Source organism: Tribolium madens, unplaced genomic scaffold, assembly GCF_015345945.1.
Source record: "Tribolium madens isolate multiple individuals breed KSU strain unplaced genomic scaffold, Tmad_KSU_1.1 Scaffold_96;HRSCAF=242;Tcas5.2_LG5, whole genome shotgun sequence".
Taxonomy (NCBI): domain Eukaryota; kingdom Metazoa; phylum Arthropoda; class Insecta; order Coleoptera; family Tenebrionidae; genus Tribolium; species Tribolium madens.
In genome coordinates, this window is record NW_025401068.1 from 1,221,973 (window position 1) to 1,366,151 (window position 144,179).

The window sequence follows — 144,179 nt, forward strand, 5'->3', positions numbered from 1 at the left end:
TCTATCCTTGGTAGTATCAAATGAGAACATGCTGGAAAAAATATTGAAAAAATTCTTTGTTTAACCGTTCTCCAAATAAAATTTATTAAAGTTATTTTTGAGGTAAAGCGTACGCCACTGATGTATTCGTAAATAGTATTAGCACAGGTAGTGGAAACCATGGTATTAATTTGATCAAAATGTAAGTACTTGATCATTGCAACAATTCATAAAGTAAGTAAGTGAAAATATCAACGTAAAAAGGGTACAGATTATTTCCATTTATGCTTGGAAAGCTGTGATAAAATTTTGTCGGTCTATTTAAGAATCACCCTGTATTTATTTTTGTCAAATTTTTTAAACATTTTTTCCATGTTTTTGATATCTTATCTTACTTGAATTTTTGAAACACCCTGCATACTTTTTCTAACACCGCCACTTTGATTTTTAAACTGTACAAATTTCTTGTTGTCTTAATAGGTACTTAGCTATAGGTAAGACCATTTAAAGAAACTTCCGTTTAAAGTTTGTATAATTTTTCATATTCTATTTTGCGGCTTTAAGCCTTTTTTTGTTATTGCATTCTTTATATCCTAGACGTTTATACAGTAAAACTTTTATATTGTGAGACTTATGAAATATTTAAAAAAGAAATTTATTCTGCAACTTGTATCTTAATATATTACACCGAGATTTAAATATAGATATTATATAGAGGTTTAGAAAATACTCATAACGTGAACATGTGCATTATCTGGTAGGTATGGTAATACGCATTTAGTAGGAGTATTATATGAATAAATTGTACAAAGAATTTTAATTAGTATGTATGTTTAAAAAATGTTGAAGATGTTGATTTTGCTGATTCTCAAAAACTAGCAATTATGACAATAAGAGTTTTAAACTATAAAAATCTTTTTCTAACACTGCTAATATTGAATCAAAAATTTTACTAAATTTAAAAATTTAAAAATTGTTATAAAATAACTTGTCAAAATAATATCAAAATTGACAAAATTCCAATATAAAAGTAGGTACATCATATTTTATGTACTTATAAAATACGTTGTGGTTGACGACGTACTTTATAGAAGAGCGTATAATAGGGGAAGCATAACAGATAAGCTAGGCATTAGTGTCTAAAAAGCATATGGAAAAATATCTAAATTTCAAATCCAAATGTAGTAGGTATAGAAACAGTTTAAGATATTAGTGTTGGAAAAATAATATATTTCAATAGAGCAAGATGATAATTTTATACTTAAAATATCTACATTGCGCTCATCAAATCTGTCTTTTTGGTATTTTGATAAGTTATAATTAGAAATGTATTTAATTGGTACTTTTCAATGTAGAAAAATAAATTCTTAGTTGCAAGTCGTAAGGAAGCAAGCTAATCGTATTGCATTAGTGCTAAAACCACCTCGTCATCTTATATCCGAAGCCAATGTCCGTCGTCCTCCTCCAGTAGAATGCGCATCTGGCAATGTGTGTAATAATTGACGTGCGTGAGACAGGCGTCAGCGTCAGCGGAATGAATAGTAGGACTATTGAATGAGTGGAGTACATGCTTATAATGGGCAGCAATGGCCGGGTTGGCGATTGCCGGCGGTGACCGGTGGGTGGCCCAGGGAATCCGGGGAGTGATATCAAGTGGCCTGTCTACAGACTATGTCGCCACTGCTACCACAGCCTCTGATTGATAGCTCAAGTCACGCGAAACTGATAGCAGACCACACACACAACCCTCCACGCCTCCGAAAGCCCCGCCCCGAGGAACGCCCCCTTTTGCAGCGCCGCCGGTCCGCGGCCCCGACCAGTCAGTCTTTCAGTGGGTACCAGTTGTACTGGACATGTGTTGTTGACTGACGGTGCATGGGTTCTTTGTGACTTGTGACTTTCCAGTGTTTGTGATGCTACTCGGTGCGATGCCCGAGGAAAGTGCAGCCGCTGGGTTGCTTGTGCCCACGGCGAAGACGCGCGCCACTGACTTTTCCATCGCCGCGATTATGGCCAGAGGAGCCGTCGCGCCGCCGGACGCCGACGCCAGAGAACTGCCAGGCGACGGTCAGTTCAACCAATTGTACCTCATTACCTAGCCTCCGACTTTGTTTTATTGACCTCATTACAATTTTTATTGCTACACCTTGGTCTTACTTTAATAATTTCACTTAAGAACAAAATTTAAACTGATGTAGGTAGTCGTGACATTCAGGGTTCTAATAAACCTAACAAATTATGATTGCGATAGGCAGTAAAGTGTACTTAATGTCTATGTCACTTTTTATTGTTGACATTTGTTATTACTTATGATATTTGTACTGGCTAAACTGTACAAGCTTCCATTTTACAAAAAGAAAGAAGCTTTGTTGCTACCTTTGCATTTAAAATATTCCTCCCATATTATATTTACAATAAAAAACGCCTCTATTTCACCAAATTTTCAAACTATACTAATAAACGATTCCTAATAAATTGTCTCTCCATTTTTCAATTCCGTTTTTGTTAATTTGAGGTAAAACAGTGGATGTAATAATTGATTTTCCTTAAAAAAAGATTTTTAATTCATTCGAATATGTAGTTTAATTGTTTGTTTCTAATTTGAGAGTTAAACAATAAACTTAATTTAAAGAAAACTCGTAGTTTCAAAAAACATGATAAAAAAATTTGCGACTGCGCCAAGTTTCAATAATATAGAAAATCGATTTTTAATAAAGAATATTACTTAGACTTGTAAAATCTACAAAATTGTTTCTGAGTGTCAATGTCCACGTGTTAGTGGGGTTTTTGTTTAGGGCAATTTTATTTATTTATAAACAATATCAAAGTTTTTGTGAAGATTATACTATAATAATAGTGGTCACAAAATATGATATTTTTACATATTCTCTAAATGTTGTTTCAGTTTAAATTAAAAAGTAGTTGTCGTTTGCAAGACACCGATGGTGTAAATATTTCCTAACAAACCTCTAATAGCTAATTATCACCTATTTTATTTTTATTACTCCACGAAGTAATTAACTGATAATTAGTGTATGATACCTATGAAGATTAAACTTGATTAACAATCCCAGAACCTCTATTAAAGTTAACAAACTACTAAAAAGGAATTTTGTACTTGCAAGTAATTATCTACACTATTTTAATAAATTAATCGATTAAAAGTATCTAATTATCAGTTACAGACAAATTGTTTCATACAGTCAAGTTTTTCAAAATTATTACCCTTATTAAATTTTAAAAATAAACCCGTCAAACAGGATTTATGTGGCAGTCATCAACTTTTACGACATTTTTTACGTATACTTTTACTATTTATTAAAATATGTCTCAATATTAATGATGAATGGATGTAATTATTCAATTTTTATGCATATGGTGGTGAACAAAGCTATAAAAAACTAAAATTTGAAAAAGCGTAAATTACTTCAACTGAATAGGTATGAGAATATGTATACCAGTAGTAAAAAAAAATATTAAAAAAAATACGTGTTGGTATTTAACTATATAAATAAAGAGGTATTCATGTCTTTTTTTTCTATATTTTTCTGAGTTTAACAATAATTACATATTTTTATTCCGTAACAAAATGGGACATTAGGGATAAATAATAAGAGAGGTGCGGTTATAACAGTTCATAATTAATATTTTCTCAAACGGAATTGCAAAATTACATTTTCACTTTACCAAGACATGAAATAATTGAAAACCATTATTTTGATTTCTGTTTCATGCATAAGTGATATCATTCGCATGTAAGAACAAGTTATTGTCTAATTGAAATTGTTTTATGACTAACAAAACCTAATTCTTCAATTTCTGTTTCTTGATGTTCAATCATTTGTACCTATCAGTTTAATTGTATTACGGCAATTATTATAACCACGCTGTATTACTAGATAATGGACTTAGTGGCATGTAATTTTATTTAATTTTACTACACAAATTGGAAGATACTTGCTTATTCAAAAATTTTAGACAATCATATGTGTACTTTGCATTAAAGAAAAATACAGGCTGTGCCACTCTCACTCCCAGAGAACATGGGAAAAATGTTTTAAAAAATTCCATCTATAAAACTTTGAAGTTGTGAAAGTTTAAATTTTGCACTCTATTTCTGTTGGAAAAATGATTTTCTAAGTTTTTTTGCCACAGGCTATTAGAAAAGGAAACAAGGAAGCTGTATCCTAAATTGTAGCTTTGCTTAATGTTATTTGTGGTTTCTATTGGCAAAATTTTTGTACCTTTACTAAATAATTATATAAAAACATATACAAAATCATCAGTATCATTAACGGAATATAATAGAAATAAAAAATGTCAAAATTTTTCTTCAGGTCGAATTTTTTAAACATTTTTTCCATGTATTTTATCTTACTTGAAATTTTTCCTGGGGCGCAAGTTCTGACACACCTTGTATATTTTCTGAAATTTAAAACTAAATTGGAAATTTGTATTTACAGGGTTTTCGGAAAAAAAGATTGCAAGATTTTGGGGGATGATTTTCTAGGTCAAAATAAGAAAAAAAGTTTTTACTAACATGAGTCCACAAATGCTTCCTTATAGACCTAGATCGATCGAACCTTATATGAAAATACATTATGGGGCTTGATTTTCAGAATTATCGTAAGGCCGGTGCGCGTATTATAAAAAATCTCGTTTTTCGGGAAAAGGTGCGTCGCGTCGTAGAAAAGTAACATAATAAATATTTTTTGAAAAAAATTAAATACGGAGTTTGAATTTGTTACAAAAATTCAAATATATTTTCCACACTAAAATTTTACGTCTTAAATAGATTAAACTCAGTGCCTCCGCTTCTATTTAGATTACACAATTTTTGATTCAGCGTCAAAATTACTCTGGATGCAAACTTTTGTAAATTTATATTTATCAATCACTAAAATAATTGAAGAAAAAAAAGGCTTTTTTCCTGCCATCTTCAGGAAGCATTTCCGGACATAGGAACTTTTTAATTATTTTGACTTAGGGAATTACAACATTTTTTTAGACACCCTGTACATATGAATTGGACTAGTTTAAAAAAAATGCATGGCTGGATTAACACTTCCCTATCACGATCAAGCCCTGATTTGAGTGAACTTTCCAGGTGCCGCTTCACGATCCAGCTCACCCGACATCGAGGATCCCTTGGAGGACGATGATATAGAAGTTGACGTGGAGGAATGTTCGGACAGCGAATCCGCGAGAATTTCAAAACCCAAACTTCGACAATCTCCCGCAATTTCAGATTGTGGTTCGGAACCGGCCGATTTAGACCGGGAATCCCCCGACATAGTCCAAGAAAAACCCAATTCGAAAGCAAAAATATCGTGCAACTGCGACGAGTTGCTCAACGTCGAATGTCATCTCGAAACCAAAGACCTCTGGGACAAATTCCACGATCTTGGAACGGAAATGATCATCACCAAAACTGGGAGGTAGGTAGCCATTTTCACATCAAATGCGTAACAAGTTCGAGAAAATTACTGGAGTATAGTGGCGTGAACAAGAGCGAAGATTTTGTTCCGGAACGTTGCCACCATTGTTGGAGTAATGATGAGATGAGGCCAGTAGCTGCTCGTGCACAGTCCAATTTAATTAGATTGTTTTCTCTAATGATACGACTTTTTTCTCCAATCATTTGATTCATATTTTCCCCTTTTAATTGGGCAATTTGTCCGATAAAATATTTATCGGATTTATAGAGGCGTTAGAGGGCCACTTGTGATGATAGGGAGGGGGTGGACCCTTGTTACATCACAATCAACTTCCTATTCATGTACCATGGGGTTGATTCTATTTATTGACTTGTAACATCGACATTATCGGCTTAAGCCATCAGAACGGAGCAATTACGAGCTTGATTAATTCAAATAGGAACTAATCGCGAAACTGAAACCTTGTAAGAGCAATCTAAATTCGATAAACATTGTTGTTGCTTGATTTTACGGCTGCTTTCTATAGGAATCTGTGACTGCATCCTTAATGATGTTCGCAAATAATTTAGCAATTTTGCGGTTGAATGACTGCTTACAATGAACAAAGAAGTTTAAACGGATACATATGATGAAAAACTGCACGCAAGCTGTTCCAACGGATCAAACACGATGCAATTGCATATACAACAACTGACTCCTAACAATAACGCTAATTACTGTAATACTGAAAAAAGTTAAGTAGATGTGATAAATAGTATGGACAATACATAAGTACACACTTTCCTGGCCATTACTCTGATAACAGACATTCTATATTCGCTGTTTTAACCTTTACTTGTTATTAATTACAGGATAACATCTTTATTAGTGTAAAATTATCGCAAAGACAAATATTTTGATAAAAATACGCAAACACGTGCGTAAATTACATTTTTTTGTGATAAGGTTTGTACAAGGGAGGTTAACACTTGTACATTTTTAATACATTTATAATTATAATATCTCTTACATAAGGTGGCGTTACAACAATTACCACTTAATTTTTTTACTTGGGCATGTTCTTTGAACAGGAATAATGTAGAAAAAGAAAAAAAAATTTTACGCATTGACGATTTTACAACAATGTAGAAACATATTTTTATTCTTCGACACTGTCAAAATTTACTGTTTTTCTCCCGTGTAAGGAAGTTTTGACAACTGTTTGGCATTTCTCAATACAAAACGTCAGATTATTTGAGTGTGAATCGGATGCTTTATTCCACCTCGTGGATGATAAACCACTCGTTACACTCGTGGTTTAAAAATCCATTCGGTGAAATAATGCGTCCGATTTACACTCAAACTCGTAGAATAAATAACAAGTAAATATCATCTATCAGCGTGGAAAAATTTAAATGTCCACAGTTGCGACGTTGGAATTATAAGAGCTATTTGGTTAAATAACAAAATAAATTACGCAAAAAAAGAATTTGTTTATGTTATGAAAATTTTTATTTGTATTCTTTTACAACATTAAATAATCTTCACTATTATTCATTGATGATGAAATTACAATATGTATTATAAAAAATAACTAAAAAAAGTTTAACATCAATATCTACACCGCGTGTTGCAGTGAGTTGGTAAAAATAAAATTGTCAAAAATGTATAGGTAGTTATACAAAATTTATAGATTTTGGGTAATAAATATTAAAAAAGAGTATTTTGTCAAAGAAATTAAAGTTCGAAAACTATTTAACATTAGTTTAAAAACATCAGCATTCATAGCTATAGTTTGTATTGCAACTTATTTCTGAAATATTCCGTATACATAAAAATAATTTCTGGTGATAAAGTGGGTTGGTGTCTATGATTCTTATTGCATATAAATTTTTAAATGTTTTTTGTGTTACTTGATTGTTATTCGATCATATCTGCACTGCCTTCATGCTTGTTATGAGAACAATAATAGCCTAGGTCGTTAAAATTTAATGTTTATGGATACGAGCTTTACTCGTATGACTACTTGCAGAAGCTCAGATTTGCTTTTATAATTTTTTTAGGTCGCGTGATTTTGAAACTAGGAATATTTAAAGATAGCACAAATTGGTAACGCTGCAGTATATTTTGAACCACCTTATGTCTGCACTCTATAATTTGAAACGTTTGTTACTATAAAAACGAACAAATTTTTGATTTGATGTTGCAAACTTTACCTCTTGAGAAAATCTCTAAATTTGACAGGGGTTTTATGCACATTTCATTTATTTTTTAATATTTTAGACGCATGTTTTAACTTTTTTACTAAAAAACACAAAATGATTTTCTCTAATTAATAAAAATTTAATATTAATATTACACTTTTGGAGAGTTAGAACTACTATGGAAAATTGATACAACATTTGTGTTTGCAATTTTGAAAGTAATTTATACAAGTGGTTGTACGGTCTTTTTGAATTACGCTGTATATTTTTACTTACTCGATATATATTTTAAATTACGATATGTGAATATGAATTCTATCGTTCATTTATACTTTTTATGACGAATTTTTGAACGAATTACGTACTTTTGTACTAGATGTATTAATTTGTTTTATTTTTTATTTCTTTGTTTATTTTAATATTTACTTTATGCATGAATGTGTATCACTATACAATGTTATTTTTATTACAAGGACTTTACTAAGTTTTTATCGTGGTTAGAATCTTTAATTTGTTATTCATAAAAAATAGTATATTATGTTATTAGGAGTTAAAATGATAGTTTATGTGCCAAAGCTGAACGTTTATTTTAACGTTTAATGATTCAACTGAGCCACATAAACCTGTACTTTTACTCCAAATAACACATACTATTTGCAATCGATTCAGATGGGGGAGAAAAGAGCAACACAATAATTATGAAATAAATGACCAAAATAAAATAATAAAATGAATAACTAGTGTAAATAGTTTATAGTGGTTCAAAATGTCGAATGCTGATAATCTACACCATGATTCCTGAAGCAGCGAAAGAGACAAGAAAGACAAACATTGGTAAATGTCATAGTAAATGTTAGGTAAAAGTGAAAAACGCTTAGGCGAAAAACAGTGTTTTTACTACATGGCTGAAAAGTAAAACTTTTACTTGTGTCATTTAGTCATAAAAGCATCATTTTTCTGACGTTTGCAGATAAAAGGAATTATATCATCAAATAACAAGTCCCTTATGGTATTTGACGGATTTATTTTTTAACGTTTACAATCAAAAATCAGACGTCAAATAAAAAAAAAATTGTTCTCTTTTACGGCAATTTTGTAAGTGGAAAATTTCCGCTATAATTTTGTTTTGATTGGCTAAAAGAGACACAAATGACTAAAATTGAATGTTTCTATTGGTTTTTCGAAACGTCAAAAAATTAACCATAAAATTCCATTAGAACAATTTCGTTTAATGCGTCAGAAGTGTTGTTACATAGGAATACCAAAATAGTTTAATTTTTTTTACTACTTCAACAAAAGACTGTTAATTAACATTATTTAAAATACATAATTACGTATTTTACAAATTTTTATTTAGTTACTAAATCTAGAACCCAATTTTAGATAAAATGTAACTTTGATTTTTCTAAGAAAAAGCAATTTCATCATCATCTCATTTGATGGTAAATTTATTTCAAGGTGTTGAAAGGTGTGTTTATCCAAAGTTTATTTTGCTTAGGTCATCTTTAATATACCTACACACCTAATTAATAAATAAGATGTGGTAATTAAAACAGCTTAAACATTTTTTTATTTTTTACTAGCATTAAAGAATATAAACCTAAAGCTTAATCTGAGAATAAATTTGGTAAAAGTATAGCATTTCAATTTTTGAAACTTGAAAGTTAATCGAATAGAGTCAGCTGTAGTGGAGTGTTGAAGAAAGTGTCGGATAGTCAATTTTTGGTAATTTGTGTTCGGGCACCAAAAAAAACGTAAATAAAGCTCTGGTCCTGCATTACTCGTAATTTCGAGTGTCCCTCAATTATTCTAAGCGACTCACCGGGTGTAAATATACAAAGTTGGCGTTATACAAATGTCGCATAGTTGATGATCAGATCGCGTGTAAGCCCCAACTGTCGGTCAATTGTAAAGTATATCGTCGCATCCGCTCACTGGTTTTCATCATTAAACCTCGTCGCTTTTTCCTACTTATTTATTACAGTATTCCTCATTTTTTGTTAACACTTTCGAGAAGAAATTAGTATTATTACGTCTCGCAACGGTAGCCATCACTTACGCAAGAGTACCTTTGGCTTTGCAAAAACTTATAATTGTGATGAAGAAACCGTAGAACTAGCATCTTGGAGTCGAGTGGTCATTCATTTCGGTCTTAAAACTTGACACGTATGACATTTCGAATAAGCAGCTCAGCGGGTCGGCAAAGAACTTTTCGGAAAACAACAACGTGTTGATTTAGGATCGGCAAGCCATAAGTTGCGGTCATGATTAGGTCTCGCATCATTACCGAAATAAATTCCGAAACACAATACCGAATGTAAATTACTAATAGCCGTGCTATTGCCGACACGCTTTTATGATTCTTTGCTAATAAACGCGACGCAAGACAAAACTTGAATTGATTATTTTAACATTTCTATTTATTTCCCGAAAACAACCTTGTTTTTTATCGGTGAAAATATGTTAACGAATGTCTAATGATATTCCACACGTATCTGGCGTTAACTCAAACGTAAAACCTTCTAAGACTGTTCTTTCCTCTATACAATGAGAACTTAATGGTAGAAAGATATATGACACATGTCAGATTAAAAGGCTGATAATAAAAAAGGTGCATACCAGGAGAACCCTGCTTAAGGTGGATTCTGATTTTTTTCAGATACCTATACACAAACAAATTTATTTCGGCGGGAATTATCACAATTCTACTAAATTCATGCTTTTTATTACTTACTTTTATAGCCCAATTATGAGAGGGCATATAGTCTTATTTCATTTGTAACACGAAACTACAAACTATTCTTTGTAACAATAACATCTACTTTTGTGTATAATTATTAACTCCCACCTTCTAGTGTTATTAATTTAATTAATTAATTATTAAAAACAAGATACGTCATTCTGGATCGGTGTATTAAAAAGGCCAATCTCCACTTTCAGCGATTTTGAGATATGACTGATATGAGATATCATCAACACGATAAAATTTTCGAGTTCATTTAGATAGATACAAAAAAGGCCAGTCTCCTGTTGTTGAGTTATTCACACATTATTATTCGCCCATTTAAAATTACAGTCATATTGCTTTTAAAACTTGCGCAATTTATATCTCAGAACAATGAAAATGGAGATTGGCCTTTTTAAGACTTAGGTCTAGCAATAAAGTGCCACTTTTGTGTCTAGATTACTTTGTTAAAAGTTTTATTTTTAAGCCTATAAGCGTATACTAATTTTAATATACCTGCTCATCATTTTTATAATTCATCTAAAAAGGTTTGTGAATAAAGTATGTAGCTCAGCTGAATTATTTGCCTCAATACGGTCAGAAAAATAAATGTTCAGCTTAATATATCACTCTTCTCCTTAATAACATAATCTACTATTATCAATATTTTGTAAGCTAAAAGTATCTACATTCTTAATTTTTTTAATATTTATTGTTAATTCATCGAGCTGACTTTTTACTTTTAATGGATGGTTTGTTTTTCCAGGTCTTAATTTGGTACAAGATATATTTCTTTTGAAATAAATTTTATCAGTAAATTCGAATTATGAGGAAACATATGCAGATTTAAGATTGTAACATTTACATAACATTAAACTGTTTACACCTGCTACCAGTTACTTCAGTCCTTGTTAACACGTTGTCTGAGTTTTCGTTAATAATAGGTAGGTACGATATTTTTATGTTTTTGGATAAAACTCTTCTTATGAAAAATCGACACTAGGTATATAGAATGTCACAGTTCAGTTTTTGTAATAAAATTAGATTATGAAGAATTTTTAGTAATAAAAAGTGATATTTTCGTCTAAAGTAAGTAAAAATACTTTACTAAAATGACAATACAGTTTTACTAGTGGTAATTAAGCAAATATTATTTTCAATCAAAAAAATATTAGGTTATAATTTGCGTATTTCTTTTGTACTTTAAAAATTTGTTTTTCTAATTATTATGGATTAGATTGAAGAAGTTTTGAAAATTACTCATTCTGGCATTCTTATTAGACTCACGTCTAAAAAGACTAGCAATAAAATGTGGAAAGATGATAACGATTGCTAAGCGCACAATTATTCTATGTCTAATATTTACGATTTCGAGAAATTTATTTTAATAATTTAAAATTACAAAATATTAATGATTATTTACATCATTGACAATTTCATATTAAGTAAATTTATGCCATAAATGGACATACAATTATTATGTGCTTAGCCATCGATAATAATTTTTATTTCAATATAAAAATGTAATCGTTTTTCAAGAATAAATTTTTGGAGATTTGTATTTGTTTTTGGGTTCTGCAAAATTTATTATTTATTTTAAATGGCGACCTACTTTGAAATATTTTTTTGACAAAGACTATGGCCAAAGGATTACAACTTGTATCTAAGCTAAAGTCAATTTTTTTCGATTTTTTTATAGATTGTTGCAATGTACTTTAAAACAAAAAATTGCATACCTTAAAAACGAAACAAAATTTCGTTCTTAAAATAGGTACAATGGATTAAAAATGACTCCAAAAAAACTGTCGGCATTTGATTTTAAAGCACTTGTGAATTTACCTAATTTGAACGTCTTTCGAAATTTTATTTGAAGTATGATGAAGGTAAAGGTTTGAGTATTATTGATTTAAAAAAATTGGAAATTTGGACTAGCTAAGGGCTAGTTTCATAATCGAATTTAAACGAGCTTTAAATTAAATATTATTTAGAATGTGCTGATTACTACGGACTAGTTGACAAAAATTTCACATTTTAAACCAACATTAAGTTTAAAGCCCTTTTAATTCTTTAAAATACATCAAATGTAGTTGTTATACTTCTATCTAGCCTGAGATATGCGTGAAACGCCGTCAGTGTGTGAAATGAGCAACTTTCGCACTGCTGTGCCCTTAACAAAAAAATGACTAACTTTGCGTATTGATTTCGAAGTGTGAGGTTTAACTTCACATATGATTGTAAAAAAAGTAATTCTCACTAGGAGCAACAATTGCATTTGCTGATATTGCAGTTGACATAAAGTTTATCTCTATCATTTTTTGCAACTCGACATTGTGTGACAGTTTCGCGATTGTGGTTGCTTTATCTGTTTAAATAATGACGTAACTAGAGCTTAGGTTAAGAGTTTATGATCAGCAACAGACACACGCTGTAAAAACTAAATGCATAGTTGAAAGTAGGAAGAATTGTGAGATATTATGGGCCACCTCGTTACTGCTATTGTCCCGGGTTCACATCTGTCCTCCCAAACGACGTGTTTGTTACATTTGTACACATTTCAAATATAATCAGCAGCCTACACAGGCTGTCGCTACTAGATGTAAAATATTGTGCGGGCGCAATGCGTGAAAGTATCAAATTTTTACGTAATCGTCGATCAGGAATCAATGCCGGTGATGTATCGAGTATTAATTGTCCGGGGGCAGCTTCCACCTTGACCATAAATTACCTCCGGAATCCGGTATTTACAAGAGGCAGGGGAAGAGGAAAAAGCAATTTAGTGAGCTTTAGCAGGAGGGAAATCAATGAAGACAACTCGAGGGGCGGCCGAAACAAGAGCCGATCTGAATTAGATACTCTTCAGGCAGAAATATCTCTGGAAATGTGTCTGGAAATGGCTCCCTAATTCTCTGCACTGAGCTACGTAGTTAATTACGGCTCAGTTTCCCTCTAAATCAAATCACGCTCGGCTTTCCGCCTCTGTTAGACAACCTTATTACAACTTCCCGCAAAAATTACAAAATGGAACTCTGATTCCGATCCAATTAAATGGGTCTTAGAGAAACACAGAGACAATAATAATGCCAAATAATAACACCGACGCCGTGTGTGGTGCGGGTATATTGGAAATCGAGCTAAAATTTATAATAGGACAGTGACTTGTCATAAAAGCGAGTACTTATGCATGTAATCGAACACTTTTACGGCAGTAAAACCACGTCCCATAAACAATGGTGATAGAGTTATCCGGCAATTAAGTTGCTGGGCCTATCGAAGCCATCTTGGCACCTGTACTCCAAACCCATGCCTACATACTATACCTACCTATAGATGAGATCTTTTATAACTCAATCGGTAAATTGCGCGCCTTTTGATCCCCCAATGATAACACAAATTGTTTTTTAATAACACGAGTCAACAAAATCTACATTTTTGCTCCAACTGTTTACATTTCAGCTTCGACATTACGTTTTGGATCAGAATTTACAGAATTTGCAATTAGAAAAAAAACTTACACAAACACCATAGCATTGATTTAAAAAAGTTTGATTTAAACTATAGTTTGTTTTTTTTTTAAATGGAAATTACAAAGTCAAAATTTTGGTGAAAAAGGTTGGTAGCAGCTTATCTGCATAGCCACACATTTTGTTTGTTTTTTTGTTTTTGTCTGTTGAAATTTTGTTAAAAAATTATGGTTATGTTTTCATGTTGTGATATCAAAATTTTGACTTTTATGAATCTTGTGTGCTTGTTTGCTTTTTGTAAGACTTATAATCAAATACCTGAGGACAGACATCAATACCTAATGACAAAATTTAGTGCTAATAATATACCGTGCGATCAAAAAAAAATTAATTAGAGTATAGGCCTCGATTAAATTCTACAGTTGGCAACACATTGGCTGAGAATCTGGTTGGAAATTGTCCACACAAACTGAAAGTGAAAATCACCATTCACCGTTTTGGTCTTGTACAGCAATAAAAATTTTCTGCTCTAAAGTGAACATTATTTCACTAAAAAGGAATAAAACGCAAACTTGTCAAAGTTTCCGCTGACATTTGATGTCAAAAATCAGGATTGGCATCTGAAGGACTTTCATCGCCTACTCTAATTTATTTTTTTTTTTTGATCGCACAGTATTATAATTGCAAGTAAGTACAATGTTGCGGACAAAATGTGTTTCTAACTACAAAAACTTTAATGAAAAAGAGTGTGTATATAGAAAAAAAATATTTAGCAAAAGATACAAGCAGAGTTTATGAAGATCGGCAATAAATTTTGTGTAATTTATTGAAATGAGCTCAAATTTGATGCATTTTCTAAATTCTCTCTCGAGTTTAGTTTCAAAATTGTTAATTTTTCAACTAGTTCTTCAAAAACGGTGCAACCAGACTTACTAATTTAATTGTGTTCTTTCTCTTTGATGTTTATGTTGTATATTCTCATCAATTTCTTACTATAAATTAGAGAATGCATTACAAATTGCGTCTAAATTTTAGCGGTGATTTTCTTCTGACTTCTGCTTGCACACTTTTTGTCTTCAAATTTCGAAAAACTGTTTACGATACCCAATTTGTCCCCGTTTTTGAGTTTTCATGTGGTGAAGTTTAATGACATTTTTTTATAAATTAAATCAAAAACCGGGACTGCCAACTTCGTTTGTTAAAATTACCATGAATGAATTTGTTAGGGGTGTCAACGTTAAGACTGTTTAAAAAGAAACAGACTTTACATTGGGTTTTTTTACTGGTTTTTTTCGTTTTCAAAAATCTGGTCTAATGTGTTCCTGAAAAAATTTTCAAGAACGGTTATAAAATGCTTTGAGTGGATTCTTTGCTTCTAGAAATCTGTGCTTTTGCAGTAAAGATTTAAATAAGCTTCTTTGTCATTTACAAAACTGTGTTCGAGCTGTCGAAAATTATTTTGATTAATAAAAACTGATTTTAAAAACGACCATTTTATGTGAAGGATAAGACTTATAAGTGTATAAGATTCTGCTGCACATTTATTTTTCAAAGTTGTAAAAATCAACAAACAGCATGATAATGTATTAATCATGGCAAAGCCGCCGCCATGATTGAGTGTGACAGTCGGGGGGTGGTTGGCGGCGGCGGCTTTATATCGACGCATTTTGCGGTGACAGGTGTGCTAGTCCGTGTTCCCATCGATAATTGAGAACGCTAATATCGAAAGCGGCAAACTTTGCCAATAGACAGATAATAATACTGCAGTCCTGTTCTATAATTTCGATGGTAATCGAAGTAGTGCGATAATAGAGAACGGTAACATTATAGAAACGGTGAATATTAACTAACAAAAATGCTACACCAACTCGGCTTAATTATGACTAATTATTATGACCATTTAAAATGGAAATATTGGGGTCATTTTTTGCAATTATACACCCGGATTCTAGACTGAGAAAACCTTGACCAAAACACTTTTAATCCTCAGTCTTAATTAAATTATTTTTAATTGGTCAATAAACTTAGTGGTGGCATTTATCGAAGGCCAAATTTTGTGTTTTTTATCTCCCTATTGTTAGTATTGTTAATCCACCTTCCATGTAGGTCACTTTGGGTGCTGAATGGATTTATCGCTTTCTAACTTTTACGATGTCACATTGACAATATTTATGTAAAGTGCAATAAAAGTGCATCACGTCCGAGGATGTCCGAGACAAAACTGGTCGTAAATGGACACACTTGTTAAATCTAGTCTGAGCCACCCACCTAGCACACAAAACCTTGGCTAGCGATGAAGTGTGTGATTTATTGCACACCCACCCGCTGTTCTCTTTACAATCACTCAGTTTTGTTTATTTTTCATTCTTATCTTTAACTATTGTTATTTTGGTTTTCTAGAAAATGCACTGCCTGCTGCGATACGATTTTAAGGCTTGTTCAATTTATTACGGTGTCCTGAAGAATGTCACTTTCGGATATTATCCTTGAAATTAGTGTTGTGACAACTGCGTTTGAATTTTTAACCCTCTAAGGTTTTGAGCCCAACAATACGTTTCCTTTAAAATTTCCAGCGGAGAAATGGACAAATGGGCCGTTTCAAACGAAAATTTACAGCCAGCTTTGACATTATTTTACACATACTCACTTGTAGGTTAGTTTTATGAAAACAAATTAAAACTTAAAATAGTACATTATATTATAAGTCATAGAAATGCATCATTATACGCGAGTGAGAATTTTGACCGACGAGTGCGCTTGCGCACTTCTCATGAGATGTATTATTTATTATTTTTAGTTTTTGTGTTGCTTTAAGGAAGAATTGAAAAATTTAAAAAGAAGAACGTGAAACTACAATATGCAAGGTGAATAAAAAGTATTGAGGCAAACTTTTTTAAAAATTATTATTTGCCTTCAGAAAGTATTAGGAGTATTTTGATAATGAAATTGTTTTGTTGTTAAGTTGTTGGTGTGAAACTTACATGATTTTTTTGTAACAATTGAATAAAATGTAGATGGTTGTAGTGCTTAGATCATAAAACTTTCATAGTGGGTTGTCATTTGAAAAAATTAAACACTTTTTAACCTCAAAAACAAAACAAAAATATCGAAAAATTGTAGGTATTCTTGAGAAATGTCCACATTTTTATAAGTATAGCTTATCATCCGTCACCAATTACTTAGTTTTTTCAAAAAATCATAGTTTAAAAGGTTTGGTTCTATACTTTCTGTTTACCTGATATGTATATTAAATAAACTACATACTTAAATGGCAAAGTTGAATAGTAAAAAATTTACCATGTTTTTAGATAAGTAATTTATATTTTTAATAATTATTTTGAAATTAGTTAAGGTGACCAACTTCAGAAAATTTAAAAACAGGATACATTAATCAAAAAAAAAAAAATCCAAAACACAAAATAAAAAATAATAAAACGGGTCTTATCAATGTAACTGTATAGAAATTTAAGTAGGTATAGGTAATAATATAAGAATACCCATAGGATGCAAAATATTGCCATGAAAAACATTAATTTTTGGACCCTATCTAACAATCTACATAACCTATCTCATAACCCTATCTAACAATTTACATATTAATTCATTGTTTTGTGTTAATATCAATCTTTTTTTGTATGAATTGCATTGAAAGTTCCATTACTCGTATTCTCTGCACATATTAAAAAAAATCTATGCAAGCCAAATTAATATTTAGCAGGTATAATATGAAATATTTATAATAGGTATTTTATTTGGTTATTATAAGCGATTTTAAGTGTTTCTACTTTCAGTTGAGTTTTTTTGTAGTGACCACTTGAAATGACGACGAAAAGAATTTTTTTTAACTTGAAAGACACTTTGTTTTCGCTACAAATGAAAATCTCAAAAACTGCCCACTTAGATGTGTATATCCTTAAATTGGGGAAAATCAGGACATAAACGTAAAACAGGTCAAGACAATAAAAACCTAAACATGTCCTGGCTAAATCAAGACGGTTGGTCACTTTAAACTAGAATAATTACCAAAATAATATTTGGCTGATTTGTTTTCAACATTTTAAAGAATGGCGTTCATTTCACATGGGAGATGGTGACTAATTTACTGTTGCTATTCCTTCAAGTAACGGCAAATAGAACCAAATCGCACTAAAATGATTTCCTTATTCAACATAATTATGAGAATGGAAAAGATATTTATTTGTCTTTTAAAACTGTGCTTCATATAGGTACGAGACAGTGTTAAAAGGTAAAGAATCTTTCGTACTTATGAAAAAGTAATTGCGGAAGTAGTCTAAATAAGATAATTCCCATTTACTAGCTGTAGTGCATTTCTTCAATTTTTTTTTAAAAGGACGTAGTTTAACGTCTTTAGTTTTTACAAATTACAAAACCACGTCTGTTGAAGTGGAAAATAGAATTTATTTGTAGGAGTGTTTGTCAGTTTTTACCAAAAACGTTTGAAAATATTATTTTAGCTTCATTCTTTTTTCTTATTCTTTTCTTCCTTTGCATAAGGCTCCGGAATGTGGGCGATGGTTTGCAATTGACGTGGGTTGTCGTTTCCGAACGACAGCAGACGCGTCGCGCCATTGCGACCACCGATCGATACGGTGGCAGATGCTGCTAGCACCACGCCCCCACGGGAGGCTGCCGCCGCCGCCACCACCACCTCACCTAGCCTGTCACCAATTCCCCCAATAATTAATGAACCCGCGGTCTAAACTGAAACGATAATTCCATGATAATGGCAGCTCGCGACCTGCCGTCAATTATTAAGCTTGGTCCACATGAGAGATTGCTAGAAACCCGAAAATATATACTAATTTTTAAACATGAATTCCAGCGTGTGGAAACGCGGAATTCTCACCGGGCTTTAAACAAAATTCGCCGCGATTACAATACATGATTAGTATGGTAACAAATGGAATAATTTTTCGTGTTCGTGGGTGGCTTTAATTGTTAATAAAACGGAAGTGAACGCTGAAGAATGGTAATAAATAAATAATTAGAGTGCTGGTACCGTAACTGGGTTTCTTGGAGAAGAAAGTTCACTAACTTAAACAATTAATAATCTTCAAATTGTTTTAAATTTAAAACTGATTTTAATTAGATCTCTGAGAACTTTGAATTAATATAAATTAATCAAACCATCTTTGTATACAGGGTGCGCCCGAACTTTCGCCCCAGAGATAAAATCCCATGTAAGGTAAGATACCAGGAACATGAAAAAAATGTTAAAAAAATTCTGTCTATAAAAATTTCCAAGTTATGAGCGTTTAAATTTTGCATTTTGACTCTTATTTATTTTTGTTGGAAAAATAATTTTCCTAGTTTTTTGTGCTATAGGCTATTAGAAGAAGAAACAAGGAAGCTGTATCCCAAATTGTAACTCTGTTTAATGTTACTTCTGGCTTTTATTGGCAAAATGTTTGTACCTTTACTAAATAATTATAAAAAAAAATTACAAGATTGAATAGACATAAAAATAGGTTAAATGCTAAAAAATAAATCTCAAAATTTTTTGACAGATAGAATTTTTACAAACTTTTTTTCTTGTTCCTGGTATCTTATCTTACTTGAAATTTTTCTCTGGGATGCGAGTTCTGTAACACTCTGTATGTTTGGACAATAAAAGTTAGCACTCATCTAATTACAAAGTCACAAATATTTTTGTTATCTCAAAGCTAAAGGGAATTTTGGTTCAAAAGAAATCTATTTTTATTATAAATCAAAACGTTATTGAATTGGAGCTCAAGATTAAAAAAAAATCACTACTACCTGTAAAATGTACCATTATTTACGAGTAGATATGTAGTAGTCGAGAAGTCGTAAAGTTGTTTGTCTCTCCTAGTAGTCAATATCATCATTTTCATTATGGAGCAAGAGCTTTAAGGCTCCAGACCCCCTGAAAGCTGGCGTATACCTATTACATGTAGGTACATTTATTTCATTGTTTTTAGCCGCAAATTTAGACTTGAAGAGTTTCTTGATGTTTGTAATGTTTCTTTAAAGATAAATAGAGACCAGGATAATATTACATTGATACAAATATTTCTAAAATATTATTATTGAAAACTATTACTATCACAAGTACTAACGGAAGTACGAGTATATCGAGATGAAATTCATTTAAAATCAAATTAAAAAGACTTAATAAATTTCCTCATTAAAAACATCAGAATAACTCCAATTTTAATACTTCTGTCTATATCAAAACTGTCAGAACAACAAATGTGTTTAATTCATGTTAAAATACTATCGGTAGTGAGGCAAATTTTAACACTTTTTTCTTTTTTCTTTGCAATTTCTTTGTTATTTTAACAAATATGTCATATTATAAAGTTAGAAAATTCTTTTAATAGTTGCAAAGGTACAAAAAAGACATAACTTTATTTACGATAAAAAGAAAATAATAGTTTCAATTTAAGTTAATAACTCAGATAAGTTATTAATTACTGTAGGTAATAATGAATTAACAAAAATAGTAGTTACATGTTACGTCAGAGGCAACATGTCCATTAAGTAGGGTTATATTTTTCACCGTTGTATTTCTGGGTAATAAATGTGCCAGTATAGTGAATTTTTTTTTATATAAAACACGGTAGAGATGATTTTTATAGCTTCGCATTTATTATTTCTTTCAAGAAATATACAGATCGGCTATAAAAAAATCTCTTCTCTACCTTGTGATATAATATACTATTGGTGATATTTTGAGTCGCAGCATGGAGTGGTCCGTTTAGACGGATCATTATATGTGATGGAAAGATATGCAGGACGTTATTTGTCAAAAGAGTCGACTCGACTATGATATATATTATCTTTAAATTACTGAAGATTATCCGACTGATATTGAGCTATCTCTGCATTAATCTTGGGACGGAAACACTGTTACGCTTATACGAAACCGGAAGAGCACACGACTCAAGCTTTTACCACTAAAAACTATGTAGTTATCTTAATGATGAGTCCCAGAATTATAAATAACCAACATTTAAGAAACATAATTTTGGAATGAAATACCTCTGTCATTGTTATGTCCATAGTCTGTGAAGAATTTTTTTTTAGACACTTTGTAATGAGAGCTCGTATATTTCAAGTATAAAGTTGTAAATAAACTTTATGACTTCTGGAAACATTAAAATCTGCTTATTAAAGAGTTTTCTTAATTGCAAATGTGGTCGATAATTATGATTTTATCCAGTGTTCTTGCAAAAAGTGCACTTTATAAAGTGGTAGTATGCACAATGTTACATGGTGGCTAAAGTGGCTAATTACAAAGTGATCATTAATATGTGAACCCAGCTGACAAACAGCTGCCCGTCACTTTGTGCGCCCTTCTAAACGAAGAGAGGAAATTATGATAAATATCTAGTTATAATATTTATATTTACATTCTCGAATTACTTTGCATGCCTATATTAATATTTTTAATAGTGAGGGTCAAGCACCAGCTACCCGCCTGACTCGTACCAGCTGACAATAGTCTTAAATCATCTTGCCTTGTCCTCTTCACTCTTCAACGACGACGGTGGCTTCTCTCCAGACGTTGAGCAGATCACCACAACCAGTCGAAAACGTTTACACGTGAACTCGAGATAGTCTAGACAACATATTAAACTATAATAATGTCCACAGTAATAAAATAAAAAACGAAACACACAGCAGGAGGAAGTTCTCTTCGAACTATTTTCAAATTTTACGACTTTGAGTATTTCTACACTTCAAATTTCATATAATTTTATACATGTTTGTAGTTTTAATTATTGCTTATCAGCAGCATTTATAGTAATTAATAATGGTAAAAATGTCATAAATAACTTTCTATCAGTGATAAATTCACATTTCAACAATACATTTTATACACACAATTCAGTGTTACCGCTATCAAAAGTGAATAAAATTAGGATTAATAACGAATTGCATCGTCTAGAAACCAGATGATAGCACGACATAAATATTGTGCTTTTAATTACAATCCAGCAACTTTCTATAATATCATATGAAAATATCACCTTGACTCGGCTAAATATGAATAAATAAGCATAATTTAATTTTCAATTACGTAAATAATCGAAAATTTATTGATTATAAAGAGACATGTTTTTCCAGAATTGCTGTAGACGTTTGTAGAAAGGGAGTGTTGGGCTACAAATTAACATTTATTATTGTCGTATCGTAAAGTACTCTGGTACCAAGCTGTAATCAGCCTTTGTGCCAACACGTTTGGAATTTTTTTTAATTTTTTCAAATAGCCATTAAAATGACATATAATTGTTGAAAAGCAGTGGCTTTTTTGCTTGAATGCGGACAGTTGTATACGATAATTATTGGATATAATCGTGTGTAGGTACATAACAACTAAATGCGCACCTGTTAGTGTGTTAACAAGACTTTGGCCTCGTTAACTCACGTCGGGTAACTTTATAATATTTTATTGCATTCACGTGACAATAGATAAAAAAGCCATTATTACCTTTTAAAAATCTACTTACCTACAAATTATATCACTTGAAATCTGTAAAATTCGGAAAGAATTTTAATGGTCGTTTTGTTAGACAAAAGCCTAATTATTTATGTAGTAAAAAAACAGCTTCCGTCTTCGGAAAAAAATTATGAACTAAGAGGGCAATTAAACACTAATTCCTTCCATCACGATGTGTGCTAATTAGCTCATTTGTAACGTCTATTTCTCAAAAATCTTTGCAGTTTCGTAAAACAAAGAATCTCAAACTCACGAAATACAATTAGCAATAGTCGTTTACACATTCACCGTTACGGGTCGTTATATTAGCCATTCTAGGAGAGTATATAAAAATATTACCATCTCCTTCCAACTAAGAACACTGCGCACTCGGTTTAATGCTTTAACGTAACTGTAATTCTGACATTTGGGAAGTTTACAACATTTACACATTCTCATAAAGTCATTACTCATGTATTATCCTTTGAGCATTAAATTACGGAAGGCATTAAGTTTACATGGAGAAGCTAATAATCGCGTGAATTATCGCTAGACGACAACGCTTTCGTAGACGAGATTTAGTCTCAAGACTATCACCACTTTTACAGCTTTCTGTCGTGAAAGATGGACTAAATTTTTCAGTTTTACCGACAAAAGAAAATAAAAAAAAATTCAACGCTGTTGTTTTTCCCAAAATTTCGAAGTAAAAATTTTTGTGTTTTTAAGATAGGTATAAAAAAAAAGTTAAAAAGCGAAAGCTTGGAATGGAACTCCAAGTTTTGGTCCCATTGTCCTTTTCTTTCAAAAAATGTGGCCAGTCGAGTCGTTCTCTGGAATCAAACTGTGAATAAATGTGTGATATTTTTATGGCATAATTAACTATGTTACAAAACTATGAAACTCGTCACATTACTGAACCAAATTAACTACAAGGACATTGCAAAAGTTATTGATCATAAAATGTATTGAAAGCAGAGTATTTCAGGCACTTTTAACACCTTTGTTCAACAAAGACATCTCTTCCACATTGCGCAAAGTTATTTAATAGATATTGCGAAATAAAATTTATGGTTTTTATTGTTTGTCCAGTATAATCAAGAGTAATTACGCTGTTAAGCTATTTATTCTTATTTATATTCATACATTATGCAAAATGTCACAAGCTTCTTTCAACCTGTATATCGGAGAACGAGAGCAGCTGCCGAAGATATGATATATTACATGTAATTTGATTTCCTTGGGACTGAACAAAGTAATTATACTTTAATAGGCCACATTTACGAGATTTCAATTTTGAAAACACTCATTAGTTTATAAGGCTTGGAATTAAGAACAATTTATCATTTTGTGTGTACTTTTGAATAATCAATACTGAATTGTGGGTTCACTTTATCACAACTTGTCTATTATGCTGTTTGCATGGCGTCGTAATGAAATATTAATAAAGAGCCCCAATTAAAACCCAAGTACTTGAAATATTTAGAACATAGAACACTCTTTGTTTCTATACTAACTCACAAGTGATTATATTTTTGCAATTTGCAAACGTGTCGGCTCCAATATGTTAACAAATTTTCAATTTAAATACCGTATAAGTTGGTTTTACGTTCAAATAATATCTTTATGTATCCGGCTTTTTATTTATTATTTGAGCATAAACATTTTCAAGGTGATGAGACACATGCTATTTGTGAAAAACCGAAATAATAATATTTTTAAAATTTGACTTGTGTGTAATTATCTAGTGAGTTTATGATAAGCGTTCGAAAAACATCGTTTAATTTGTCCGTAACTGCGAATAACCTTTAGCAAATGCATTTTAATGGCACACGAAACTTGTTAAGTTGGGAATATCCATCTAACAATTTCGGTATTATTGGCCATCAACGGTTAAAATATAGTTTGTCGTTTAGGTGAGGTTAAATTTTTGTAATTTGATCCGGGGATTACCGCTGCGCTGACACAAAACTAATTTCAAATTTATAAGAGAGGATTGAATTAAATGTTAATTTCGTTGGGCTGTCAATTAATTAGGCAAGGTAGTTTTGAAGAAATTAATTACGACATATTTCATATTAATTCTGGAATTATAAACATTAAGCAGTCACACACGTTTCTTATGTTAATTCTAAATAAACAGAAGTGTGACCAGTTTAGCTCCCAAAAAACGACTTCGACGACTTAAAAGAATGCAAATGGGCAATAACCATATACCCGTCAAAACGTTATAGCGTATAAGCCCAGTGTGAAACATTCAAAAGGCTTGCTATAAATTAAATATTAAAATTGTCTCCTATATCACACAAAAATCGCTTTGAAAGTGCTAAGAATTTTTATACGCGGAGGAGCTTGCAGTTACTACAAAATATCACAACAGCAAATTGCAGGCTTTGCGAAACCTGTACAGCAGGTGAATAAGCACACATACAGCGGATATGCTTTAACTCCTTTGCGTTATTCACTTCCACTTTATCGTTAATCGATAGCGGTGCTAAGCTAAGTTCACACCGCACTCCATTTGTCATCGTTTTCGTTTTCGCACGTCGACGCAGACCTTGCGTGGTGAAGCCTGCACGAAGACGACGTACCATTTTGACTCATCATTATCTTTATTACACTCTTTTCTATGAAATACCTCTACAAAAGCTAACATTAAGTTGAGTTTCAAAAAAAAAAACACAAAGATTTGTTTTAAATTTGTAATTTAGGGGACACAGAGTCCAGAGAACAAATTATTATGTAACATATGTTTTTATTATACAGTATTTTTTCTACAACTTCTGGATTGTAGTATCAGCCATGAACTAAAACTTTCTTGGATTTTTTAATTCGCTGATATTGAATAATTTGACAGAATTGGAGGTAGTATTTTAAAAATTAATATTATGCACAAACAGATAATCGATCTTTTAATGATATTTATAAAACTGTGATTCTGAATTTAAATTGTCAACATTAATAGAACATACGTGCCAATTTTTATGTATTTTTCAGTGTTTTCAACTTCGAAAAATCTGAAATTTAATCCGAAATTTAATTTAGGGCAATTAAAAACAGTATAACAAAAAATGCCCTTAGATACTTATTGTCTTTTTTTTTGCTTTAACTATGTAATTAGCATTATTTTCTGGGTTTTAAAACCCTGAGATTTTCTGTTATTTTATTATTTATTATTATTGTTTATTATTTATAATATTTTGTTATTTCATGTTTTTTTCAGTAGCAGTATTTTAGTGAATAAGATTTTAAAATGTCAAATTTTAAATACCTGTTGTTTAGAGCCTCTAAAAGGTAGCGTATGTGATATCAAAATACATACTTAACTTCGTTTAACAACTGATATGAAATCTCAGGTTTAGGTTGGGAAGTGGTCACTTTCTTGTCAGTTGACATGTTTTTTGCAAATTCTTTATTGTTTTTCTGTTTTTTAAGGAAAATGATTGTGAATAAAATAGTATAAAAACATTATCTCGGCTTATTGCTAACATCAAATTTGCCGTGGTAATGAAGCACCATCCACCTCGGTATGTAATCTACTATTATTTACAACCACTGTTGTAATATACCGATTTACCTAACCTTATAGATATTCACGGATTGGAAAACACGTTATTGTATTTGTTGGTCGATAATATGCAGGACAGTCAACGTTAAAATTAATTTTTTTAATATTTATAGAGAATACACTGCTTCATTAGGAACTTCACTGTGGAAAATTCAATTTTTTGGCACACCTACTATTTTGTCATAAACAGATATCTTATTACAAATATTTGATGAAACATGTAATTGTGAATAAAATAGTATACAAATTTTGGTGCGAATGTCATTACCCTGGGATAGAATCGTATTTTTCACGTCTGCTGCAAACATTTTTTGTATAAAATTTAACAAATATTGTTATTGTATGTAAATATGTAGTTATATTAAATGATATTAAAATTAAAACTTTTAGGTTTACAAAATTCGTAAGGTATATGAAGATGCTTTTTAAATACTTTGCTTAATCATAATTTATTGAAATTTGGCTTTTAATTCAATTTAATTATTAATTAGTAAAAACTATTTTTAAAGTACATTATTATAAATTTTGAAAGATGGAAACCAAAATCTGAGAAAATTTGAAAACCTAGAAGACTAAAATCCCATCAAAACAGCGATCTATCTATGGCGTGTTGCAGAGTGTAAAATGATTCAGTATAATAATCGTAATCCCCTGAGGGAAAGTCGGCATGTGCTGATTAATGATTGTGAAGCAACTTAACAATATCCCGAGGACCTCGGCTAACTATTAATTAAAACAACTCGATTAGCCGCATAAAAATAATTAAATGCTCCTTAATCACTCAGTGGCTCACGGCGTACTTTTAGAAATTACGTAAAATCAAGATGTAGGGCCTTCAGCAAAATGCCAGACCTCAACTAGCTTTTTTCCAACAAAACACTGGAAAACTGTAATTTTTACACCTTTCCACATGCAACATCAATCGTAAACACGTTTTAGAGTCGACGTGAGATCGAGGCGGCTAAGGAAACCAAAATTACAGGCTGTCTACCGAGAATGAAGGTAATTTAGGAATTTTAACACCGGCTTTTCGAAACATGCATTAGCAGGTTCAAGAACGTCCAACATATGTGCAACGTTTATAATGTTAGCCACCTTACAAACATTTTGGTTACCAAATTATAGACAACGGACTAATAGCCGTTTTCAACACACGAGAAAAATAAAACGGAAATTTCGTAAAGGCGAGATGATTTTTACCTGTGTAAAAGGTGTTGTGGTTTTATGGTGTGCCACCACTCCTACAGAGCCATTAATTAATCCAAGTAGTGATTAAAGGAGCTATAGTACGTTTCCCTGTTGCACGAGGCGTAAAAAAGTAAATAATTCCTGTAATTTATAGCATTCTTTTTCCTTAATATAATCTAATGAAACAGCACAATCATAATCACACCAGATAACTCGAATAACTAGCAAACTGGACGATTTATGGGGCAAAATAACACCTACCTTTACACATGTAACAATGACATTTAATATTTTTGCTTAGGAGATTAGCATATTTAAGTACTTTTTCATTTAGGCGCTTTTTTAATTATAATTTCAAAATTAATTTAAAGTTAACATCGCTTTATTTTAGTGGAGCATGTGTAATTAGAAGAGACCGGAAGTGGGTAAGAGGCATCAGGCGCCTGTAATGGGAAAAACTCGTACGATTAGCAATCTCTACACGTTGTTATTAAAAACTTGCTTGGTCATCTTCACTTATGCATTTTTGCCGCTTCATGATTGTTTGTTCTTTCAGACGAATGTTCCCGACTTTGAGGGTTTCCTTCACCGGAATTCGCCCGGACCAGCGATACGCCGTACTTCTGGACATTGTTCCGGTTGATAACAAACGTTATCGGTACGCTTATCACCGGTCCTCGTGGTTGGTGGCTGGCAAGGCTGATCCTCCGGCTCCGTGCAGAATATACGCACATCCGGATTCGCCATTCTCCGGGGAACAACTACGAAAACAAGTCGTCTCGTTCGAGAAGGTTAAACTCACCAACAACGAAATGGATAAAAACGGACAGGTTTGTGGTTTTTTTGCTCATTGTATTGTAATTGCAACGGGCATTAATAACACACTACGATATTGAGAACAACTATTATTAACTAATTAACATACAGCTTAGAACTTGCTTGCGTGTTTATGATTTTAATTCAAATTATGAATTTTAATATGTTATTAAATTATGTACTACTGGAATATACATGGACGTGCATACGAAAGCAGAATTTTTGCATTGTCATGTCAGACGCCAAGCACTTAATTTTATTTTACATTTTTTTAATTAATTGACGGGATTGAAAAGTTGTTGAGTCTAAAATTGTTAATACTTATAAATAAATGCAGGTAGTAAATGCCACTAGATACACATGTTGAAATTCATTAGAACGAAAGATGAATAATTACATATAATGTATTTGTTATAAAATATGAATACGACTTGCTTTTAAGTATCAAAGGAAATATAACTTTTACTTTTGATGTTTTTTATTCTAATTGTTTATTGTTTCATATTTTCCTTTTTATTTACGTACTGTTGCTTGTCTAAATTGAGGATACAGCTGATCATAAAAGTAAAAAAAATATTAATATTTGTAGCAATAATGTAATGGAAAATAAACTGAGGAAATGTGATTTTTATGTAATAAACTAAAGTAAAAGTAGGTTTTTTTAAACAGTACGAATGTGTTAAATCATAAAAATTTTACGGAAAGAAAAGTGTATTTTATTAATTGTGATTTTAATTGTTGTAATTAAAATTAATTGTTGTTTTATTGTTGTAATTTTAATTTAATTAATTGTGATTTTAATTGATTTTGAGAGTTGATAGCAGTAGAAGTCTAAAGTTGAGGTATTTTAACCTCAAAAGGTCTTATCCGAATGTCTATAGTTTCTGAGATCTAGAGGGTGCAACATCTATTTAAGCGCACAAAAATTCGTCAAACAAATTCAATACAAAGAAAATCTGCATCTTTTCAGAATTAATTTAAAACATTTTGTTTGTATTTTATAGTGCTGTATAATTTGGCCGACCAAACCGGCCATAAAATTTAACCATAGGTTAATTAGTTCATCAGCCAACTAGTTAATTGGTTAATTGGTTAAACAGTTAATTTACATTTTTCCATATATAAAGTAGAAATTATTATTAAATTATATATTTTTAACATATTTACATTAATATAATATTTATTTATTTATATACAGGGTGATTCTTAAATAGACTAACAAAATTTTATCCTTGGTAGTATCAAATGAGAACATGCTGGAAAAAATATTTAAAAAATTCTTTGTTTAACCGTTCTCCAAATAAAATTTATTTAAGTGATTTTCGAAGTAAAGCGTACGCCACTGACGTGTTCGTAAATAGTATTAGCACAGGTAGTGGAAACCATGGTATTAATTTGATAAAAATGTACTTGATTATTGCAACAATTCATAAACGCCGTAAGTGGCACGGATCAAGGGGGTTTTGTCCCTAAAAGATATAAACCTAAAAATCGTACAGTTTACCTCCATTTATCGTTGGGAAGCTGTGATAAAATTTTGTCGGTCTATTTAAGAATCACCCTGTATAATAACTATAATATATATTACATAATTATTTTATATTAAAACAACAACTTAATAAATATTATATTAACGTAATATGTTATAAATATGTATATGATTTGACAATAATTTCTACTTTATATACTCGTATAGGAAAATATGAATTTACTGTTTAACCTATTAACCATTTAACTGGTTAATCAGTTAACCGTTTAACTAATTTAAACGATTAACTAGTTAATTGATTTAACCGGTTAATTTGTATTAACTAGTTGGCTTGAACTAATTAACCTAGTTAAAGTGTACAGCACTAGTATTTTGTTTATTGTTTTGACACCTTATTAAAGAATCAAAAATAATCTAAAAAAACACAAAATGGGGTTTTCGTTAACTTTTTGAAACTTTTGCGCACATTTTTGGGCTAAAATCTAAGTTTTTTGCTTAAACAAACCAAAAGTCACTAAATTAAGTTCAATATTATAATATTTTTGCCTTTTTCGAGCTTTTCAGTACGTTTTTAGCCAAAAAACCGCAAAGTTTAATAGAAAATATGGTGTTACACTTTTGCTTATTTCAAACTTTCAAGCACGTTTTTGAACTAAAATCTCCGGCTTTTTGCGAGATTTTGCTAAAACAAACCGAACATTAAGTCGAAAGCGTTTTATTACGTTTCTCAGTGATTACTTCGCAAAATTTTGTTAAAAACAAGCCTAAAAATAACAAAATTAGACCGAAATTGGTGATACTTTAGAAAAAAACTTTGTTTGATCACAAGATCTTGCTATACCAGGTTGAAAAAATTAATAAATGTTTGATACTAATAAAAGTTATCTTATATTTTTTCCTAATTGTAAAACCTTAACCAGTTTATTAAAAAAAAAAACGTAAATCATAATAACTTTTTAATTTGTTGATAATCATAAGTGTAAGTAATTTTTTTCAGCTCAGCTCAGGTACTATTCTCGTATCGGTTTAAATGGTATCCTAAATGATTAGTTTTATTGCGAAATTTCGCCAGCTGTATTCTTGATCAATCAAAAAACTTAGTGCACTAATTATTTATATTGAAACATTTAGGGTGAGTAATAGATAGGCTAAATGAGATTTAGTTTGACAATTGCGTTTGATTGTTGTTTAATTCCGAATTTACTTGCAAGAGTTAAAATGGAAGAATTTGAGGAAATTGACAATCTGGCAATAATTAGAATGCTTGAAGAAGATGAAATAACTGCGTTAGCATCACATAAGATATTTCACGTGTGATAACCCCTTTGAAATTTTATCAAATGCCAAGTTCCTAAAAACTTATTGCCAAACAAAAAAAATGGTTCATGAATTAATCGAGAAAATAAAACTTTTTCTTATAGATCCTTCCTGGGTTAACGCTTTGAATATTTCTCCAAAACTAGATATCAATTCAAATTACTTTAACAAAAATCAGTTTTAAAAGTGTAAATTCTAACGAATTTTTTTGAGCTGACAACACTTGCTGCCCTGCTATTTTTTTTCATTCTTGAGGAAACAAACTTTTGAAACATGCTAAAAAGCTATAAATTCGTCGAATAATAAATGGTTTATTAAATGTTGAAGACACGAGCCAACGCCCCATTTATTTAATTTTGATTTTTTTATTTTAACTTTATCGAAAAGTTAAATCAACAAGAAGTTTTTGAGAGGAACCAAAAAATTGCCAAACTTCCATAAATTTTAAGTAAACAAAGCTGTTCGTAGATAAGCAAAGGGTTGTTAAAGGAAAAGGAATGGGAAATATTTTATGCTCTCATGGGACTGGCCCGTTGAAGTGTCGTGTTTTGACGATTGTGACACCGCATCGGTGTAAAGTCATCCCTTTGTTAATAGGATTAAAAATTGTTGTGTATTTTACACGTTTATTCACAAGCTATTTATTTATCCAAGAATTGTGTGGATGAATAAGTGGTTTTTGTTGGTAGCAAACAGCTTTTGTCAGGTGTATAAGATGTGTACGACCCACGGATTATATACCATTGAATAGAAGAACAGGTGAGGCAGAGTCGTAAATATCGTATTTTATACAGCCTGTGGCAATATAACTATAAAAATAATAATTATGGCCAATAAAATTAGCCTTTCATCATCGTTTTAAAACTTGTTAAGTCTCGCAGTTTCGGTGTAAACAGTAAAAGATGTCTTTTGTGCGACAAAATTCATTTGAAAAATGACGAATTTGTTTATACGACTTAGACAATGTTGAAATTATGCGAGATAAGGTGGTCGCATAAAAGAACACCTTGTTACCTTAATGAAATACACAAGAGCACATGTTTAGTACTAATTTGTGACTTTGTTCAGTATGTCAGATCAGGAATGCGATTAAGACTCCGACATCGCTTACTTGTAACTCCATAAATTATGGCCTTGACAGTGGAATTAGTTGACCCACTGGTCACTGTCGCTTGCAATAAAATATTCGATCCATCCGATCAATTTCAACTGCAGAAGCTTGAAGAATTCTTCGAAATTAGTCTCGTGTTGTCCCCAAATCCCAAGTCAAAATTTTTAAAAATTCTGAATAAATATTAGCAGCTGCTTGCAATCACACTGCATTATCAAATGGCCCGAACACGAAAATAATTTTCCACTTAAAAAACCGTAGGCAGGTACGTGTTTTAAGATTTCATGTTTTCACGTCAACTCCACTCGGTCTGGATGATTGATTAACTTATAATTTTTAAAGGCTTTTGTGGAAAAATTCATCGTTTCTTGTGGAATTAATAGAATCGATCGGGGAAGCCGTCCAATTATCGACAAATTAAAAATAAATATCTGCAGCGTTTTATGGTTAGTATTCCAAACATAGGCCTTTTATGAATGGGCCCCCCTAAGGCCTGGCCTGCACACAAACGCTCATATTTCAATCTCCATGAAATGGATTTTAAACGAGATGCCTTGTTAGCCTCTAGGTGAGAAATTTGTTGTCCTTTGGACTCCCCGAGGAGCCCCAGCGCTCCAGGTAGCGCATTCACGAACGCACATCCTCCGCTTTTTCTTCAGGACAAACAGGTGATTCGTCGACGACTTCGTTTTGTAAACATGCATCCGGGACACCCAGCACGAGATTAATACAGCTGGGACACAACACTCTCCTTTCAGTTTACAATGTCATATAATCATAACTCCTGATTTTAATATGCATGACATTTTTTCTGTAATGGTTTTGATTAATACTAAACTGACAGCGTTTTTATTTTTTGTCATCGCGAGGGACCCCTTCTTAGAAGTAAACGATGTAAAAAATTCATTTCTTTTAACTCTGACGAATTTGGAAATGTCTATCAGCGGAAAAATTTCATTACCGATTTATGACTTCAACGGAAAGCTGTTTCATAACTTTATAACTGCCGGTTTTAAAGCGTGAAATGTCGCCAGAATCGGCATGGCATAGATGAGGACCACCCTTTATAATATACGATTAATTTAACGACTGACGAACTGTCGAGAGATTTTTACAACTTCCAAATTCGCTGTATTAAAGAATCATTTTCAAGTTTTTAATTAATTAATTTTTATGTGAAAACGTGTTTTCAGATAGCGTCTATTAGGAACAAATAATTAAACTAGCGTAATAAATAATTTGAGTTGGTAATGGGTATGCTAAAAGCGCATTAACATATTTTGTTGTTTACAGACTTAATTACTTTTTGCTAAGTTCACAATGATGAACAGTTTTATATGTTAAAATTAATTGGTATTTATTTGTGCACGAAGATAAGGAGATTTATTTATTGCACATCAAAATCTAACACGGAAGAAGCTCTTACATCATATTTTTATCTTGCATTTATTAATTTAATAACAATTATGTCATTTGTTTTATTATCAGTGTGAAAGCGTTGCAGTGTACATACTTGTTTACACTTGCCTGAATCTGAAAATTATAACGATATTTTATTTTTGAGAAATTTTACATTTGAAATTGCGATGTTTAAATGTAAATCCACATGCTTTCATAAAATTTAAATCTACGCATGAGATTATTACAATAAAATTTTATAGTTAAACATAATAATAAAATAAGATGGGTCAGTGTTATTTATTTTAGTGGTTAGGATAGAACTACATTTATTCTGGCCTAAAATTATTATTGTGTTGGCAAAGACAATACAATGTAGTGGTAAACATAAATTATATTTATCTATTGAATAACTTGATAAAAAAACAAAGCAAACCAAAAAGTTTAAATTTCTTATTAAAGAAATACCTTCGTATGTAAATTATTTTTATCAAACATGAAACATCTAAAATAAGTTATAATAATCTACTTGAACTATTAAGTTGTTATAATAAATAATAATAATGTAAGTTTTAAAAATCCAACATATGACCAAGTCACGGAAAATACTATATAGCGAGTTCAATTTTTAATCGCTTAAAAAGGATTAAATGTAAAAATGTGGATGAGGTGCATGTTTGAAGGAAAAATTAAACTTCTATTTAACATGGAAACATAAAAAATAATTAGGTTACATTGAAATCAAAATCTAGTTGATTTTATTCCTATTTTAGTGGTTATATTTTTTATTGGAGAATTTTATAATGTTCGAGCCTAGAATTTACAAAACAGCTGTTTTGTACATAAAAATGTCATTTCATGAAGCTGTCAGGTTGTAAAATAAGCGTTATTAACACCTGAATCACCCATGCCTCAAGCTTAAAATTATTAATTTTTATAGCACGACTAGAAGTATTAGAATTATAAAAGTAAAAAATTGAAAATGAACATTTCTTACAGAATTTAAAAGTAGTATTCACTGGCATCGCTATTAATTTGATGCCTAGGGGATATATTATACATAAATGTTTCCGGACTTGAGTAATATGATAGCGATCCAGCAACCCACAGTGAATAAAAGGCGCTTTGTTTTTTAAAGGAATGTTGAGAAGGCAGTTAAAACATGATTATTTTAAAGTAAAATTGAAAGGTACTACTGGTACTAGATACAAAAATAAATTTAGTAAAAATATTGCATTATAACATTACATTTATCAAAAAAGTATAAAACGAAAAATCTCACAGAAAAAATTGGTTATTGTCAACATTGTCTTAGAAGTTTCAGCGAAAATATTGTGGAGAAAGAGTTAAAATAATATTTTTTCTATTTCGGTGTTAGAATAAGTCGATAGCATTAATTTAATTTTAGTGACGGACTTTCTTCATAATTCATTTCCAAATGTGAAAATAAGAATTATTTTTATTTTTTACAGCCGCCTAAAATTATTCTACATAAATGTCGCCAACCGTCACAAAATTCTCTAGAAAAAAAAATAATTAAAATCTTCGTTTTTTAATTTATTTTATATTAAATGATATAAAGCGGCAAAATAGAAAAAATAGTATATAGCACTTGTTGCAGAAGGTTCTTCAAGCACTCATTTGTACCTCAACTCGCCGCTACGCCGCTCGTTTCGGAATTTTAAATTTGTGCTTTTGCAATTTGTACATTAATATACTATTTTAATATAGTAACTTAATTTGACTGAAAACGTCCTGTTAAGGGCCATAATGACCGCGGAAAGATATAGGCCTTCTTTCGTCGAGCCACAAACAACTCCCTCGGTCGTTATGACCTTCTTAACAGCTCTGAATACGTAAATAACTTTGGAGAGATCAAGATAATTTGTAATCGAGTCATCCTTGGATCTGAAAACGTACCTATGTCTGCGAAATGTCAAATAAAATGACAAGTAGAGAGGTAAATTGGCATGATCAAAAAGATGATAATTTTAACAAATAAAATAATTTACCTTCAAAAAAACGGTCCTATTATTATACTTCGGCGACTAATTCCAGCCCATTTTACCGTTTTACCTTTCGTCTTGTCATTTTATTTCACGTTTTATGTGCAGTTAGTTCAAAAACAGACGTACGTTTTTGGATCCAAAGATGACTCGATTACAAATTATTTTGATCTCTCGATAGGTATAGGCTACAGCAAAAACACTTAGTTAAAGCTTTAAGCTTTATATTTTTAGAAAACAATATTTCTAAGGGTTTTTATGGCACTTTCAGTGACATTTAAATTAGACAATAAAAAACGGAGTTTTTTAGTGTTTTTTTTTGCTGAACTTATGCATAATACGTATACCATTTTAGGTTTTAAAAGATTATTTTGCAAACTAAATTATGCAAGTTACTGCAAATTATATCATACATTATGCATAATTACCAACATCATTATGTGAAAAGCGAATAGGTATTAAGATCATTTATAATTTTTCTTCTTTAAAAGAACTAATCGGTATCCCTTTTTTATGACGTCTTGCTAATGCAAGTACGATAGTTTCAATATTATTCTTACAAATGCTCCATTTTTTTAAAACTGATGATAATTATTGCAAGAGAGAAAAAAGCTGACTTTTGCACGACAGTAATAATGAAAACGAGACTATAAAATTGTTCTCTCCCGGGGTTTAGATATCATTTTTTCACTACTAGCACATTTGTTTAACCTTTATTTAATGATAACGTAAAATAAAAATTGGAACGAACAATCTTCATGAAAATCAATTTTACTGAATGTTATGTACTGATGTCTAACGTAAATTGTGTTTTTTAATGAGGTTGTTACAATGTTGTATTTTGATTTTTGTTGTAAATTTTTCAACTAAAACTTCGACTCATTTTTTGTACCTACTTAAAGTATAGACTTTATTTTGTAATTACATTTGTTTTTATGTTAGTATTTCGTAAAGTAGTGGATAATTTTGTTAAAAATTTTAGTCATGAACAACTTTTCAATTTGAAAAAGAGTATATCTGCGTGTGGTTCCGCAGCTCTTCTGGTTGACTAATACCCCAATCGAGGGGCTTCACCGTTTGATGCTTTCGTTTAGAGAAATGCAATAGACACCCAGTTGGAGTTGCGCTTGCGTTCAGCAGAGCGTAACCTCAACGAGGTCCCCTCGTAACCTGAGTTGCTAAGCAACACACTCCTAACTCTTGCTGGAATAATGATTGGTGGCGCGAAACCTTACAATGGCTGCCGGGTCTAGAGGCGATAAAGACGCTCTTTAGCTCACCTGAGCCTTCATCAGCCTTGAGTTATGACCGACGTCTCTTATCTGTTGCAGATTGTCCTGAACTCTATGCATCGGTATCAACCTCGGATCCACATCGTCAAGTGGCGGGAGCACTCGGGCCCGATTACGGACCTGGAACAGGAGCAGTACAGGACATTTATTTTCCCCGAATCGGTTTTCACGGCAGTTACGGCCTATCAAAATCAACTCATCACGAAATTGAAAATCGATTCGAATCCATTCGCGAAAGGGTTCAGGGATTCGTCCAGACTCACGGATTTTGACAGGTAATAAGCTTTGTGATGGCTCCGAAACAGTATCGATTTCGTGTGTACTCTCGGCCTCTCCACTACCTTTAATTAAATTGGGCCGAGAACGGCCTGGAGTGCTCATAAAACAACGTTTTTTGGGGTGATAGGTCTGAAACTAATTATCTTATTATTATTAGTGGCGGGTTTTATTGCCTATAAAGTAGCACAGTAGCTGATGACTTTCGGGGAGTCGCTGGGGCGTATACATCATGAGCTTTAAGATTATCAGGGAAGTGGACATTAAGAGGGAACATCGTCTCGGTAACGATTCAGAAAACCTCCTCTCAATTTACAGATTACCCGTGGCTATAAAAATATTTCAGCAACGACGACAATTTGTCAAAAAGTTTTAATGTTATGACACTAAACCAAAAATTTTTAATTAATACTCGTTAGAAACTGTGTGCAAAAGATTTTTTAGAATAATTATGATGGTGAGAAAAATTATCTATGGAACGTGTTGGCGATTTCAAGTGTATTATTTCGTCGCTCTATCTGATGTGTGTAAATGCGATTTTTAATTTGGTCACACATGTGAATTACGATGAAGCAATCTCTGCTGAAACTATAAATCATTGACTTCAAATTGTGATGCAGATAGTTATTAAAGCTTTATACGAAAATCATTAATGAAGATAATTGCTTTTTATTGAAGCATAGGTTCTTCTAAGTACTTAAAACAATGCTTTTTGGTTGTTTTATTTATTCTGTACGAACAGAAGGTAAGTGTAGTGAAAATACTACAATTTTTTCCACACAATTTATCCTCAAGGATGGATGAAGTTAGTTTTTACTTTATTCACTAGTGGATAGAGAAAAACTGCTTATTATTAGGCTCTTTTGCAGCCACTTTGCATTTTTATTATATTTACACAGGGTGAATATAAAGTATGGAACCAAGCGGTTTTTTTTGCCTCCAGAAAATAATAATTAATATAAATTCAAGCAATATAAAAAATGTGATCGTATTTTAAGAACAAAATTGTGTTTTGGTTTTGAGTTATGCGATTTTTTTTGATAAAATTGCAATTTATGTAAAAAAAAATTTTTGAAAAAATTAAATGTAAAGTCGATAGTTGTAATCCTTACATCATAATCTTTATGAGAAAAATGTTTTATAGTAAGTTGCCATTTGAACAAATATTTTTTTTTGTAGAACTCAAAAACAAAAGAAAATTTCGAACATTTTTATTTATTATAAAACGTCACATTTTTATAGTATCTACTTTATTATTCAAATAAATAGTTTTAGCAAAAAACGTTTGCTTTCATTCTTTTTATTTACTTGATGTGTACTTATTACATTTTTGTGCCTGGAAATACCTATCCTCACTCTTTTGTGATATTACTTTTTTTTTTAATATTTTTCTAAAATTTTTACATTAATTGTTGTGCAACTTCTTGAACATCAATTGTCAATTATATCGAGAGATCAAGATAATTTGTAATCGAGTCATCTGTGGATCCGAAAACGTATGTCTGTTTGAACTAACTGCAGGTGAAATGTTAAATAAAATGACAAGTCGAAAGGTAAAACGGCAAAATGGGCTGGAATTAGTCGCCGACGTATAATAGAACCGTTTTTTTTTTGAAAGTGAATCATAAATTTGGTTATATAAATCATCATCATTTTGATCATGCCGTCTTACTTTTCGACTTGTCATTTTATTTGACGTCTACAGACATACGTTTTTGGATCCAAGAATGACTCGATTACAAATTATCTTGATCTCTGGATACGTAGTTTATAAAAATTGTGTTCAGTTATTAAAAATTTTAAATTAGGTATTGAAAAAGTATTGTATGCTGTTCATGAGTACAAAGAAAATGTATTTGAAAATTAACTAGTGGCATTTAACTTCGCGTCAGCAAGTGTATTATATATAATAATTATTATTTATGACGTTGTGAAATAACGAACGAACACCTATATTTTGTGTAATCACTAATCAGCAAATATGACCGTTGTTTTTAAAGGTAGTAAAATGTAGCAAAAGAGTTTTATCAGTTTAAAATTACTATGCATTTAAAGTTCGGTGGATTATTTTTTCAAAATACGTAAATACCTACTTGTTGGATTTTAAGTTGTTATTAGACTATTTACTTTCCTTTTTTTTAATATTAACCAATAAAATAGCAGATATTTACTTTCGTAAGCAACGCAAATTCAAGCGAATATTCTACTCGTAGTAAAATACAGGGCGATTCGGATAAGATAATGAGCCTGACGATCTGGCGATGCAACCCAAAAAACAAATTTCATTTACGTTTTGATCTAATTTTTATTACGATTTGCATTTGCAATCCAAGTTATCTTATGTTGCTCTGATAGTGCTTTGACAAGCAATTTATGTTTTATAAAAAAACTGTTTGCCTACCTTGAATGTTTAATTCTTTCATACATTTTGTATTGGGTTTACACCGAAAAGACTTCTCTGACTTCTCTATCATTCCGCGAGAACTGAATGGCACTAATAATCATTCTCTGCACTGATGTCAAACTGACATGAGATCATAACTTGGATTCAACTTGCAAATTCTAATTTACATTGGATCAAAGGCGTAAATGAAATTTGTTTTTTTGGGTTGCATCGCCAGATCGTCAGGCTCATTATCTTATCTGAATCGCCCTGTATAAGTGAATATTCCACTAGAGGTCGCAGTGAACTTGATTATTTACCCGGTTGCTATGAAAATGAAATTAAAATTTGCCATTTGGTTCATTGAGTAGGCTGTTGAACATAATTCGTAGTCAAAGATTGTCGAAGATTTTTATTCATAGTTATTACTCTTGCGAACACATGGTATGGTGTTCATAAAGCGATGACCATTCATAAAAATATTCGACAATTTTTGACTAGGTACCCGCATTATAAGTATTTCAAATTGTCGACAAAATTTGACAAAATTGGCATCTCGGTTTATGTCTCTGATTTTTAAAAACTCAAATATGTATGTAGTTTTTTCAGTGGAATAACCACTTTTGTGATGGTTAAAGTTACAGGTTTGTTAATTTCCCATCTCAAGTCCTCATGTTATTTGAGCAGTCGATGATGTAGCGGGTTCAGCGGCAGTATAAAGCCATTAATATTGTCGATATTCGCAATATAGTGTTCGGTCTTTTGCGGTTACGGCAGACGAGAGGTTCGTCCTAATTAAAGGAGTCGGTTTGATTTGGAGGCGAGCACGCACACGAATGGTGAAAGTGATAAGTAATAATTCATATGGCTTCAGGCGCATAAAAAACAGCCTCATTTCTGTTGTGATAGAATTTAATTTACGTGTTTCAATCTTGCGCTGCCGCTAGGGGGCGTGTTCATATGTACCGCCCTGTAATTTCAGACAATCGTTGTCTTCACGACGACGGCTTGATGATATAATGAAGGCGAGATATTTTCTCACACCTCAGGTAGACTCCGGTGTTTTCCCAGTTATTTTCTCGTTTCGGGCTTTTGCTTGTCTTTAATTAGGACGCGGTATACAACATCTAGCGACCCCTGGTGGCCGGAGGCGGGGCCCCGGAGCCTCTCATTATCGCTTCACCGCGCGATCGCTCCGTCTCAATATTATTGATTGTTTTCGCGGCCGCGCTCCGCCCGCACACTCTCCACCACTGATGGTTCGTTGCCTCCGGATTTTTTTACCGACTCCGGACCTCAATCTTCCGGTAACGCGCGAGAGATCCCTCTTCATTGCTCGCAAATTTGCACATCAAAACTCAAATAAACCTCGTCTAGTACAAAAATTCAATTATTTACAAGTATCTACTTATCCACCGAGTGACTGCAAATCATTATGATTTTCATCTCTAAGTTGGCGTCTAATTTAAAGTCTTAAGTTTAACAACCTTGACTCTCAAATTCAAGCGTCAAACTTTTATAAGCAATTGACATACAAATATCTTCATATATTTAACAAATTAGAAAGGTTACCAATTATTCAGTGATGCTAATAGATTTTTTGTCACAAACATTAATGTTCACCCGATAGGTGGTAGTAATCACATTTTTCACATGATGTCTTATAATCTAAAAACTATCCACGGTGATTCAAAAAAAGTTGAACAATTTTTTTATATCGTGACAGAATCTCAAATATGTAGCCTGTAGCAAAAAAATTGGAAAATTATTTTTCGAACAGAAATAAATAATCAAAGTGCAAAATTTAAACTCTCATAACTTTTTATAGATAGAATTTTTTAAACATTTTTTCCATGTTTCTAGTGTCTTATCTTACATGGATGGCATTTTTCTCAGGGGTCCGAGTTCTGGCGCACCCTGTATTGGCCCGCTGTAGTACATTTTGAACCAGCTTGTGTCTGCACTAATTTAAAGAAACGTTAGTTATTATATACTATAAACAAAAACACGTCACACCAAACTGAGGATGACCACTTTGTGGTTGAAACGCGTCGTGTTTAAAATAAAAGTTTGGTGTGACGGGTTAAATCGTGTTTTTGTTTATCATTTTCATACCAAAAGGATCCATTAAGAAGTAGTTACTACAGAAACCAACAAATTTTTGATGTGCTGTTGCCAACTTTACCTCTTGGGAGAAACTCTACAGAGTTTTACTTATTTTTAAAAATTCCAGATGCATTCTTTTTTCTTTTATTAGTGAAAGACGTTAAAACTAACGTCTTTTACTGATAAAACACAAAATTCCTTTCCCTAATAAATAAAAAATTAATATTTAAGTTGCACTTTTGAAGAGTTCTACCTAAGGAAATTTGTTACGATATTTTTTTTCAATTTTGAGAGTAATTACATGGTTCTTAATACCATCACCCGAGTGATTATACTGTTCTTTTGAATCGCGCTGTAGTTTATTTTTGACACTGCATAAAATTTGATTTTATTTTATTGCTCTTAAGTGCGCATTTCATCGGTGTTTTAATCTTTTTATACTTTTGTACAGCTGTATGATAATTAATTCACGTTGAGTGCTTTAAAACTTACTCTTCTTGGAAATCATGAAAGATAAGATTATGTATTTTTTGGTTGATGAGTGATAATTACTTACTTAATTCAGTTAGACTTTTTGTCTTACAACGAACCGGAAATGAGGCGGTCTTTTTTGTCTCTCATCTATTTTGCTTTAGGCCGACAATTTTTTTTTTTTAGTTTTTGTTTTTTTCATTTTTTTAAACATCATTGGTTTTAATTTTTATATTTCCTTAACAATTATTTTTCGATTAAAAGTCGAAACTGCTTACCTAATGAATTTACTTATAAAAAATTTGATCTTATTTTATCGTATTTTTACAGTGTTTTTCTTTTGGTTTTCCTTTTTTGTCAAATGTATTTCACTATCTCTCAAAATTATTTCCCACCTATGTCACATACATTTGAGAAAAAAGGAAAACCAAAAGAAAAACACTAATATTTTTTTTTGGATAAGCCAAAAGAGTTTTGCTTTATTATGTATTGAAACTAAAATATTTTTTTGGATATAAATATTTAACAATTTTTCTCTTTTTTTTCAGAGAACCAATGGATAGCCTCTTCATGGACCAGCACTTCCTCCGCTCATCCCTCCGTCTTTACTCCAGCGACTCCCTCGACGCCGAAAACAACAACGCCGGCTCCCTCTTTTCGGCCGCGATGATGGAGAAGGCTCGCGCACACATCCAGATGTGGGGCCGAGCCTCCGGCGGCGCTCCTTACAACCCCAGTGAATTGCACGCGTTCCTTCTCAACAGTTCCCCAAGTCAACAAATCTACCTGGGTCAACGACCCTCTGTTCCTCTGGGCTTGACGAGCCAACTGTGGAGTCAGGGCGGCTCGTCTTGGCAGTCCCCCATCCATGGTGGTTTGCCCCCGGGTCTGTTGGGTCCGCCGCCCCCTCACCGGCCTCAAATGACCCCGCCGCCCTCTTCCACTCCCAGTTCCTCGGGATCGCCTAGTCCCACTTCCGTCAGTACTTCCGATCTGCGATTACCCAAAGCTGTGTTCCCCTCTTCGATGCACCGTTTCAGCCCCTATGCGTCGCCGCTGCCTCGACAGGCCTCCTCACTGAGTCCCACTTCGCGGTCCGGACACTGATGAAGAGTCGCTCCGAGCCGAAACTATACCAAAGAGTCTTTCCGGAAGACGATAATTGTGAGATTATATCCTTGTAAATAAACTGTCGTTGAAATTATTTATTTGTGTAAAATAGGGAGTCCTGGTAGAGTCACTGATTTTTTTTATTACTTACTTGTAAAGTGTATGTGTAATTATATTTTGTACAACAGATAGCAGTATTAATGTACATAATCATCAGTGTAGTACTTAAGTTCTCTTAATTGTGAGAACTGAAACGTTCCTTTTGTTGTTGGTTCTACGGCACGTTCGAACATTTTGTTTTTTTTTACACTACCGGCATTCCATCATATCAGATAAAGTCAGTGTTTCAGTTTTAAATTGTTTTAACTGTTGCTATAGAACCAAATTTTTATAAGAAATAGTTTACGTACCGTAAATTGTATATTTTATGAAAAATATTCTTCACTGTCAATTATTTACCTAGTTTTTCATTGTATTACACTATGTTAAAAAGGAATTTGTTGTTGTGTATATATAATATGTGGATTGTAAATTAAATAAACAATTATTGAACATCAATTTTGTTTACTTACTCGACTCCCGATCATTTTTCCTTTTACGATGAGAATCAGTAAGCTCAACAAGAAACAGAGAATAGTATATTACATGCGAATTGGTAAAAATGTCATTTCCACGAAGTCTCCGGAAATTGAAGCAAGGGCGAAGTCCTAAGAGTCTGAGCAGTAATGACATTACTATCGAGGTGTATATGCTATTTTATTCACCGTCACATTGGACCTAAACAATCTGTTACTTGATCAAAGATGATGCTTTGATACTTTTATGTAGTTGGTATGCAAATAAATTAAGTTTTTGACATTTAGTGGGTTTGTGACCTTGGTAATTTCTCTTGAATTATTTCCCGACTAAGGGATGTAATGACATATTTCCCGATCTTCAAAAGATTAGGAGCCAGCATATTGCTATAGTGATTGTGAATAAAAAATGTTGCAACAAATAAGTTTGTAAACAAAAAGAAATCTAGAAATAAATACTCAAATTTCAAAATTTAATTTAACGAATTAATATTTTTTTGCTTAAACTACCTGTATAAAAATTACAATTAGAATTATTTAATTAGGGGTACATGTAATTTATAGTTGTAAACAAATAAAATACAATAGAAATGAATAAATAATGTAGCAAAAAGTGATCAAATGGGCAAAAGTTACCGTACTCAAGAAATTATCGGTTGTTTTTTATCTAATTTTTTCAAAGAACAATGTTTTAAAAAATCAATTAACGTTAAAATACAAACATAAAGTTTATAGAATTTTTGAGTTTTAAAAATTATCAGTTTTCTGAATTAAGATACATTAACATACTGCGATTAAAGTATGTAGGTAATATCTCGACACTCTTTTATCAAAAAAAAATACATGGCATATTTGTTTGGGGCCCGAGTTCTGAGTTAGGTTTTAATCAAAAAGAGAATTTTGATAATGACTAAATTTTACTTTGGTCAATTTTAATAAAGAAAGTACAACATCGCTCCAAATCGATTAGAACATAATTTAAAATTGGAGGTTCTGAACATTGGGTCTGGATAGGTTTTATTGTTACTAATTTAAACAATTCTGATGTTTAGAGAATTTGTAACATGTTTTAATCAGATGTTTTAATAAATGTCTACTAACTTATGCATCGTTAAATTATTAATACAAACAACTTTTTATAAGTAGGTAATGTTGAAATAAAGTGCCTACCCAAACTCCAGCTCGAAATATGTTTAATATGTTGAGTGGTAGAACAACACGTTCCTTCATGAATATTTATATGAAAATTCGGCTTTTTTATCACACAAGATGTCAGTAGTTGTAATCACCTAAAGCTTCAGATTAATTCAATAATAAGTTAGAAAAAACCGAGAGCTGAGTGGGCAGATGTTGAATAAAATCTCGTTACAAAAGCATATTAGAGTTGGTAAAAAACTCTATTCAAATTAGTTGCCCTGGTCATTATTTATTTGGAAGATAAGAAAATGGGAGAAAAATGTGTTTTTTATGGTATTGGGTTCGATTGTGAGCACGCGATTGCGGCACCAATCAAAGCTTGAGCTTTCGGTTGGGTAATTTAATTTGGACCGTCCTCATTCAATATGGATCAAAAAAGGTTTGTTTGGTCTGATACGTAATCTAATGGCATCGGGTAATTTGTGTCAAATTGAAGAAAGCTCTTACGGTTATAACTTTATTAAAAATTAAATAAATAAATCGTTGCGAGTCATGAAACATAAAAGGCTTTCGAGCTAATACCTCGACTTATAAGTTATGAACGGAATGAATGAATATAAAATAGCAATGAAGATGCTCTCGGAGTCTACCTCCATCGGCTTAATCCGGACCCATGCGTAATATTGACAGCACTCGGGTGAAATTAGTCACACAACTCATCTTGACGTCTTGTCAAATAAAATTTACAACGCCAATTCTACTAAAACCATTTTCGAAATTCTTTCAAATCTTCCAGGTGGAGGAACCGTGAAGGGTTCATTTAACAAGGGGTGTAAATATTTACCGCACTGAGGTTTCGCCATTCTTACTTTAAATGGATTGTGACTTACAATGTGGTTTTGTGGTAGTTTTGGTTTATTTCCATTGTAAATCTTCCGTTTTGTCACATTTTTTCTTGGTATTTTCACTCTTTTCTAAATTAGGTTAATTACGTTCCAGCGTCAAATTATTCTCAGTTGCAACGTTTAATAATTAGACACGGTTTTGATAAACAAAAAACGTAATATAGGTGATTAAGTTTTGAAAGTTTACACTAAATTGATATTAATTAGGTGTTTCATATAGGATTTATCATCAAATTCATGTACCTACTGAATAATTTAAGAAGGTGTGTCGCTAATTTTGGGCCATAAATTTGAAACTTTTAATTTATTGGGCACATTAACATTAATTAAAGGCTTTCTATACCTGAAAGGTTGCAACATTTTGACTTTTCGACAATGGTCAATGAAATATCAACACGATTAACTTAATTAATATGTTGCTTAAAGATTTATTGCGGCAAATTCCAGTTTGAATATTCAATTTAAGTGTCACGTTGTTTCTCACAAAAATATCTCGATCTTGGTCAGTTTTACAATTAAATTTCTGGTCAAAATAGTTTGAAATAATGTTGACTTTGTTGAGTCTTACATTTAGTTTAAGGCATTTTTGAATAAACATATTTGATTTCTTTTGCTTAAAGTTCATAAAAAAAACAAAACTTCTGATTGTGATACAGTCGAATCCATAAGCTTATTGTGTGAAAATACCATATAAAAAATAATAAGTTGTTGCTCATTAGGTCACTTTATGTAGAAACACACAGGATTTTTAGTTTTTATTGTTACAAATTTAAATAGACGATAGAATATTCAATTTTAAGACAAAAGTCCTATAAACATGCTTCAAAAAATGCTATGTAAGGGAGCTACACCTCCTAAAAATGGTGCGTTTTTTAATGAGTTTTTTGCAATATTTCAGAAAAGATAAAATTACAAAATTTGGTACAGCTGATAACCTTTATACACCTAAACTAATTCCAAGATGAAATGTCGAAATTTATAAACGGTAAAACGAATAAATTTAATTTTTAATTTTTATGCTGTTTCTGGTCTGTAACATAAATTTTAAAACTGATTTTACTCAAAATCGGTTTGTTGTATCGGAAAAACGCAAAAAAACTTTTCATAAAAAAGTATGAAATTTAGAATTTTGTTGCTGAAAGTGGCAAGAAACTACAGCCAAAGCAGTTAGAGTACTTTTTACCTTAAAGCCACCCAGTTTAGGAACCTCCGATTAAATATTTCAACATTTTATCTATGAATTCGTTTAGGTGTATAAATTTTGTCATTTTACCTAAAATGGTTTCGGAAATATTGGATAAAACCCATTAAAAGACGCACCTCTTTGAAGGGGTGTAACTCCCGTGCGTAGCATTTTTCGATACACGTTCATAAGAAACTTTTGTCCTAAAATTGAATATTCTATCTACTATTTAAATTTGTAACAATAAAAATAGAACACCCTGTGTTTTTGTTTGACAATAATTATTTTTTTAAATAGTACTTTCTTATCTAAAAGTTTTAAAGTGTATAGAGGTACAAAAATAAATTTTAAAATATGTTTCCATTTTAGGTTAATGAATAACGCTATATCAAGAAAAAAAAATCGAATTTTTGTTTTGTTTTTAAGTTCTACAATTTTTTTAATTTTTTTAAATGGCAACTCACTATAAGAATAAAAGTTATGATTTAAGGATTACAACTATCTACTTTATATTTAATTAAAAAAAAAAAATTAGTCTAATTGCAATTTTGACAAAAATATCGTATAACTCAAAAACAACATAAAATTTCGTTTTCAAAATACAATCACATTTTTTTATATTACTTTAATTTATATTAACTATTGTTTTCTGGAGGCAAATGATAAAAAAAACCTGTTGGTTCCATACTATATATTCTCCCTGTATGTATTATTTGCTTCTAGTTTTGCACATTTTCTTAATTATGAACACGGAATAAAAAAAATCGAATTAAAATCTATTTAATTTAAGTAGGTATAAGCAAGCGTTTTTTGTTACCTTTTTACCCTGTTTATACTTACTCACTCACTACTTCCTAATCCTATTATTAAAACATCAGACACTAATAAAACTTTAATTAACTCTGTATATTGGTATTTGGGTTTTTGTAAATTTCCTATAGCTGATAATCTCCATATTCCTGTTGCAAACTAATTACGAACTTGTATAAAGATCAGGGTGCGATTATAACAGATTGCTGTAGATGTCGGCGTTCAAGATGGATGTCGGCATCAGCATTATTATATAAGGTCCAGCGGCTGTTGGGTCGGTGAATTATCTGTTAAACTGCTTCACTAATTGATTCCGAGTTGCGCCGCCGCCGGTGTTCATTACGAATTAGCTAAGCACGGCTCAACACCGCTCACCGATCTCATAAATAATATCAGCCAGGGTCGGACTTGGCACCTGTACTGTCTTCTTCGACACCTATCTTTCCAAATCTCACCAATTTCTACATTGCTCATTAACTTCAACAATTTTGGGTCGGTTATACAGGCTGTTCGGTCCAAGTCGCCCCTAAACTTACTTTTTTTCAAATACAAAATTTTTAAATAATACTATTCATTCCTCACTTTCTTAGTAAATGCATCAAATTTTTTTGGCACATCCGGTGCAGCCGAAAAAGCTACCGAATTTAGTTTTTCAAATGGAACACCTATGTTTTTTGCTCGAAACAATAATAATTCACATGAAAAATACGGTAAAGCATTATTTATTACATTTTACTTTACATAATGTACTCAGAAAACAATTTAATTTTTTGAATTTTATTGCAAATTTTGCAACGTATGCGGATTTTATTTCTCAAGGTATTCATGAAAAAAGCAATATGCTTGGATACCGTTTAATTGTTAGTTTGACAAAGCCTAATTTGTCAATAAATCTTATTGAGATCTTTAATAATGGATGATATTAATTACGACGAATTGGTAGATCAGCTTGAAGTGTTTTTAAGTGCAATAAAAATAGAGCGGAAGCTGAAAGACAGTATAGAGAAAAAACTCAAATAGAGTTTACCCAAATCGTTGGAAATTTAGTCGAATTGAAAAACAACTGAGACAAATAGGTTCGCTTCTTAAAACAAAAAAACCTGTGGTTCTTTGCGAAGAACAAGAAAATAGAAATCTGAATGTTCTGTTATTAGTCGAAGAAAATCCAAGAGTTTCTATAAGAGAACTCGCTCATCAACTGACAAATTAGATTTGTCAAACCAACAATTTAACTGTATCCAAGAATTTTTTTTCTTCACACGTTTCCTTTAAAATTAAAATTCAGGCTACGCGACCAATTTCCATATAGAATTCTAAAATTTAAGATGTTTTTTGATTGCATTGAGTTACGCAAAATGTAATAAATAGTAGTTTACAGTATTTTTCAGGTCAATTATTATTGTTTGGAGGGAAAAAAACATAGGTGTTTCATTTGAAAAACTAAATTTGGTAGCATTTCCGGCAACACCACATGTGCTAAAAAAATTTGATACATTTATTAAGAAAGCCAAGAATTACATAATATTTTCTTTTTGAAAAAAAGAATTAAGTATAGGTGTTATCAGCCGGGGCGACTTGGACCGAACAGCCTGTATACAGATCATCAGTATCATTAAATAGACATAAAAAAATGTCAAATGTCAAAATTTTTTGCCAGATTTTTTTTTTTCATGTTTCTGATGTCTTTCTCTGAGGTGCGAGTTCTTTGTGCTGAAGCCTCTCCTGCTAAGTCATTTTGACTATGCAGCAGCCGCGTAAAATTTATGCCGGCGTTGGCTATGTAATCGCCAAGAGGCCTCCGAGGAATCTAGTAAGTGTCAGAACCGATCACTGAAGTAATAATACGAAATTAATTTGAAGCCAGATTCATCCGATAAAAGCGTATTTTTGTGTCGGTGGCATTGAGTGTGGTAAGTTGCAAAAAGCCGATGGATACCTGCAGTAATTGCACTATTGTTTATTCATCTGATTAAGTGACCTACCTCAATAGCTTGTCTGTTACATCCGTTCGGCTAATAGCAGCAACTTCCTTTTCATTCGTCACGCCCCAGCAGATTGCAGAAAATAGCTTTAAAGTGTTTCAATCGAGCGAGAACGGCAGCTAATATAATTTTTTTGGGCCAATTCCAAAGGGACAGCAGCACATTCATCATCATAAGAATGCTGATTTGGAATAAAGTTCCCAGCAAGTTGACCGCAGTCTGTCGCAAAACAGCAAAAACTCCCCCAAATAACAAACTTATAATGCATAAATAAAGGAAAAAGAGCGGCGCAACTTGTCCGAATCATCAATTCGAATCGGACGGTGGCAGAACATGGGGATCGAATAGATTTCCGCTGTCGGTCTTGTTTACGTCATCGGAAGCTAGTGAGTGGGACAGAGACAGCGATCGGTTTGTGAATGGTAACTGAAGGGAAGGACACGGTGAGGGTGTTGCACTGATTTATTGTAATAGCCGTTCCGCCTCAGTTTAAATTGAGATTTAAATTAGCAGGCAGTCGATATGTTAAAGCTAGCCGCGCTCATGGCGACATAGCGCCAATAACCGTAAAATTGAATTTGAAGACATAAGCAACTCCGTTGAGAGCTTCACTAGTTCTCATTGTTGCAGGGCTACACTTGGTCAGTGTTAATTGCTGTTATTTATTACACTACTTTACTCGGATTGCTCTAGCGATACACTCACAACATCTCTAACAAAATCATTTGCAAGAAATTTCACTACGGCAGTTACGTTCAAATAAACGCAAGGAGGAGCTGATTTCAACTATGTTTAATAAGAAAAGAAAAAAAATGCATTTATCTATACTATATACAGGGTGTCCCTCGAGTAATAATGAGCCTGAAGAAATTTTGGAAGCAACCAACATTAATTACATTTCAAAGATAACGTGGATATTAAAATATTTAGTTTTAACAAATTAAACATAGTGTCCAAACAGCACACTTCAACTTTAATTAATAAAAAGTCAAATCTCGGAAAATTTGGTGAGAATTACTAAAATTTTGCCGAAAAAAACAAGATTCTCATTTATGATGAGTGTTTGAAAAACGCTTTGCAGACTGCACGTTTCTATCCAGCGCAATATCCAAATAGACGGACTTTCTAAAACTGGACTAGTCTTTGACTGATGAAAATTTGTCAAAAAAAAATAGGCACGATTACTATGTTTAACTAATTATAACAAAATATTTTAATATCCACGTTATCTATGAAATGTAACGTTGGTTGCTTCAAAAAAATTTCAGGCTTATTATTACTCATGGGACACCTGTACATATACAACTATACAGGGTGTTTACGGTCTTGAGGTTGAAATTTAAATGAGATGATATTCATGGTAGAAGAAAACTAAAACGCTATATAAAACAAAAATTCACTTTGTTAAAGGAAATAATTCATTTCATACTATTTGTTTGAGAACTGCTGCTTCGACTGCAACAATGGCCATTAGCATCACTACCTTGTGTTTCACCGTAAATCATAATTATGACAAACAATTTATTATTTTAATATTTTTTGCCATCCATGACCATAAATTTGGAAAAAAAATAAGAAAAACGAATAAAACCTATTGGAAAATGTGACTTTTCTCTTTCATTGTCATGGATACAATTTTTTATTTCTTGCAAGAATACAATTTTATCTGAAGAAGGAAATAATTCCAGTGACCCTCAAACCGTGTACCAATATTTTGGAGTTAAATAACATTCTTAATAATAACAATTGTGTGAGTTTTTTTCCTCGGTTACAGTATTTCGTTACTCTTCTAGTACTAGGTCAATTTTCAACTCCAAGACTGTAAACATCCTGTATACATCAGGGCTCTGTAGCATAAAAACTTAGAAAATTATTTCTCCAACAGAAAGTCAAAATGTAAAATTTAAATTCTCATAACTCCAAAATTTTTATAGATAACTTTTTTAGATAAGATAAGATTTTTTCTATGTTCCTGGTATCTTACCTTATATGGCATTTTTCTCTGGGGCGCGAGTTCTGGCGCAACCTGTATGTATAGAGTGGTGAGCACATCGCAGTAAAAAAGTCCATTATTGTCATTTAAATGTTAAAATGTTTAAAAATGTGTACTTACCTCGCATACAAAATTTATCATCTAAAATAAATAAATGATTTTCAGAAAATGCAGGATGTTTCAGAAATAAGTTACAAAATAAAATTGTATTTTGCATTTTCCAATGTAGCTTTTAACTTCGATAAGTTTAAATTAAACGTTTATTAGTCTATGTTACTTAATTATTTAAATGATTTTTTTTTTAATTATTATAAATTTAATAAAAATTTTTGTCGTATTTTTTCGAGTTTGCGGATACGCAAACATCATAAAAGTGACCCTTTTAGTACTAACTGACAAAAGTGAAAGTTCAACTTTTCAGGCATGGAGTAAAAACTTTGTTTTTTTTCGCTTAAACGTTTTTACTTTTACCATGACAATAATTATCATGACATTTACCAATGATGTCACTTTTGCTGCTTCAGCAATTTCTGGAGAGGTACATACTCGTACATTGTAGATTATCACTAGTTATCCACTAGTTAAATCAATAAACACTTTCGAAAATCTCAACACAAATTCCGTACTGACGTCTGATGTTTGTTATAATTTTATTGCAAACAGTTCTGATTATTTTGTTCATTTACTTGCTAATTACATGTAGTGTTTCTTATTAAAGTCTGTCTATATTTGCTTGAATTTTATAATGCAATAGAGGCAATTATACCTTTTTGGGCCTTTAGCGATAAAGAAACCCCAACCTCTCAATTGTAAAGGTTTGTTTTCTTCGAGGTTGCTTCAACAGCCAACTGGTCGCTTTGGAAACAATAACTTTACAACCCTCCTCATTAAATTCCTCATAACGTCATAACTTACAATTACATTATCAATTTCTTGCTAAAAATTAGAGCATGTTTAAAAAAAATCATTACAAATTGCGCCTACCTTTTAATTTGATTTTTGATTTTATTCTTTTTGTTTTCAAATTTCTAAGAACTTTTAGCGGTACTGAATTTATTTTTGTTTTTCTATTGTTTTTTTTTTGTTTTGATATTTTTTAAACGCTTTTTTACACATTAAATCACATTTTTTTCAAATTAAATCAAAACTATAACACCTAACTTCTTCTATTAAGATTATAACGAATAAATTTGCTATCGGTACTAACAATTAAAACTGTATGACATTTCCGTTTAAAAAAACAGACTTATCCACGATTTTAAACAAGCTGATAAATTCCAAAAATCTCTGATTTAAGTTAGCTGTACTGAGAACTTATGGGTAGACTGATTAACATACAATGCGTTAACTGCAAAACTAGAAATTCTATAAGCATGTAAATCTGTTTAGACAAGATAGCTTGTTGGTCCATGAAAATGAAATGAAAGAAGGCGGATTAAAAATCAAAAATCTGTAAGTACACGTTTTTATTTTATAAAATAAGAGATCCTAATTAAACATAAAAAAATTAACTCACAAAAGTAACAAAAAATTAAATATATTTTTAATACTTTTTATTGTTACAAATTTAAACAGGAGATAGAATATTCATTTTTAAAACAAAAATTTTCTATGAACATATATCGAAAAATGCTACGCAAGGGGTGCGTCTTTTAATAGTTTTTTTTTTCAATATTTCCGAAATCATTTTAGAAAAAAAATTCAAAATTTGGTACAGATGATAACTTTTATACACCTAAACAAGTACAAAAATAAAATGTAAAAATTTTTAATTAGGGGCTTCCTAAACTAGATGGGATTAGGGTAAAAATTTATTCTATTTTGCCTGTGGTTTCTTGCCACTTTCAACAACAAAATTTCATAGTTTTTCATAAAAAAAGGTCTTTCGTGTTTTTCAGATACAATTTACGGATTTTTAGTAAAAATCGGTTTAAAATTTATGTTACAGACCATAAACAGCATAAAAATTAAAAATTAAATTTGTCTTACCGTTTAGGACGCCTATGATTAAAAATTTTGTTATTTGGCATTTGTTTAAGTGTATATACAGGGTGATTCTTAAACAGACCGACAAAATTTTATCACAGCTTGCTAAGAATGAATGGAGACAAACGGTACCCCTTTATACGTTTATACCTATTAAGGGCAAAACCCCCTTCATCCGTGCCACTTACGGCGTTTATGAATTGTTGCAATAATCAAGTACATTTTCATCACGTTACTACCATGGTTTCCACTACCTGTGCTAACACATCAGTGGCGTACGCTTTACTTCGAAAATAACTTTAATAAATTTTATTTGGAGAACGTTTAAACAAAGAATTTTTTAAATATTTTTTCCAACATGTTCTCATTTGAAACTACCAAGGATAAAATTTTGTCGGTCTATTTAAGAATCACCCTGTATAAGGTTACCAAATTTTGTAATTTTATCTATTCTGAAATATTAGGAAAAAACCTTTAAAAAACGTACCTTTTTTAGGGGATGTAGCTCCCTTTCATGGCATTTTTCGAAACACTTTTGTCTTAAAATTAAATATTCTATCAAGTATTTAAATTTGTACCTAACAATAAAAATGAAACACTGTATAATTAACACATGAAAAATTAATTCAAAATTTAAAATTAATTCACTAAAATAACAAAAAAACTAAATTTTTAACACTTATAACACCCCCCTTGGGTAATGCCCTGGATAACAGATGTCAAAATCAAAAATTTCAAGATGGCCGTTTAACCTTTAAAAATAAACAAAGTCCAAATTTCCGTTTTATTGTGATCTGCTTGAAGATAAAATAGTATGTAATATGTATCATTCTGTGCTGAGCCAAGAGATTGAAGGCCGAGTGAAACGAGACCGGCAACTGGGCGAAGCACAAAAATAACTTACTTCTATTCAATGATGATATAATCTACTATTATTCACAATTATTATAGTAATATGTCTATTCTTAACCTTTTAGAAATTGGGAAATTTGTCATTACATCTCGTAGTCGGGAAGTAATTCATGAAGATGTAGCAAGGTTACGAGCCCATCAAGTGTCAAAAACTCGGTTTGTATGCATAACAAGTATGTCGTGCAATGCATAAGTTTTGTTAAAAAAATAGATATTTAATTATTTAAAGAAATGTGATTCTGGAAATCGCATTACCTTTTGGGCTCTATCCAATCACGACGCTGCGCCTCTAGATCGGAGTAATCTGGCATGTAATCTACTATTTCCTTAATATTAATTTGTGAAATAATGCGTTAAACTTTTTGTTGTTGATAAGTTATGTTTTCATTTGGCGTGACACGAAATTTCATAAAAAGTTCTTCCACTCTTCCCCAAACAAAAACACAAAGACAGTCATAATCCCCGCCATCAATTACGTTTTTCTCCCGCCCTCGCGCTTCAATTGAGATAACACAAGAGTGGGAAATTCGGCTGACATGCGAATAAATTCAATTTGCAAATATTGCGTGTCCCAGAGGCAACGTATCTTTTTCATATATCCATTTCCATCGCAACACGTGTCTTTATGCAGTCAGCATTTCACAAGGTTCGCGGTTATTACAATAAAAACCCGAAAGCGGCGCACCACCCGTCACGTTGAAAATACTTTACTAATGTTCTACGGGGTGATGCCATAAATAATTTCGATGTGCGAAAGCGACTACCAAACTCGAAACTTGGGGTAAAAATTGCATCCAAATTATCCATGAAACGGAAAATATAGTAGATTACAACATTTTTATTTAACGACTTGAATTTATTGTCTCGGTTTTTATCTCGAAAAGGTCCCAAATTTATACAAACGCAAATCGTAACTTTCGGCGCTCTCGGAGAATACGATGGCGCGAGGGCATAATTTATTTAAGCAAAAATGGGCTCCATTATGGCACAATAAGACCATTGCCATTAACATTACATTAGGCAAGTGTATAAAAATGTATTTGAACGTGTTAAGTATAGCTCGGTGTACAGGAAATGAGCCTCGTTTCCGCCTCCAGCCGAGCACAGGTAATTGTCACGATATAGAATATGTTGTCACTTTGTTATGGTGTGCGCTTTGGTACTCGATATTAATTTATTACGTTCACCCCTCAAGCATGTCGTTAAAACAATACGTTAAGACGACACTGTCTGCAAACTTAAAATAATTCACACACAAGCAATCCATACCATGTGTTATTAGCCACATTAGGCTAATTACCAGAATAGATTGTGCTAATCTCTCAATCTCTGTGTTTCCAACTTTAAATTTAATACCACTGAATGAGTATTGCTACGGCTTTGTGATAATAATCGTTTCTACAAGTGTCTCAAAAACATCAGACTATGATTAGATAAGTAGGTAAAACTTTTCGTTGTTCATAAAAAATTAAATTATTAAAAAGTAACTTCGCCTCTCTTTAAATGTTAGGTACATAGGGTGTTCTGTCTAAATCCCACATTAAAAGTATTGGGAGTTCGAATAATCATATTTGTTTGAAAATTGGTACATAACCATAATCCATTAAGTTCTCATTCCGGTTATACCGGAAGTCGGTCTCAACTTTTTTATTTTAAATGGAAAGATATATTTTTTAATGTGTTTTTGAATTAATCGGGTTATTTTAATGGAGTTTTCATTAGTTTTCCCCACCGCCTCCTTAATCAAATCTATTAATATCCCGCCTGGGCATTTCGTAAAAAATGCATCGGAGCAGTGATTCCTATTTTTTCTTAGTTACGGGGGTTACTAAGGAAAAACTGAATAATTTTTAATTATTAACAAAAAATAACGCAATTAATAAATGCTGTGAAGGAAGGATACAACAAAACTAGATACGCCGGGGAGAATTGATCTTATGAGATTGAACCCTTTAAGCTAAAAAACTGAATTTGTCAAAAAATTTCCCCAGATTAAAGCGCCAACGGGAATCACTTGAACTCAAAAAACGCCCAGGCGAGAAAAGGATTATTTCTATGGAGACGGCGATGGTTTTCCCTATACCTAAATTTAGCCGTTTTTGAAATATTTGGAGTTTTTCAAAAATTTTTGGATCTGCACCTTTCACTTTAAAAATCAGTAACTCTGCTATTTTTTAAAAATCGTGTTTTTGGCGTTTGAAAAAGAAAGTTTAGACCTTTCTTCTGGTGTTTTCAAGTTTTGAAAAAAAAATTAACAATCCCTAAAATTTTAAGATTACTTTTGTAATAATTCAAATACCCATAACTTAATTTTTRCAAATGAAATACCTCAARTTTTATTTTACTAAGTGGAAGAGAATTTAATTCTGCATCGATCTGTATTAACATTCCCTATACCTAAATTWAATAATTTTTAAGTTATGMTGACTTTTTGTTTTAAGACTGCCGAAAATCTATTACTAGCCACATCCGTTTTCGTATAGTTTGCTATGGAAATTAAAAATGTCAAAATTGTTTCTCAATAAACGTCGACAGTGACTTATTATTTGACAAATAGTGTCAAAATATGGAGAGTCAAAGCTACTCAAACTTAGATTTAATTAATTTATTTTGTATTTAAGGAGAATGTAACAAAATTATGATGTCGTTCATTAAACAAAAATAAATTTTTCTCATTTGTTAGCTTTAAATAATGATCGTATGGTAGAACCTATCAATAATAATTAAGTTTGCATAATTTTGATTCTTTATATTTTGGCACTATTTGTTAAATAGTAATTTACTGTTGACGTTTGTTTAGAAAAATTTTTGACATTTTTGATTTCCATTGCAAACTATGTGAAAATGGGTGTGGCTAGTAATAAATTTTCTGTAGTCTTAACAAAAAGTCCATAACTTGAAAATTATTAAATTTAGGTATAGAGAATGTTAATACAGATCAATGCACAATTAAATTCTCTTCTATTTAGTAAAATAAAAATTGGGGTATTTTATTTGAAAAAATTGAGTTATGAGCATTTAAATTATTACAAAAGTAACCTTAAAATTTTGAAGTTTGTTAATGTTTTTTTGAAAATTTGAAAATACCAGAAAAAAGATCTAAGCTTTCTCTTTCAAACCTCAAAAAAACAAATTCAAAATCTTAAAAAATGGCAGAGTTACCGATTTTAAAAGTGGAAAGTGCAGATCCAAAAATTTTTGAAAAACTTCCGGTATAAGCGGATGTGCCATCTTGAAAATATTTTCATTTAGGAGGACTTAATGGTTTATGGCTATGTACCAATTTTCAAATAATGACGATCATTCGAACTCCCAATACTTCTAATGGGGGTTTAGACGGAACACCCTGTATTGAAGAAATAATTGTAAATTTATTTTATTTTATTTATTTTATAGAGAATTATATAAAACATAATAATTATAGTATTTTTTTTGAAGTGACAAAACAATTTTGATTTTTTCCCTTCACGTTTTCATTCCCCCCCTAAAACAGAAATTTGCTACGAAATTCAAATTATTTATTTTAAGGACCACACACCACGTATCCGCTTAATGTAGTTTGCGAAAAAGAGAGACTTTTAAATAATAAACTAAAGTTGGAAAAGGACAGCAAATGATATATTTGGGTGCATGTTGATGTATTTCGTGACAGATGAACTGTGAATCCTATTTCACTAAATCATTTTCTCATAAGCTTCTAACACGTTTTGGGTGACACATCGTTAGCTGACACCGAATCCGCTTAATATGATATGTTGGTTGAATTCCTTTTCCCAAGAATTTCTTGTTCATCTGAAGAATTCTCTGCAGGTATGCAGCTTGACTAACCTGAATTTAATTAAATGCTGCAGATGTAGATGATAATGTTGAATAATACGAACAATGTAAAAATATTAATTTTGATTTTTACACGTTTCCACTAAGCCAGAAACATTTAGAGTGAGAATATTTCAGTAATGTGGGTGCTTACGTAGTTTTAAAATTTTGACTAGTTATAAAATTTATTATAATTATTTAACGTTACTCGCGGTTTTCACAATTATTATCAAAACTAATTTATCACTGTCATAAATTATCATTTCTTTGTCAATTTTAGCATTTTGCATTAGGAAGAAAACGCTAATGAACGCGAGAATGCGGGTATAATTACACTTCATACTCATTCAGCATACCACTTGAAGTTTGCAACTGTTAATTATAATGGTAGGAGGCGGTTCATCCTGCCGTAATATCCTCCAGGTTCCATTGCAGGCATACGGAAGTTGCGATATACCTACCTATTTTTTAACAATGTGTAAATTACTGCAGTAACTGACAGCACTATTCTGGCCCTAAGCTAAAGAAAAATGGAACAGTATATGGATAATACTCTATCTTTTACTGTTTTTTTTTAAATCAAAACGTTACAAGAAGAAATGTCATATACAGAGTGTTTCATTTTTATTGTTACAAATTTAAACAGATGATAGAATACTCAATTTTAAGACAAAATTTTCTTATAAACATGTATCAAAAAATACTTTGTAACGAAGCTATACCTCAAAGGTTTTTTAATAGGTTTTTCACATCAATTCAAAATAGACAAAATTACATGTACAGTTACGGAATTAAAATTTCGGGCAGTATTGTCATTTTCATGATGTAAACTCTAAAACAACCTTTACATTAATAACCTAATTTTTTACTCTTGTCATGTTTGTCATTTTGACTTATTTGCATTCAAAAATAGTGATTTGTAGCATAATAACGGGTAGGCAGCAGATCAAAGCGATGATTTAATTACATTTAGTTTAATTAATAGATTTTCTAAGTCAGACAAATTATTTAATTACCAATTTTAACAACAACAAAAAGTTTAATTGTCAAATGTCAGTCATGATGACAGTAAAGGGTAGTTTACAGTGAACTTTTTAAACTGACAGAAAAATACTGCCCGAAATTTTAATTCCGCAACTGTACAGTTTTTTATACAATTTACAATTTTTAATCAGGAGCGTTTTAAACTGAAGGTGTGTGTATAGGAGTATAGGGTAAAAAAAATATTTTAAATTTTAATGCTGTTTATGGTCTGTAGAATAAATTTTAAATTAATTTTACTCAAAAGCGATGTTGTTTTTTGTAAAAAAAATTACAGTTTGAGATTTTGTTGCTGAAAGTGGCAAGAAACTACAGCCAAAATAGTAAGGGTACTTTTATCCCAACGCCCCCTAGTATGGAACGTCCCTGTATTTTTTATGGTTCTTGAAATAAAAAATTATGTATGATGTCAGAATATTTTCTTATTTCATAACAATTTATGTAAACTTTTTGCAAGGATGAAATGTGCCAATAAAAATTAAATCTCAGAAAAAAATCTAAACGATAAAAACCTTTTAATTTTAACTTTTTTTATCCTATAAGTAATAGTAGATTGTTCTATAAGTTAAGAAAAGTGGTTGTTTTCCAGTGAATGTAAAAGTTTCAATTTACACGAACAAGGAAAAATCACTTTTTTTAACGTCTTGAACACGCTATTTTTTCGTGTATTTGACCAAAAGGACTAAAATGTAAAAATAAAGAAAAATTAATTGATCAAGGTGTCATATTTTACTAACATGGTAGCAAAACAAGAGAACGATGTTTTTAGTAAATAAATTTGTCATTGTGCAAAACAAAACAACAGTAGCAGAAGTTACGAGTAATTCAAATTTGCTACCGTCGAAGGTAAGAGAAAAGTATGAGAAAACTTATGAACAGTTTTGTTCATGGAGAAAATCAAAAAAAGTAGAGGGAATTAATGAAAACATCCTAATCGCTTTCTTTTTTAAAAAAGTATTTGTCATTAATTACATTAATTTTCAATACTAATTTTTAACGTATTGTTGTAGGTTATAAGTTTGAAATCTTCAACACTGTGGTATTTAATGTCAAAAAGTACCCTGGCTTTAAATGAAAATGTTGACATTTCTACTTATAAAGACTTGCTTGCATATTTAAAACGTCAAAATGACGGATATGTGGCCAAAAAATCTAAGGTTTTTACGATGGATAACATCAACACGTTTTTCACTAAGGCCCCGGATGATACCTTCCTGTTCATGAAAGTAGTTATGATTTTTGCTTTACATATGGAGCCTGCCGAGCTGATGAATTACGTTTGCTAAAAGTAGAAGATGTTGATAACATTTAATACTTTAAATAATTGTACATTTTCTATTAATACTCATAATTAAAATGTATAAAGTTCAATTGTTGCTTTATTTAATGGTCGCTAAGTATCCAAAATCTTGAAGAATGTGTTGCTAACGATCAAAGTCCCACTTTTCTTTACGATTTTGAATGGAACAATGTACTACATTTCTATCAAATACACGAAAAAGTATTGTAATCGGCTGAAATTTAACCTATCTAGATTTTTAGATTTCAAGACACCAAAAAATTTGGTTTGTGTGTGTGTAATCCAGCTGGTGGCACTAACGCAAATGTTATACTAAATTATTGTCGTTATCAGGATGTTTTCCAAATAAGTAGGATAAAGAAAGTCGTGTGATGTTCACACCAGATTTTTTAGGATTTATTTTCAATGTCAAGACAAAATTCAAACGGTATTTTAACGCACAAATGCATTATTTTTATAACCAAAAAATAAACATCTTTAGTCCTCTTAACTTTAAAAGCTTAAATATTAGTAGTAGTATAAAAAATAAGAATTATGAAATAGAAATTAAAACTTTTTAAAAACTGTTTTATTTTCAGTCACTATACTTGAATACATGATATGATACAAGTGCGCGTGATCAAAGTGACTTCCTAAAATTATAATTTGTGTGTAATTTATGGCAGTGGAAAACAAAAGCAAATAAATAGACATCAATTCAAGTTAAGTAATGAAATTAGGGTAATGGCAACATTAGAGCGATAGGCGCTCAATTAGTATCCAGGCCTTATTGATTGTCGAGAATTAGGGAGAGGAGCGAATACATTTCATTTCACGGTAGATTAATATTATATAAGTTATGGATAATACGAAAGGGTGATAGATTTCCCTAGGGTCTGGAAATATCGGCGTGACGGCGGGCCAGCTATGGGCAATTCCATCAAGAGCCGGGACGTCGACAGACGCCGACGCCCACCGAGAGGCGGCGATAGAGTGCAAAGTTGAAACCATTAGCGTCTTATCGCACTCTGCCGAAATTGCGTCCGTATTTCTGCTCGTATCTATAATGCATCGGGCGGAGACCATCTCGAGATTGCCTCACCCTAGGTGAGGACTCTACTACAAACTCATGAGCCTCTTCACGATATCGCCACGAATTTGCTCGAAATATCTCACAGGATAACTCGGTTTTAACTTTACTGCCTCGCCAAATATTTATCTTTTACTGCTTGTTTGCCGTTGCGAGCCTCTTGGCCCTTATTGAACACAAATAAAGACTCATCGACTATAAACCCACACTTTTACAAAAACCATCACATTTGTTCTTATTCCAACAAATACATTGGGAAAAGTCCTCAGATAACGAATTGGATTTTTCACAAAAATGACGTTTTATGGACTCCCAATTCTACACCACATCAAGCACTCTCTAGCAACTTGCTACCCGTTTCACGCCAAACGATTCTTTTTCGTTATTAGTGTAATATTTACAGTATGCAACTAGTATATTACATACTACGTAAGGCAAGTTTTGTGGAACGAGTTCAGGTTTATGAAACGAGTAGAAAAGTGCGAGTTTTATAAAGAACGAGTTCCCACAAATGACTTATGAAACATGTTTTTTATGCTATTTTTCTATTTTGTGCGTTTTACGTACTTTTTTAACATAAAATAAATTTTTCAAAATTTAGGAACTCTTGCCCTAATAAGGTGGTGGTTGGTAATAAATGTCCTAAAGTTTGAAAAATGCGATCTTCGAAGAGTAAAGTCCCAAATATTTTTCAAAATTTTGTTGAATGAACAGTGCAAATATTGCAAGCGCACCACCTGAAAAAAGAAAAATTGCTCAAAACGCCGCTGAAAATCACTTAAACTCAAGACACTCTACGCTACTGTAAAAATTTTTTCAATTTTTTAATTTTTTTATTATTTTTTTTTTAATTTAGAAACTTTTGCTCTAATTAGGTTAAGTAAGGTTGTGATTGGTAATAAATGTCACAAAGTTTGAAAGTGCGATTTTAGATGTGTCAAATCTCAAATATTTTTCAAAAGTTTATTGAATTAACAATGAATACTGCAAATGTTTCATGCACACCACCTGAAAAAGAGAAATAGTGGAGTAAAGACCGTGCAAAAACGTAACAAATTTTTTTTTTTTGTCGTAGAACTATATAAAACTGATGCCATCTTATTCTTTGTACGTTTCTAAACACGTTATTGCCATTTACGACTTTCCTAATTGGGGATGACTTTAGATTTAAAAAAAAATTGTTAAAAAAAATGGTTCACAAAAACTTGCTTTTTTATAAATATATCGTAATATTTTGGGACTTATAATATTCACAATAAAATTGACAGATTGTAACAATGACAGAAGCCCACTCGATTTTTATTGTCCAAAACAGAAAAGTTTAGTTAATTTAGGATAGCAACTTAGAATTTTACACTAGACTATACAAACCTTATATTGATGGAAAGCTTGTCAAAAGATCTTTTGATTGGTACAATAATAAATAGAGGGTGCCATTTGAAAAAAAATTAGTTTTTAACATTTTTAATTTGTCATGTTTAAAAAATCGCAGTAGGCACATGACACTGAGCAGGTTGTTGAGTAAACACTTAAAAGATGCGGCAAACATTCAGGAATCAAACGGCGTTACTTACTTTAACTTGTGTACAAGCATTTAGAAGGTACGAATTTTTAGACAAACCCCTGCATTTCAAAAATTCTGGTAAAATAGCGCCACAAATCAAAATTGTAACTGATAAATGAAAACAACCTCTATAAAAGTTATTTGTAATTTAGCGTAGAATCCAAAAATAAAATCAAACTGAGTAGATTCTATTTAAAAACACATAACTTTAGTATTTTTTAATATTGGGAGACCCTGTATATAAACCGCAATATTTTTAAAATGTGCATCAAAAACGCAGCTATAATCTAAAAAAAAGAAAAAGTCAATATCTCTTGAAATAAGCAAGTTAAAGAGCTTTTCGGACCGTTGGGACAGCCTTTTATTTTATAAATAAACATATTCATTTATATTGAATTTTTATTTAGTTATTGTATTTCTGCAGTCTACATCAATTGGTGCGAGATGTATGGTCAAACTCCGCTTATACAGACGGCGCGGCGTCCAAACGCACTGCTCGAGTGGATCTAGCTCTTCAAAAAAAAATTATATATCAATAATTATTAATTCAATTGTATCAGTTTTGGCATCAAAAATTTTTTAGTATTTTGTCTAAATTTGATTCGCAGCATATATGGTGTTTTTGTTTTAAATAAAAAAGTTCCTCGCTTGCTGAAAATGTTACTACATAAAATTACTTTTTTTCAATTTGATACATATTTAAAAACAATGTCTACGTACTTTATTTACTACAGTACTATCAGAAATATCGCTCACGTTTCTGCTTTCAAATAAAACAAAAACGAATTCGATAGCTTCACAAATTCCAAAGATATTGCGTTGGAGAGTTTGAGAAACGTTAATTACGATTATGTTAAAAAAATTAAATTTATTAAAAATTAGGGGTTCTGCTGGGGGTGAAAGAGTCGTAAGTTTTGTTTTCATGTGCAAAATCATTTGAGGAATAAGATGGTATGAGTTTGGTCTGGTTCTACCACCATTTATTTTTTCACTGAATCTAAACGACTTTTCGCTCGATTTTTACTCCACTAAAATCGCCGTTGAAAATCACCATTACCAACTTATAGAAAGTAAATTGTGCTATTCTATTTCAGCACCCGAATCGGTGTTGACATGGCTCATTAAAGCATCGGTTTTGGTATCGAAATGAGCTTTCTTTCAGATGCAAAATAGAGAAAACATTTTTTTACAGAAAAATAGCCATTTTTAAGAACGACTTTATGCAGTTCCAGTGGCGTGCACTCTCATCGTCTTGTATTCTAAAATACTGTATAAATCGGCGTCAACAATTTAACGATTATAATGGCACGGTTTTGAATAAGTTCGGAGATCAGCAATTGAAGTATCGAAGAAGCTTTGCGTTTCTTATTGCATGTCGGGATCATCGGTGGCGGAGGTAAAATTATACATGAGTGGTTCAAACAAGGTATGTTTTTATTCACAATCATGTGAAAAGTTGGAAAGTATGACATTTTAACTTTATTTAACAATAAATATAAAATATCAGGTTCAGGTTGGGAAGTGGTCATTTTCTTATAAGTTATTATGTAATATGACAGTTCAGGTTAGGAAATGGTCCTAACCCAAAAACTGATAGGGAAGTGACTATTTTCCAACTTGAACTGTCGTATGTCATATTTTTCAAAATTTGATAAAATCTTTATTAGCTTTCTGTTTTTTAAGGAGAATAATTGTGAATAAAGTAATATACACACCTAGATTGTCGTTGCTTAATCGTAGCTACACTTAGGTATTGCTTTGTGCCTTGGTCATCAAATTTTGCCTTGGTCATGATGCACCTCGCACCTCGATATATAAGCTACTATTTCACATTACAGTTGTTTTGCCACTTATTTTTACAGACAATATAATCAATTGACAGTTAACCACAAAACAAAGGTGCTCTTACGAATTCACTACTAATACGCAATGATTTTTGTAAAATATGGTTGCGTGACAGTAATAATGTGAAAAATTGTTTCTAATATTCAATCGTTTTAAATTACAAAAAGCCACTGCGTGGCCATTAGGTTTTTTTTTATTTTTATCGTTTTGACAAATTTGTGACACAATTTACATGCTGTGAATTTAAAACTTAAATAGCAAGGTTTCAAAATATTATCGTTTTTTATAGTAAAAATGAGAGCAAACTAGAATAAATAGTACATCACGCTTGTTTTATAAGACTTGTTGTAGCGTTTTTTTTTAAATCATTTGCCTCCAGAAAATAATAATTAATATAAATTAAAGTAATATCAAAAATGTGACCGTATTTTCAAAACGAAATTTTGTTTTGTTTTTGAGTTATGTTACTTTTTTGTCAAAATTTATGTATTTTTTTAATTAAAAATAAAGTGGTTAGTTGTAACCTTCATGAGAAAAATAGTTTTATAGTGGGTTGCCATTTAAAAAAATAAAAAAATTGTACGATTTAAAAACAAACAAAAAATTCGAAAAATTTTATTTTTGATAAAACATCACATTTTTATAGGAGTATTACTTTATTATTCGTCAAGTAGTTTTTCTAAAAAATAAATAGTTTAAGCAAAAAACGTTTGGTTCCATACTTTTTATATTATAATAATATTATACTATTCTGAATGGTTCTGATGTAACTTGTAGTTGTCTTCTTTAGGTGAGAAATTTTTGATGTTTTGTTGTGTGAGGCATGGCAGTCAATGTGCAAGCTTTGGGCCTATCGCTCCTGTACGCGCTGGAACGAGGAAAACAATATGACTTTTTTTAAACTAGAAAAATGTAAGACGATTTTACCGAAACAAATATTAAGACGAGAAAAAATCCTCACTCAAAGCTTAGTTGCAGCTAAAAAATAAATAAGAAAAAAGGGTTAAGTAGTTACTCGTGTTAGAAACATGATTTTTTAAACCCCAGCTTTCTATGCATGATAAAGTCTCATAAAGGAGGTGACATGCTAAAACGTGTGCGTATCTCTGATCACTGCAAATACGTGGGATCATGCAAGTGCAATGGTTGCAGCGGCGATCTTATCTTTGGGCTTTATTAGTGAGCTTAAGTGCTGCGTGCTATTCTAGTGAGTTAGTGTTGCAGGAATCGATCAAATCTGGTTGACAGCAGTACGTGATAGTAGTCGAGACATGTCCGAAGCAATTATTCTATATTTGTAGGTGTGTCTAGATAATAGGACTGTCAATGGAAACGATTTTTCATGATAAGAGAACAGCAAAAGTCATGTTTTTCTATTTCATGCCAGAGAATGTAGGCGCGACTTGACAAAAAACCCTAGATTAAATTTAATTACATTTCGGTAGTAGGTCGATTAATTATATGTTATTACAAGTAATAAAAACCGTAGAAACTTCATGCTACTTACGAACACAGGAAATTCCCATTTCTTTTAATGTGGTTGTATTTTTTTAATGTAATAACTGGCGGACATGACACTTTTTGAAGCAACAAGCCAAAACGACAGAGGTTTTTTATATGGTTATAAAGCAGGTGAAGGAAAACAGATGTTTTAATGAGAAAGAATATTTCATCTTATGACATGCAAATGTTTGAGAAATACTAAATAATATTAAGGTTCTTTCTCATAATAGGATCGCTCTTAATTGCCGGAATTAAAAAGTTCAGCCTGAAATACGGACCACATTTTATTACCAAGTCGTAAAACAGCCTGTTCAGTGGCGTAATCGAAGTGGTAATGCTAATGATTTTTTTTGTATAAAACTGTAATAAATTTTAAAATAAATAATTTTTGAAAGTCTTCAAGTTTTGTTTAGAAGTTCATTATGAAATATTGGGTGATTCAAAAATGTGTGGCATAATTTTAACCATAATACCCTTCTACAAATGAGAATATATAGCATAGTATTTATTGACTCACCTCAAAAAATAAAAAATATACAGCTTTCCAAAAATCGGTATGAAAAAATTATTTTCTGGAAATTTATTGTTATCATTTACCGATTATTATAAAACTTTGTATGTTAAAAAAAAGACACTTTTTGATATGATGTAAATGGAAATCTTGTAAAAGTTATAAATTTCCGGTGACAATGAGGCTTTTCCAGTTTCTTCCTCTTTCCAATTACTTTTTTATATAAAAAAAGGTACTTTTGTTTCATATCGCCAAAAAGTACCGCTCTCCACGCTGCAAATTCAAAATTTATAATTTTGAGCGTACCGTTACCGTGGAAACAAACCACTGCAAATTATATCGCTGTCAATGCTGTCACCTTTAATGTCAATTTAACCCATAACAAGAATATTTCCAGAAACTCATTTTTTCATACCGATTTTTGGAAAACTGTAATTTTTATATAGGGTGATTCTTAAATAGGCCGACACAATTTTATTCTTGGTAGTTTCAAATGAGAACATGCTGGAAAAAATAATAAAAAATTCTTTGTTTAACCGTTCTCCAAAAAAAAATTATTTAAGTTATTTTCGAGGTAAAGCGTACGCCACTGATGTGTTCGTAAATAGGTAGTGGAAACCATGGTGAAAATGTACTTGAAGAATGCAACAATTCATAAACGCCGTAAGTGGCACGGATCAAGGGGGTTTTGCCCCTAAAAGATATAATCGTAAAAAGGGTACAGTTTGTCTTCATTTATTCTTGAGAAGCTGTGATATAATTTTGTCGGTCTATTTAAGAATCACCCTGTATTATTTGAGGTGGGTCAATAAATACTGTACTATCTATTTTCATTTGTAGAGGAGTATTCGTTGTATAAAATTATACTACACATTTTTGAATCACCCCTATATAGTGTGTACAATTAATTAGAAACTAAATTAATGGAGTAAAACGCGAGTGAAGATGAAAGGGTTGGCTTAGGTTAAAAATGGATTAGGGGATAAACATGTGCGTAAAACCATGGTGAAGTTAGTAAAGCATTACTAATGTAGGGTCCGGGCAACAATTTAAATAATTTATAGTTATAACCGTAACTAGAGTGTTAGGTGGTAGGTGGCAGTAAATTTGAGATTCACTAAAAGCTTGACAGAAGGCAGGTGTCACCAATAAACGCCCAAATAAAAATCCATCTAGGTATATGCATTATTTCAAAACAACTTAATTGCAATTCTTGAAAATAATTCTCTGGAACTATAAATCTAGTGTGGCTTGAAAGAAACAAGTTTCTCTTTGTGTCAAAACTTAATAAATCATTTTTTAATTTATCGTGTGATTTACGGTCGTTGTTGGATAGTGTTTTGAAATTGAATACTTTTAATATCAACAACAATACAATTTTTGTTATGTCTGACTAAATGCCAATTTATTTTTGTTTTGGAAACACCTCTTTGCCCATTATAATCTCTTAATTGTACTCCTCTGGTGGGTATCCAACTAGAACTAGCCCCACCTTCATCAATCTATAACAAACTCGTTATCAAAATGAAATGATAAAGACAAGAATCTTTCTGGGAGTTTTAAAGAAAAGTCGAGTGTGTTTGATCGGCGAGTTGGTACAAATGATTTAAAGAAGTTTGCCGTTCAGTTATGACTTGGTCTTGTTCACTCCGGTAAGCTTTGGAATACGACGATGGTCTGCTATAAAGCCGTAAACTTACACATAGCGGAAACATGTCGGCTGCTCTCAAGCCAATTAGCCGTGCTGCGAAAACCAATAAATCGCGCCTCGTTTCCGAAATAGGGTGAACACAAGACCACATATGAAGAGATTTCCCAAGAGTTCTGCCGTTTGTATGCTGTACTCCAGAGAATTGTCTACACATAGATATCTAGCGTTTAGGGAATTCAGCTGGTTTACCGCTCTTATTCAATTGTCGATGATACTTTTCATGGGAAAATGGAACCTCCTCCAAACAAAGTGAATTCCAATAAAAAATGAACACATCTTGTTTTTTTAAACAATTGTCAAAGTGTTGTCATGTTGGTATCACCCACTAGTTATTTGATGTTTTTACGTTGGCAATTGTTAATTGTTAATTGTATGCCAGCCGTTTTAAATTTTAAATCAAAAGTACAACGTAAAAGGGGCAGAAAATGGTGAAAGTGGAATTAGTTGCTATTAGAATTATTTCTGTGACGTTGCAGATGGCGGGAATACGCTGTTCTTTTAGAGCGGAACTATAATTCATTTAATTGAAATTGACATAATAGCCATGATTGTGTAAATCGCTCTTTAAATTTGAAAAAGACTTTACATAATAAGGAATTAAATTTGTCGCTAAAAAAGTGAGGTTAAGATAATTAAAATTTTATTTTTAAAAAAACCCTTTTCCAGGGGTTTTCAGAAAAATTTTAACACCCTGTTTCATCCTTTTGTAGATGTAGTTTTACCACCAAAAACATACACTATTTGCTTTAGAGAAAATAATTTGGCTTTATTCAAATTGATATACAGTATGATGAAAAAAAGGCGCCCGTGTTAACCCACACGTTATAAGTGATCTTTTATTAAAGACGAATTCGAAGACCAAAATTGGATTTGTGCTCTTATCAGTAAGATATAGACTTTCCTTTTTAGAAAAGAGAAATCTATATAATTAATAGTTTTAAAATAATTTCATTGTTAAAGTCTAGATTTTGATACAGTTGACGGTGTTCTTAAAAAAATTGTCTAAAAAGGCTATTGAAATAAATTTTATTGAAGATGTTAGGATACCATTTCTTGGCTCCAAAGAAAATTTATCAATGTTGCAACATTGCAAATATCCTAGGATACAGAAAATGTCCAAGTAATATTTAATTATTGGAAACGGTAGCAACAAAAAAATCAATTTTCAATGTTGTTTGTTCTGAGAAATTTGAACGATTAAAGTCAAAAAGGTTTCCTGGATACGAAAAATACCTGAGTGAAATAGTTTTTTAGTAAAAGAAATTTGTGCAATATTGCCGCTTTGTGCTGTTAGATAAACTGTTTAAATTTTAAAAAGAATCTATTTAGACTATTTTTGGAATGGTGATCACAATGTTTCAATAAAAAAGGACGCGCCTGTTTCAATCGTGGGCGCCTTTTTTTCATCACCCAGTATTTGATTCCATTAACGTAAAACACGAACCTACCCTACCGTGTACTTTAAATCTGGGTTTCTGAAGAGAACTACTTTTGAATTTAAAAAATACTGGGAATAACGAACAAGCAACGAAAACAGTGAAAAAACGAATACAAATGTCAGTCATGTCAGTTCAACAAACCATGTAGGTAAGTAATCAAAAAAGAACAAAAATTCCATTTGCTGTTATACCAGGGACATGCGCAGGGCTACAAACTATGAAATTCCATAGCCAACCATTATGCCAATTTCAATGAAATCTACTATATTAGGAAATGTTTTTTTTGTGGATCCTGTTGTTTTTGAAAAAACTAATACGATAACGAGTCAGTTGTAGCCTAGCTCTCGTACGAGTTATTTGAATCATAATAATTGTTCGAATAAATTATTGTAAAATTGTGTTTTATCTCAAGAAGAGTTTTCAAAAGTAAGGATCTGGACCCTTATAAGCACAACAAGAAAAATAGCTGATTAGAGTTTATGAATATACAGACAAAAAAAAACAACCATGTTAAAATTGTTGATGAATTCAAAAATTTTGGTTATGTAAAAAACTCCTAAAAACAACGCCATCCAATAAATTGCAGTATTTCTTCCAATAATGATTCAACCTTCCGCAGAATCATATTCCAAAGACGATTGGTGATCTGAAAATTTTAAATGAGATTCTGAAAATGAGTAAAAATTACCCATTAAATAAATGCCACATTTTTTTTTAGACAACGAGCTTGTTACAAGAATTGTTGCCATGCAAAAACTTTTTTTGTAAACCTCACACTTTTTTGTTAAAAAAATGTTTGACTTACAAGAATTAAAGAATTTTTTTGAGTAAACTACCAGTTTTTTTTTTTTTTGGAAATAAATTAATAAATGTTCAAAGGTTGTAAAGGAGCAATGCCAAAATTTTTCTTATTTTAATTATTGCTCACCTATAAATTTATTTGCCAAAAAATTTGATAGTTTTGCCAGAATAATAATAATCGTTTCCAGACTTTTGGAACATCCTAAAAACAAAATTCTAACAAAGTTAACGTCTAAACATGGTAGGCCATCCAAATTGCGAAGAAAATACATATTGAAATGTAAATCTGATTTAAGATCGTTGAAATGGAGCAGTACTCCCCGAGAAGTAAGAGAAACTGCTACAGAAGCAATTGAATACTAGTTTAGCAAAATATTATGCGTAAATTGACAATTCGAAAGAAAAAATTCCCGGTATTTTTGTAATCTTAATGTTGGCAAACCTGAATATTACCGCCCAAGAGAAGTAATGTTATCACTGCTCATGAGATATTATGATGTGTTTCCCAACCTTTAAAAGGTTAGTAATCGGCATATTACATTAGTGATTGTGTATAAAATTACTAACATAACTTTAAACCTAATCTAGAGAGATTTTAATATACAGGTGTTTCCAAAAGAAAGGTTTTAGGGTGGTGCAGTTTAGTCTTTGAGGGAATTTTGACATTGACAATTGTTAAAAAATGAACTTTACTAAACAATTTTTTTATTATAAAATTATTATATTATTAAACCGATAATTTCAATGACATCTTAGCAATGGAAAAAATCTATAGATATATCAGTGATTGCGTTGGTTTATTTCTCTAAATCAATCCGGCAGCATCGCCGTCGATTTTTGTCCGGATTCCATCAGAACCCGACCGTCAGGAGCTCAGTGATTAGGACAAGGCGTGACGGCATATCGGCCGTTTCATCTCCTTATGCATTGTGTTTACATGGACCGTATCAGATACCTCGCGGTTCTCTAATGGCTGTTCTGCCATCTCCTGACAGAAGGACAAGAGAGAATACCTGTTTTAAACTCGACATATTCTTTGATGATTTGTTCGGGAATTTCGATCTGAAGAAACTTCACTTCATTGTTAGGTCGCCTAATAAGTGAAACAATGTTATTATAATAGTGCATCACCTGCGGAAAGTAATTACCTGCCATTAACGTAGGTTTAACGAAGTCCATTTTAATTTAAGGATTAAGACTAAGGAGGTCTAGTCATCGTCGGCGGGGTAATTAACGAATCTGATGCCGAAATCAGGCCTGTTAACTGACTTGGAACACATTGCGACCCAGTATAAATATAAATTTACAGTCTTAACGAGCGACATCTTGGTGATTTAAATTGGCGAGGATATTTAATAACACTTAAATGACTAGCTTTAATCATCAAGCGTAACTTCTTTTCCTATTAATGTCCGAATTTTATTATTGCGTTTCAATTAAGTTTACGTCGAGGGACATAAAATACCAATTTGTAGGATGATTCTAATTGATAGTTATTTAATGATAGCTTCAGCAACATCTTGAAATCTGACTAGACTCGTTTTGATAAGTTTCTATGAAATGGTTTCAGTTTTATTATTGCTCAATTAGTTACCAAGAAATTTTCATAAAACCACCCAACCAATCAAAGTTTTATGTCCTATACTGCATGCAACCTCTACCAACAAACTATAACATACGATAATAACAGATTTCAACTTAGATTCTTACATTTACTTCATGCTGATAACATTCTTTTAAGAACAAAGCTATAATTATGTAAACATGAAGTATAAATGTCCCCTTTCAAAAAAAAGGTTATGAAACATCTGGACAATTAAAGTTTTTTATTCGACTATTAAATTTTATTCCTATGTAGTACCTAAGAACTTAAATCATTTAAATCATTAGAAATAGTTTGGTAAAAAATATTTTACAAAAATCTGAATTTTAGCTAATTTAATAAGATGAAACATACCAGGTAAATAAAAAGTATGAAACCAAACGTTTTTTGCTTAAACTATTTATTTTTTGGAAAAACTAATTGATGAATGATAAAGTAGATCTTGTAAATATGTGACGTTTTATCAAGAATTAAATTTTTCAGAACTTTCTTTTTGAGTTCTGTGAGTTTTTTATTTTTTTAAATGGCAACCCACTATAAACCATTTTTCTCATAAAGGTTATGATCTAAGGATTAAAAGTTGCCATTTTGACAAAAAAATCGCATATCTCAAAAATAAAACAAAATTTAATTCTCAAAATATAATATAAAACATGTTTTATATGTATCTATTACTTAACTATTATTTTCTGGAAGCAAATGATTAAAAAAAAACGCTTGGTTCCATTCTTTTTATTCACCCTGTATGTTTTGTTTCAAAAATTATTAATATAGAAATACTAATAAAATTAATCAATTTTTATCAAATTTAGGTAATTGGTAACTTAATACCAAAACAGCTGTTTCAGGGAACTTATTCTTTTTGCTTCCATTAAATTTACGTTTATTAAATAATTATAAAAAACAAAATTTCTAATTAACTGATTATTTTTTTTAAATAAAAACTTAATGTGACTCCTATTACTTTTTTTAAACAAATTTAATGCTAATTCAAAAATAGTTAATTTGATGTTTCAATTATTCATTAAAGGTGTCATTGAGCAAAAAAAAAAGCTTAAACTTAATTAAATGAAAATATTTGGCTACATTGCTCTGCCAGCTGAGGTCATAGACCGGAATGAAAAATATATCTTATTATATCTTATACTATAGCTTTTATTTTTATTTTTGTTGTGTTTGTTTCATTTTTGTACTAGTCCTTACATTTTTATTAAAATTTTCATAACATTTTTGTATGAAATAGTAGTCTCTAGTCGCTAGCCAATCAGGATGGTAACCAGCAGGGAGATAAGGTAGACATTTGCACCCCCTGTAACAAAATCTGCCTCTAGAAAAATTCAAAATTCAGGCACACTAGTGGCAGGCACTAGCTCTATTAAAAAAAATTTTTTTTCATGATTTTTAATAAATTATTAATAAAAGTAAAAAAAAGAAAACTTTAGTTTGTTTTAGGTTAGGTATGTATATAATTTGTATGATCTAATAAATATAATAACTACAAGTTTTGTTCAAAGTCTGAATCCAGTGTAATATAAATTCTTCTTTTTACTTTTACACGAAAAACAAATTGTTGTAATATAAATAAATACTCATGAAACTTAGAGTTGCAACATTTACAACATCTATTTTTTTGTAAAATCTATAGGTACACAGCTTGATGTTAAAAAAAATATTCTGGAAAAAAATTACATCTGTAGTGAGTAATAACGATTTTTTTTGTTCTAACAAGAGAACTCTTTTATCACTCAGAATTAGTTTTCCAATCTAGATGCGAGCATAAAAAGTTCATCATTTAGTCATGGTCCAGTAAAACAAGCATCATTAGACATTGTTTTTACATGTTGGAGATAACGCACCGTGTCTGTGTCGAATTTTATTTGGAGAAACATAATGTCGAACACGAACCGTTTTAAAGTTAGAGAAATCACAGGAACAAGAAATGATAATTATCTGTAGTCAATATATGTCTCGAATACATTTCTTCATCTGGTGGTCTTCATCAATCAAAACACACATTAGCTTGTCTGTTTCGTACCCCTGGTTGCTTGGGTCTGCCCCCACTGCATCATCGCGTATCGTGGACAAACTTCGTCATTAATCAAATACAAAATATTTATATATTTCTTACTATGACGTCGCGTCTTAGAACGCTTCATATCTCAACATGCATGAAGGATTTATTTTTATATTATATTCAGCAGGGAAAGATGGATGTGCTCTATGACTGAAATGTCAAATTGGTTACAATTGAAGCGACTTTCACGACGAAGAAAGAAAAATAAACGATAAGTTCTTAAAATGCTTTTATTTCAATGAAAAGATTTAGAATACAATAATCAAATCTATCTCGACTGTGTCATACACAACTAGGCAATTATATTAAGCAGCTTTTAAACAATTAATTATGCGAGGGAGTTTAACGATCTACAAGTCAGTCATCATGTCTTCCAACCGGCTTTTGTGAAAAATCTTTAATAAATGAAGCTTTTTCTGTTGAAAGACATAATGAACCAAAAGTCACATTAGCTCACTATAATAAATTAAAATTATTTACAGACATTTTATACATTTGTTTGGAACTTTAGCAGAATCAGTTAACACACCAATTTACACTACAAAAGTGTGGTTTTGTATCTCAAGCGACTTATTTACAAAATAGTAGCAACGTCATTGCAATAACCAATAACTTAATTATACCGCCGCTAAATACTTTAATATAAAATAGTGCTAATTTTATTTATTATACATCATTGTTTTTACAATGTGGGTAGTCAGAGTACAGTTTTATACACATTTTCTATATATCACAAGATGAAGGAACCTCCTCAAGTCGGGCTACTGGGCGACTCCCGCCCGTCTCTCAGACTTGTATCTGGAGAAGATTTGGGAAGAGAAGCATAAGGAGAGTATCGGTGTTGAGCTAAAGGTCTCGCTAACGGCGACATTTGCGAATTCAAATGCGAACTTCCGGCAGCAGCAACTGCCAATTGGTGTTGATGTTGAGCTGCCAACAGCGAGGGACCTAAGCAGGCCCACTGGTTCCACAAAACCCCCGGAGGAACAGCACTACTTTGTGATGCACCCGCACCGTAAAGTCCTCCCATTAAAGGTCCGTAGGGTCCCGCTGCCGCCGCCGCCGCCCTCAAAAACAACTGCGACCTCGCGGCAAGAATCGCCTTCTCCTCGATTGACAAATTGTTGTTGTGAGTATCCAAATCGGCGAAGGGGCGAAGCGGAGAGCGCAAATAATGCTGCTCCGCGAGCATCGATTCCATGGTTTCTCTGGAAATACTTCGAGTTGTTATAAGTGTTATTAGAAAAAAAAAATTACTGCTGTTTTTAGAAGATTTCGTCATTCTTCTAAACAGATGTATAAAAAGACAAAAATTTTGTTTTTTTTTTGAATAGTGTTTATCTTTGTCTTGAAGCGAAAACTAGTAAAATATTTGAAATTATGTTCTCTTTACCGAATTGGGTTGACAGAGTTAAACCAAGTGTGGGACAAAGACAAGTATCTTGAAAAATTGGCTGTTTCTAGCGATATTTTCAATCTAATTTTAAATTTTCGCAAACGGAACACTTTTTTGAAAAAAATTATTTCACTTTTTTTATTCCAATTTTATATAAATATACATGATATTAAAAAAAACGTGTCAGGAGAAAGACGTATTGTGGTGAACGAAAAAACGCGACCAAAAAACTAAAAAGATTATTATTAGTTTTTATCGAAACGCAAATACAGTGTCGGACACAGAATTTTGGACATCAAAATTATGTCAGTTCAAAAAATGTCAATGTAAGCCACGCTTTACTGTCATTATGATGTTTGAAACTAAAATTTGAAAGTTTTAGTTGAAATTTATTTTTGGCGTCAATTTTTCGGAACAATAATGCCAGCAATACGTGTTTTTATATATGCTCAATAAATTATTTTGATTTGTTGTCATATTTTCTCTAACTCTCAGGATAAAAATTACAAAAACCGAAAATGGGGTTAATTGCCTGAGGCCCGTTTTACATTTTTTCAGTGTTTCAGTGTATTCAGTTTACTTTGACAAAATTTGCCTCCCGAATATCCTCACTGAAGGGTGCTTTCTTAGATACTAAAAACATCTGAAAGCTGGAAGCTAAAAGAGGTAGAAAATACATGCTTTTTTAGAGAGATCTAAGTTATAAGTATACAGGCTGCGCCAGAATTCGCGCCCCAGAGAAAATTTAAAAATAAGATAAGATACCAGGAATATGAAAAAAATGTCTAAAAATTTTGCCATTTATTTTTCGACATTTGAGATTTTTTTATGTCTATTTAATGGTACTGATGATCTTGTATATGTTTTTTGTTTACAATTATTTAATAAAGGTACAAAAATTTTGACAATAAAAGACACAAATAACATTGAACTGAGTTACAACTTAGGATACAGCTTCCTTCTTTCCTCTTCTAATAGTAGCAAAAAAAAATGGAAAATTATTTTTTCAACAGAAATAAATAGCGTCAAAATGCAAAATTTAAACTCTCATAACTTCGAAATTTTTATAAATAATTTTTGTCTGGGGCGCGAGTTTTGGCGCAGCCTGTATACCGAGGTCTGATTTGTTCTTTGACAGATACACGTAAAAAAATACAAATATGAAACAAAAGACAAAATGATAAATTTAAAATTAATAGAATAGTGAATCTTTATTTTTTCGTAGCTCTCATATTTTTTTACAAGAATTCCTAATATTTAAAGTCAACAAGTTTAAATTTTATTGAGTGTCGGGTGTCTCTATTGTGTGGCACCCCGGACTACTAAAGTAGAGATATCCAAGGCAAAATATTGACCATAAGTACCAATTTTCTGCACGTTTTTGCAATTTCTATGAGTATTCCCGCAATAAGTATAAAATATTTTATGTCATAATATTACATTTTTAGGGACAAATTTGTATAAAGGTCCAAGGGGCCGTTTATTCTGAAATTATTTGTACAATTTTTAGGAATTTAATTAAAATTTCTTGGAATTATTTGAAAGTATTTGAAATTATACGTATATACATATACGTTGGCATTGTTTGGAATTACTAGAATTATTTGTAAACTACTGGAATTTTTCTGAAATTGCTGGATTATTTTTTGATAATCTTTTTTGAAAATTTCGTTAAATTTTATAGAACTATCGGAAGTAATTTGCAATTAAGAAGAAATATTTTACACATTTTTTTCAAGTTAACGGCCCCTCGGATTCGCCCACCACTAAAATTTAGATAAATACTATAGAACTTTTTCGTCAACTTGACTACTTTTTCCATTATAACGGTACTATCACCATACAAAAAAAATATAAATATTTCTTATACACACGTAACTAAAAAATCCGAGTTAAAATTTTCATAGGTATACCCCAAGAGTATAGAAACTATTTTTTGTTATGACGGATGCACTCCAGATAAGCCTTTAGGTCATCAAAGACAAAAAACATGAAAAAATATATACCTTTAACTTATCTTATTTCAAATTGTTAATTATTGTACTGAAACGTCCCAAAATTAGATACATATGTAATTACTTTTTGTTGCCATATGATGTCAACTTAAATAGCGAATTAAAATATTTGTTTTTAATTAAGTTGTGTAAACAGACCATAGATATCTTCGTAGAAGATTTTATGTTACTCAGAAACACCATATTCTTGGGAAGTAGATGCTTCCAAATATTGCCACCTCACAGCTGCAAGGAGGGTAAGGCAGAAAAAGCGGCGCGGCGGAACAACAAAAAGATTAATCAAAATTCCCGTTATCGAATGTCAAAAATCAAACAACATTTGTGTTCAGTAATTTGTCGCCCTATACCTTGCTTTTTGAAAAAAATTTCCATTATAACGGTTTCACAAAAAAAATAAAAAATTAAAAAGTGTTACGTTGTCGAGTTTTCACATACATAATACTTTATGTACAAAACTTTTTTTTTAATTTTAAATAATGTCAATGAAATTAGAAATATAAATTTCGTGCCATCTGTCTTTTTGGAAACAAACTAAAACGTGTCCCTCTTTAACCTAAAGCTATAAATAAGTACCTTTCGAATTCCGTGAGCCTTGAGGAATCTCTAAAACCCTTGGCGAACGGGTTGCTGTCAATCTTGAGTTTGGTTATCTGTAAAGATGATTAAAAATTATTAATCACCGCGAGTCAATTGGCAAAAACGAATGCGAATGTCTGCGCGCCGAGCATTTGTAATTAGTCACCGACTGTGGACATCAATAAAGGGGAAAGGAAATCAGTAAAGCAAACAGGACGTCAGTTCGGAGATGAACTCCTGGGGTGGGCCAATTATCTGTTCGTGGGGAGTGACAGCACCCGATGGAGAATGTCTGGAATGCATGGGCGCCCACCGTGGCTCGTTCCTCAAGAGCTAGCTATCCCGTGATGATGCATGAGACAGCATCGACTCATAAGATGACATCCGATACGAGACCGGTTTAACTCTACGTGAAAATAATTCGCTAAAACGGAAAAGCGTCGTCGTTTTAATGATTCATTTCCAACTCGTTCGAAATAATTTCCCAGTCACATCTCTACTGGAGGCGTCAAAACCAACGTTCGCAATTAATGCCTGCTTACACATAATTTATTTCATTTCAAAATCCCTTTGAATCCGCTCGTATATAAATTTTCTCGCGACACGAATTATTCTCTCAGTTAATGCGCAATCATTTAATTAGATAACATCTCAATGCTAATATATTAAATGCATGATGGTCATACGATATTCTACCAGAGTAGCGTGTAAAGCGTTATTTTTTCTTTTAATTCACGAGATCAAAGCGCCTAGGAATGAATTTCTTAAACTAGTCTCCTTCTTCCTCTAATTCTCTTCAAGTTTGCCAGTGGGAGAAAGAGCTTAAATAAGACGAGGCTGTCGTGGCACTCTTCTCACTCCTCTATGATAGGATGCAGGTGCGATGAAAGAAGATAGATGGTGAATTATAGCACTAAAACGAGCAGTAGCGCCAGTCACATGTGCGAAGGTGTTTTATGAGCTTCTTGTAGGCGATCATCGTGAAACAGCAGGCGCGAGAGGATTCCTCCACGTTTCCAGCTTCTATCCTTTTACTCCTAAAGAAAAACCAAACGTGGAGTCGTGACACCCTCCTCATCAGATTTGGCGCAATTGGCGTGTCGTTCTGTCGTAAAGTGAGCGCCCTGAAAGAAGCAGCCAACATTCTCCGACTAAAGCAAACATAAATAATAGTTTTTAAATGAGACAGGACGTTTCACACGACGCGTGTGTGTGGCGAGACACATGATGCTATGTTCTTGTCGAGTGACGGATTGCTAGGGACTAGATACGCATGCTTTGCGAGCTAACATGACACATTTCACAACATCAATGTGTTAGGAAGTCACTAACGAGCGCTACCGATATCCCTAAATATCACAAACGCCATAAATATTACGAATTCGGCGAGCGCTGAAGACTACAACTAACACCTCTTCGCCCACCAGATAAACACAGCAGATGAAAAATAGCCAAAAACTTTTAATATTGCATATAGACCAGTCACCAGAAATGTTAGATGAAAAATCGTTAAATTCTTGTTTTGCAAAAATACAACCTGTGAGAGAAATAAATACAATCAAGTTCATTTTTGATAACGCTAGTTTACAAATAACTTATTTAATTAAATTAATATTTTTATGTTATGTGAAAGTAAATCATTTACCTTCTATCAAACAAAAATAACAGTTATTTTTTTATCACGTCACAAAAAATGATTTGCTTGCTTTCTGCACGAATCCTTTCGATTTAAAGTTCATATTTAAAATTCAAATTGTTGCTGAATTATTACAAACTAATAACCAGATGGGTGTAAATATGTTTCTTAAAATACATTTCCTTGTTGGACTTCTTTCCTCAAAACTTAGGCAGCATGAGTGACGAATAGAGCGATCGTTTTCAACAAGATCTGGAGGTTTTCGAAGATCGGTATAAAAGTTTTTGTGATGCAAATACAGGGCTGTCCGGAAAGTCGCGCACCTCCTTGAAAAAGGATAGTTGGGTAGTTACCCAGAGTACTGAAAAAATGTTTAAAAAATTTTATCTGCCAAAAAATTTTGACATTTATTTTTTGACATTTGGCTTTTTTTTTTGTCTATTTAATGATACTGATAATTTTGGATATGTTTTTTTATAATTATTTCGTAAAGATACAAAAAAGTTTCCAACAAAAGCCACAAATAACACTAAATAGAGTTTACAGCTTCCTTGTTTCCTCTCTATAACCTGTAGCAAAAAAACTTGGAACAATTATTTTTCGAACAGAAATAAATAGAGTCAAAGTTCAAAATTTAAACTCTCATAGCTTCGAATTTTATAGATAGATTATTTTTAGCACTTTTCTTGTTGTCTAGGGCAATACCCAGTGCAAGGGAGGTGCGCGAATTTCCGAACATTCTGTATGTTGGACTGTTATAAACAAAACTGATCCAAAAAAGTTTCTTTATTTATCTCTATCTTAAACACTCCACCACGGGCACAAGCGAAATATTTTCGCTACTAAAGTGTTTTTGACTGTTTGTAGGGCTAAAACCGTTGAAGATAAAGTTATAGTATAAACTTTTTTAAAGCCAATTTAATTCTCTACAACTATGTCCTCTACACTTTTTTTTTAATCGTATGTGCAGCATTTTCAAAAAAAGTTAAAAACATGAGGCGAAGCAAAAATTTCTGTTCTGTTTATTATTTTATTTTGTACTCAATGTTAAAGAGTGCTATTATAGTATAGTATAGTATATAGTAAATTATGTTATTACGAGTAAAAGTGATTGTTAAATGATTCAGCTGAGCCACATAAACTCACTTTTACTCCAAATAACATACCATGTGAATAAAAAGTATGGAACCAAGCGTTTTTTCATATACTAAGCACTTTACGAAAAAAATAATTAGTGTAGCGTAAAATACAATTAAAATGTGACCATTTATCAAGAATAACATTTTTCGAAATTTCTTTTAGTTTTCGAGTTCTGAAAAAAAAAAAAAATTATGACAACCCACCATGGTAATTTTTTTTATTAAAGATTATGATCTAAAAATGACCTCTAATGAAATAAAATTGTTTTTTAGCCAGTAATTTTTTTGTAATTAATTGTTAAAGTTACGTTCCGAGCTCATCACAAAGATTTTCTGAACTTAACCGAAGTGGTTGTTTCATGCTTTTCTTCATGGGAGAGCCCTGATTTCTATGCAGGTGTTTTGGGATGGTTTCGAATCGACTAAAAATAGAAGAAAATGGTTTGTTTTTATATTTTTTGATCCACTCGGAACCACCCCAAAGCACCTGCACCAAAAACCGGACTCTCCAACGACCAAAGTCATGAAACGACCCTCGTTCAAGTTCGGAAAATCTTCGTGATGGGCTCGGAACGCAACTTTAACAATTTATTTAAAAAAAAGTACTGACTAGAAAACAATTCTGTTTAATTAGAGCTCATTTTTAGATCATAATATTTAATTAAAAAAATTACCATAGTGGGTTGCCATTTAAAAAAATTTTTTTTTCTAAAACCCGGAAACTAAAAGAAATTTCGAAAAATGTTATTCTTGATAAATGGTCACATTTTAATTGGAGTTTACGCTACACTAATTATTTTTTTGTAAAGTGCTTAGTTTACGAAAAAAACGCTTGGTTCCATACTTTTTATTCACCTGGTATACTATTTTAACCGAAAACGATTCAGAGGAAGAGAAAAGAACAACACACTAATTATCAATTAAATCACCAAAATAATCAGGACGCTTTGCAATAAAATCATAACAAACGTCACGCGTCAGTTTCGAAATTTGTGTTGAGATTTTCGTAAGTGTTGGTTGATTTAAATAGTGAATAACTAGTGTAGTTTATAGTGCAAAATGTTGAATGCTGATAATCTACTGTACCTTTTCAGAAAATGCTGAAGCAGCAAAAGAGACAAGAAAGAAACAACAACATTGGTAAATGTCAAGTAAAAGTGAAAAACGCTTAGGCGAAAAAACAATGTTTTTACCCCATGTCTGAAAGGTAAAACTTTTACTTGTGTCAATTAGTTATAAAAATGTAATTTTTCTGACGTTTACGGATAAAGTAATTTTTATCTATTGTTTATATTCTTTCAGTAGATAAAGTAGTCTTTTATCGTCTAGTGAAATAAAGTAATTTTTATGTACTCCACTTTGACCATGTTTTCATCAGCCAAACACAAGAAATTTTGGTAAGTGAGTACAAAATAAAACGAAATAAGTATAATAAGTATCACATCACAAATTTCAATTCTTCGTTCATTTTTCTTTCATGTATTTCTAAAATTTCACTTTTTGATTTTTCAGATTGGTACCTATTGTTTTCTTATTCCTACAATTAGTTGATTAACATAATATTTAGATACTATTAACGTTTATTTTCTTAATAAACGGTTAATAATAAAAAAAAGTTCTTAAATTTATTTTAAACAAATGTATTATGTATTTTAAACAAAAGTTAAAATTTTTAAAACCAAAATTTCTTATCACTGATTCATTCGCTGGTTTCTGTAGCACTTAAAATAAGAACACGAAGTAGAAAACAATTATACCAGGTGTCTGGAAAAAACGTTGAAAGATTTTAGAGGTGCCCTAGTTCAAAATACGAAAAAAAAGTTTTTGCAGACTTATGTGCGAAAATGCTTCTTGAGGAAGCTAGAGCCCTCTAAAGATGGCTATTTTCTATTTTCAGACAATATGTCTTTTGTTGTTTTTGTACGACGTACTGTTTTCAAGAAAAAATATTTTTTTTAACCGTGCACCGACTTTAATTCCGAAAAGCAACTCAAGCAGTAAATGTTTTCTGATAAGGCCGATTTATCTCTCGGGAACCATTCCCTAAAATCTTTCATAATTTTTTTCCGCACACCCGGTATATTTGTATTTACATCTTGTAACTTATTTTCAATTTTAGTTCGTAAGTCGGTATTCAAATTTTGGATATTTCTACTTAAGCTTCTTTTCAATTTAAAACTGTTTATTTAGTTGATCTAGTGAAGGAATTCTCCAATTTTCAGGTAAATGTAAGTCAAATGGAGCATAATGTCAAATAATTCATTTGACATCTGCAGCGTTAGTGCCTGTTTCGACGCAAAACAATAGTTGCATGTGATAAAAGTTAACTGTAATAAAATTGAAACGTGGCAGATATCACAATAAATTAAATCGTTATGTAACAAATAAATCAAGACCACACACATACCAGCAATAGCAAGATCTCAGTGTCACTGTAGGATATTTATCATCACAATCACCACAGTGTTCCGAAATACGATAAAGTTAATTTAAATAAATGTATGTAAGGTTGGATAGAACTTGGTTTCTCTATCGTAATACCAAAGTTGAAGTTGTAAGTCATCGTTTTACTTTCAGAATTGATCCGTCAAAATTCCAGTTTCACCATGGAAATTTACGTTGAACTCGGAGTGGATGTGGTAAGGAAAACGAACTGGGGATGGGAAATTTATCAAGTGCTGCTCAGATTCCGAACTTTCTTCCGGCACAGAGGTCACCGGTTTCTCCCCGGGCCAATAGCATTCATTTAAATGTAACTAATTTTGAATAAAGAAGGTTTAAACTTAGAACTCATCATTTCTTCGTCACGTCGTTCTATTTTCGATTGAAAAACGACTGGTGTTAATGTGTGGTCGACGTTGATGACCCTGTATTTGAGCAACAATACATTTGCAGGTCGTGAATTGGTAAAATTGTCACTAGACTAGGGTTCATTTATCCACCTATCAGCACAAAGTTCTGGGTGGGCTGACAGATCTGGCTATATGCCAAGCGTCGAGGTGCGAGCTTGTTAATTGAGAGATTGCTATTTGGTCAACAATATTTTCCAAAAGACAAACTTAATCTGGCGATGTATAAATATTGTCGCGTCTGCAACTTATGATTAAAGCGCAACATCTGCTCTGTCAGGAATTTGGACTGCCGAGAGATCCTCCTTTTTTTCTATTATGCAGCACTCCAAGTCTCAAGGATAAATTATGCCTCATGGACAATTACAAACATAATCTCAAAAACAATTTGCTATTATTAATCTGCCCTCAAATTTCTATATAAAATTATATCGCAAAATTCGCCAAGAGATTTTTCATTCTTCAGGCGCCAAAATTACAAAATTAAAAGCTTTAGAAGTTTTTACAATAAATCTATTTTGTGTACAACGAAAAACAAATGGAACACATTAATTAGACAAGTCATGAACAAAAGGTCTGAAACTATTTTAAAATAATAATTTATGTGCGAAATGTGTTTGATCAACCTCGCAAAACATGAAACAAGAACAATGATAAATGGTTGGTAGAGAACACAAAACTAAAAGCCTCTGTAGTGAAAAAACTCTAATTCTTGGTTAAAGTGAAGATAACATCTCTATTTGATTTTGAAGTGGTAAAGAGATGTCAGTATTGTATAAAAGAGGATGTACAATAAACGTCAACTATTTTCCCCAACACCACTCTAAAGTTGGAAAAAAATTGTATGGCCTCATTTTATGAATGAATCTATTTCAGCTTCGAGTAAGTAAACTAATGAAATTAAAATTAGACGCATTTTTAAAGAGTCGAGTGTAACGTCTCAATGGTATATTATAATAATCCCAACACGTGTACTTCCGGCACTTTATATATTTTAGCAAAATATAACTCACCAACTGATTTTGATAAGCCGTGACAGCAGTAAAAACAGTTTCAGGAAATATAAACGTTTTATATTCTTCATTTTCCAAGTCGACTATTTGTCCTGAAGCACCATCCGGTCGTTTCACTAGGTGAATCCTCGGTTGGTATTTGTGCATCGAATTCAGGACTAACTGCAATAAAAATATCGTCAGATTTGATTTATTATCCTTAAATAGTGACGTACATGTCCATGTTTATCCATTTCGTTATTCGTGAGTTTCACTTTTTCGAAGGAAACCACTTGCTTTCGAAGCTGTTCACCGGTGAAGGGAGAATCCGGATGAGCGCACATTCTGCAGGGCGCTGGAGGGTCCGCTTTTCCGGCTACTAGCCAGGAAGATCGATGATAAGCGTAGCGGTAACGTTTGTTATCTACAGGGACGATGTCCAGCAGCACGGCGTACCGCTGGTCCGGACGAATTCCGGTGAAGGAAACTCGAACTGTAGGAAACATGCGTCTGAAATAAAAAATTAATTGTAAGAAATTAAATATAAATTTTGTGAAATACCAGTTTTATACAGGTTATTTTAACAGTTGTGCGATAGTACAGGTCTAAAAAAAATAAAATTACTCAACTTGCCTCAACCGAAAGATTATAGTCTAATTTGATGCAAAATTTTCACCTTTTTGTTATTTTTTTTTAAATTTGAGATCACTTTTTCTGTGTCTGTTTTTGCTAGTTACAACTCATTTTTACAACAATATAATAAATTTTAAAAAACTAACCGCAGAGATCATATTTATCACTCGAATAGGGAAGTTTTTTAAAAATTTCTGCACTATAAATAGCACCCTGCACAAGATGTGATACAAAAAAATACATTAATAATAGAAATAGCAGAGATCATAATTAATTATCTAAAAAATCATCAAGTCTTTTGTGTTTTGTTCTCAATTTAATTAATTATTAAATGAATTTAATGTAAGATGTACTCATATTATTAATTCATTGCCCATTTCTTTGTTTTTTTTAGCGAACTATTACACATAGGTATGTATAACATAGATCAAAACTTTTGAGTATCAACTCAAAAGCTAAAATTTGTTAGTTTATTATTCGGGTTCTATAAATTAATAAAGATGCAAAAATCAACAAGACCAATTTATTCATATCTTACCCTACCAGAAAAAAAGAAAAATAGGAAACACTTAACGTGGTATGAGAGTTTTCAAACGTTCCTAAAAAATGATTTTTTGAGTTGTTACAGTTTTGATCAACATGTGAGATATGTAAATAAGCCATTATTGTAGCATAACATTTAGTAAAATATTTTTACAAGTTTTGAAAAACAAACATCTTTTTAGAAAGAATTTTACAGGAAATGTTAGAAATTAAATAGTTTAAATTAAATTTAATTTAACTCTCAAAATACTATTGTCTTTATAAAGTCACAAATATTTATTAAAGCTGTTTGTTTAAAATATTTAGGAAATTTACACAACGGGTAGTTATTTTTTCTATAAGAAGTTAGAAATGTTTTTTAGTTAAACAGATCGGTTGTTTAATTTTAAAAATAAATGTGAGATTACTTTTTTCAGGCTTTGAATTAAATATTGTCCAATTTGGATCTAGAGTCAAAAAAGCTGACTTTTGAAGCTAAGGGATTGCCCAGGAGAACCGAAGGTATGTACCACCACTCAAGCAATAGTCGAGATGTTTTGTGGTATAACTGCTACTATATGGCACGATCTTGCTACAGAATGAATGAAATGAACCACAGTATATGAGTGGTGGTATTTGTGGTTCTCCCCTTGGGTAACCCCTCAGTCCTAAGAGTCAATTTTTTGACTCTAGGTAAGAACTTCCGTTCATAAAATAGTTATTTTTATTACAAGTACATAAAATACAATTTTTCCAGACGAATAGCAAATGAGTTGTAAAGTGATATTTTTGTACACAGATTTGCGTTTAATTTTTTTTTATTTACATCTTTTTTGTAAAAATAAAACATTTTGATTCGATGAAAAAAAGGATTGTGTGGTGACATCTTAGCTGAGACACCTATTCTAAAACTTATATTTTATTTGGCCATATGCCCCTTAATTTACAAATAATCGTATTTAATGAAGTCGGTTATTAACCAAATTAATGTTCCATATCTGAATTTGTATTATTTCATAATTATATTTTTATGTTACGCTTGTATTATTGAGTTAATAGGTCTTTGTGTTCTAGCAGTTGGATTTGCTGTATTACCTATTAATATAAATTATGACTTAATAGAAATATACCTACTGCTTTAATAATTTTTAAAACAATTACAATTTACATTTTGAAATGTATTTAATTATTATAGAAAAGAGGAGTTTGTTAAAATTTAGTTAGTATTCAAGTAGAGAGTCAGAATATGGTTTTCGTTTTGCTTTTACGAATCGTCTATCGATCATTTGAGCAAAAAGAAGTATGCGGTACCGACTGTGGCAACAAATGTATCAGTCAGGTGCAGGATGTAGTTTTGTTTTCGTAATCCGGGATGTTTCTATCAAGTCCGAAGCGTGATGTGTAGCGTCCAGTTCGATCATTTGTAAGCGTAGATTCAGTATCCAAGATAAAGGTAACAAACAGGCTAACAGGTAAAATAAACCTCACACCTTCGGTCTTGGGTGAATTATCGTAGTGCGATTTGTGCATCGACTTGGTCGGAACTGCCCTATCCAGATCCTGAAGAGATATCGAAACAAATTAGCACTGAAATTATAGGCTTTTAGAAGCCGCTATCTTCATCGCTTGTGATTCGCCGCGGGTCCAATCGATTATTGTACTCGAATATCAGTGATAATAATCCCAGGCCAGATGGTTTCGACCATAATTCAAATTGTTACACTTACATTTGTTGTTTTATAATTTTAAAGCGGCATCACCCTGTAATGTGCTCACAATAAATACCAGATTGGAACCAGTGATATGTTTCAGGTGTTTCGCGGACAACTCGCTGCTGCAAGTGTCCTTACGAAGGTGACGGAATTTTCTACCTGGGAAAATTTATAACTTAATTCTCTCTTGTTTATAAGCCAATAAATTTAATAATGCGCCTTAATCACCCGACTTTCTTCTTTCTTCCCGATGCGATGTTTGATTTTTGCACCGTGTGCCATGCATACACTATAAATATTATATCGCTAATTTCTCTGGATTAAGCAGATGCGTTTTTGGCATTAATTAGGTGCAATTTCGAGAAGCACAGGAAGCTATAATTACGAGCTTCTGACTCGATGCAAGTAATAAATACGTTCTTTAGCAGTTGAAGTGCGACCATCATGGCCCGTTTGTACTGTCACTCGGTCCGTTGCTTCAACATCTTTACGTTTAATTAAAACATACGAGCTGCTTGGCTGATAGATTCACTAAGGCCGCCGCGACGCGACGGCCCAAAGCACAATTAAGCGCTGCTACGCTCGCGATTATTTACACAGAGGTCACTTTTAGAAAAACACGCTTTCATATCTTCAAATCTAACATTATTTCTGCTTCATAAATTTTATGGTGGCGACTCATTCCACTACAGGAATCACCGTTAGAATCACCCGCATTCTAAATTTACACAACTATTGCTGGATTACGGATGTACAGAGTGCTTAGACACCCACCTGCAACAACGCAAACACTTTTTCCTGACAATTAAGATATTTATTTATGGGTTCTCTCATTTTTCTTTTGTCATACATTTATCGCAATATTTTATCTACAACCAATAAAATAGAAGGAACTATAATTAAAAACGCACTAACTTCTACTGGTATAGTATGCTAAAGACTCTATTATAATGCTGAAATTGCTACGAAGAAACACCTTACACGTTAAATAAAAATAACTTCTTCAGAATATGGATGAATAAGAATGAACTTAATTTTTTGTTTTGATCATTAATTGACAGCAGTTCAGTTTTATTAAAACTCTTAGCTTTGCTTCGAAGTTTTTTTTTATATTAGATGTAGCAATTATTTCTGTTAAAAAAAGTTTTAATCAATTAAAGCACCATAATTCCTAGTTTCCTAGTCATTTTTATACGATATTTTTTGATTTGATAAAATTTTGGAGATATGCCTCCAAATGAGATAATAGAAAAATGTAAAAATTTAGAGAGCATTTTGTGTCACTTAATTCAGGATGATTCTTCTTCTGTTGAAGTTCTAAAATTTATTCCACAAAATGAATTTGGTCCAGATCTCATTGTGGCTTTAAGAATTTTACTTTACCTGTGACGGTGACAAGTAGAGAATGATCGTTTTCAAAATTAAAACTAATAAAAACCTATTTAAGGCAGTGGCGGCTCGTGGGTTCAAAACTAGGTGAAAAGCTAAAAATTGTACATTTTTTTTTGAAGCTGTGATGATTCTAACGTTTAATCGTTAAAAAGTAAAGATTTCATCTACCCAAGCAAATAATATATTTATTTAATGAAAGTAATTACTAAAAAAAACTGACAAATTTACAGTAGGGCGCGGTTAAAACGTCTTTTTGGTCATCTTCTTTCCACCGATTAAACGCGGTTTCTAACAAATTGTATACAATATCGTTTGTAGGATTCATTTTAGAAACGAATATAACGAGTAATGTTTCTAGAAGTTAAAAATTTAGTCATTCATCGACACGAGACAACGCGATCAAAAAGTCGACGTTTATTTTCTTCACCTGAGCAAAGAAAATATTATTTTTGGAATAATATTTGAACGTGTTATGTATTTAATGTATTTTTTAAATATTACTTTGAATAGGTAGAAATTATAGGTGAAATGGCACTTTCATTTACCTACTTCTCCTGGCGAGCCGCCACTGATTTAAGGTTGATTTAGCGATATTTTCGATTGAACATGAAATCGCTCAAAATTTGGATTAGGTATCTTTATAGTCTTATGCGTGACTTTTCATCTACGAAAGTGCAAAGTAGTATATTAAAGAACGCGTTTCGTAAGACAAGTTTTGTGGAACGAGTTCAGGTTTATGAAACGAGTCGCAAAGCGCGAGTTTTATAAAGAACGAGTTTCCTCCACAAATGACTTATAAAACACGTTTTTTATGCTACTTTTTCTATTTTGTGCATTTAACATACCTACTTTTTAAAATAAAATCAATTTTTCAAAATTTAGGAACTTTTACCCTAATAAGGTGGTGGTTGGTAATACATGTCCCAAAGTTTGAAAAATGCGATCTTCAAAGTGTCAAGTCCCAAATATTTTTCAAATTTTTGTTGAATGAACAGTGCTAATATTTCATGCGCACCACCTGAAAAAAGAAAAATCGCTCAAAACGCCGCTGAAAATCACTTAAACTCAAGAAACTCTACACTACTGGTAAAAAAAAAACAAAAAGATAAGTGTACTTAAATTTTCTAGATTTATAATTCACGTGAAAATTTTACATTAGCTTGTAAAATGGAAGGCGCACAAAAAAACTTTGCATGATTATTGGTAAATGATCAGTAATTATGTACAGTAACGAGTAAAAATTTCTGTCGCTCATTTAAAAAAAAACATGATGTGGTCTGCGCTTAATTGTCATAAGAGTCTTTGTGACAGAAGTTTTTATACAAATTTGCAGGAACATACGTGGAGTTATATTGTTTAACAAAGTTAAAATAATAATTAACTTAAGTAAATTGAGTCCCAGCGACAAATTTTGGTTCAATTGAGCATACCGATGAGCATAATAATTTTCTTCGTTCTCAAGAAATAAAGACAAATTGAAATAGTAAAACAAAATTTTAATGGTGTCTGGAATTTTTTGCTTACTACGATACAATAAATAATTTTTCTTTCCCATCTATTTTCTGCAAAAAGTTTAAAATCTGACATAATTTTGTAATTTTAATTTGTCACTTCCTACGCATAGGAGGTGGTTTCTCATTTATTAAAATTTGTTTTTTTTATTTTTATTAGTTAGGTACATGTACTGAAGGTAATAAAAGTAACTTCTTCAAATTTTCTCGTTCTGTTCCTGTATATTAAACTAACGAGAGGAAGTAATTGTCAAAATTAGTAGATAATTACGCTCAGTTGAGGTGGGTGTGAATCAGTTAATGTCTAGCTTCCGAAATATTAGAGAGAAGGGTAGCTGAGAAACGTCGATATAAATAAAATTATGACGGCCTCACCCCATAAATTTTACCAACACGATGATTAAGGGTTTTAACCTCTTTCAACCTGCCAACTTACACACAGTGTGTGCGTTTTTTATAAACGCTACCTCATCATCCTAACATATCTCCGGGAGCAACATGTTGAATATTATTTTACTTCCATTATAAGGGCCTTAATTGAATAACCGTTTAAAAGCTCATCTGAATTAATGGTTTCTTCGAAAAAGTTAAAACAGACCAGAGTCATTAAATTTAAAAAAATATACACTCCATGTGTAAATCGTGTAATCGGTGTAGAGAGAATACATTAACACGTCGTTGCCGTCAAACGGTTAAATTTTATTCCACAAATACTCCGATTCTCACCAAAAAAAAAAAAAAACAGTAATTATAATTCAAAGTTGAAGAAACACACACAAGACTTCTAGAGGAAGATTTAATTGATCGAATTGAAATGCAACTCACTCGTTTCACAACGGCTCTATTAATTATCTCAGCGCATGTTGCCAGACATTCGTCGGCATGTTGCTCAAAGATATAGTGAAAATAGTCACACTTTAAAGTGTTGCCAATTGACAGGATGGGTAAGCGAACTGAAAAAGTTCTCTGAACGACACGCAACGCGCAATTAGATCTTCACCAGCATATTGAAGCGCTTGGCTTCTGCAGGTGACGTTAGCAGCCGGATTGATTCATTGCCTCAAGATGCATGCCAAATGAAAGGCTTTTAAGTACACTCAACATAAGAAAAATCTACCAGTTAAAGACAGTAATTGGATGGTCTGGAAACGATAGGTGCTCAATTTAGCAAGGTGCCTTCTCCTATACGATAATTGAAACGAGGAGATGCAATTTCATATTTGCTAAGATAAAAAGCAAAAAATGTAGCGCTGCAATTAGATGCACTTATGTATGTACCAACTTATTCCAGACGGTGTCTACGTGTGAATCTTGAGAAACAGACAAAAGAACAAAAAAAATTGAACTTAAAAACCTAAAAAAATATCTATTTTTGTATTAAGGGCGTGAAGGAGACAATTTTGGCCCGCGGCGGAATTATAAGCCCGAGGCCCGAAGGGCCGAGAGTTTATAAGACGCCAAAGGGCCAAAATTGCCGTTCACGCCCGAAATGCAAATAAGATTTTTTGTAAAATCCACCTTTATAAGCTTTGAAAATAAATGGCACGATTCATTCTCAAAAATCGAGTTGTTGTTGGTTGCTAATGTGATGCAAATAAATAAAAACAAATACTGAAAAAATTATTGACGTGTTTTTTCAAGAAGTTGAATTTGTGATAATAATATGTCCATAAATGAAAAACAAGAAGAAATAGCTATTTTAGCCGAAGAAGCGAAAACTGTATGTAACACTTGAGTTATTGTCACGAAAATCAAGAGAAATTGAAAAAACTTTCAATGAATTTTTGCTATGATAGGTACATCCAGAAAAATATCCCTGATTAATGAAAACGTTTTACTTGTTTATTTCAAAGAAGAGTCGCAGAAATTTTACCCATCTACCTTATGATCCCATTATTCTATGATTCGTTCGGTTATGGTTTTGAAGCATGGTATCGATATAAAACAATATAAGCTTTTATATGCATTCTTGAAGAGGCAAAATGAGAACTACAAACCCAAAAAGTCAAAAGTTTTGGGGAGAAAGGAAATAGTACAGTTTTTAATAAAATATTATTATTATAATATTTCAATAAAGGATATTACAATTGCTGGTTTTTTAGGACTTAGGGCGCAAAAGACACTATTTACGCCCGCAAATTAACGCATAAATGACCTAATTTTAAAACGATTTTACAAAAAAACAGTTTGAATCTTTAAGTTTGAGATCTTTTGGCAAAAATATTTCCTAAGTAACAGCGAGAGTTAAAAATTCTAATTTTTTTGTTTTTGCTTTTGATCCATGGACGTGGGATTTTTTTTAGTTAAGTCAATGCATAGGCTGGATAGCATATTCGTTCATCTTTAATATGTTTCTTTCATAGTCATATTGCGCACTTACCTTAGGACAGAAAAAAAATTGACAAAACATCTCAAAACTAGAAACTTAAAGCTTCAAAATGCTTTTTTTTAATCTAGGTACGACCATTTTTTGATGAGATCCAGCTTTGCAAAAATCACCAAAAAATTTAGAAATTTTTTTTTTGAGTAGTGTATTTATTTGTTGATTTTACTAATTAAAAACAGATATTTGCAGACTGTATCCAAAAATAAAAAAAATGATTGATTTATTTATTAATAAACATGCAGATGCTGGTAATTAGCACACAAATAGATTATAACTTTGCAGTCAATTTGAATTAATGACCCGTCATTAATTTCTTTTAATTCAGGACTACATCTTGCAGAATTGATACATTTTCCGCCCGTTTCCCCATAAATCAATGGTTCGGTTTCAGTTTATTTTTTAGTCGGGTCTAAATTATATATTCTTGGCCACATTAAGCAATGTCCCGGAAATTAGATTAGTCCTGTTGCTCGGTTGATTACCAAAATGCTTCTGTCGGGCCAAAGCTAAAGAATTCTCTGCAATTATCGCCACTTGATGCGACCAAAAAAGCCACCATTAAAATCCATGCCGGCAGTTTACATAAATAATTGCACTTTCATTTCAAGTCAAGCGTTATAAATGAGAGTTAAGATTGAAATTTTTATTAATTGCGAACATCATTCATAGCGGGCATACAATAAATTAATACTTTCAACGCAATCAGTCGGTTTTAAATTGAATTTATCCGATGCTACAGGCAAGGCATAAGACTACTAATGAGAACGGGATGGTCTGCTCTTTTTAATCTTTTAGCAGTTCTGTCTTTTGGCTTTGTGTTTTGCTGTAATTAAGCCGGAAACCTTACGGGAAAAAAATGAGATAATTAAGGGTGCGCGAGTTTGTTTAATTTTTCACTGACGATAACCTGAAATGATCCTCGAAAGCTCAAACTGGGACTTTAAATATTTAAATATATAATGGAAAGCTCGGAGGAATTGAAGTCGAGTGTAGTGACAGCCAGTCGTTGTAATTCCGATGATTTTAATAATTTATCGATAATATTAGATTAGACAAAACGAGGGTTTGTCACTTCTTGCCCCAACGCTCGGTTTTCGGCGTTAATTATTTAAAATTGGAGGCGAATTGGAGGTGATGTGGCATTGCGTGCGTGATTTTTCGGCCCGGTCGAGAATTCGAGTTGTGTTCGTGACGTAACACAGTGGCCATAGTCCGGGCTGTAACCGGAGCTGGCAAGTGCTGCCGTGTAGATGTGTGGAGCTGTGGACAGACCACACACCTCGAAACTAATAAAGCATGTTCCCATTAGCACACACATATCACATGTTTACGACATCTAACGGGACCAAAGCTGAAATCGTATCTACTTACAGGGACTAACAAGACACCCTTAAAAAATGCCACACACACAACAAATTTGCACATGCCATTTAATTCCACTTGTCAAGAGATGATTTATGCTTCCATATTAAAGAAAAGCACATTTTTATCCAACTAGCTATACTTTAATAGTATACTAAAGTACAAGTTGCAGAAGGTATCTATCTATTCCAGCACAAATTTGAAATTCCGAAACGAGCCGCGTAGCGGAGAGTTGAGGAACAAACGAGTGCTTGAAGAACCTTCTGCAACAAGTGCTTTATACTATTTTTTTTTTATTTTGCCGCTTTATATCATTTTATAAATTAAAAAACTAAAATTTTTTTAGAGAATTTTGCGACGGTTGACGACATTTAGGTATGTTGAATAATTCTAGGCGGCTGTACAAAATAAAAATACTTCATATTTTCACAAAATGAATTGTGAAGAAAGTCCGTCACTGAAATTAAATTACCGCGAACGACTTATTCCAACACTCAAATTCAACTCAATTCAAACTCAAACGTTATCTGGGTGCTGGAATAGACTTATTCTAACACCGAAATAGAAAAAATAGTTTTCCAGTTTAATTAATACTTACTTTGATACTGAATTGGAGTTGTTTTATGTAAAATTTACAAAATATTTACTTTTTCATTAGCTGGATAAATTATGCTATATTTAATTTCAGTGCCAACAATAAAAACTCAAAATGGTTGAGAAATTTATTTTTTATTCATAATAAATTGTTACATTTTGACCCAGACATATAGCAAACGTTTTATTTGTTCAATTATTTCTGGGATACCTGTATGTTTTGTACACAATGAGTACTGTAATTTATCAATATGTTATGTTGATAAAAAAGTTGTTTAAATTTTTTTTTGAAAAATCAAGCATCAACAATATGACGTTAAAAAATTCATTAAAAATGACCATGATATCTAATATCCTAATATAAAAAAAACGATTTTGAAATTATAGGTACGTCTATAAAATTAACGTTGATTTTTACATTTAATGATAAAATTAAAGTTTGTTTTTCATTTAAACGGAAATTATCAAGACAAAAGTTTAGTGAGAAAATTAGTAACAGCTTATACAGGGTGCGCCAGAACTCGCGCCCCAGAGAATAACTTTAAGTAAGATAGGATACCAGAAACATAGAAAAATGTTAAAAAAATTCTATCTGTCAAAAAATTTTGACATTTATTTTTTGACATTTGACATTTTTTTATGTCTATTTAATGATACTGATGATCTTGTATATGTTTTTTACTAGAGCTTATTCCATATCTGGTGGCGAACTGACAGTGACAGAAAAGACACTTGGAGTGGGCCCACTTGGCTAAGATAAAAAAATACATGGGCGTACTTTTTTTTCTCTAAAAATTTTGAAGACAAGGATTGTTAGGAATATCATTCTTTTCATGTGTTAACAATTTAATAATTTGTTTATTATTTTTCATCCTATGTATGAGTACATACTTATTATAATTTTTTAAGGAATAACAGTGGTTTTTAAATATTATTTCATACGACGCCTATGAATAATATTTTTTTTAATAGTAAACATATGTTTAGTGTCAAAATTCAGTCATTTTTGACAACGTCAGTTCGCCACCAGATTTGGAACAAGCTCTATTATTTAGTAAAGGTACAAAAATTTTCTCAAAAAAAGCCACAAATAACATTGAAGTTATAATTTAGGATACAGCTTCCTTGTTTTCTCTTTTAATAGCCTATAGCAAAAAAACTCTGGGGCGCGAGTTCTAGCGCATCCTGTATTTATAACCACCAATTTTGTTTGATTATTGCTTTTGTCCCACAATTTTTGTAAAAAAAATAAAAATTGACCATCAAGGATTTTTTTCTTTCTGCTTTTCTTTTCTGCTTCTGCTTAGATGCGTTATTATCAAATACCTGAGAAAAGACATCACCACCCTAGATTTTAATTTTAACAGAAAAGGGTGGTGTGTACAATAAAAAGTTATTTGTCAGAGGATACAATTAGGTATCATGTAGATTGTCAGTAAAATTGATGCATTTTCCAAATTCTTTTTCTGCTTTAGTTTCAAATTGATATTTTTTCTGCTTTTCAGACATTCTTATTTAATTGCTTTCTTTCTTATTCATATTTCTTGCTAACAACTAGACAATTACAAGTATTAAACAAATCTACAATTGCGTGTAAAAACGGTGTTTTTTTAATAAACTTCTGCTTTCACAGTTTTCGTCTCTAAATCTAAAAAAAACAGAATTTGTCCCCATTTTTGTATTTTCGTTTTTAAACGATTTTTTGTTGACGTAAAATCATCATTCATGTTTTAAATATTTAACATCGTTTAGCATTTTTAAATTTTTGAAGGAAAAATCTAATCTAAAACAAAATATGCAAAAATGTACATACAACACAACAGTGCTCAAAAAAAGTAAGTTGCAAAAATCAAACTTATAAATAAACCTACAAAGCAAACATAAATTTAAATCCAAACCACTCAAGTCTTTGATAGATCAAAAATATTTATAAATATTATTGAAGAAAAGGTGATACTGCAGTGATACTGGAGTATTATTTTGAAAGTTTTTGTTAACCAAATCATTACAATAACACTTATTGATACGTATTTATAAGTATGTAAAAACAATCCACTTTATGTTAAATAAATAAATCAATAAAATTTCAAGAAGGTAATATTGTGTAAAATAAAACTCTCAAAAATGTTGATAGCTTTTATGCTTTAACAAAAGTAATTTTATTTCAGAAGATTTGAAAATGGTTTAAATTTGTTAAAAATGTAGGTTGTTTAAAAAATAGGTAGGTTTTACAATTAAATAGACAATTTTTATGACAGTCTGCTTTCGCAACAGACATGCAAAAATTTTTATTCCTTGTAAATATTTTTTTTATCTTGTTTAAAACTACATAATATCATTTCAAATCTATACGGCTTTTATTTTAGCATCAACTGTAAAAACAAAAATATATAGAATGTCCCAACTAAGAATTTTAAATATGTTGGGTTTTTGTTGTTATTCGTATTATTTCGTTGTGCAAAAAAATATTTTTAATTAACATAAAGACTGACAATAATTTAAGTTAATTTGAAGAAAAAAGAAAATTTTCAATTTTGTTTAGTTCTTTACTTACCTAGATTTTAATAAATTCTATACCTATTTATTTCGTATACAAACACTTAAGTGGTAATTCGTTATTCCCACGAGTATTTAGGTCACTTTTTGTACAAAACATGAAATCTGGAAGTACGAAAATATGTATGTTGTTGATTCTGACTGCGAGTTACAAATCATTTCAACGTTATTTAAACACAGTATTTTCGACCTGGCTAGAGGAGAGATAAATTAAAAGTGCATGCAGTCAATATAAAAATTAAAAAAAATTGACATAAACATTTTTAATTCTTCCCCCATTTTATATTTTTGTGTGTAAAAATGCAGTCGAAATAAATCTCATATGTGTTTTTCTATTAAATGTATCTTTGTTAAGTCCTTTTAAGCGTTAATTCGCCCCTTTTAATTACATACTTATTAAAATAAATGAGGTAATTTCCTCAAGATTGATCTTTATCGTTAATTGGCATAAACTTTACCATCTGCTCACTATTTTGGACTGCGGTTATTTATAAATCAGAGACAGAGTTCCAGTCGAAACTCACAGAACCTCCAAGTAGCCCTTGAGGGGTTGTTAATCAAAAATCGGATCATATGCTTTGAGTATTAACGTAATTATTCATTGGTATTTATCAGATTTGTATTATGCAAATCACCTTTAATCCATAAATTAGGAATTTAAGGCGGAAATGGTTTTTTTATGGGCGTGTTTGCACAGCTTCTTAGAACTCTACCGCCAGAACGTGTCATTAAATTTTGTTCCAAATTTGATTGCCCTCGCTTATTAATTGAATTATTTAAGCCAAATGTACAAGGTGTAGTTTTGAATTACAAATGCACACACTGGAGTGCGTTCAATCTTAGGTTGTCACTTGAGAGCTTAGATAAAAATCGAGTTTCTTTTCAATGGACTGCCCGCTGCGAGTTGTGAATGGATATAAATGCCAGATAAGGGTTGTTTTACATTTATTTCCCATCTGACAAGGCTTATTAGTCGCACTTTTAAAAATATGCTTTTTTTATTTATTAGAGACGTGATAAACTTGGATTTTCGACAGGGAGTTTGCTACTAATGAAGGAAATTTTACGTCCACCTATTAATTTTCAAAGTTTAATAAGCCGGCATGTGGAGCGGCTAAGTTTTCCTGCATGGATAGAATACGAAATTCGATGACGTGAACGAGTTGAAAATGAAACGGTTAGTGAGGTGACGGCGTGTCAAGTTTTCGCGACGGTAAGTTGACGGGGAACGAACAGTTCTTGTAGAAATTAGGAAATGACGCCGCCTTAATAAATGGAAGTGAACGGGATGACTTTATGCTGCACTTAACATCCGGAAATTTGTCAAAGAAGTGGATTTTCCTAACTGGAATAAATAAAATATGCAAAATCGTGTCTTCGAATTCCTTTTTTTAGAAAACTACCTAGATAAATTCTTTGTAATTCAATTAAGGTAAAGATGTTTTGGCTAACAATAAATTTAAATTGTTAAAAAGAAAAAAAAACTCATTATTTTACAACAAAAACTCTTGCATTCAGAACTATTCTTACTTTAACAAAATTATCTACAAATTTAGTTAGATTGCTAAATAATAAGATCTATAACATTGTTAAACTTTTTTTCAAAAAGTTTTGTAAACTGCAAACATTTTATAAACAAAATTTCCAACAAATCTTGGTAAGTTTATACAGAGGGTACGTAAAAGGTGTTCTCATTGCAATGATGTTCCTGAGAATGTTGTCAATGCTAATTTTTAGTTTGCTCTAAAAAAAATGGTTTTAATCAATATTTTCCTACGACCATATACGAAACTAGATCATAACGCACAATTACATATGCGCGAAAATTGGCAATATCGTAAAAAACTTGTGCGATTTGTTTTCGCACTGTGTGTTAGAAATCTAACGCATACTTCACACTCGAATGTTTTGTATTTTTTCATTTAACGTATTTTTTTTTGTATCCATTATAAAAAATAAATCGTTATTCAACGTATATTTGTATCCATTATAAAAAAAATAATCGTTATGAAAAAAATATGTTCGTAAGAAAAAAATTATTTATGGTCGTAGGAAAAATAGTGTACAAAACCTGCAGGAAAGTGTCTAACGCACTCGCGGTATTGCCTGCACTCGGCTAACGCCTCGTGCGCAACTTTCCCGCTTGTGCGTTATTTATCACTTTCCGTGCTTGTTATGTAATATACTACTTCCGCACCACAGGTGTTTAAAAATTGGTAAGTTTCACAGAAAACTGACAAGCAGGTATTGATTTTACTATTCAAGACAAACGTTTGTGAAATTTTACAACAATTTTGATATAGGTATGTTTTTTAATAAACATCGTAATTAATTAATTATACATAGGTATACATATAGGTATATTCTCAACTATTATTAAACAATTTCATATTTCATAATATAAATAATAATAATAACATCTTTACTGAGACAAAAAAAGAAAAGTATAGTATATTACATAAAATAATTCAAAGTAGAGATTTTCATAAAGGAGGCGTCCTCCGAGTCTAGAAAGATGACAAATGTGTTGGACACTTTCCGGTGAGTTTTGTACACTATGTTTCCCATGTCCATAAAGATATTATGATTAATTTCTACAAATTTGTATTAATTGTAAATATGTTACTTTGACAATTATTATTAAAAATTAATTGACTAATTAATCATATTTAACATCATTATCCATTGATGATTTGTGGAAATAATTCGATTTTAAACGCAATTTCACCTAAAAACGCCATACATATTATAGTACTGTAAAAAAGTAACGAAGCCTCCTAAACAGTTGTAAAAATTAAAAATCTATAAGAAACACCTTTGTTATAATAATAAACGAATAAATGATATTGGCAACTTTCGTGGGTACTTATTGAACTGTCATAAATATCAGAGATCAATTATATTAAAGAAAAATTTGGACAATATAATATTATAAAAAACGCCCCAAGTCATAATTTCATTACTTTTAAAGATATTATAATACTTTTTTGAACAAAGCTGAACAGTTTTTTGTTATCAATCGTTTGCTTGTGTAGATACAATGAATAAAAATGTTTATTCTATTCTTCCCACAGCCTATTTAATTTAATTTTGGAATTGCCTAAAATCAAAAGTTAGTGATAAATATTAGCAAGTGAGCTTGTTGAAAGACAATTTAATGAAGAATCCAAAAATATTAAGATATACAGGGTGTTACATTTAAAAAACTAAAATTAATGTCACTTCCGGTGAAACAAGAAGCAGCATCATTGATTGAGCATCTATGCCAAACACTAGATGACAAGAAACTGTTCAATTTTGCTCCAAGAAGTATTGTCATATTGAAAATAATAGAGTTATTGCTTGGGGCGTTTTTTATAACACAGCCTGTATAAATCAAAAATAAAGAAAAAAATACCTAACTTTTTATCTTTCTTATTCATAGTCATTCAGATCACTTGGTCTACAAAAATTTGTAAAGTATGACATTTCAACTTCATTTAACAATTGATATGAGAAATGACAGTTCAGGTTGAGAGATGGTCACTTCTCAACCCGAAAACTGATAAGGAACCAACCTGAACTGTCATATGTCATATATTGTATGTTTTACTTTATTAAATAGTATACATAGAAACCTTGGTGGTCGTTGGTTCATCCTACCTCGGCTTATTGCTCCTTGGTAATGAAGCACCTCTCACCTCGGTATGTAACCTACTAATTACCTAACAAATTGCCACATTTTATTTTTTTCAAAATTTTACGTTTCAATTGTAGAATAAGATTAGCGCCCATTGCTTTGATGCCTTGCTAAATGTCAAATACTACAAATTCGCTGATCTTGCCTGAAGTCGTTTTGAAACTATAAAAAGATAAACCTGTCAGCAATACATATTGCAGCTGCCATTAAGCTTGAAATAAGTATTCTTTTCTACACACGTACCTGCTTAATTATCGCCTTAAACCGTTTTTATATCATAAATGATGCTTTTACAAAGGTTAATTAAATTCTTTGCTGAAAAAGTGTTAGAGCCTGAATTCCCCAACGCAACTCAACACATCCTTGAGTAAAATTGAAAATTTCTTTTATTTTTCGTAAAGTTTTATGTAATGAGAGTGGTAGCAAACGGCGAGTGATTAATCTGCGACACGGGGTGCAGTGTATAAGTGACATTTAAAACACGACAGGAGCCACACACCGACGTTGACTGAAACACTGCCATCACTCAAGATAATGCCCCTCATTTATCATCTTTGGAACTCAAGGGTCGCTCCATATTTATGCGTCGATCGCGGTTTTTTATTCGGCGATAATGTCCGGGAAAAATAGCCAAAGGCCATTGATTTTGACAAATTCGAAAAACTCTGAAAATCAAGCACGCATTTCGTAATTTATTTTCTAATATTGCGATTGATTTAATTTCATTACCACCACTACTTGTAAGGTGCTTATTTTGCGGTAATCAATCAATTTTATAATCAATCAAATTTTCGACAGCCACCTGTGTTTTCCAAATAATTTACCAACATTAGTACTTATAAGGGATGAAACGGTTTAACTATACCTTAATAGCCTGTTTTTTGCTCAAGTAACCTAATCATTATAGGCCATCGAACACTTTTATAATCGATTATGGGTCTACCTGCTTTCCACGTCTACCTTCTGCCTTACCGAAGTGACAGAGACGACTTAATCCTTGTCTTGAAGTGCATTAATTGAAGCAGATCTGCTTTTGTTTTGCAGCTATACAGGGTGCGCCAGAACTCACTCCCCAGAGAAAAATGTCATGTAAGGTAATATACCAGGAACATAAAAAAAATGTTTAAAAAATTCTATTTATAAAATTTTCGAAGTTATGAAGGTTTAAATTTTGCATTTTGACTATTTATTTCTGTTGGAAAAATAATTTTCCAAGTTTTTTTGCTACAGGCTATTAGAAGAGGAAACAAGGAAGCTGTATCCTAAATTGTAATTCCGTTTAATGTTATTGGTGGCTTTTATTGGCAAAATTTTAGTACCTTTACTAAATAATTATAAAAAACATATACAAGATCATCAGTATTATTAAATAGACATAAAAAATGTCAAATGTCAAAAAATAAATGTCAAAATTTTTTGACACATAGAATTTTTTAAACATTTCTTATCCTACTTAAAATCGCCTTCACTCAAATTATTATTTTAATATTTCAGAAAAAAATACAAATAAGCAAAAATATTTTTTTACTGTAAAGTTTAGAGCACCATTATTGTGAGTCTCAAAATTTTACAGCTTGTTGCTTTTATGATATTTTGTCGTCCAATGTTCGTCATGCATGCAAAATGAGTTTCGCAATTCTTTTCATCGCCAACTTACCGTCCCGATTTGGTGATAATCATCTCCGTTCCTAATTCGTTGAACTTTTCCCAGAGATCTTTTGTTTCTAAATGACAAGTAACTGTTCGAAGCTCTTCACTCGTCCACCGTTCTTGCAAAAGTGGATTTCTCGCAGCCGCAGGTGATCTACGACCATTCGCAATAGAATGTGATGGCACCCCTGATTCCGACGTGGAAGACACATCAACCGGTGATTCACGACCACTTTCAATGTCCGGACTAACTAACGTACAATCTAAACCAACGGGTTCCGGAGTTGAAGGTACTGACGAGGCGGAGGACTCGACAAATTTTTCTAGAACATAAAGAAACCAACTTATATGACCATAAAAAGCTTTCAGTCGTCGTAGATGTTAAACTATCAAACGATTTCATCTATTTAATTAGTTAACTGACATTCACACATGGTCGAGGTAAAAAATAAAGCCATTAAAAGAGCTTAATGATTACTATTAAAATATCCATAAAAGTCGGAAGTATTTTCTATAACGCAACCCTTTGCATGGAAATAAAGCCTTACGAACATAAATCGTCGTCTTAGCTGGGAAAAAAACAACTTATAATTTTGTCGTGCCGGCGAATGGTAACATATGCGAGAAAAATTAAAAGTTACTTTATTTGGAAGCACATGAAATACTGAAAAGTGGCACGTAAGGGAATTACTTTTCACGTTATGTGTGGGCATTTCCGGAACCAAAATTGCCAGCAAATATACAGGCTGTTCCAGCTAAACCCCACATTAAAAGTGTTGCGAATTTTGACATTGGATTGCAACAGCAAGAATCAATAATGGAGAATCAAAGTTACTCAAATTTAGATTAAAATGCAATTAATTTGTATTTACGAAAAGAATAACATAATTGTGAATAAAAACTTGTTTAGTCAGTGAGAAATATTTCCATGACAAACTATACGAAAAAACTATAGATAGTAGTGAATTTCTCGCTTTGTAATAAAAGTCAAGACTTGATACAGATCGATGTAGAATTAAATTTTCGCCCATTTAGTTTTTAGTAAAGAAAAAATTTAAGCCGTTTATTTGAAAAATTCAGTTATGGGTATTTGAAGTTTCCCAAACATAACCTTAAATTTGAAGATTTGTTAATTTTTTTTTGACTACTAGCTGTAAAAGATACTATTATTTAGTTTATTGAGAGATTGTGAAGTTGTTTTTTTCTCCTAGTAGTCAATAATCATTTTCATTATAGACGAAGGGCTATAATGTATTAGAGGTGGGTAAATGCCGATGTTGGAGGGTATTACATGATACAAATATGTATTTCTAGAATATTATTATTGAAAACTATTATCATCGCAAGTACTAACGGAAGTATTTCTAGATGAAAGTAATTCAAAATTAAATAAAAACATCAAAATGACCACAACTCTAATACTTCTGTTTATGTCAAAACTGTCAAAACAACAAATTATTTCTTGTTAAAATACAATCGATAGTGGGGCAAATTTTAACACTTTTTCTCTTTTATTTGCAGTCTCTTTGTTATTTTAACAAATATTTCATATAACCTCATTTACAATAAAAGGAGAATAATACTTCCAGTTTAAGTTTTATCGTTGTATTTCTGGGTAATAAATATGCTAGTAGTAAAAAAAATATTATATAAAACACAGTAGAGAAGATTTTTATAGCCTCGAATTTATTATTTCCCTTGATGCTGTGCATAAATAGCTTAGCTATAAAAAAAATCTCTTTTTTTCTACCTTGTGATATAATACACTCATTTAATTTTAAATAATTAAAAATGGCAAAGTTATCGATTTTACAAGAAGGTGCAAATCTAAAGAATTTCAAAAAAGTCTGAATATTTGAAAAACTGTTATTAGTTAGGTATAGAAAAGAGTGATAAAAAACTCCCTCTAATTCAAACACCCTGTGTAATCTAAATTCTAAATAAATGTTGATTATTGGAAATAATGAAACCTTTTGTTGTGCGCATTGGTTCGGCATTGTGTAGTTAATTGCAGTATGAATCGCAGTTGGAAAGACTTGGTGTTATTATTATAAAAGGCAGCAATTTTGTCATCACTCTCATCAAGGCAAAATACATAGAACGAGCGGAAGCAGAGAAAGGTCCAACCACCTAATGTTCACAACAACAATGGTTCCAACGATAATCGCGATGAGATGTTATCAGAAGATAAGAGGATCATGCATGTAATGACACTGTAAATTATATCCAACTTAATGCTCACTGCTTACAAAAACCCACAATTACAGAATGTTTGCCATGCGGCACCTTTGCGCCAGTTTTGCTAAATTCTCTTATTATATTTTAGTTTAAGTACAAAGAGTAATTAGAAAAATTTGAGTGCGGATAATGTCTTCACGGTATGAAACTTTTAACGTTTAGTTCATATGACAACTGATATAATTAGCGGAAACATTATACGAAGCAGACAAAGTTGGTAACAAAGTAATTAAGATATTATAAAAAATATTCTAGAGCTTGTAGATGTAAGACAAGAAGACACAATGTTCATCTTTAATTTTTTTATTTTTAGCCAATTTATACAGGGTGTGTCAGAACTCGGGCCCTAGAGAAAAATTTCAAGTAAGCTAAGATACCCGGACAATAGAAAAAATGTTCAAAAAATTTTGTCAATTATTTTTTGACATTTGACATTTATTTATATCTATTTAATGATACTGGTCTTGTATATACGTTTTTTTTATAATTATTTAGTAAAGGTACAAAAATGTTGTCAATAAAAGCCACAAATAACATTAAACAGAGTTAAATTGAGGATACAGCTTTCTTCTAATAGCCTGTAGCAAAAAAACTTGGAAAATTAGTTTTCCAACAGAAATAAAGTGAAATAAAGAGTCAAAGTGCAAAATTTAAATTCTCATAAATTCGAAATTGTTATAGATAATTTTTTTTAACATTTTTACCATATTTCTTGAATCTTACCTTACAATAGCATTTTTCTCTGGGGTGCAAATTTTGGCGTACTCTGTATACCTACAGTTATCAAACACGAAATAGTCCTACACTACAGGTATACTTAATAATAACAACTGTGTTAATGTCTTTAAGTGAAAATAAAAATACCAGTATAGGTAATGAGCATCTTTCGATTAATTATCTGCTGTAAGAACTTGTTTGAAACTATTTTTCTCTTGCTATACATTCAAGCGGCAATTAGCAAGTCTCAAAGTCAACTGCAATTACCATTTGTAGTTAATAGAATATACAGTAAGTAGATAAGTAATGTAATTGCAGCTTTAATGAAGTTATTTTAGGTTTGATAAAAATTTCTACAAATATGTGTACATACTCGTACTTCCTTACGAACTAAAAAAAAATTAAAATAAAAATAAACATAAACTACCGAGCAGCTCACAAAATATAAAATACCTTTTACAACAATATAAATATATAATAAAACTGATCTTGTTTTGAGCGTATCAGTTAGTTACAGAATAAAATATACACTAGGTGAAAAAAAGTATAGAACTAAAAGAAATTTAAAGTGGTATAAAACTTGTAATTGTGTTTTGAGAATAAAATTTTGTTCGTTTTTAAGTTATGCGATTTTTTCTGTCAAAATGGTAACTTATATAAAAATTGTTTTCGATAAAAATTGAATAAAATATAGATTATTGCAAGTAATCTTTAAATCATAGTCTTTGTAAAAAAAAGTTTTATACTTAGTACATTGCCATTTAAAAAAAATAAAAATTAAATTAAATTATACAGAACTCAAAAAGAAATGAAAATTACTAAATATTTTATTTTTGATAAAACGTCATAAAAATTAAGATCTTAAGCCAAAAACGTTTGGTTTTATACTTTTTATTCATCCTGTATACAGCGTGCGCCAGAACTCGCGCCCCAGAGAAAAATGCCATCCATGCAAGGTAAGATACCAGGAACATGAGAAAAATGTTAAAAAAAAATATCTATAAAAATTTAGAAGTTAAATTTTGCACTTTGACTATTCATTTCTGTTGGAAAAATAATTTTCCAAGTTTTTTTGCTACAGGCATTTAGAAGAGGAAACAAGGAAACTGTATTTGAAATTGTGACTCTGTTTAATGTTATTTGTGGCTTTTATAGACATTTTTTTTTACTTTTACTAAATAATTATAAAAAAGAACATATACAAGATCATCAGTATCATTAATTAATAGACATAAAAAATGTCAAATATCAAAAAATAAATGTCAACATTTTTTGACAGATCGAATTTTTTAAACATTTTTTTCATATTCCTGGTATCTTATCTTACTTGAAATTTTTCTCTGAGGCGCGAGTTTTGGCACAAGTTTTGGCACACCCTGTATAGTCTCTAACAGATTTAAAATATGAAATCTTCTAAATACCTTATGCTTATTGTAACTAACCCATAAAATCGGGATAGAGAACCGGCGTTTTTGGAAGTGTAAAAACCATAACTATAATTTTTAAAATTAGTTGAATTTAACTGCTAATTTAGATTTAACTAATATCTACAAAACTAAAAAAATTGAAGCTGGTTTCAGAAAAACTGTATAGAGTCCAACGATCAATAATGCAAAAAGTGGCATCAGAATACGGAAACTTTTAAGTGAAAAAAAAATAAAAAGGAAAAAAAAGAAACAATGCCTATTGCCTAGCCATCTTTCCCGAATAGAAAAGACGACCAAAGATACTTATGTATAAATATGTTTTGTTTTTTGTTAATGTGTTAAAATATAATGAATGTTTCTGTTTTTAATTCTATTAATTCTTTAATTGAAATTGCACAATAAATACCACTTTTTTGAACTCGTATTGTGCTATTATTTAATAAAATTAATTAAATAAAAAAAAACAACAGAAACATTCCAAGTTTTTTAAATTGTCATTAAGATGTTGGCGTTTAGATTTGGAATACTAGCACTGAAAATAGAGATGTATTAGAATAAAAGTGGTTGACGACAGTTCGCATTATGTGTCATTCTCTACACCATTTTGCAACCAACTAAATTGGTTATAACAAACTTAAATAGTGTTTAAAATTGTTCCATTCACGGTGAACAATGGCCGATTATAATATAATAGTTCTGGGCTTACAATAGGTGCCTACCGTATTGATTAATACATTATAAAATAATTGACCTAGAAGTATTCTAAAATATAATACAGTATTTCTTTTCTTTGAAACAAATACCTCTAAATTTGTTTATTGATAAACGATGAGGTGTCCAATCTCCTGTCAGTCTAATTTTTTATGGGCAAGTCAAGAGAATAAAAAATAATGGTGTTAATAGAAACCTGTGCAAAATCAACATCGTGGACAGTTTTCCCACAGCGATTCCTGTCGATAAATAAATCAAACTCGATCCGTTAAAGTAATTTGTGAGACTTAATTATGTTGTATTAGACCCAGCATCTTATATGGAATGTTCCACTTATCGGCATTTCTAGCATTACACATGTCAATTTCAAAGTTACTCAATATCGCTTTAAGTCGGGTGTGGTCCGTTCTATCTGATCAATTATTGTCACTATTGTTGATTTACTTCTTAAGGTCGACTGCGGTTGTTAAGCTTTACCTGTTTGACTTCAACAATGAAAGAAATCGCCTTATTCCAAGCCACATTTTGGCAGTTTAACCTAATCAATTATAATAATGTTGAGAAATTTATTGCCCAATTATCAATTTTCAAATTAATTATAAAAAACCCCAAAATAATTAATTAAATACTGTTCCGTTTAAATGAAACACATGAATATAATACAAATTATATGGAGTTAAGTACTTTTCACATTACCGCCATTGATAAAAACTTAACTTATGCACATATCTAATTAATAAGTTGATGCTTTTCAATTTGAGCCTGTGAATCCTCCACATTAAAACTGAATTACAGCGGACTCTAGCGGGAGTTTTTAACACAATTATATTTGTTTTATTTAATTTACAAATTATTCCGCTAAACAATTAAAAGTTTGCCGTGTCAAACCACCTCTGGGAGATCCATTTAAATTACCGTAAGCATGAAAAATGTAATGTTATCTGAAATCTCAATCATAATTACATTTTGATGAAAGTTGGCCTTTGTGTAATTGACTGTGACCATTAATAATACCTTACAATCTGCATACCTCAAAACCAGATCATTGGTTATAACTTAAAAGAATATTAAATAAGGCGACTGGGTTTTAACTTTTTTCAATACTTAAAATATGTGTATTTCTGACGAATGAATTTAGATTTAAACAGTTTTAACAGTTGATATTTTATCAAAGTATTGAACACAATTTTCAATTTATTCTAATCATTTTAAGATTTCTATTGGCAATAACCGTGGCGCTCCTAACAGCACACGTTAACCTAATTTTGAATTTGACGACAACTTTGAGCTTAAATTTATATGTGATCCATCTTGGTATCAATTTATTTAAATCATATATTTTTATATTAAATAAATTGCAAAATTTTTACAACAAAATTATGTACTCATAAAATTTGTAGTTTGGAACATTGAAAAACTTAGTTTGGGGTACAATTTAAGATTAAAAAACAAGCAAGTAAGCTTTTTGAAGAAAAAGTGTCACAAGCAATACAAAATACCGCACCTTCTTACTAATACAGGGCGCTCAAAAATGCCACACCAACTCAATGAAAAGTGATAGAGAACTGTTTATAAAGATAAAAATAATTAAAAAATTATATCTATTAAAATTATTGGTAAAGCACATATTCAACAGTAAAATTTTATTTTTCTTGAAATTTTAGTACCAGTTTTCTGTGGAATTTACATTTTTATCATGACGACAGCTAATATTTTTACACAGTTTTGTTATACCTGTTGTGATGTTATAAGTTATAACTTTTTACTAAATAAATAATTAAAAAAATAATTTAAACCTGTTAGATACATATACTGAAAGCAGATGAAAACAATTAACCATCGTTGCTGTATGAAACGATTACTTGAAATAAAATAAAAACTTGATGAGAAAATAATGTGAATTAAAGAAGTTAAAATAAATTTGTTGCTTTAGGTTTTCTAATATGTTCTAATATGTAATATATACAGGGTGATTCAAAGATGTCGGACCAACTCTTAAATGGTGAACATAAAAATTAGTTCAGATTTTTGTTACAAACTTTAAAAAAAACAACACTGTCAATTTTGATATTAGCGTCTCAGTTTTTTTGTTTTCGATGTTGTTACATTTAATTTATTCTTGAATTTGCTAGTTACTTAAATGTTTTTTACACCATAAGCCATAAATTGGTGATTTTTTCAACAGGTATTTGTTCAGTCTTACAAGATCTGTTAAAAGGTTTAACTGTATCCATACTTTTAGCGACCCTGTATTTTTTTTCATACAATACTTATCTATTTCAAATATTTGAAGTATATGACTCATTGATTGTGTTAAAAGTACACAGCGATGACCACTCATTGACACCCAATATTAAATTAGACCCTTGATAGTTAAATTAATGTACGAATTGCATGTTCAAAGAGTAAACATTTGTGACAAATAATCATTGGATAAAATTAGTGGTTAATTTAGAAATGCATTAAGTAGAGTGGCGCTAAAAGAAAGACATATTTCATACGATCGTGTTCTCTAAATAATACCTACAAGTGAATTTCTTGTGTTTTTAAGCACATTCTTAAATTATATAAATCATGACGGCTTTAAAAAAAAACAAAAATGAACTTTTGAGAAAAACAAGGAAAAGTGGAGTTTCGTGATTAACAATTTAATATTTAATGGTTCAGGATCGAAATCACAACCCTTTTAACGACGCTGTTTACAGTGTATCGCATTACTGCTACTTATAGGCCATTTAATGACATAAAATCTTAATGGAGCACTGAAACGTTTGCTTTTTCTTTCCATATTTTGTAATTTTCAGCACAACATTAAAACGACTCTTCAACACCCGCATAAAAATATTTATCCAATGTTAAAGCGACGAAAGGTGATTGAAAGTATTAATTAAAGTTTTCATAATTTATTGTACACAGAAGCAAAGTTCAAAGAGAAAAGAACCATAAACAAAATCAGTGTTTAAAAGCAACAAAATTAAAGGGTATTTTTATAGTCACAGCATATAACACTAACGATCGTTATCGTGCTAATGATCTGTTACAAACATCGAATAGTTTTAGCTAAAAGTCGTATACTAAATTTGCATATTTAACTAGTGGTGCGTGAAAATATTTACCCAATTAAATGTCCAATTGTTTATTTCATTCAGCCTGTAAATTGTTCAACAAACGTGGAAATTTTCACAAAACCAAACAATCAAAGATGCTGTGAGGGCATATCATCGCATATTTTATGAGGATAAATCTGTCAGTTTGTTTTAATATAACGTATAAATGGGTTTAATACTTTATCGAAATTGGCGCAGTTCTGCTATAAATAATACTTTAATTAGCAGACGGATTTAGGCGAAAGGATTCAATGGATCCTTTTAAGTTTAAGAAAATATACTACAAGAAAACTGTACGTTTAAATTTTACAGAGATCAAAAACATTACTAAAGAAATTACAAAGTTGATGTATTATTAACGAAAGCAATTTCGTGGGAAACTCCTGAGCCAATAAATAAATAATTAATCTTACTTTGTGATCACAAACATTAGAAAAATATTGCCGGCTTTTATATGAACCATCAATTAATTGATCACGCTTTGGATTTTTTGTATCACCCGTAGACATCTAAGTCTAAATATCAAAGGTAATTTCTCTGTGTTTGGAACATAATTTTAAACAAAAATCTGCAACTTTTTTATTTTTTTAAAACTAGAAATCGACGTATAAATACATAATAAGCAAATGTCAGATAATTTAGTTATAACGATGATTGATTATATTGATAAATTAGGCCAATAACAAATATTGCCACATGAGTACTCTAATTTATGCAAGTTTATATTGAAGTTTTATTATCATTGGTACAATAATCGATCTTCTATGACAAACGATCACTGAAAGTTGCTTATTTTTTTACGCATAATGGTAGATATATTTACCAATAAACCAAGAGCTGCTGGAAGAAGACTGTCTGTCATCACTTCAAATAAATCTACTATATTTTATTATAAAAAAAACATTTGAGTAAATCAGTATTTTAATAAATAATAAATTACTAAATACCCAACACTGACTTTGTGTTTTTTACATACCTAGGTACAATGTTTTTTATACAATTTTCAATTAGTGTGCATAATTATTAACAATTAAATTTAAATTAAATTTAACAATTTGAATTAAAAAAAAAGACTTTTAGAACAAAGTTAGAATAAAACACATTATTCCTACATAACCGGATAAAATGATTTAATACTTTCTATAGAAATATAATATTTTTCTGTAAAATACCAATATTATCCAATTTTCAAGTAGTGTTATCTCTTTACAAAAAAATTTAGCTTTTTTTATAGGTACAAAGTGTTTAGAAATGTGTGATCAAGTCGCCTATTCCGATTCAATGTGCCACCTAGTCTAACTGTTCAATTGTTTCTGCATACTGTCATTTCGGTCAAATTTTCTTATTAAAAGTTATGCTTTTTCCCAAACTTTTCATTTTTTTTCTAAATTAATTACATAATTAAATGACAGTAAAATGTCAAAACTGTTATGTTATCTCTCTTAACAGCACAAGTATTGTTATTAAAGGTCCCTTAATGCAATCGTTTGCGAAGTGGTTATTGCTATGGATAACATCTTAGGATAAAATAAACTAAAATTAACTAAATAAGCTTATACAGGGTGATTCAGATAAGATAATGAACCCGACGTTTTGGCGATGCAACCCAAAAAACAAATTTCATTTACGTTTTGATCTAATTTTAATTAAGATTTGCATTTGCAATCCAAGTTATATTATGTTGCTCTGACAGTGCAATTTATGATTTATAAAAAAAAAACTGTTTGTATATCTTTAATGTTTAATTCTTTCATACATTGTTGTATTGGGTTTACACCGTAAACGCGAGAGAACTGAATGGCACTAATGATCGTTCTCTGCACTGATGTCAGAGTGACATAAGATGATAACTTGGATTCAACTTGCCAATCCCAATTTAAATTGGATCAAAGGCGTAAATGGAATTTGTTTTTGGGTTGCATCGCCAAATCGTCAGGTTCATTATCTTATCTGAATCGCCCTGTATAGGGTGAATATAAAGTATATGGCACCAAGCGGTTTTTTTAATCGATTGCATCCAGAAAATAATAATTAATATAAATTAAACTAATATCAAAAAGGTAATCGTATTTTGAAAACAAAATTTTGTTTTGTTTTTGAGTTATGCGATTTTTTTTGTCAAAATTGTAATTTATGTATTTTTTTTTAATTAAATATAAAGTACATAGTTGTAATCTTTAGATCATAACCTTCATGAAAAAAAATTGGTTTTATAGTGCTCAAAAACAAACAAAAATTTGAAAAATTTTATTTTTGATAATTCATCACAATTTTATAGTACTTTATTGTTCATCAGATAATTTTTCCAAAAAATAAATAGTTTAAGCAAAAAATGTTTGGTTCCATACTTTTTATTCACCTGGTATAAAAATAATCGGTATCTTGTTTACAAGACTTTAAAAAGTATGAAAAGTATGTTTATTTGAGTTAAAGCAAAGTAAAATTTTGCAATTCTCTGTTTATTTATTTAACAACGTTCTAATATTTAAAGATGTCAGGCACGTATTAATGAACCTATGAGGTTCAAATTTTCAGTTTTTTGAAATTAAAATATTTTCAAAAAACTACGTAATAATTGTGAAACAAGCAGTCCTAAAATCGACGAAATAATTAATCCATGGTCTCGAGTGTAGACTTTTTTCCATTAATAGGTAAATGACAATCTATTCGTATAAGTACAGTTAATAAAATAATAAAAACATATATATTTCACAGCATATAAGTTCGAAAATGAATCCCATGAAAGTATGCAGTTGAAAAAGCTGTTTCAACACGTTTAACATTAGAAGGCTTCTTAAAAAAATGTTAGAACAAATAGGTTATCTATGAGCCCTTTTGTATTGACGTTTTTATAATTCTCTTTTCTGCGTTAGGTAAATATTGGTCTCCATTTACCAGTAACATAATTAGACAGTACCTACTGAGAAAGGAAAGAAACTATAAGTTTTGTAATTTATTTCACCTCAAAAAATGCAGTTGCTTCTTAAATTTACAATAGTGATTCTAATTCTTATATTTGTATTTAAGAATTTTTTTACGACATATAATTGACAGAACAACAATTTTTTATAAGTTAGATATTTAATTTAATTAATTCAGTGTATGAGAAGTACCTAAGGTTTTAAATTACATGTTTTTATTTTCATTTTCAATTAGATATGTTTTTTATTTTATTTATAATAATTAACTACTTTTTTTGATTGATTATTAGAATCAGACATACTCGTATTGACCGATAAAACCTTATCTGATACACTCTGTATAATACAAATAAGTAGTTAGTTTGTGTAGTGGAATATATTAGATTTGCTTAAGCTTATTACAATTATTATTTCGACTATACCTATTTGACTACTATTATAGTTTCCTCTGTTTTTTTTCCTATTGAATCAAATTTATAAATGACAAGGGAATTGTATTGTTGTTATTGGGTATAATACTCGTACAATAAAAGTGAGGAGAAAATGTTAATATGCATTCTTACCAAGAGGCGAGATGGAATCCGGCGGATCGCGTTCCCTACATCTAGTCCGGGGCACCCTCCCATGCCTCGACATGATAGCAGCAATGCTAAAGTCCGTGGCGCAGGGCCTCATGGTGCAGTTATCCTCCATCACCTCGTCGACCACATCACCACAGTGTCAGGTCAGGTCAGGTCAAGTCACAAAACCAGTAAACTCAAACACGTGAATGAGCAAACGTCGCCGCTACGACCGGGGGCGGCGTGACCGTCGTCTACATGTCATTTTAGGCACTTCCGTGTACTTTCACTAGATGTGAGGCAGTTTTCGCGCCGGCACAGAAGCAAGCTGTTTTGACAGAATGAATATTTAGATCCTTTTGACTCACATTTAACAAGATTACTTTGATATGCAGCGAAAGCATTCAGATTGGTTGCTCCCACTTCAAGAGGCGTTCCTCACTTTGCTCGCTGTAATTGATTATCAACGGCGCTCCGTTGTCTACAGCGACGCTGTTCAACGCCGACTGACCACTCCGTCGAGACGTTATCAAAGGAATGTGCCATTTTTTCGACGATTCTCCCCTCTGTCCTCGTTGATGACAACTCGCGACCGGCTTTGTTTTTACCTCCCCGATTGCACCTGGGCGGGCTGTATAACCTGCACTATCCGAGCCTTTCTTCTTCTCTGCTGCTTGATCAGACGAATTACGCGGGGTGGGAAGCAAGATGACACGCCCCAGGGAGGCGCCTACGACATGGCGACGCCTATCAACGAAGCTGGCCGATTGTTTTGGTGAACCCTTCTGATGCTTGCTTACCTGTACTACTTTAGGGACTAACGAAAATTATTTTCTCATCATTTTCACCCGCTATTACTACCTACTAGGTCAAAGGTTTCAACGCTTACTAAACGTCAACATCTTCAACAAAATTCATTCTATAAACACATTTAACACTTTTTTTATTTAAATAGATTTAACCAAGTCACGAGAATCGTACATTAAAGCCTTTACTATATTTTTAACAAACGTCGGACTTAACCTAAAATATTATTTTCATTATCGTTCCTCTAGATACATAATGTGAAAATTAACCTCAAAATTTTCAATAAATTCATGTTTTTTATAAAATTTCGCTGACGATCATGAAAAATGTTTTTCTATACACGTGCGCAGTCTTATTTTTCAAGTCTTCGACCTCCATTGCTTCGTGTCGCAAAATTCGGTCTCAGAAAAATAATTTCACAGCGCACTTGTATCGAAAATAAGTATTTTGTAAATAAGTAGGTATATCTATCTACATAGATAATTTAAAAGTATAGTTTTAGGTAATTAAAAACAGGGACATTATTTTAGAAGTTTAAAAAAATAAATAAAGAGCAAATTACAATATAGGTGATTTAAAGTAAAAATAATAGCAAATTAAAAATTAATTAATTAATTAATTAATTAATACCTACTGTTTCAATTGACAACCTAAAATTTCACTTAAAATTTTTGCGTCATTTTTACCATTGAATAACTAATTATAGCACTTTCAAAAGCTTGTTTTTTTTCATTCTTAATTTGCTTTGTATATAATTCTGCCAGATTTTCGCATCAGTTAACAGAAAACTTTTAAAAATGCCAAAAAATCTTCAGAAATTTCTTTTCTTTAGTTTAATAGCAAAATTATTGTGGTGAGACAACAATTTTTTTTAAACATATTTTAATTAAATCGAATAAAAAACTTTTCTTTTACTAGGTAAGTATGTAGGTTTAAAGTTTCCTGTTAACATAAGCAACAATAGTAGGCATATTAGAAAATAAATGTTACAAACACTCTCATTGTGTTACAGTGTACGAATAAATTATGTGAGTGTTTGTAACACCTGTTTTTATTTAAACCAAGTATTTTTAAAATTTGCCTTAACTTGTTTTTTAATATGTATACTATTTTTGTATTGAGCGTCATTTAAATAAATTTTTATTATACAGGGTGAGTCTTAACTTATACGCATAAATTTAGGGAAGGATCGTGTTTGTCCAATAATAATGAATAGTGAAAAAACGTTTTAGTAAAAGTTTTTTTTTTAGTTACCGAAATTAAATCAAAATTCAACTTTCAAATTTAAAAATAAAACCAAAATTATCATTATTTGGCCGAGCTCCGTATACTGGTAGACATCATCAACTTTTTTAATTTGACATTTAATAGTGACAATAAAAAAAAAGTTATGATAGATAACGAGTAAAATGCAAAATAAACTTTTTTTTCTTATGAAGATACCAACATCAATATTAGGTATACCTAAATAAATAGAACAATAAGTCCAAAAATCAAGTAATACAAAATTTAGTTGTTTGAATTTCGCTTTATAATTATATGACATTTGTCATACTGAATTGCCTTGAATTGGTGATATTGTGAAATGCTCAGTAATTGCTAGGACGGAAGAAAGAATGCTGGTCAGACAGCTTGCCCATAGTGCTATAAAATAAACAAAAAAAATTGTACCTACTTTTAAAATAATTTTATTAAATCTTTATCTAAAATAAATTATTAAGTTTAATGTTGCAAAATTATATTGACTTGCATTCGAATTACAACAGTTCTGGGAAGTGGAGGTGTCGCAACCTAGTTTACAAAAAAAAACTGTCCTATTTATTTATGTCTATTACTGTACCTAAATTTTCGATTTTTTCTATTTTTTTTTAAACTTTACTTATAACTTTAAACCTATACCTAGTATATGCAGCTAGTGATAGCAAAGGTATAAAATGTTGCCAAAAAGCAGTGTTACAAAGTTGCATTTTGTGCAACTGATTTTAGTTACACACAATGGTCATTGTGACACCGAAATAGAAAAAAATATTTTTCGACTTTTTGTGCCAGGATACTGAATAAATCTACCTAGAATAGTTATTTTTTCAACGAGTTTAAGTGTAAATTGGACGCTTTATTACACGAGTGAACTTTTAAACCACGACGAATGTTAACGAGTAATCCACGAGGTGGAATAAATGAACCGATTTTCACGAAGACGAGTTGAATATAACATTTTATTCTTCGAATTAGACACAACAAGATTTAAAATTGCTTTAAATCTGTTAAAAATAATCTGAGGTTTCGAATTGAGAAATGCCAAAACTTCCTTACACGGGAGAAAAAGCGTAAATTTTGATTTACATAACAGAAGTATAAAGTTGTACTTTTACTCCATGGCTCATTCCGAAAAACATTTGTCACTTTTTTGACATTTGTAAATAAATTTTTGGATCCATCTGAAAACTTTTGTGAATAAAAATATTTACAGTTTATTTCACGAACAGAATATACTTATTGTTGCCCTCTTGAAAGCGCGCTGTTTAAATAGGTACCTAGTAGTTTATCATTAGTGCATTTTTTACAGTTGGTTTCAAACCAAAACACAAAAATGCACTCTCTATGCATGCGTCAGTAAAAAGTTTGAAAGAATCAGAGTTTATTTAATTTTTAGAATTGAGTTCAAAACATAAAATAGAACATTGTTTAATGTTTATAATCTTGAATTGAATTAATTTTGAAGTTAAAAACTCGAAATTTCGTAGTATTCTTAAATTTGTTAAACGTTTAGCTTTGCCACATAAAGTGTCACTTTTACCTCTAATAATTAAATAACATAATCTACTATTTCTACTTTAAATTTTACAACAAAGATCAATTGGGCATATAGTAATGTAAAGTAATTTTTTGTATACAATAGCTATTTTACAAACTTCTTTGAACTCCCAAAATGAGTCTTTTTCAGACTCAATAAAATAGTAGGCAAAATAGTTATTTTGGATACTACAGTACCTAAAAAACAGTTGTTCCGAAAGAAAAAAAACGCTCTAGTTATACCTACTATGGTGATTAAAATTCGAGAAATTTTTGCTCTGATACGATTAATTATAAATAATACCTAAAAGGTGTGAATGTGTTTTTGGAAGCTTTAACAAAAAAATGCTGTTTGTAACACGTACCTAAAACGTTTTTGCAGGCTCATCTACTATTACATTAGACTCGGCGTCGCCTCGTCTGGAAACAGCAACGATTCGTCTGAAAAACTATTTTTTACGTACTTGTAACAAAAATAACTACTTATGTAGGTACTAAAAACAAAAAAAAACTTAATAATCAATATTCTAAGTCAATTAGTAGCAAATAAAATTAATATTTGTTTTTATAACAGGTCCAAAACAATAGTATATAAAACGTAAAACCAAAACAAGATCTGCTTAAAAGCAATCAACATTATAGTACCAAATTTTATTTTTAATTAGCTCATTAGTTTAAACAATAAGTAATTTCATTTACCGACATACTGGCACTATATTTTACTTAACAATCTTATTCATTTGTTAAAGTAAGAAATAAAATTATTAAACAATTATTACTTGATTGAAAAAACAATTTCGTTTTTAATAGACAAATAAAAAAAATAAGATTTACTCATATTTTGTGTGTCGTTATTTGCCCTCACATTTTTTATAATTGTCATTAATTTTAACTCTTGTATTCTTTATTGAAAAGCAGTTGAGTAAGTAAAATGTTTAGTTATTTTGTAAAATCAGAAATTGAGTCAAGTCGTCATATCGGAAATAGCAGGCAGACTCGTGGTGGACACCAGAACTTTACTGCATTTCACGGTTGGAAAGGTTTTTATTTATGAATCCAATAAAATCAGGAGGATGTATAGCTGTTACATGATCAACTGTTTTATGAGGCTTTGTCTCCCTTTTGCGCTAGTTCAGTAAAATAAGATTTGCTTCGGTCACATCCTCACATTCTGCGTGGACGTGGTCTACTCATCTTCAATTTTATTTCGGATTCGAAACAAAAGCTGATATTTTATTTCTGGGCAAATTAGCTACGTCTAAACCAGTAGTGAGTAATTTAAAACTTTAAGCTTCAGACTCATGTCCTGTAACAAAGAAAACTAAAAAATGAATAAAGTATAAATCTTTTAATTTGTCACTGTTTCTTGACCAGCATGCTTTCAGTGTGGGTGTATTTATGGTTTGAATATGTTAATCCACTTGTATTTGGAAATGCCACTGGCTTCTGTATATTTATTAACACTGGAATTCTTCTTATGAATTTATTAATTGTTAATTTTTATGCCGATGGTTTCCTGTCAACATAAATATGTTTTTTAAATGTGATTTGGTGACTCGGTCATATGACTTCCATTAACTATTTGCCACAGATGTAACAACGCCAACTCGCTCTTTATTTCTTCAGTTTATAACTCGTTAAGGCTGTTTTGCTTTTGTTATTGTAATTTTTATAGACACCACTATAAATCGTCTCTAGACAATTCAATCAAACTCCACCAAAAGTTATGCCCACAGTGTCATACGCCTTAGAAATTTAATTTACAATTTATTGAAAACTAATATCTACTAGCTGGACGTATAAATTACGCCCACTTTGTACATATATCGACATATAAATTGCAATTACTCTACCTACAAGATAATTTAGGAAATTTATATTTTCAGTTCATTTTCAAATAAGCGTAGGCTTTGTGAATTTAGAATATAAAAAGCTCACGTTTTTGACTGAAACATCAGTTTTTACGTGTTTGTATGTAAGTATACAAACATAATTTCCACGTTTAGCAGAATTAACAGAAAAAAAACTTTGCAAAACAGTTCTTACTATTTAGATTTTCTTAATTAACAAAAATGTAGATACGTTTTAATTATTACCTATCCAAATTTGTCATTTTAAATTAGGCAGATAATTATATAAAATAGGTCGGTATAATAAAAAATAAGAGTTATATTACTATAAAAAATTAAATTGCAAAAAATAACTTTATTTATTACACAATAATTAAAATCAAAAATAGCAAAACTACGAGTACAACCTACTAAAATACAAAATATTGGAAATCGATTAATTAAAAATTAATGGTAAATGCTTTGAAAGTGCGTATTCGAATATTTTATAGTTATACATATATTTATTAACTACTTAAGAAATTAAATTTGAGTAGGTATCTATTTAAATTAAGACTTCGTAGACTCTATGAATTAAAAAAAAATTAAAACAAAAAATAATAATTATTAAGTATGTTTTGTTGTACTTCTTCTAACAAAATACATCATCTATAAGAGTATTGGCTGATGCATTCAAAAAATAACGCAAATAGTTATAGTAAATTTAAATAAAAAAATCTCAAAAAACAAAAATGTAAAAATACATACCATCAGGTCAATAAAAAGTATGAAACCAAACGTTTGTTGCTTAAACTATTTATTTTTTGAAAAAACTAATGAAACTAATTGATGAGTGCTAAAGTACTATAAAAATTTAATAATTTAACAAGAATAAAATTTTTCGAAATTTCCTTTTGTTTTTGAGTTCTACAAAAAATTTAATTTTTTTAAATGGCAACCCACTATAAAATCGTTTTTCTCATAAAAGCTATACTTTAAGGATTACAACTATCTGCTTTATATTTAATTTTTTCAAAAATTTTTTTTACATAATTTGCAATTTTGACAAAAAAAATCGCATAACTCAAAAACAAAACAAAATTTCGTTCTGAAAATACGATCACATTTTTATATTACTTTAATCTATATTAATTATTATTTTCTGGAGGAAAATGATTAAAAATAAAACCTTTTGGTTCCATACTTTATATTCACCCTGTATTTAGGTATTTAGTGGAAAAAATTACTTACTTTGTACTCGTAAAAAACATCTTTCACAAATAAATAAATAAACGTAGAATTTTAAACTTTTAGTAAGTATCGAAAATAGTAAAAATACCGGTGGATAGCTATACCTAGGTAAAAATAGACATTTTAGTGAAAAAAATAGTATACACTTTTACAGGGTGACCCACCTAAGACTTTCAGATCTAATATCTCTGTTATTTGCCAACGAAATTGTTATTCTAACGAAATTTATAGATTATTTAGTAGAGATAAATATCGCATTACTGGAACAATGCTAGCCCTTAAAATGTGATTTTAACATGCTTTTCAAAAATACTAAATTACTTAAAATTTATATCAAATTGTTAATCGCTAATAAAAAGTGCCATAAGCAAAAATCAGTCTTTGAAAAAGGTCCCGCTTACAAGAAAAAAAAAATTGTGTTAAAAGTGGCTGAAGACGCAAAAACATGGGCGGCTATAAAAAAAAGAACGATATTACTGAATTTTAGTCATCTCTGGCTGTCGGATGACAATGACATTAATAAGTGACATTCATTGATTCTCAAACTTCAAAAAGTTAATACCTAACGCAATTTAGGAACTGCAAAAAAAACAACAAAAAATGCTGGAAAGGTACCACCATTGATATCAATGATTCTAAAAGTTCCAAAGATAATCTAATTTAGTTTACCACAGGTTTTTAAGATTGTACAATATACCTAGTCAGACTATTTTTTTAAGTTAACTTTGACAAAAAGTTTTTAAAAATTAGGTCAAAATTTTAACAAAATAATCGACATATTTCTGTTGATTCAGACTAGTAATTTCGTTAATTTTTTTATAAAGATCTATTTTTTAGTGCTTAACAATATAATTGTAGTTTCGCTTAATTTTAAATTGAGAAAATATGTGTTAAAATTATGTTTTTTATCTTGAAGTAATTTTATTAATACCAATTGAATCTCTATCTTCTAAGTTATCTACATTTTAAATTTCACAAAAATCCGTTGGCAAATAACAGAGATATTAGACTTGAAAGTCTTACGTGGGACATTTTGTACAGTACCTAAATAGTTTTACATTGACAACACTTTAGTTTCTACTTTTTGCACTAATTGACACAGTTGTTTTATCTCTTCTAAAAAGTTGTACCAACTTTTGATTCATAACTTATAATTATTGTAAAAATTTACTAGATATTTGAAATCTGGTTTGTCAATAATTGATCTTACGACTTTAGTTTGAATAGTTAGATAACTGAAAAAAATATGGTATTGTCGTTACAATTTTTAAATCTATTGAAAGTGAATTAAAGTTTTAATTCAAAATTAAACTAATTTAAATGAAACATTTGTTTAATAAATGTTTTAGGAAGAAGAAATTCTTGAAACATTTTTTGATAAAAGTCCTTACAATCACTAACACAATTCTTCTAAAAAAAACTCCTTGATGTCTAAATAAAAAACAAAGTAAATTTTTATTGAAAAAATTTGTTTAAGAAATGTTTTAAGAAGAAGAAATTCTTGAAACATTTTTTGATAAAAATCCTTGCAATCACTAACACAATTCTTCTAAAAAACTCCTTGTTTAAATAAAAACCAAAGTAAATTTTCATTGAAAAAATTAATTAATAATTATTATTGTTTAGTAATGAAAGCGATTATTAAGCGAGTTTTTTAATGTTTTATGTAATGTTTTATGTTTTCATGTTGTGATGTTGTCAAAATTTTCACTTTTATAAATCTTGTGTGCTTGCTTGCTCTTTAGGAGAACAGAACTATACCTAATGTCCAAAGACAGAATTCAGTGATAATAATATTGATAAAACCACACTGTAAATAAGTACAATGTTGTGGACAAAAATGTTATTATGTTATGTTATTACAAAAACTTTACCTAATAAAAAGGATGTCTATACAGAAAAAAGTTATTATCGGCAATAAATTTTGGGTAATTTATTGAAATGAGCTCAAAGTTGATGCATTTTCTAAATTCACCTTCGGCTTTAGTTTCAAAATTACTTTTTCAACTCGTTTTTCAAAAACGGTGCAACCAGGCCTACTAATTTAATTGCGTTATCACTCTTTGATGTTTATATTGTATTCTCATCAATTTTTTACTAAAAATTATTAGAGAATGTTTAGCAAACCTGCATTACAAATTGCGTCTAAATTTTAATGGTGATCTTTTTCTGACTACTGCTTGCACACTTTTTGTCATCGTTCCAAAAACTGTTTGATGCGGTACCCAATTTTCATACACGATTTTTTTTTTAATTAAATCAAAAACCGGAACTACCAACTTTCTTTATTAAAACTACCGTAAATTAGAGATGCCAACGTTAAGACTATTTGCCATTACCATAAAAAAAACAGACTTTAGCTATTTAAAAATCTGTAGGTAATTTTGTTGTATTTCCATATATTATAGATTAAAGCACAATTTTTAATTTTTTGCATTATCTGTGTGTATTGTGTAACCAAATGGTATGGCTTACGAAAATAAAACATTGTTTGAATTTGTTTATGAATGACTCGTCAGTAATAGGTGAAACAATCCCACTGAGGCACTGTTTGGAATAAATGTGATGGGTTACGATTTTCCAGAACGTAATACATATCTAATTCAATCCGTCTTCATCAATATTTGAATAAGGTCTAAAGCAGACATTAGCATAGTAAAGTGGGAGTGTAAGGAAACCCGAAAGAGTCGCAGGACTAAGGAAAGGAGAGTATAATCCATGCCTAAAGAGTGCGCGAACTCTTTAGAATTGAATCAGACACTTTGAATAACAGATTACAAGATTACAATATGTAGTAGCGGGAGACCGTAGCAGACGTGGCGTGGATATTTCAGTATTTGAATTGCATATGTCGGATGCAAATGAAGGCAGTGTGAGGTCCTGAGGCGCCATGTTGTTCTCCCTATATGGTAGCGTGAAAATTAACGCACGGAACCAGCAAACTGCTAGGCTTTAATAGAGAGGCGTGCTTATGACCATTTTTAATGCTCTGCGTACGTTATTTTACAGCGAGCTTCACCATTACCAGCGTTTAAAAGCATCGTTTTTTACTTTGCAGCTCAACAGCTATCTTTCATCGGCTTTATGACCACACTCGCACTACTGTCGTGTTATTAAATTTAAATTAGGCATTCACAGTAAACAACCACTATTATTTTAAGTCTACACCTCGAACTATTTTATGACCAAAGAGGGATTATAGCTAACTTCTTGGATTTTCCGCGTATAATAAATATGAAGACGTGCTAATATTTGTCCACTAATTGTCTACAGTTTTTGCTACACTATATAGCCTTTCATTTGCGTAATTTTCTTATACACAATCAAGTTCCAATGAAATTTCACAAAAAAAGTTAAAAAGAAAAGTAGGTACCTAACAAACCGTAAATTTTCTGCATAATATGCCGATAATGATTATTATTACTTATTATCAGTAAAACATTTGCTTCAGCACGTTATGTGCAACATTTGAGCTCTCAACGTAATGATATATTTTCCACCTCGGTTGTAATTAAGACTAAGTTACATATAGGTCGTGTCAGCAGAACACGCGCACCAGAAAAAAATTTAATTAAAATAAGACACCAGAAACATGGAAAAAATGTTTAAAAATTTGATATTTGTTATTTTTTAAGGCTATTTAATGTTACTGATGATCTAGTATATGTTTTTTTATAATTACTTAGTAAAGCTACAAAGAAAGATTTTGTCAGTGAAAACCACAAAATAACGTTAAACATACAGGATGTCCCACCGAGTTGAAAAAGTCCATTAGTGACCTTTAAAAGGTAAAATTATTATTTTTTTTATAGGACATTAACAGATACTAATCTAGTCTATCGCCTAAAATTATTTTCAACTAGGTATACAGCGTGTTTCAAAAATAAGTTACAATACAAACTTGTGTTTTTTTTAATGAAACACCATATGTTTCTTAGCGTTTTTGGATGTAGATTTTTATGACAATGTTTTTTTATTGGTCGATTTTGCTTAGTTTTAAAAATAAGACAGTTTTTTTTGAGAAAAACATACACTTTTTAGAAATTTATTACGCAAAAATTAAGACTTCTAGAAATATTTTTTTACCACCACAAAGAAAAAAGTACAAGCTAGAAGGTTGTAACATTTTTTTAGTGTGTTGCATTTCCAAAGATCAAAAAATGAAGACGTTTGTTAAAAGTTTAATGACTTAAAAAATTAAATGGAACATCCTATTTATTGTTTTTACATTTAAAAGGTTATTAAATTGTCTTTCTAAAGTTATTTACTTTTAGGTGTTTATAATCAATAACTAAAAAGATATTTAACGCTAAACATTAAAAAAAATAATTACCACTGTTTCAGTAGCCAAAAAGCGCACAGTTGCACAAGAGATGGAAGAAATATCACTTAATAATCACATTTGTGATAAACTGAATCCATTATTCTTTATTTTTACAATAAAATTATTTGAATTTCAGTATTTATAAAAACTTTTACAATCTCTGGATAAATCAACGAATAAGTGATCCGTGGTGGAATTATTATGGTTGCCATAGTATAAACAATGCTCAGATATTGCTGGGCATTATTGCTACAATTAACAATTGATGTTAAATATCTTTTCATTTATCAATTCTAGACATTAAAAGTTTTTTTTAGATAGACAATTTATCAATCTATTAAATGCAAAAATAAAAAATAGGGTGATCCATTAAATTTTTTTAAGTTATTTAACTTTTAACAAACTTCTTAATTTATTAATCATTACAAATGCAAAACACTAAAAAATTGCTACAGTTTTAAATTTTGTACTTTCTTGCAGAAGTAAGAAAAAATTTGTTCTAGCTGCCTTAGTTTTTGTGTAATAACTTTTTTAAGAAAGCATGTTTTCGTCAAAAAAACGTCTCATTTCTAAAACTAAGCGAAATTGACTAATAAAAGTTTAGCGTAAAAACATTGTTTTAAAAGGCTACATCCAAAAATGCAAAGAAACCTACGGTGTTTCATTTAAAAAAACACAAGTATCGTAACTTATTTTTGGGACATGCTGTATGATTGAAAATAATTTTAGGTGATGCACTAGATTAGTATCTATCAATGTCCTATACATTTTTTTTTTTAATTTTACCACTTAAAGGTCACTAATAAACTTTTTCAACTCGCTGGGACACCTGTATAGTCACAATTCAGGATACAGATTCTTTGATTCCTCTTCTATAGCTTGCAGCAAAAAAACACAAAATTATTTTGATAACAGAAATAAATAGGGTCAAAGTGCAAAATTTAAACTCCCATAATTTTGAAATTTTTATACATAGGTAGATAGAATTTTTTTAACATTATTTCCATGTTCCTAGTAGCTTACCTTACATGGTATTTTTCCCTGGAGCGCGAGTTCTGAACTGTATGTTCTAAGAGATTATTCCTTGATAATAGACGTCAAATGAATCAATAATTGAACAGGTAAAACTAATAATTATTGTATTAAATAAAAGTAGAAAATTACACATCTGATATTTTAAACAAGATTCTAACTAAATTTTAGTAAAAATTTGTAATGCTTCGTCACTTCTTCTAGCTGATTAATATCTTTGTTATTAATAAAAAAAGTATTCAAATTATTTTTTTTTCAAAAAAAGTGTCAAAATAACATCTTTTTGATTTGAATATTCCTAGTTTTTTCAATGCCATAATTTCCAGAAAGTAACTTAATGTAACAAAAATGTTTTTTTTATAGTTGTTAAATAGTTATTCAAAGTCCAAAGTCATAAGTGATACAAACATTTTTTTCACTCTATCTTCAGAGCTGGGATTTCTTGCGGAAGTTGCGGAATGAAAAAGTTGACGTTTCGATCCCAGGTCGCAGTCATGAAAAAACTACCACTTGTTTTTCATGAATACCTTAAATTCATTCTAACTTTTTATTTTACATCATCATTAAAGAAAGGTTAAACAAATGTACCTACTAGTAAAAAAAGTAATATATAAACTACAGGCGAGATATTTTTTATAGCCTCCTTTTCACTACTACGTTATTATAATTTAGCTTGGTAATAAAAATTGTTTTTTTCTACGACTACTATAAAATAACTAGAGCTTGTTCCAAATCTGGTGGCGAACTGACTTTGTTAAAAATGACTGAATTTTGACACTAAACATATGTTTACTATTAAAAAAGATATTGTTCATAGGCGTCGAAATAATACTTAATAACATATATAATAAATGAAATAATACTTCAAAACCACTGTTATTCTTTAAAAAAATTATAATAAGTAAGTACCCATACATAAGATGAAGAATGATGAACAAATTATTAAATTGTTAACAAAATTGTTATCAAAATTTTTAGAGAAAGAAAAGTACGCCTATGTATTTTTTTATCTTAACCAAGTGGGCGCACACCAAGTGTTTTTTCTGCCACTGTCAGTTCGCCACCAGAAATGGAATAAGCTCTATGTTCTTGGTTGATTTTTAATTACAGAATACACATATTCTTTAAAACTGTATAAGAACATTCTTACACTATAGTAGGTGTATTGAAATGATCACAAATAACACCATCTTGACAGTTGTTAAAATTTTTAAATTTTAATCTGTGATTTTAGCCCTAGAAAAAGTATTGCCTGGAAGTCGTTTACAATGGCATTTTCCGCACTCGTGGGAATTTTTCTATACTTGTACCAAATATGTCATATTCTAAACTTGTGTTAGAATATACTATTCTCTTTCTTTACTATCACTAAATTACTATTATTAAATATTTGAATAGTAAATTTTATTTTCTATCTTTGTAATAGTAGCGATTTTTTTGGCTTGTTCTAAAGAAAAAGAAATTCATATTAATATTCATAGAAACACACAAAAATAGATTTTGTGCCAAAGAAATTAACAAATTTCACAAAAATGCAAAATAATTTTTATTTGGAGTGCTTTATTGTACTGACAGAGCATGAAACATAACATTATTATTACCTACCTATTTACGAGTAATTAATTTTAAAAATTTGTTGAAAAAAAAAGTGAAAATAAAATTTCGTGTTAGATAGATTTTTTTTTTGTGAGAATCTGTTCTGTAATTGCTAAGTTCTTTGGTCTAAACCTTGAGATTCGATTGAGGCAATCTCATTCCATCGTCATTTTCTGGCAACAATAGAAACTGAGTAGTTCGGAAGGGCCGATTACACGTCCCCAGACTGCCACGATTAGCGGACAAATCACGCGGTGACCTAGGGGAAAGACTTATGCGCTAGTCCCTAACAATCAATGTCCAGACAGGCCAACCCAAGTTGTTTTGGGTTGTTTTTACGCCAGCGACTGGACTTTGAAGGATTTATCTGTTTGTTCTCTTTTTAACTTTAATTCGGTTACGTATCCTGTGTAGTGTTCAGGTATTGTGTTGTCCGGTGACATGATAAAGATTTCAATTTGTGAAACAAATACGCCAACTTTTAACTTTGTTTCACGAAATAAAATAATGAATCGGGCAAAATCTGTGTGCGCTAACATTACCTATTCAGTGCGTTATTATTAACCTGGCATTGGTCCAGTGCTTCCCCCGAGGTCCAAAGTGTCAGAATTTACATAGGAAATAAAGCGGTGGCTTTTCTGTTATGACAGGCAGACATCAAGCTCAGTTAACGACATACAATCATAATTACCGCTATCAATCGAGCAGCGGTTTGCAATGGACCTATTAAAGTGATTAATCCCGGCTGTTTTTTCGTATACACGTCCACCTCAACACAACTTCAATATGTCATTAAAAAATATTGTTTCCCTTTTAAATCTCGTTACTAAATTTAGACAGAACGGCCACCAATCAATCACATTAAACGCTACTTACTGCGAGTCGCATCAGCCCTTTCCAATTTGAATTTTACCCAGGACCGGTTATTTTAATCATTTCCTTTTGTAAAGAAGACTATATTTATGCATTTGACCTGAGGTCACATGTGCCCTTAACAATCTATTAAATTAATTTATAGTTCAACGGATATTTACGTCATAGAGGTTGTGTACCAGTAGCCAGAACATTATGTGCTTTTTTAGGCGTTTTATGGGGATAATTATATGGTAACAGACATCTGTTAGGGGGTGCTATCTAAAGCAAATGGGTTTTAAAATATCAGTGTTTGGGCGGGCGTCACACGTCAAAGGAAAATATTAAACAGAATCTGTCAACTTTAAATAATACCACAAGCTTTTGTAGTGGTTGGTGGCGTCGTTACACCCACCCACAACTAAACAACACCGACATTTTTGGTATTAAAAACTTCACCAGAGAAGAAAGCTAAAATCTAAATTAATAATAAATGCTACAACAAATATTATCTACGTTTTTCCGCAAGTTGTTTTTTATTATGAGAAAAATTATGCCTAGGAGACATGTTTTTGACATTTATTTTATCGCAATAAAAGATATAAATATGATGCAGGATTTTTTTTTTTCGGTAATGAATGATGAGAGATTTTCACTTAATAGCGCTATTACCTTCGTTATTATATTGCGATTACCTTTTATTTTGCAGGTTTTTGTACAAAATTTTTCTTTTTTTGAAATCATGTTAAAATAATTAAAACACATTGTGTGAAAACTAATCGTCATAAAAAAACTGTTCATACAGATGATACAACATTTTTTCTACTAATACCTTAATTTAAAATTCTTAATGTACCTACTTAATAGTCGTAATCTACAATTCCGTTGCTAAAAATTGAACAAAAAAAAATCTCACGTAAAAATACAATTATTATTAAAACTATTATAAAAAACAAAACTAAAAAAATGTAATTAGGCCTAACAGCTCTAATTATCCAAGAGAAATGCATAAAATTGCTTTTTTCATATTTTGGTTTCTGTAGGTATAGTTAGGTATTACGTACATGTAAACCATAAATAAAACTTCATATTTAAACATACTCGTAAATGCTTATACAAAATGCTTACAGTCTTAGAAATTATTGGAATAGTAGAAGAAAATATAAGCTATAGTGCGATCAAAAAGTATTTCTATCAAGTAGGCGTCCTAGTTGAGGACGTATGTTGCATGGTAGTTCGTATGTTATCTAGATGTCAAAAAATTATTTTATAAAAATTAAAACATTGAGCTAGTGAAATTGAATTATTCTATGAAACGTCTAAAAAGATTTTGTTGGTGTTTATTCATAAAAATCGTTCACCACGGTTTCTTGTCATAATTTACATAAAAACATTTTGACATTTCTCATTTGTCATTGTGACATTTTATACATACAGACATACGTTTCAAATTTCTACGCTTGCTTGATAGACAGACTTTTTGATCGTATAAATAAAAATTTACGAAATGAAAGTAAATTTAATGTTATTAGTTTGAGAACTGCTGTTTTGGTTGCAATAATAGCCATTAGTGCCTTTACCTTGTGTTTCACAAAAACCAATTTATTTTTTTAATATGTATTTGCGATACATGTTCATAAACATTATAAAATCAAGGAAAAACAAATCAAACCTCTTTTAAAAAAATAAGACAAAAGCAAATCAATTGATAATAGTATCAAAACTATGAAGTGACTGTTCTTTTCATTAACTTGAATACGATTTTCTTATTTGTTGCAATAGCGTCATCTTAACAAAGAAATAATTCCAGTGACCCTCAAACTTTGTATCAATAAACATATTGGTTTTGGAGTTAAATGTTATTTATTATCCAAAAGGAGTTAAATAACATTTTTACTAATAACAATTGTGTAAATTTTTTGTTTCGGTTACAGTGTTTCTTTATTTTTCTATTATAGGTTAATTTGTCATTATTGTTTTTCTTATCCGTAAGCAAAAATTAAATTCTATACGACTCGGTTAATGCGTGGCTCGGATAATTGAGACTCGGATAATTAGGACTTTGACTGTATTTCAACATTTTTTGAAACTGTTATATATTTTTAAATATCAAATTTACTAGTTCATTTTACATAAATAAGTTAATTAATAGAATTTAGATTTTGATTGACAAAATACTACAGAAATACAGGATAGAGTGACTTTAATAGTTGTGCAACAATTTTAAGAAAAAATAATAAAAAACAACAAATGAAAAAATAACTCAAATTTTAGTCGTCAGCCTTAAACTTCACTAACAAAACTTTAAACAAATATGATCTCTAAGGTTAGCTCTTTTTTACATTGTGTAAAAAATGAATAACAAAAAGCCCACATGTTTATTAAAAAAAATAAGAGATATTTTTTGGCGAAAATATCAATATGCATTTTTTGACGAATTTTCGGATACTAAAACATAAAAAGTAGAAACATTCGGATAAGACTATAGTAGAGTTATTTTGAGTTCTTTAAACTTGTATCCTGTGTACTGTCATCTCTTAAAATTTCTGCAGAAGTTTATAATGTTTTTTGTACTTTTAAACATTTTTTAGGAACATGTTTCTGAACGTAATAAATAAGAATCGAAATATAAAGTTTTAATAATCCGCGTCCCAATTAGATTGCATAAATTAGCAAATTGGTTATAGTAAATTGTTTGTGTTTTAATAGAATCTACCTATTCAGAAACAAAAGTGAATGTTGTGCAGTGAATTTTTAATTTTATGCATAAATTCACTTCGTTAATGGAGTTAAATATAAACGGGGACCTTTTGGTCTGATAATTACAGTTATGGCATTAAACAATAATCTATTACATCATAATTATGACATTTTTCCAGCAATTACGTCTATTAAGTGCGTCCGATTTGTATAATAAAATAATTTGTATTAAAATCTACTGGCAATGGCTCTATCAACTGTGTTAATAAATTTAGTGTGTTGTAGAAGTTTACATGGATCGCTTGATTTTAATGACTTTATTTTCGAAACCATTTGGAAATACAGCGATAACAATCTTAGTGCATCGACTGAAATTTATTAGGAGGTTTGGGTGAAACAGTGATAGAACATTTTTTATTGAAAATAAATTATAATGATAAATTAAAAACCGTCATCTGGTTTTATACCAGGGTATAAAAAAACCTTTCTATTTTTATCAATTTCCCATACAACCCTTACCTGCCTCTTAATACCTAACATAAGGAGACCACAACAGTAACACTTAAGATGACAAATTGCCTTATTATAATTTGTAATCAACAGCCAACTCCTTGCGGCCCTAATCTCAACTAAACAAACCTAAATATAAACACGCTTCCTGCCACCGCCTAGTAAATCTTGACGCTCGGCTGATAATCTCAAAACCAGACCCAAATTAAGAAGGTTGCACCAGGGCTTTAATCTTATGCCGCTCTTATTTTTTATCGGCCTCCGCGTCTTTCAGTCGCTTTTTTCTCCCTATTTACAAAATTCGGTATCAAACGTGGCTCCTGCTTGTGGAGAGGATTTGATAGATTGAAAACATAAGAGTGAGCGATATTTCTTTGTCACAGGGTAGAACAGTGATACAGATAGGCGAGAGCGGGTAGTAAAATATCACCAAAGGGAAAGATTACAATCCGCTTAGCCTTGCTGTGTGAGGGTGTTTGTTACTTCAGAATTTATTAGGGAGCTCATGTAGCGCCGCTAACGCGTTTAGTGCTGTGCGGGTGGCCAGCTTGATACCCTGCCGACCTGTCCACAGTGACGGATGAGGTCGCGACCATAGACCCCTCATTAGCACTTTGCTCAACAACCCTTGTACTATTTCGAGGAGAGATGGACAACGCTTCCGAACAAGCGCACGGAAATTGACCAAAAAATGCCAACGAGATTTCAATCACTCAACAAAGCACCACATGAAAAACAACAATTTTCATTCAAAACAAACATTAGAAGTGTCGGCAGGTTATACCAGATTCCCAAGTTCCTGGAACATAATATTAATAAAATTAATTAAAACACATCAATACACTTTCCCAAATTTAAATTCAAAATCCGTAGCACCTAAATTGTGTTTTATTTTGTATTTAATAACTAATTCTAATAAATTATTTATGTCATCATTCACATATAAATATAACTGATTTATTTTAGTACATACGTAATATTAATAGGTAGATACACAAGTAATAGTATGTCGTTTACACAAAAAAGTTACTTAGTGCTTATTATTTAGCCCGCAGACTTTTTTATAAGCTAGCCTGCATGTCAATGACAATGTATGTAATACCTAAATGCCATCCATATTTTGCATTTACAATAGAAACCAACATCTTTCAAGGTTACATAACATCTATCATAAAACATGAAATAACATTAAAATAGCTTTTTTAAATACAATGCATATTTATTATGCAAAATTATGTCATTTATTTTGCTAAATTCACTCCGCTTTAAAGAACTTTAAGGCACAAAACATTTATAAATAAAAAGCGACAATATTTTATAGTTAATAGTTTTAGAAGGTTATAGCTTTCAAGCAAACAGAAAAATACATATTAAATATTAAAAGTTGGTTTCTAAAATATAGATTTTTCTTCTAAGTAGGTATACGAAATATACCTACCTATATTGCAACAACAAAAAAATCTTTTAATTCTAATTAAATTTTACTTTAATTAATCATTTTATATTTACAAATTCACTACTGACTAAGTAACAATTTAATATAAATTTACTTTTTATAGGTATCGACTAATTTTTTCACTTGTTAATAATTCTTTAAAAAGCGTTTATTTTACTATAAAATCTATAAAACTAAAGAATAAAACAATGATTTAAAAAATCTTTCAATAGATCAAAAAAATAACAATTATTATATTGAAAATATTGTAAAAATAGTTTATCTATTTTTCAATAAAAAATAGTGACTAATCTAATAAATAAATCTAATAATTGATTATCCGCCAGTGATAGTAGATTACATACCAAAGTAGGAGATGCTTTTTTACGAAAGCGTGAAGCGCCGCGGTTAGAATAGGCCAAAACACGAAAACCAATAAAGAATTTATCAAATTTTGAAAAACATAACAAATTAATTGATAAAGAAAGGACCACTTTCCAACCTATACTATATATTTTAAATCAATTGTTAAATGTTAAAAGTTAAAATATCACAATGTCCAATTTTTCATATGCAAATTAAATACTTACTTTCTGTTTAAAATTTTTGATAAACAGAGTTTCAAACAATTTATTTTTGTAAATAAAAAAGTGATGTTTTTATGCTGAAAATTATTATTTTGTACAGATGCTACCAATTTATTTTTTTCGGATGCAGTTAAAAATCTATGTGTCTTTATTAACAAAAAAGAAATAAGCAAATCTTACGATAACAGACAGCATTATTAATAAAAAATCCATTTTTTAACTTAGATACTTTGACTTTGTTTTTGCTTTATAAAAGTAAAAATAAAAAATTAGTGAGCTGATACAGTCTATATACAGTCTGTATATGTATAATTTCAAGCATTTTCTATTTAGCACCAAGTGTTCACACCAGCAAGAGTGTAAAAAAATTTGTTTTTCTACCTCAACTTGTCAATTGTTTTAATTTAAAAAACACTTAACATAAACTTTTATATAAAATACATCAATCAGGAAAAATAAAACTACAATGTCAAAATTTCGATGAATAATAATCAATGGCGTAACATACAAATGTTCAAAGAAATTTAGAAACCAACGAATCAGAAATGAACAAAAAATGTCCGAAGTGCATAGATTGCATAAATTGGTAAAAGTGGTTTAATGATGTATTAGAATCAGTTTTTTGAAATATGAATTATGTTAAAATGCTAAGAATCTTTTAAGAGTTTCAAAAGTCTAAATAAAAATTCTAAAAAAGTTAGGTTGAATTACCTAATTTTTATAAGCCAAAAAACTTACACATCTCGATGCTAAAACATAGAAATAATCCTTTAATAAGAAGAATAAATCTAGAAAAATTTCTAGTTCCGTTTTTAAGTTTTGTCATAAATTAAAATACATAAATGATTGAAGGATCAAGTTGGCATTGAAATAATGTCAACCTCTGAATGTGTCGCTTTATGACGGGTGTTTTTTTAAATTTTGCGTCAAAGCTATCCATGAAAGTTCGATTGTGAACAAACCATCGTATTGAAAGTTATTAATCTGACATTTGACACCTCGTCGGACGTATTAAAAATTTTGGTCCATTCACAACATATTCATATCACCGCCAACTATGACGCCAAATTTAAAAAAACAGCCGTTATAATAATTTTATAATAATAAACAAAATAATTTGCATAACCTTAAAAAAAAGAACAAACAGGACAGTTATTTTCGAACGGAGGGAAAACTATTACCAAATACTAGACAAATACTAACGGAAGTATTTCTAGATGAAATTAATGCAAAATTAAATAAAAAAGACCTAAATTTCCTCATTAAAAACATCAGAAGAACCCCAACTCTAATGCTTCTGTCTATATCAAAACTGTCACAACAACAAAGGTGTTTATTTTAGTTGAAATTCTACCGGTAATAAGACAAATGTAAACACTTTTTACATTTTCTTTGCAGTTTCTTTGTGTTTTAACAAATATTTTATACTATGAAGTTAAAAAATTCCTTTAATAGTTGCAGAATTAAAAAAATTACATAACCTCAGTTACGATAAGAAGAAAATAATAATACTTCCAATTTAAGTTAATAACTCAGGCAAAGTACCAAATTAATTACTGTAGGTAATAGTTAATAGTGAATTAACAAAAATAATAGTTGTGAAATACAACATGTTACGTTTGAAGCATTAAATAAGTAAGGTTATATTTTTCACCGTTGTCTTTCTGGGTAATAAATATGCTAGTAGTGAAAAAAATATTATATAAAACACAGTAGAAATTTTTTTTATAGTCACGCATTTATTAGGTATTTCCCTTGATGCTGCGCATATGCGCATAAACAGCTCGGCTACAAAAAATCTCTAGTCTGCCTTATGATATAATATACAGGGTAATTCTTAAATAGATCGACAAAATTTTATCAGGGCTTCCCAAGGATAAATGGAGAAGATTTGTACCCTTTTTACGATTATATCTTTTAGGGGCAGAACCCCCTTGATCCGTGCCACTTACGGCGTTTATGAATTGTTGCAATGATCAAGTACATTTTCATCAAATTCATACCATGGTTTTAACTACCTGTGCTAATACTATTTACGAACATATCAGTGGCGTTCGCTTTACCTCGAGAATAACTTGAATAAATTTTATTTGGACAACGGTTAAACAAAGAATTTTTTAAATATTTTTTCCAGCATGTTCTCATTCAATACTACCAAGGATAAAATTTTGTCGGTCCATTTAAGAATCACCCTATACTATTCTTCAAGTCCTCTAAATTTTGATATAAGATTAAAACATAGTGGAATTAACAAAAATTGTACTTTTCCACTCAGCTATTCAATTATGATTTGTAGAAAATTATAAGGGTACCTACTTTATGTATTCAACGTTCCTAAAAATAGAAAATGTTTATTTCTTTATTTATGCCACTAATCATTAAAACACAAAATTTAGTTGAAAATTATACATAGTTGGTTTGCTGTAGCGTCCTCATACATAACTGAAAAATTATATTTTCTTGGTGGTAATAAATTATTAAAATTAAGCAAGTAATAAAACAATGTACCTAACAAGTTAAAATTTATTGTCACTTGAATTTCCACAGAGCAAGTGTATTGAAACTAGACCCGAATTTGAGCCAAATGTCTATCATCAGCAATAGGATCAAATGATTTGGGCCAACACAGGGCGGATTCAGGTCGATTGCTTTATTAACACCAGTGTGCGGTCCAGAGACAGCAGCTGATTCTGATGACTCACTCAGATAACTCGTGCCCGAATTGCAACCACTAACAATGCCCTAAATGGCCAGTGGTCACCCTGAAAGACATCCCGCGGTTTTAATAATCGATCTTCCTCTGACCATCTGGCCACTATTGGAGGCTCCACTCCACTCCGCTTGTCACTACGAACTCGTCCTGTTGCAGGACCGGTCTTGGAATTGTGCAAAAGTGCCTACTTACGGGCAAATAATGCCTTATTTATGTCCGCTACCAGGGTGGGCCGCCTCTCTCAAGGTGAGATACAGGAAGGTGTAAATAATGGCAGTTTGCCATAGTTGACAATGGCCTTTCAAACGTTTTATAGATGCAAACTCACAATTTTTAATTATCTCCAAACGGCACACGCCTCCACTGACATCATCTGCCCATTTAAAACAACTCGGCCTTTTCAAAGCAGATCCATTCATTGTTGGTCGAGAACCACTCGTAGATTTATTTCTAACCATTAACTTGACACAAACTGACCGATTGTTGTAAGTCTATCAAAAGTGCTCGCCCTAGGTAGGCTAATAAATTGCCCAAGTGAATATTATTTGTCAATTCCCCTTCTAGAAGTGTTTGCTCTCTCACTTATAAATATTTATATCGTCACTGGCAAAATTACTCACTTGAAACAGGTAATTAATTAAATTAAAGCGTGCAAAATAAACCCCACGGTGCCTATTTGAATTTATTTAGCAAGACTCTAAAGAAACTTTTCGGTATAATTGATGACAAATTGCAATGGAAAACGTAATAATCGCAAATTACGTCGGTTTTAAGACGTTAATATTGATATTAAATTACAGTCTACGCACAACTGCTACCAAATTAGCCACCATAATTTTTTATTTCCAAAAAAGTTATTCACAACCTGAAATATTTTTTTTGCTTTACTCTCTTTTGCTTGAGCTACAAAAACATTCTAAATCGATGAGAAAAATAAGCCATAACCAAAAATGGGATACTAAATTTATTGTCACAATAATGAATTTCAAATTAGTAAAACAAAGACAAACAAAATATTATAAAGACATTAAATTAATCAAATGCCCCCAACAGCTTTTAAAAGCCATCATTCCGACCATTTATGTTAATAATAACTTCATTTATTTTTGCATATTTATACTAATTATTATTTTTGTTAAAATTCTTTATTTACAATCATAAAGTAATAATCAAATCACCTTGCATGTGAAAATTGAAAAGTATTCCGACCATTTATGTTAATAATAACTTCATTTATTTTTGCATATTTATACTAATTATTTTTGTTAAAATTCTTTATTTACAATCATAAAGTAATAATCAAATCACCTTGCATGTGAAAAAGTATGACATTTCAACTTTATTTAACAATTGATATAAAATATCAGGTTTATAGATTAGGAAATGGCCACTTCCCAACCTAACCTGTCATATGTCATGTTTTTCAGAATTTGATAATAAATTCTTTATTGGCTTTCTGTTCTTTAAAGAGGATGATTATGAATAAAATAGTATACAAACATCTTCATCGTACCTCGGCTTACTGCTAACCGCGGCGCTTCGTGCCTTGGTCATCAAATTTCACCTTGATAATGAAGCACTTCCCACTTCGGTATACAATCTACTACCTATTAAGTAAAAAAAATTTTTTAATGGAAGTGGGCAACGAAGATCATGTAATTTATTTATGTTGTAAAACTTATTTGCAAATGCATTATTAGTAATTTATTTCTTTACTAACTAAATACATATACAGGGTGAGAATTATATACAATCCTAATAAAAGTTTCTCAGTTACCGGGATATACCTTTTAAAAACACTATTATACTTTAAAATTTTAGATAATTTGTACTGATAACATTAAAGCAGACATATTTATTATTAAAAATTATTGACTACAGGAGAAAAAAACAACTTCACAACCGCTCCACAAGCCAAATAATGGTACCTTTTACAGCTAGTAGTGAAAAAATAGCATCAAGAACGGTAAGGACATTTTACCGATCAGACAAGACAATTGTTTGGGGGAGGAGCAAAGCGACGACTCCAATTATTGTCTGAGATCGGTAAGTCCTTAACGTTCGTGATGCTTATGACATTTTTTGCGCGATTGATTTAACATTTTCCATGATTAGCAAAATTTTATAAAAAACGAATTTATTGAAAATTTTGAGGTCAATTTTGACAGATGTCAAATCAAGTATATAAATTGAAAAATTTATATGTTTAGTTACATACCACTTTTTACACCTTATGTATCTAAGAGAACAATCCTGAAAAATACTATACCGACAAGTGTGGGATAGCAACGAGTAAATACAACTTACTATCTTGGAAACAGACGTGGTAAACAATCAAATAGAGCTCCCTCGCGACAAAAAATGTTTATCTAATACTTACGAGTATTATTGATCGTAACCTTTAATTTCATAAGTTTATGCGTATAGTAAGTTAAGATTTATCTGTATTCCACATAATTTCGGTCATCTAAAAATAAAAATAGAACGTCGAGGCAGTAAACAATATTTGCATTTGGAAATATTTTACGTTTAAGGATAAGATTTGCAACATGCAGTTAAATTTCTCCTCTTGTAATGTAGCAAATTAGTAAAAAATTTCTACTTATCCGCAAATTTATGTGAAAGAATAAGCGCTCTCTCCATCGTTTTTATATTAGCAAGGATTTGCTCCGGTAATGAGATGTCTTTCCTGAAAAAATCCAAGAACAATTTAAGCAAATTGTAGGTGTCTCATGGCGCAGGTGGTTATACTACGCTGTAATCTCGTCGTGTTCTTTCAAAGTCTTAAGCGTGTGACAAAAAAATCCTTTATTAAAATACTTTGCAACTGTCTCAAGGGATTCGCGTCTTGATCGTCCCTCTTCCGGGATCATTTTGTAATTTTCTGCTTAAGGCGATGTTTACTACAATTTAATACGGCTTTTGTTGGCCTCTTCCCTCTTTATTCACTCCGAATGAAAATCGTTATGTTTAGCTGGGGCGAGGAAGGAGTTAATGTAGCAAAACTGAGAAATTTTTGTCAGAATTTATTCGGAATGTTGAAAAACATGTATCTGTTGTCCATAAACCGAGATAAAACCCTTCCGGTGGCAATAATAAAATTAGCAAGCCAAATGAATGGTCTTCAACGCTCCCATCACATTTTATCCAAGCGATACAGTTTTAGTATCCTGATAACCGCTTTATTCCTCCTCAACTTAATTGGAGCCGCGAGCATATCGGATAAACAATAGCCTACAGAATAAGGGAGAGAATTTGTATAATACCCTATCCAGTCTTGTTTCAAGCGAGTTGAAGTGTCTTATCTTTCGAGCAATCCTTCTAGACAACAAAGTTTGTCGCCATTCATTCTGTCTCCAGGCTTCCGACAAGAATTCCACCCAACTCAACGCGAGTTAAAGCGGGCTTGACATAGACGAAATCGTGTTATTCTCTCTGAATCTACCCCAGCATCAACAGAGCAGCATTGTGCTAATGTGACGTTGGCCTCATCGCTTCTACACTTGGCCGCTTTTCGTTTCCATTTTCCAAGGCTTTCCAACTTGCCGCGAACGCATATTTCATGCTCAAATGTGCTCCCAGGCAATTTGAAGATTATTCAACACAAAGTAGAGTTTTATGGGGAGCATAAAGCGTCAGGTTATTCCATATTTATGCGAACACTTTCCTAGAGGTGTAAAATAATGATTCGAATCGTAAAAGCGACGCTATTTCTCAACACGAAACACACCATTCCCACAACTTCTATTATCAAAAGCACACCACAACACGAACACCACGACACACATTTACAAATTGAAAAAACATATTTAAAACTAGATAATTACTATAACAAATGTATTCATATTTCAAGGGCTGATTTAACTGCAATCAAATCTTAATTCGCAACTAATTGACCGTTTGCACGATCGTGATTTGTTGCCAAAAATAATTTTCTAATTAATACACATATAGTTTTGTAAACATTGTAAATTATGAATAATAATGTAAACTTCTGAAATTTTTTTATTCAAAGTATGATAAAAGTTTGAGTGCCGATGAAAAAATGTGCAAATTTAGACTAGCTGAAAACAACACTTCAGTAAAATAACTTAAAATTTATTAACTACTAAAACAACATATTAAAATTGTAAAAATGTGTCTAAATAATGTTTTATAACTTAACTTCTTAGAGTCGCGAATCACGATCGTATAAGCGTATAGTCTGCCCGAAAGTGGTTAAATAAAAACTTTTTTTTGTTAATTTGAATCATTTTTTAATATTTTGAGTTATGTTTATGTTTTCTAATTTATGAAATATAAGACTTTAACAATGTTATTATTATGATTAATTTCGTCTGACTTATTTTAATTCCGAAACTTCATTTTTAATCATTACTTACCACGGACGCCGACTACATGGGTGCATCGGAGAGATGCACTCATTGCAAATAATATACTCTTGCTTAATTTAAAAAAATCTAATAATTTTTAACTTGACTCTTAAATAAAAGTATTTAAAATTCCGTAATACTTTTTTAATAACATTACATTTTTTTAAATTACTTTTAATGTCTTAAATTTTCTATTATTTTTAAAAAAAAATAATCAATTTAATTAATTAATTTTTAACTTGACTCTTAAATAAAAGTATTTAAAATTCCGTAATACTTTTTTAATAACATTACATTTTTTTAAATTACTTTTAATGTCTTAAATTTTCTATTATTTTTAAAAAAAATTAATCAATTTAATCATTTTTATTATTCTATTTTGTTTTTCCATTTTTCAAATTAATCCAAAATTAAGCTTTTTGTGAAAAAAGATTTGTTACTATCTCAGATACTTAAAATATTCTAGCTGTATCTCAATAAAAAATGGTCGTAGATAGATTAAGAAAAAACATTTTGAACCTTCAAGTTTCTAGTCTTGAGATCTTTTGACAAAAAATAAAAATCTTTCTGAGCTACAGTTATTACACAATTCTAAGAAATAGTGTAAAAAAAATTAATTAATGCATGAGCCGGATAGCTTGTTCATTCAGCTTCAATTTGTCTTTTTTATATTCTTTTTACGTCACTTTGTTGCTGAGATATCTGAATTTCAATGAAATCGGATTCCTTTGTCTTTGATTATCGATATCCCAGCAAGAGAATATAAGAGTAGTTTCAAGAATTAGAATCCGACAAGATACTTTTATAAAATAGTTATTTATTCTACGAGTTTGAGTGCATTATTTCACAGAGTGGTTTATCATCCACGAGGTGGAATAAAGCGTCCGATTTACACTCAAACGAGTTGAATACAACATTTTATTCTTCGAATTAGACTCAACAAGTCTTTAGCTTGCTTTAAATCAGCTAAAAATAATCGTTTCGTATTGAGAAATGCCAAACAGTTGTCAAAACTTCCTTACATAGGAGAAAAATCGTAAATTTTGACAGTGTCAAAGAATAAATTTTTTTAGGGCCTGCCTAAAAATAATTATTTCTAACTGATTAAAAAAAAAATGCTAGTGCAAACAATATAGGATTATACAGACTTCGATTTAGTACTTATGATATTGTTGAAAATTTTTAGCGTGAGACCCTAAAAACCAAATTTGGATTTTTTTTTATTAATTGGAATTTTTTCTACATGATAAAATTTCTTGATTTCTTGTAATGGCAATTGTGAAAATTGGATAATGTAAAAGTTGATAGATTTTGATTTTAATTTGAAAATTGGGAATTTTGGTAGGTAATTTATGGCCAAATTTGGGATGATGTACTGCAAATGCATTGACAATAAAGCAGAGGCTTTGCAATAGAGCCCTGGTATCATTGCGGATCTTTTTCTTTTGTCAAGAAATTCTGGCGTGATTCCAATTACCACAAACCACCCATAAATTATTGGAACTTTCAGATATGCAATATTAAAATGTTAATTACTCATTACTCGATTTTCATAATTATTACTAGAAAAAATCAAGGAATTTCTTCATGTAGAAATTATTCCAATTAAGTGCATTTTTTTCCAAATTTAGTTTTTATTATGTCACTGCCATACGCTAAAGATTTTGAACAATATCAAAGCACTAAATTGAAGTCTATACATATAATCCTCTATCGTTTGCACTCGCAAATTTTTTTATTAATCAATAAGAAATATTTATTTTTAGGCCGGCCTAAAAACTTGGGACACGTTGTACTCCCAAAAGCTCTGTAAATTTTGATTGATCAAAGCCATGTAAAGTAAGATACTAGGAACATGGAAGAAAGGTTAAAAAATCTACTGATCCGGGGACACTGCATGTAAAAAAGATCTGATTTGTTTTTTTTTGCTTTAAAAACAATTGATTTTTCAAGTTTTTTGTTTGTGCACCCATTAAAGATATGAAAAGTCGAAGCCCATTCAAAAAGGTAACAAAAATATTTTTTTATAAAAACTGTACTGAGACATTTCCATCAGTCTGGAATTGTGTCGCTTGTAGGTTTTATTCTTGATAAATGTTTTAGCCATTCTCCGTTGGAGTGGCATTATGAATAGTTGAGCAGACATAGATGGCAATGGAGTAGTGAAATATGTGTTTATTTTTAGTAAATCGAGTGGTAAAAGTGAAGTTGTTGAGGTCAAGTTTTCCGTCGCAGGAAATAATTCATAAGCAACACCTCCACCAGTCTGAGACCCCTACGTAGGTTTCGTTGGTTGGTCGTAAACAGCAAACCAGTAGCGCGTATAGCACGGTCATCGAGAAGCTGTGAATGGACAGTGTTCAGATGAAATGTGTTTAGTGCTAGCGGTTACCCGGAATGAGATGTCCACTGAATGATAGCGAGAGCTATAACAATTCATACAAGAAGATTGTTATTGCAGCCACCCCGGAGATCTAGATGTTATCTGCAGAGCGTTGGAGCACATTTTAGGAGTTTATATATGTCTCTCTGTTTCTGACCACTTACCATTCTCGGAT

The 144,179-nt window shown here is 31.0% G+C and overlaps 2 protein-coding genes and 1 long non-coding RNA gene across 4 annotated transcripts; 2 read left to right on the forward strand and 1 right to left on the reverse strand.

Annotated features, from left to right (window-relative positions):
- Positions 1-1,650: 1,650 nt before the first annotated feature.
- LOC123012812 (T-box transcription factor TBX20-like) lies at positions 1,651-43,324 on the forward strand. The gene is given in 7 exon segments (XM_044410961.1): positions 1,651-1,749; positions 1,751-1,858; positions 1,860-2,046; positions 5,087-5,417; positions 27,560-27,833; positions 36,472-36,707; positions 42,217-43,324. Coding segments are annotated over 7 exon segments (1,794 nt in total). The 3' UTR covers positions 42,776-43,324.
- Positions 43,325-74,760: 31,436 nt separating this feature from the next.
- LOC123012722 (T-box transcription factor TBX20-like) lies at positions 74,761-115,308 on the reverse strand. Of its 2 annotated transcripts, none has more exons than XM_044410817.1 (6): positions 114,823-115,308; positions 103,146-103,461; positions 85,378-85,651; positions 85,163-85,324; positions 78,523-78,599; positions 74,761-75,746 (listed from the first exon to the last, which is right to left on the reverse strand). In XM_044410817.1, exons 1-6 carry the CDS (start codon positions 114,950-114,952, stop codon positions 75,290-75,292), a joined length of 1,416 nt encoding a protein of 471 aa, XP_044266752.1. In that variant the 5' UTR covers positions 114,953-115,308; the 3' UTR covers positions 74,761-75,289. The 2 variants fall into 2 exon arrangements, with proteins under 2 accessions (XP_044266752.1, XP_044266751.1); XM_044410816.1 differs by having other exon boundaries at positions 74,761-75,755.
- Positions 82,451-84,086, forward strand: LOC123012723. The gene is made up of 3 exons (XR_006413232.1): positions 82,451-82,507; positions 83,523-83,799; positions 83,878-84,086. It is a non-coding gene; the product is annotated as an uncharacterized LOC123012723 (long non-coding RNA).
- Positions 115,309-144,179: the final 28,871 nt, after the last annotated feature.

Coding starts and splice junctions, on each gene's coding strand:
- LOC123012722 (XM_044410816.1), bottom strand. CDS start 114,952: ATGGAGGATAACTGCACCATGAGGCCCTGCGCCACGGACTTTAGCATT. Junction 85,652..103,145: donor ATTATCACCAAATCGGGACG/GTAAGTTGGCGA, acceptor TTTTTATTTCAG/ACGCATGTTTCCTACAGTTC. Junction 78,600..85,162: donor CGGCTTATCAAAATCAGTTG/GTGAGTTATATT, acceptor TCATCTTTACAG/ATAACCAAACTCAAGATTGA.